The 122,071-nt window shown below is 45.6% G+C and overlaps 2 protein-coding genes across 2 annotated transcripts; both read left to right on the top strand.

The window, feature by feature from the left end:
- Nucleotides 1–3,966: 3,966 nt before the first annotated feature.
- On the top strand, nt 3,967–14,418 carry MIP (major intrinsic protein of lens fiber). Its single transcript, XM_056853973.1, has 4 exons — nt 3,967–4,392; nt 10,143–10,307; nt 11,112–11,192; nt 14,026–14,418. The coding sequence occupies exons 1-4, from the start codon at nt 4,033–4,035 to the stop codon at nt 14,209–14,211; spliced, it is 792 nt and encodes a 263-aa protein (XP_056709951.1). The 5' UTR covers nt 3,967–4,032; the 3' UTR covers nt 14,212–14,418.
- A 37,133-nt stretch (nt 14,419–51,551) lies between these two features.
- Nucleotides 51,552–117,603, top strand: TIMELESS (timeless circadian regulator). The gene is made up of 30 exons (XM_056853976.1): nt 51,552–51,612; nt 57,356–57,482; nt 59,877–60,030; nt 64,090–64,204; nt 64,978–65,040; nt 65,495–65,596; nt 67,657–67,812; nt 69,020–69,153; nt 71,583–71,670; nt 72,158–72,337; nt 76,059–76,276; nt 76,434–76,537; nt 77,185–77,354; nt 83,698–83,826; nt 85,994–86,145; nt 90,697–90,794; nt 92,714–92,837; nt 93,162–93,363; nt 99,239–99,390; nt 99,688–99,773; nt 100,295–100,418; nt 100,584–100,666; nt 101,231–101,373; nt 101,791–102,016; nt 106,868–106,936; nt 108,000–108,118; nt 109,767–109,875; nt 112,094–112,136; nt 114,036–114,115; nt 117,533–117,603. The coding sequence occupies exons 2-30, from the start codon at nt 57,386–57,388 to the stop codon at nt 117,601–117,603; spliced, it is 3,591 nt and encodes a 1,196-aa protein (XP_056709954.1). The 5' UTR covers nt 51,552–51,612; nt 57,356–57,385.
- Nucleotides 117,604–122,071: the final 4,468 nt, after the last annotated feature.

Below are 122,071 nucleotides of genomic sequence, written 5' to 3'. Positions count from 1 at the left end.
CTTGTCCCAAGAGTCTGCCCCTGCCTCCCCCTGAGCATGGATCCTGGGTGCCATCTTGATAATGCAGGCTCCTATAGCCAGGGCTACCGATGGTGTGTATGGGGGCAACCAGCAGGAAATGGAAGGAGGAGGGTACTTACTAGGGGGCATGATCATCTTCCCTGGGTGATGATGTCACTTCCAGAAAGATCTGGAAGTGACATCATCATGCCAGGGGTGATGATCTAGCACTCGCCCCAAACTCTGTGAAAACCTTCGATGTTTGGGGAGAATGCTAGAGTGTTGTTTCCAATGCAATGGTGTCACTTCTGTGTCGTGCCAGAAGTTACATTATTGCACAGGGATGACGATTGCACCTTGTTTTGCCAGCTAGTTTCCTCCTGCTGACAAGCTGAGTGGCAGCATGCGGCTGCGGGAGATCTCCTGTCAGAAATGGGCATACAGTAAGCATATGGCAATCCAAGGCATGTGATCAGACATACTCCCAGGAAAATGTACCTAAGGGTGCTGGCTATTATGCTGGGGTGTGTGTGGCAGGGATGTTCCCCCCAGATGGGGGACAGGATAGAAGTTTGGAGGGTGAATGGCAGAAATTCTGTCATTTTACCATAGAGTTACCAGTGATTCCTAGAGCTATCCTTTTTGTCATTTCTAGGTTGTACCTGGAAGTGACATAGTGATGTCAGCTATAGTGGGAGACTGGCAAGCCTACTGGCAGCTGCCCCACTGAGCTTAGTGGTACTGCTGGCCAAGCAACTCTAGCACCCATTTGCTTGCAGGATCAGAGCCCTAAGCAGCAACATGGATGAAGTAGATACAATTGAATGTATGTCCACACAGTGGATGGCAAACAGCATATTTGGATGGCTATGGAAGAAGAAGAGTTGGTTTTTATACCAAAATTTTCTGTACCTTAAGAAGTCTCAAACTGGCTTTCAATCACCTTCCCTTCCCCTCCCCACAACAGGCACCTTGTGAGGTAAGTGGGGCTGAGAGAGTTCGGAGAGAACTGTGACTAGCCCAAGATCACCCAGCAGGCTTCATGTGTAGGAGTGGGGAAACGAATCCAGTTCACCAGATTACAGTCCGCCGCTCATGTGGAGAAGTGAATCAAACATGGTTCTCCAGATTAGAGTTCACCGTTTCTAACTACTGCACCGTGTGCCTCAGAGGGGGTATCCTGACAAATGGAGCCCTTCTCCATGGGGATGTAACACAGACCCTATTGGGACCCAGCTGGCATGGCTGCAGTGGTCATGACCACTGTGCTGTTCATCCTCGTTGCATCTCTCTCTCTTTGACATCACACATTCTGCTGGCTGCTGTATGCAGCTCACATGGGGGGCTGGTGGGTGGTCCAAAGAGAGATGTGTCTGCTCTAGCAAGGGGGGCAGGTCTCTAGGTATCACACTCCCCTACAGCACTGCTAACATCTAAGAAGCCGTGCAGGTTGGCAGTGTGGGCTCACAGGGGGGCGAGGATGTGACACAGAGAGATAATGCAGGGGTATCTCAGCCAACGTGATGGATGTCTGAGTGGCCCATCAGCCAGGCCATCCTGTTCCTCCTTTTGGACTATGTGGGAGCAAAATGTCAACTCTGAAACTTTTGCTTGCCTCTGGCCTCTCTCCATGTGGAGATGAAACCAGGAGCCTTGGAAATTCTAGCCTAGTGCCTTTCCGCTAAGCAATGCCTTTCTTTGCAATATTCTATGCTTCCACATGGCTGCTGCTGGTGGCACTGGAGCTGCAGTGGGGTGCCTGATGGCATGCCTCCTTTGCATCTGCCTTCATGGCCCAGGGGAGAAGATGCTAATCTTGGGTGTGGGAGACATGGGCTTGAGCCAGGCCTCTGTCTTGTATTTTTATTTTCTTTCAGGGGAAGGGTATGTGTGGCTTGGAGCAGGGATGGTTACATGTGGGATGACTGGCACATGTGGGATCCTGCCTGCCATGTGGTCACCCTTGCTTTGTGGGCTACTTGCCTGAATTGGGATTTTGCTGTCGCTGGGTCTTCCCTCCCTGTCCTCTGGCACTCTGTGGAGGGGGGGGGAGTGGCCACATTGGCAGTTAGTGGTTGGTTGCATCTGTGTGTGCCACTCAGAGGGACATCATTGGGTGCCATTGCCTGATTGGTGTTGCAGGGGCTGCTGTTGACTGCAGTATGCTTGCTATGTGGTCTGCACCTCGCAGAAGGTTGCGTATTGTTTTTCCCCCTTGTGGAATGTCCATAGGGATCCAACCAGCACTGCCACTATTATGTTAGCAGCTGGTCGCTACAGCAGCCCTCAAGATTGGGACGACAGCCAAATGCTTGGGAAATCACCTGAAATACCTTGCACTATGACTCTCTCCGTAGGCTGGAGCCATCACCTTATAGATTAAGGGCATGTCATTGTTATAAACAATAGACACTATCCAGCCACAGGCCAGCACTTGGTAATCCTATTGATTTTAGAGCACTTTGCTTAACTTTCCCATTTAAATAAATGGGATTTGAAAATGCTTTATTTTTATGTGTGCCTAGTATTTATAACAGTCCCTTTAGTCCATAAGGTGGTAGCCTTTTTTAATATATATGATGAATAAATCTGTTGGTTCACAGAATAATGCTTTCAATCCTAGTTGGAATATAGGTCATACCCACCATTCAAGGGGTGTCCATTTGCACACTCTTTGTGCAGTAGAAAATTCCGGAATTCCTGTTGCGGTGGGGAGAAGAGAACTCTGGCTGAATGTGGTTTTCTGGAGACTGTGGTCTTGCTATGAAACAGCATAATATACATTATAATCAAATCAGAGGGATCTTGTCTTTTGGGGAAATCTCTAATATATAGGGTCTAAACCACATAACTCAGAAGAAAGTTGCATTGCTTTCTATAAGAGAGCTTGTTATGATTATATCAGATACATGTTCAAACTCATGTCTGCAGCACATACATACCTGTTTTCACCTTGTGTACACTACGGGGAAAAACCTTGCGGCAAGCTCTAATTGCCCTTGGACCATTTCCACAGTGTACACAAATGAGCATAAATATCTTCTAGAGACGCTAGCTTTAGGAGGTACACCCCACAAATATGGGCCATAGTGCTGTGTCCAGCAGCCCTTATTCTCACAGCATGGGTTTAGGATGAAGGTGTTGGTCTCTCTCTGTCTCTTACCACTTAGATTAGCTTAGCAGACACTACCAGCCTACCCCTGATTTGACCAAGGAATGCTGCAAAGCCTAAAAATTTGCTTCCTCTGAGCATATTCCTCAAAGTTAGCATTGCTTGGATCATTTGAGGGAGGGTGGAGTGCCAGGATCATGTGAAAGGGTGTTGCTTGCATGCTGAATCACAAATGAGTGCCCATACATCCCTGGCCCATGACCCACAACTATTCTCATGCATAGAAACCAGCTCCCTCTCTCCCTCCCTTCTGCATTCAGCCTGAAAAGCACATGTCTGCTAGATTTGTCAGGCTGGTAAGAGTAGCAGAACTGTGGACAGAAGAGCTTTAAAAGCATCTCCATGATGCCGGGGGATAAATTGTGATTTGTAAAAGCCTCTCTTTGAAACGATGCCAGTAAAGGGAGTGACAATGTACTCTTCATACTACACCCCTGCTCCCACAATACCTACACTATAAAGATCACCAGTTCCAAGGCATACTTGGTTCATCCAGCCCAAGCAGTTACCAGCGAGGACCCACACAGAAAAAACGTCTTAGCTGGAAAGATGGGACTCTCAAGGGGAAAGGTGCAAAATCAAAGCTCTGGCGAGGATCGGTGTGTGATGGATCAAAGTTCTGAAGGCAGGAACTGGGGGACCTTGTTTTTAAGGCTAATCGCAGCTGTCCCCAGCCAGGCAGTGAAGCAGTTAAGATTCCCCTGTTAGCTGCTGTTCCCACCTCCTGGGCTGGGCTAGGAGGCCTTATAAAGCTCATAGTCGGCAGTAGAAAGCAGTGGGCTTAGGTGGGGGGGAGCAGCAGTGAGTGTGAAGACCTGTCCTGCTGTCACAGCGCTGCTCCGCTGTTCTCCTGCCCCATCATGTGGGAGGCTCGCTCGTCCTCCTTTTGGAGGGCTATGTTTGCCGAGTTCTTTGGCACCATGTTCTATGTGTTCTTTGGCCTGGGGGCTTCACTTCGCTGGGTCGCCGGGCCCCTTAACGTTCTGCAGGTGGCACTGGCCTTTGGTTTGGTGGCTGCCACCATGGTGCAGTCCCTAGGCCACGTGAGCGGTGCCCACATCAATCCAGCAGTCACCATGGCCTTCTTGCTGGGCTCCCAGCTCTCCCTCTTCCGCGCTGTCTTCTACATGGTGGCCCAGGTGCTGGGAGGAGTGGCTGGGGCCGCTGTGCTTTATGGAGTCACGCCAGCAGCGCTGCGGGGTAACCTGGCACTCAACACGGTAACTGGACGCAGTCTGCGAGTGTGTTTGAGGAGGGGGCATTCTTCGTATCTAAAAACTGAGAAAGTGACATTGCTGTATTCAAGAGGCCTGTGTGATGGTTTTAAAATCTGGATTATGAGAGACGATCTCATGGGTGCCAAAGGAGCGAGAATGATTTTTAGCTTCCTGCGCCTAGACAAGTCTTTAATCCCAAAATCTAGGAGGGCAGTTTTTTGTTTGTTTTTAGTTTAGGGCCCAGAACTAGTAGAACCTATAAATTTTAATAGATTTTTGGTATTAACTGTTCCTTCTACTGGTTTATCAGCACAACTGGAGTCATAGCTGGATGGGAGCCAGATAACAGAAAATGTTTTTTTTTAATTAATTTTATTGGACAACAACAATAACAACAGAAAAAGTTATATGTACATACATCTGTGTATATAAACTTGAAACGAGCAGAGATAGCGCAGCAGAGCAGAAGTAAGGATTTTGTACTTGTGTAATTATAGTGTCTGTGCAACAGGGTGATAAGGGAGAGAAAGAGAAAGACACACTTGTGGTCATTTGTTTGTTTGTTTGTTTACCAGCTGTATATCCTGTGCTCTTCAGAATCTGCTTATTAGTCTGTCGCAGCAAAAATAAACAAGGAATTTTATACCATTTTAAGAGCACCAAATTATCATTCTAGCATAAGGCTTAGTGGACTTAGTGGACTCACAGTCAGAGACACGCTAACAAAGTGGGCTGTGAGTCCGTGAAGGCATATGCTAGAATAAAAACTGGTTAGTGTTTACTTTGCATGAGGCAACTGTAACCATTCAGCAACTGTTAATCAGATTCACTGACAGTGGCTAGCATGAATCGACTCTGATGCTGTAAATTAATCCTCTTGAAGTTTGGAAGAAAGATTTCTTTTGGCTTTGTTGCCAGTCCACCAGCGCTGGGATCAGACCTGAGGTGTAAGCTTTGGTCTATTTGGTGTGAATGAGAATGTTGCTAATGTGACACAGATAACGGAAGAGCAATCTTGCAGTCAACAGACGTTTTATATTTATATTATATACTAATTTATGAAAAGGCCAGATTTCCCTGTCTGGTCGTATATATATTTTTGCTCAAGAAAAAAAAAAGGTTTGAATCTTTGTGTGTGTTGTAGAGGAAAACACCCTGCCTCCTGGAGAACGTAAAATGTTCTGTCAGTGCCCATTGATTTGAATTAGCATTGCTCAGAAGCCTGGTGTTATCTGGGCTTAAACTTCCTCCAGAGACTATGTGCATGTTTGTGGCCATTCTATGTGCATCTTTATGGAATGTGGCTCTTTGTGTATTATAGTGCTTCATATCTTCAGTATAGGAAGTGATCAATTCAGGTATGTTGCACTGTAGTTAGGAGTAAGTGAGCCATAGATATAAAGAACTGGTATCTACATTCTTTAATTAAAACTTCATATGTGCAGACAGGCTGCAGGTTTCAAATCAGGATGTGAATGCATTGAGTACCAAGAATCACGACAAAGATAGTCAAGGGGTACAGGATTTTAAAAGGGCCATGGAAACAGTAGTGGTGCAAAGAAATGTAACATTAGATCTGCAGTCGCTGTAATTTTTCCCCTCTGGTAGGCTGAACCCAGCTTCCTCATGCTATTTAAAAGACAGTCATCCCCAGCAATTCCAGTGGTGATTCAGTTGCTACTTTTATTTCTATACCCATGCTTCAGGCAAGCTGCCCACCCTTTAAAAAAAATGTTTTTAAAGTGTCACACCAATTGTTTTTCAGGGTGTTTTTTTTAAAGCACACTCCATAGTAATAAAATTCGAAAAAATGGTTTGGAAGTAGGGATGCTCAAACACCCACCAGTTCAGCCCATGTCCTGTTCACAGGTTTTAAACAGGGAGCCAATTTTTCAATTAACAGTTGACTGTTTGTCAACCTCTTTGTGGCTATTCAACAGGCTGAATTCCTTCATAAAAGTGAAGTACAGAGCAATCAGCTTTTCCTGTAGCCCTGACTGCCATTTTTCCCACCTGTGCCACCAGAAGATTTTTTGAGGTTTTTTTTAATTAGTATATAGTGTTGTGTTATTACAAACTGTCATTTTAATGATCTACTGCCACAATTGCTGAAGACACAGCTTTCAGTTTAAAAAGTGCTAACTGCACCTTTTCACTTATAACTCCACAGCAGAAGAGGCTAGAGACATGGAGTTGTGGATCCTAGTGATATGTCCTGCTCATTGTAGTATCTTTCTATAGCATCGGGGAAGGCACCTTGCACCAGAGGAAGGTACTATTGTTAGCAGAATAAATACATAGGATCCAGTGCTTTTTTTTTTTATGAAATCTGGAACTTCAGAGATTATGACAATGGATTGTTATAATATTAATGTGCAATAGCACAATAGCAATTACTGATTAAAAAAAAAACTTCAAAAAGACTTCTAGAGCCTTGCCTTTGTCCAAAATGCAGGGGAAGTGGTGGCTTGCTGTGTGGATTCAGCCACAGGTAGTTAAATCAGTCTCGAATTATATAAATCAGTCATAAATAAATTCTGTGTTTTAAAAAATCCGGTGTTCATCTATGTAGATTTTAGTTAATGGCCATCAGTCTGTTTGGATTGGCAGTGCTATGGTGCTTGCTCAGTTTTGAGGGGGGGGGGGAATGATGTAACCCTGTTTGCTAGGAGTTTGCAGAGGTTTGACATGAACCAAACAGGGTGATTGGCTCATGTCTGATCGAAACCTTGGAACATGGTAAGTTTGAGTTTTAAACATATCAATGTGAAATGTGGCATCCATGGTCTGGGGGTGGAGGGAGAAGATATTTCTTGAGGACATCCTAAGGACCAGCCTATCAGCACTCTGCACAACCAGCATCTGCTGCAAATGTACAGTAGTGTTTTTCACTGAAGAGATCATCGTTTATCTAACAAAAAGCACAGTGAGTGTTCTTCCAAAGTGTCTCCCCCACTCAAATAATATTTCATTTGCATGCACTTTAAAGCAATAAATTATGAGAAAGAAAATCATGAGGTTGAAGTAGGCCTGAAGTCATGTCTGAGGCGTGGATGGGTGAACAGCTGCAGCCTATCAGTATATGAGGCCTAGTTGTTGGAAATAAAGATTACAAATATAATAGAAAAATAACATTTTTCTAATATGCTAGAATTAAATTAATTAAAATCTTACACATCCCACATAGTCTCAGTGAAAAGGAAAGGCAGTAAGGAGAAGGCCATGTGGACAGATATAAACTGGGAGTTCTTTTTAGGGGAAGGTTATTGGTGCAGCATTGAAAGTGGAGAGGATAGCAAAGGTTGCTTCCATGGGGGGGGGGTTGTTCCACATTTCCTCTCTTCCCCTCAAAACTGCAGCAGTTCTTTTTGGGGTTTCTGCATGACATCTGTGTTCAGTAATCCACCTTTCAGGTCTTCCCCGGCTTTGCTGAGTTTTCTCAAACATGCTTTGGTATGATATTTCCAGAAAGACTGTATGGAAAGTGGGTCTAGGAAATTTGTAACTTCATGTCCAATGTGCAGACAGGAGGGTTCAACTTTCATCCCCTTCCACATCCAGCATCACATCCAGCCTCATTTCCCCTGGTGCCTGCCATCCCGCTCACTCTCTGTCCCCCAGCAGGTTTTTACTGGCTATTTGTTTAATCTGCAGATGTATCACTATTGGATCATTAGATTATAGCTCTATTGCTACCACTTTTTAAAAAAATGACCAATAAGTGGGGGAATGGCAGGTATGTTAACAGCATCTGCAGCAGCACTGAGAGCAGAAAAGTGAGTCATCCCATGTGGAAGCAACCAAAGGCTTGAAAAATAATCCACAGAATATAGTGTGAAGGGAAGGAAGGGTAGCATTGCCAGGGTTCAGCAAGACAGGCTAGAGAGTATCTTGCAGCACATGACCTGATACAACTTTGGTCATCCTTAGATGTTTATTCCAGATGCTTTCTTCTGTAATGTCTCAGCTTGTGATCCTTCTTTGCGTGGACGGTCTTTTGGTTCCTACCAGCCTGATGATTCTTCTACAATGCATAAAGCCAAGGGAAGAAGAAGGGCATGTCAGCATTAATTCTTTATTATTATTATTATTTTTTACAAATTAACTAGTGACATACACTATTGCATGATTTCCAACAGATGGACTCTGAAGTTGAGAGATAGTGACATGTATTCTACCTTAGGCTGGAAGAAATCCCACCTGCCTGAAAAGACTTTGTCCAATTTGAGTGACTCTTCCATTGGAGCAAGAGCCACTCAAGTCTTTGAAGGAAATCTCTTTAGGCTGGAGGAAGGCTTCAAACTTTGCTCAGGGGGTGGCAGTATACAGGCTGCAGTCAGAACTCAAGTACAGCAGGCTTGAGCCTGGGACCTGTGGATTGTCAGGTGGAAATTCAACTACCACCCAACTCTGGTAAAAGGAAGGAACTGGAGAGAAATCAACCACCAAGTCTCTTAACAGCAAGAGGGCAGGGCCATTCAAGTGCTACTCCTTGCCTCTGTATAGACTTCCAAGATCCGAGGCTGAGCGCCTCTGAGATTCTGCCGCTGGCTTCTTGTCCGCGGATGCATAAATAATGAGAGCTGACACCAGAGCTGGGATAATAGAAGGGCCAACTTTATTTAATCGTTCAAGAGGGATCTGCAGCGCACAAAACCAAAACATCCCCAATAACTGACTGCAGTGCGGGTCATTGCGGGGATGCTGAAGAGTCAGGCCTCCTCTTGTTTTTGCATCCCCGTTCTAAGGGCGAGACCCATCCTGGCTCTGAGCTCCGAGCCGTCACATGTGGTACGGCTCCTGTTCTTCCTTGCCGAGCCTTTTTAGTGCTTGAGGGAGGTGTGCCGCGTCCAATCCATCCTAGCCGCGAGGTCTATAGGTAAAGGAGAGCGGCACCCCTCAAGGAGTTCCTGTCCCAGGTCCCTGCCAGGCACCGAGGCCCTAGTCCTGGTTTGAGGGTTACTCCATTTTCCCAAGTGATGCCTCAGGGTGCTCACCGGAGTTGTAACATGAACCATGAAGCCACCTTTTTCCCGCACTGCTCCCGCATGCTACCTATCACTTTCAGAGCAGGGTAGGTGAAAAAACCCCTTCGGCTAGTTGCCAATGGTGCCTGGGGGGTAAAAAATTCCTACCCGGCCCCCAGATGGGTGACCAGCTTGCTCCTACTCTGAAACAAGGAGAGGGAGGGTGGGATGTCTGCTCCGTCCGCTTCAAAAGAGGGAGGAAATTTCCACCCTGGCGCTATTAAGCCCTTTTCCCCAGGCCCACCCTCTTCCCCATGTCAGGCCAAAAGATACAAGAGGACTGGCTCTCTTTTCATACCCGCAGCCAAATGCGCCCCTCCTTTGAATGTGGGGAGGGGGCGGTCTTTGTTGTCTTTCTAGCTGTTTCCCTTTTACCTTGCTTCACCTTTGCCTTGTGCTAGCCAGCCTCTAACTCAAATGAAACTGGGTCTGGCGAATAGTAACCTATAGTAACCTATGAAAATGTAGTAGTAACCTATGAAAACGCTTTGCCTGTAAATCTTCTCAACTAATGTTAACAGCACCACATATATTTGCTGGGCATGGGATGGGTACAATTAGTCAATTTGGGCCTGGGAAAATTAATAGGATGGGCCTCTAGACACAACTTCAGCAATTATGCACTTATAGTTTGATTGGTCATATCAGTAAGTGGGGGACAAAATTAAGTGTTGACTTCTGTTGTTCCTTATAGCTCTCTCTTTCTGTGTGTCTCCCTGGCTGCAGATACACCCCAGTGTAAATGTAGGCCAAGCTACCATCGTGGAGATCTTCCTGACCCTGCAGTTTGTCCTCTGCATCTTTGCCACCTATGATGAGAGACGCAATGGGCGCATGGGTTCTGTGGCGATGGCTGTGGGATTCTCCCTCACTCTTGGACACCTATTTGGGGTAATGATGCGTCAGAAATATGAATGCAGTCAGGGCCAGCTGTAATCTATTTGCATGGTGATGCATGGCTAAACTAATAGCCACCTTGCCTCTCAGATCAGCACTATGCAGCCATGTCCTCACCACACTTTCCACCTATTTGTGACTTGACACGTCACTCAGTTGCCTTGTGTTTTATCTGTAACATCTGTATCTAAAACATCTGTGTTTTATCTGTTACTTTGGCGATCCCAGGGCTGGCATTTAGAATCTATAGCACAACATGTACTACAAAGGCTATTCAGCTTGTACAATCAAAGTGGCCATATCTGGGAATAAAAATAGTGGGACAGTGGTGGGACCCAGGGTCGCACATGCAAGTATCTTCCTGCATCACTCTCCTCTATCACCTCTCATCGCAACCATCAACAACGCAGCCACCAACAACTACTAACAGCCTACCAACACAAAGGAACATTTCCCTTTTTAGCCCCTCTCCCATGTGGGATCATAGGGTACTAGCCAATCTGGATACCCTGACCCTGGGCTGAATCCCACCAGAACATGGTCTACTGGTATTAACACATCAAGGAGCAAGCATGTTTTCCCTTTGGATTGTAAACAATCCTCTCTATCTATTGAAGTTTCTCATCCTCTGCCAGTATGTATGATGCCATCTCAGCCTGCCATCTTCATAACTGTCACAGAATATCTGCCTCTCATTCATCACAAGGGGAAATTGGACTGAGTTGAGGTCCAGGGGCATGGGAGGGCTTGGAATACAGGGAGAAACCCTCTCTCCATCCTAACCCTACTCTCTTGCAGATATATTACACAGGAGCTGGCATGAATCCTGCCCGATCTTTTGCCCCTGCTGTTATCACCCGCAATTTCACCAACCACTGGGTAAGCAAGAGGTGGGGATGGTGGTAAGAAAGTGGGCTTAAATAATAAAGTATGTAATGGTTGTGAAGATGACTCAGACATGACTAAATCTGACTCATGTTTCCACCAAGACCTTGCTTCATACATGCCATGGAAGCTTCCTTTCCCATAGGAAAACCAGACACTGAGATCTACTACTGTGGCCCCATTCCTCAGGACAACTGATCTCTAGGTACAAAGTTGGGGTGGGTTATTTGGTCTGGAACAAAGCTGTGCTTGGATTAGTTGTGGTAATTAAGCACTCTATGGTGCTGTGTGCCCCAGATAAAATGGGAGTGTCAGGTGGCACCAGCAGAAGATTCCTATGGCAGCAAGATCTAGTGATGGGTGTCTAGAACCACAGATTACTGGATATTGTGCTACTATAATAATTCACTTTAAGGGTATCATAGATTCAGAAGGTTGGAAGCAATTTGGCAGTACTTAACACACACAATAATTCACTTCCTGAATTTTCTTGTCCAGACAATAGCCAATGATCTGTGGTTCCAGCCTAACAGAAAAGCAGAACACCAAAGTTAAAATGTTAAATAGAAGAGTTGAAGTTTAAAAAAAGGATTAAACGAAAAGTGTATATGTGCACCAGCTATTTTTTTCTGATATATGTCCCAGGACAATCCAGAATGCCTGGTATAGCCCATACCTGGTCCTGGATAGTATCCTTGATTCCGCTGCTTCACACTGTGCCCTCTGTTATTCCTCCAACCAATCTGGCTTCTAAAATAACTGGCCAGGCCACTTGCTGGGAACTAATTACTCTGTGTGCAGTTTGCGTGTGCAAAGAACAGCACATGAATGTTTTGGAAGAAGGACAGACCAACTGAAAAGAAAAAAAGTGGCTAGCAAAATGTCTTAGGATAGGGACATCAGTGATCACTATCTTTGGAACTCCCCCTCCCCAGGGAGATCCCCTCCCCAGGGAGATTTGTCTGACTCCTTCTATTGTTGTTTTCTGCTGGGGATGAAGACTTTTTCTTTTGTTGGTGTTCCCTCAGAAACTCCTATTAGCCCTCACTCCTGTTTGACTGTTTTTAAGCATTTATGTGTTCTATTTGTTTTAAATATTTATATATATGTGTGTGTTAATGTACACCACCAGAGTTTGGCTGAAAGATGGTATAGAGATGCTTTAAATAAAAAATGAAATAAAAGTAAACATGGTGCCCAGGTGCCATGGCACCCATCAATATGTTTCCTGATGACCAGTTCCTTCTTCCTCAAAGCAAAGAGCCAATCCTGGCTTTCCTCCAACTCACTGAGGGAGGAGGTGATTCAGAAGAGCCCGGGGGGCATCACTCTTGTTTCTGTAGGGGCTCAGGGAGCACCTAGCAGACATTTTGTGATAGCCCCCCACTTGTGGTGGGGGAAAGTGCCCTCAAGTCACAGCTGCCTTATGGCAACCCCACAGGGTTTTTAAGGCAAGAGACATTCAGAGGTGGTTTGCCATTGCCTGCCTCCACGTGGGCTGAGAGAGTTCTGAGAGAACTGTGACTGGCCCAAGGTCACCCAGCAGGCTTCATGTGGAGGAGTGGGGAATCGACCCTGTTTCTCCATATTAGAGTCCACCGCTCTTAACCACACTCCATGCTGGCTCTAAGTGGCCCCCCTACTTAGTGTTCTCAAAATTTCCAAAGTGCCCCCAAGTTCAACAAAGTTGAGAATCCCCAAAATAACTATTTTTAGGAGAGGTGAAAGAAGTTTGAAAGAAGCTTTGCTTCCCTTTGTGTAGACATGTTTCTTTTGCTGCATTGATTCATACAATGTTTTCATAAGTATGACAGATTTTGGAAGTAAGACAAAACATTGTAAAATCAATTTAGGCCAAGCAAAAAGTGGATGAGTTTGAACACTCTGAGCAGTGATCCCTCTTTTAAACCACCTTCAGCTCCCTGGGGAAAAGGTCTGTCTTACCTGAGATATGATCCTCACTTGATACAGAATGAGGTGGAAACAAGGCAGATGAGTTGTAAAGTGACAAATGGGCCCTACCAGTTCCAATGGGAGATGCTAAGCCACAGTGTTCTCCTGTGTAAAAGAACAAAAAAGCTCCAGGAAAGTTTTTTAAAAATCCACTAGAACTGCAAAGGAAAAGGAAAAGCTAAAACGTCTTCCTGGTGCACAGATTCTTTAGTTGAATGGAGTTTTTTCACCTTTTTTCAGAAAGTGACACCCCTCCCCCCCGTATGAAATGGATTAATACATTTCTGTCACCTTATTTTATTGCACATATAGATCAGGTCACAGAGTCATTTTATAGAATGAGGTGTTGGATTGAGCTGGTAGCATTTTGGACTCGACCACTACAGGCTCCAGGTTTGTAGGAGGAAAAAAATTCTTTGATACACACCCACACACACACAGTTTCCTGCATGTAATAAACTAGGACATAAGCGAGAGGACTATGTTAAGCCTTTCTCCTTGATGTGCTAGTTTTGTTTTTGCATGCAAAATTTTTTTTAAAAAAAAATCTGAAGCAGAATTTTAAAATGATGCCCCCTATTATTGGTCCTGTTTGGGAGGCCCACATGTATCCCAAGAAACATATTGTTTTCCCAAAAATAGGACAGCTTGGGAAATAGCACAGGGTGGGGGCCATTGTGGTCCTGATCCTAATCAGACCTATTCTGTCTGTATCACTTATTCTGTTTAACTACCACCTGAAGCTCCTGGCAGACATTTTCTTTTCTACAGTGCTATTTCTATGCATTTAAAAAAAATTATTTAGGTTACTTCTCAATCACTTCTCTCAGCTCACTGCTCCCTTTCCCCATAAGTTTCTTCCTCTCTTTTCTAGGTGTATTGGGTCGGACCCATAATCGGTGGTGTGATGGGCGGCTTCTTGTACGACTTCATCCTGTTCCCCCGGATGCGTGGCATCTCAGAGCGCCTGTCTATCCTCAAAGGTGACCGGCCAGCTGAAACAAGTGCTGCCCCAGAGCCTCCTGGGGAACCTGTTGAGCTGAAGACGCAAGCACTATAAACAGTGACCCAGGGTGATCAAACCATAGCATGCATGCCCCTCCTCTGGGGAGAGAGGGGGCAGAAACAACTGGCCCAGTATACAGACTGTTCTTGCTCCTGGCCAGTAGGAAGTGATGTCTTAGCAGACACAGATCCGAAGGGACAGTTTGTTATCCAGTCTCTCTCTCTCAGAAAAAAACAAAAAACAGAACAATAGAATGGGGAGAGTGGATGGGATGGGGAGTGGAGGGAGATATCATTGCCTGATTTTTAAATAATTTCTTTTGCAGTGAGAAATTGTGGAAACAGTTTTGTGGGGAAAGGTATAGGAGATCCAATCCCTCCTGATCTTTCTCCTTTGAATGCCTGCAAAATGCCAGAGTTGCCTCTCTGTGTGTAGTTGCTTGTGTGTAGTCGTTGCCTATTAGGTATTGGGTCTGTGTGTATGTGTGTGTGAGAGAGAGAGAGGAGGGAGAGTATAGCCCTATTCAGGCATTACGCTGCTGGTGCTGGGATTGCTGGTAATGGGAGATGGCACTTCATGCAATTAACTTAGTGTGCACATTCACCATTTTGTCTGAAGAGAGCAATGTGTGTATTTTGTAGCTTCAGAACATGCAAATGTATACCCCCAAAATCCAGTTGTTGGGTAACATGCATCAATCTGCAAAATGCATATGTTGCCCTTTTCAGACAAAATGAGAGGATTATGCATGGGGCCCTATCTCAGTATGCACAGTTAGAGCACTTGGCTTTACAGCACCTAAAAAGGGCTTCAAACAGCACCCATTCCTCTCCCCAGTAAAGTCACCTTCTGCATCTCAGGGTGCATCTAACCAGTATGCATGATGCAAGCCAGGTCAGTCACGTGTACACTTGAGGATTCACCTTTGAAAACTGCTTGGTCACTCAAGTGTGATTCAGAGCACTGCAGTGGGGTCTGGGGGAGCAGCTTCCACCTTCCCTCGGGCACTGTTTTCTCTAGTGGATTTGGCTGCAGGCCCTCAGAGTGACTGATGACACAGGTATTGTTTAGATGCACCCTCAGTGCTCTGCAGTCTGCTCATGAGTTGTGTCCTTCAGCTAGCTGTGCTGTCTATTGCAGAGTTGAAAGACCACACCGGTCCATCATACATTATTATTGCCCTCTTTCATCCCTCTCTGGACCAAATAATCTGGCCCCTCCCTCATCTCTGTGGGCTGTTCTTGCCATGAATAGAGGCCTAGCCCCAAGGTTCTGGGAGAGCAAAGGTGAAAAGGAGGTGCATCCCATTTCCCAATTCCAGTATGCAGCTTCCTTGAAGGTATTATATATGTATTCCACTTAACTTAAGAGTGATAGGAGGGGAGAAAAGGGGGACTGTGTGCATGCTTCCATGTGGGAAAATGAGTGCTTTTGCATGCTTGTTTACTTATCTGTATGCACACATATATGAACATGTGAGAAAGAGACACTGGGAAACGTGACAGGCAACCAGGGGTTTGGTTCAGTGAACAATTTAAAACTGACACTATTGTCTTCACCCTGCCCCCTCAAAAGAGGGGGGGGTGTTCTCATTCCATGTCTGGAGCTAAGAGTCAGCCCTTTAGGGGCTGCCTTTTTTACCCTAGGATGGGATGATTAGGGCAATAGGGTTCACTGTTTAGAAAATGGAGGATCTTGTGGAGAGACAGGCATCTGATCAGTAAGAGTAAAGCTTTTGAATCCACTCCTGAATAAATTTTTCTTCTTCTTGGTGCAGTCTCAATGCTAGATACATACAACTGAAGTATACACCGACTGTGTAGCACAGGCTATGTGAGGCTTGGTCCAGAATGGCTCTTCATACCAATGATCCCAGGAGGATCAGTGTAACCCAGGGGTAGACAACATAATAACAATACATAGCATGTTACAGCATTCAAGGCACCTCAGATACAGTATCTCCATAATCTTGTTGACAGCCTTGTGAGGCATGATTGAGAGTCTTTGGCGCCCGCTTCTTTCTCTCTCTTAAGGAAAGAGGCTTAATCCTCAAGTGCAAACCTCGGGTAAGTGGTGCTGTTAAACTGGCAGAGGACACATCTGCAGGTGACAAATGTTGTTAAGAAATTCTATTCCCTATCACTTCTCCCTTGCAAGTTCATTGTCATTGTTTGTCTTTTAAGGTGCAAAGCTTGTGATGACTTTGCCCTGAAACTAATTCTGAATAGCCAGAGCCAGGAATGGATTGTGCAAACCTATATAGGTCAACATTTTCTGTTCTTCTCCTGGCCCCTCCCAGATTCCCCCCCTCAGTACTTTTGACAGCCCCTCAACTGTCACCTTCTTTCTCCTGTCTACTAAAAAACAACTGTTTGGGGATAGCTGTTTCCATCTTCTACCTGAAGAGTCAACTACCATGAAGACTCCTTTTAAAAAAGGGAAAGCCTCATCCAAATTAAGACAATCAAAAGGAGCACAAACTCTGGCAAAACAAATGTTAACTTGACAAAAGTGGTGAAAAGAAGGGAATTTTGATGAGAACGCTGTTAAAATAATGAAAACAAACAATGAAAACTTATTTAGATACATCAGAGTTGGAGCATTAAGTGACTAAGGATTATGAAAGGTAGAAAAAGAGTTTTCAGAGGCCCAGCATTAAGCAGTAGAAAGTCTGGTTCTAGGATTTCCCTTTTGGATGAATACTTGTAAGAGTTTCAAAGAAGACAAATGGCAGGTAGCTCCTTTTCCCTCTCTGAAGTCTTCTAGCATGTACAGATGACCTGAGGGTAGGGTGGAAGACTACTTGTCCTGCTTAGCTTTGGAGGAGGCAAAACAGCAGAAGAAGCTGGCAAAATGAGAGAACCCCCATCCCACTCTTTGGTGTGTGAGCTGGAGAACTCAGGAGTTGAAGGTTCAGCTGGTGACCACAAATAAGGATTTGGCTACTGAGTCTTGTCTTTCAAATGTAAATTGATCTTCTACTGTGTCATTAGAATCTCCCTAATGAAGGATTGGAAAGAGGCCAGTGTAACATCAGTTTTTGAAATGGGATCTAGGAGGAACCCAAACAATTACAGGCCTATCCATGGTATATTGACTAAAATCATTGTAAAGGTGAGCATGATTAAACATATAAAAGAACAAGCCTTGCTCGCTGGGTAAGAATCCACATTGTTTTTGCAAAAAGGAAGTCCTAACTCTACAAGCTTTTATAATGCTTTGAGAGTGTCAAAAGGCATGTAGATAGAGGCAATTTGATAGACTGCCAAAAAACTTGTAACAAAATCTCTCACCAAAGGTTCCTCAGTAAAGTTAACTGTAATAGAATAAGAGGTCACGTCCTTTCATGGATTGATAACTAGTGGAAGAACAGAAAGCAAGGGATAATTTTTTAAAAGAAATGATTGAAGGGGTGCGCAGTGATATAGCCAGGTCTGCAGATGATATCAAATTAGCCAGGATAGTGAACACTCAAGCAGACTGCAAATAGCACAAAAAAGATCTCTTCAAATTAGATGAATGAGCAAAAAAATGGAAAATGAGATTCAGTATAGGAAGAAACCTATAAACACTGAAGCAAAGATCCCAACTGGGTCAAATATCCAAGAACACAAATAGTATCTGAACAACATGTTGGGGCTAAAGATGGTGGACAGCTCAATTAAAACACTAACAGAGAAATCTTAAGCAAAGTTAGTGAAACTCTGCTTAGGACTGCACTTTTAGTGTGGTGCATGAAAGAACGAGGCAAATTCTATGTTAAACTGCTAGTGGCATAATGCATTTACATAGATCTACACTTTAGCTTCATCTGTAATACTCTCTACAGTTTGGTCACTTTCTTAAAAATGAAAGCAGAAAATGGTACAGAAAGAGGCAACCAAATTGATCAAGAGGTTGGAGCACCTTCTTTATGGGGAAAGACTAAAATATTTGGGGATTTTTGGTTCTAGAAATGACACAAACAGGTGAGGGGAGATAATGGAGCTGTATAGAATTATGAGTGTTGTAAAAGTTGATGGAAATAACTTTTTATCCCTCATAATACTAGAATTCAGGGCTCATTCAATTAAATTGGACGCAATAGCTGAAGTACGGAATTTATTGACTACAATATGGGATGGCCAGCTTAGACTTTAAAAGGAGATTAGACATATTTATGAAAGATAGGCATATCAGTGAATAGTAGCCATGGTAGTGAAATGGGGATGAGCGAACAATGGGGAAAAGCTGCTGTAAGCTACCACAAGCATGTGGCCAGAAACTTGCAAACAGGAGGCTGGACTAGATAAATCCTTAGGCTGACTCATTTGGCTCTTCATCATGGTACTAGATGGACCTTTCGGTTTCCCCCACATGGCAATTCTTATGCTCTTTATTTACCTCCTAGGGGAAAAGGATGTGCAAGTACAGATCGGTCTGTCTACTAGGCAGACAGTTCCAAAAGGAACTGTACTGTATGAGACCCGCAAAGATGGGAAAGAACTATCGAAGTGAGAGCTGATGAATTCAAAAGAGGGGGAGCTGGAATGAAGTATTTGTGAGCAGTTGGGGATGCAGATGTTTCCACCTGAAGTGATGTTCAAAGCACGCTTATATTTTCTGCTGTGTTGACATATATGAGGTGGATCCTTATTTCAGATATATTGTTGTGAATTGATTTTTGAAGCCTCTCTACTAAAACTGCTATAGTAAACAAACAAAAAAACAACTGGTGTGAACACATCCGTCACCAATCCAGAAAAGTTATGTACCAGCATCAACAGAATGACATCACTGCAATGGCTTCACTCCTTTAGGGCCAATGGAGTTACCACTAGTTTGAATCTGGAGTTCCTTCACAGCAGTAAAAGAGGGCTGCAAGTGGAGCCAATGGAACTGAATGTGGCATGAATCTGGTGCCACTGGAATGAAACCTGCAGTGTAACAATCCACATTAACAGGCACTCCTCTGAAGCCAATATACTTAACAGTTGGTGTGAATCCAGAGTCACTTCACTAAGTCAATGGAATGACACCAAATCAGCCTCAGACTATTAGCTTTGCTGGATTTACACTGAACTCAAAAACGGATCCATCCAGGTGCTTTGCTGTGCATGAGACACCAATCATTTATCCTTTGTTATATCTCGCTTTTATTTTTTCCTGCTGGATGACAGTGAGATGAGTCACCTTTCTTAATGGATAGTTTACTTTTCCCTTTTGCTTTTCTGCTGGAATTAATTAATTTAATTAAATGCTGTGTTTTATTTTTTGTAATAGTGCTGCATCAGGGAATCAAGTGAATTGATGTGGATAAGGTTTTTATTTCCCAATTAAGTGCTGAGATTCCATTGTCTCATGGGATGTTGCAGAAAAAGCAGCTTTGGTCTTGTATATTCTGGCCTCAGTTCTATAATTCCTATCATATGTTCCTGAACAAGGAATAAATGCCATCTGACCATAGGGGTGTTGGCGATTTGGAGGGTAAAGATTCAAAGTCAAGGTTCTTTAATTCTAATTACAGCTTTACAGTATGATGCTGTTTCCTAGGGGTAAGCCCTATTGCATATATCTCAGTAGAGTTCTCAGTAGACCAAAGGTCTTAGTGAGCTTTTATATCAAGATATCCCAACATGGTTAAAATTCTAGAGTCGACAAATGGAACAGAATTTTCCCACTGTAGCTCCCCAGAATGCTATCCCCAGCTTCAGTGAACCCTTTGGAGCAGCACTGGGCATGATATGGGGGGGGGGTCTACAGTGAAAAGGGGAATCAGCAAAAATCATCCCTCTCCTCTGCTGAAGTAAGTGCCCTTGTGCCAGCAAAAATAGTCTGTAGGATCCAATCCATTGTTATCCAGCCAACTCTTTGCTTATTGGTATCTTATACACTGAAGCCCTCTGCATCTGGAGATCATGATTGCTTTGGTCAAATACAGGATGGCCCTTACAAAGACAATGAGAGATACACTTGTATTTACTGCTATGTGTCCTGGAAATTCCCCCCTATTTCAAACTTGCTGCCAAGAAGCATGTTGGAGATCAGCTGCTGCAGAGTGGAAAATAGTTGATACTTAACCGTAAAGAGTTCTATCTACAGCCTTTGTTCGCAGGTGGTGAGGGTGCAAATTTATTCACTGTGGTCTGCTCATTCTGCAGTCCACAGCATTTAAAAACAACACCACTGTGCTTTCTTCCTCGTGAAATGTAATATCTGAGAGATAGATGGCCAGGAAAAGGACTGTGTCTCAGTGGCAGAACATCTGCCTTGAATGCAGCAAGTCCCAGGTTTTATCTCTGGCATCTCCAGTGAAAAGGATTGGGTAGCAGGTGATGTGACAGACCTCAGTCTGAAACCCTGGAGAGGAGCAGCCAGTAACAGAAGTCCATTATAAGGCAACTTAATTTGGTCATAATTTCCTCATAAAACTACCATTTACAGGGCACTTTGCAGGGGGTCATGGAAAGAAAACCAGTTTTTGTCTGTGGTGTATGTATGTCTCAGGAGGCCTCTTACATTCATGCAGCAGATATCTATCATTCCTGGTGCAGCTTGTCTTTGGTTCCTTTTCTAGTTGGTCAAGACAATGAATAAAGCCCAATCCTCCCCATTTCTTACCTAATTTAATACATGGAGCAGAACTTTGAAATGTATGATAAAGTAGAAAAGAGATGGGCAGAAGATCACTCTGGAGTTACCAGCCACTTTCTAAGCAATCAATAGTAGCTTTCCACCCCTTCCGAAGTGCTGCTGTATTATCTTTCCCTTTAAAGCTACTGTAGCAGTTTCCTTCCTCTTTTTCCAGTTTTTGCTCAGCAGGGCTTGCCCTTTAGGGCAAGAGTTTGGGGCAAGAGGTGCAGCATGGAGGGGAACTGGGTGAGATTGCCTCTTTATTTAGTTGATTTGTTTTTTAAAAAAATGTCACTTTCTTAGAGCACCAAGGTGGTGAAAAATCAAAACAATTAAAACCATCTTTAAAAATACACACCTATAAAACAATTAAAAGCAGCAATTAAACAAAATGCATGTTACCCTCTTCTATCTAATGAATGGAGGTAGGGTACAAGGCAACATCTTCGTATGCACACAGAGAATGCCATCACCACGGGAGATTTATGCAATAAAAATTTGGTTAACTGGCATTCAGTTAACCAGACAACTTGATAAACTGGCATACCCAGGGGGCAGACTGAGTCAACTGTGCATCACCCTCTCACTTCTTTTGGGATGGGGTGGCTGAAGCATGCAAATGACTTGGGTGGGTGCCATGTGAGTCACACCCATTTTGACAAGGGTGGTTCTTACCTATGGGGCCGTCTGGGCAATTGCCCAGGCCCCTGCCCTGTGGGGACCCTGTCAGTCAGTGGGGATGATATGCTATATGACCTGCTGAAGAACCCATCAGTTATATCACCCAGTGTACAGAATGAAAAAACTGATGCTGTTTTCATGTACTTGTTTACTCAGCAAAAAAAAAAATCCAGCAATAACTAGCTCCAGATGTCTACTTGCCCTCCACAAACAAGCTAGTCTACTCATGCTAGTAGGTGGTATTTTAATGACACCCACACTTGATTGATGGAGCTGACACTGTTCGTTGGTTGTAGTAGGTCCCCCCTCAAAAAAATGTTGCACAATATCATCAAATCTAGCTAACATTATGTTATAGCTTCCCTAAGCAAAGGTAATCAAAAGCAATGAAACAAAATTATCCAAGTAGGGGACAAAAATTAAAAAAGTAGAGAAGAATGGGGGGCATCCTTGACTTTTGCCCCCAAACTCAGAAGCACCAAGACCACCCTTGCATGCTGGCTGACTCAGGTGGGAGCCACAAATGACTTGCATACCCACAGGCTGATTGACTTGCATTCCCTCCACCTGATTGAACTCACTTGTACAGGTTGGCATTGTAGCAATACGGCAGCAATCCCAAGCAGGCAGAACAGAAGTGAGCTGCAGTTGTTGGTCAGGTGCCAGGGATGGCTGCTTCTTGCTCGAGGCTGTTGCCCTCTTGCAACAAAGTAAAAGCTTTGTTAACTGGCATTTTTGGTGAACCCAACCGCCTTCACTCCCTATGGATCTTGGGTAGCATGCTTTTTACTGTAGTAATCTTCAGCTTTTTGCACTGTTAATTGGCCCTGGTGCCTTATTCTGGGGCACCAAGGTCGTCTTTATATGCAGAGGCAGTCATACAGAATAAGTCAGGCATCCTCCATTTTTCCAGTTCCATGTTACATTGTTGAAATGAGTTTGTGACTAACTGGTAGAGCACATGCTTTATATGCTGAAGATCCCAGGATCTCGTGATGTAGATATTGGGAAATACCTTTCTTTGCCTGAGACCCCTGAGAGCCCCAGGCAGCCACAACAGACAACAGGGAACTATATGACTTTTCTTCTCCCATTTTCTTTCCATATTGATCAGATCACCTTACCTATGGTTGCCATATGGTCTCTTATCCAAGTATTTAAGAGCCAGGCCTCCTTAAGCTTTAAGTCCCATTCAATTCAATGAGCTTACTTGGACCAAAGTTTATTTAGGAGGGCAGCATACTGGCACAACTACTGTTCTTTCTGCCATCCTGGGCACCCATCTCCAGTGGTGTATCCCTTCGCCCAGACTCCCCACCACCTTTCCTCCACACAGCCTTCAGTTGGAAAGCAAGGAAACTGAGCACAGGTTACAATTTCTAACAAGTTCCCACCCATTTCATGTCCCCAATGCCCACAGGGCATTCTAAAGACCCACAAAGGCCAAACTTAGCGCAGGACTGGCATGGGGGAGGAAGGGCTCCTCTGTTTTCCCAGCTGAAGTGTGTGTGTGTGTGTGTGTGTGTGTGTGTGCGCGCATAGTTATTTGTTCCATTATGGAGCTGTTCGGGGGGGGGGAAGTGAGAATGCAAGCCTTCCCTTGTTCACCCCTTTCTGTTGCATCTCATTCTGATGGAGTGAGTAGCAGGTCTCATTCTGATAGAGGTGCCGCAGGTCTCTGTTTAATGGCACCAGTTTTGTTTCTCTCAGAGGGTCTTTTCAAAAAGTCAATTGAATTTTATTATTTCTCATTCCTCACAGTGACCCCAGCATAACTGAATGGCTCTTTAGGAGGTGTTCATTATCACTTTTGTCTTTATGGCCAAAATGGATTTTGCCCATTGCTTTTCTTTCGTTTTTTGGACCAACAAAAATACACCCAGTGGCATAGTCGAATTTTTAAAATCCCATACAAAGTTTTAATGTACATTAGTAACTAGCAAATAAACCTTAAACAAAAGCTAGCCAAAATATTTTAATAGTTGTAATTCAGCCATGTTTTCACCTAATATTCAGAAAATTTTCCATACTGAAGACACAAATGATATTAAATATCTTTTAATATCTACATTTTTTGAAGGCTAGATCTACATTTTTGAAGGAGGACAAAAGTACAAAATGATGACCCCCAGATATTTTTTCAGTATATATACGTATATAATCAATGTATATAATATATATACCTAATCAACAACTCTTTTAAATGATATAATAAATGGGGTTAACCTCTATGAATTGTTAGTGAATCAGTATTCCAGGAAGACGGAAATGAGTTGGAAAATTCACTGCAACTGAACTTTTCTTGCTTTTTTTTCTGCAAAATTTCTCACAGCATCGTCATAGTTAATGTTATTTGCCACATCACTTTCGATAGACAATAAATCCAGGCTTGGGACATTACCGACATGAGATAGGTTTTCAGCGAGCAAACCAGAGCAGTTTCACAGGGCTACGCCACCATTTTTGCTGCTGTAATGCGATGCCGGCAAAAGGGGGCATTCTCGGGAGAAAAGGGCTAAGGGAGCTGACTAAAGTCAGCCCCACCCTGGGAAAAACCCCTTTGGCTCCAGTGCAAGCCCTAGTGGTGGAGATATGCCAAGGTTGCAGCAGCGGTCATATGTGGCACTGTTGCGCAGCTCCCCAACACCAGTGTAAGTGGCCCTGCGCAAGTTTAAATGCCCATTAAATACCAAGTACTAGGGTCTGAGTATTCTATCAATAATTGTAATGACTGCAGAAATTCTCCATAATCTGTTGAGGTTTCTATTCCCAACGCTTTTTCTGTAGAAGTACTGGAAACAGCAGGTGAACAGCAAGGTCTAGAAGAATCATCACTAATGTCCTGGTTTTCAGATTCTCTCTCTTGTGGAGCAACCACATGTTCAGCTTTTTCATTTTCTATATATTCTTTAGTCAACTGAGCCTTCAGCATTCTCAGCTATGTGGAAGTCACTCGACTTTTTTAACAATTTCTTCATGGAGGTGGCAGTTTGTCACGCCGCCTCTGTACTTCCGCGGGGCCCGGGGTCTCTGGCTTGGAAGAAGGAGGGGGCGGAGGAGCCTCCTCGGCCTCAGACCAGTCCGAGGGAGAGTCAGAGCTTCCCTCCTCTTCGGACGCCGCCAGGTTGTCTGCCCTCCAACGCTCAGCTTTCGCAACCTTTCACTGCTTCCTCTCTGGCCAAGGCTCCTCTTTCGCCTCATATCCTCTCCCAGCCAGAGAGGCCCCTCCCCTCCCGGCCCCTCTCCCGTAATCCTGTAGCAGGCCAGCCCAACGAGCTCCCCTCCAGGACCTGCTGTAGCTGCCCTGTCTGTCCTTCCCCGCCCCACCCTCGCTCTCCCGAAGATCAGCTGTGGGGTGGGGTCCTGAGCCGCGCGTCATTCTGGCTGCGCCCGGCATTGAGACTCCTCGCTCCGACGAGGCGTCTTTCGACCAGCGTGTCTTGTCTCGCCGGCAGCCTGGGGAGAGAGAAGGACAGGAGATGGCATCCCCCGGCTGTTCCCGGGAGGTCCGGGTGGGGTTGCGCGGCCCTCCCCTCTCCCCCGTAGGTGAGCCTGGAAAAAGGGGGGTCAGGTGGGGGTTTGGCTGAGGCCCGGGAGGGGGTCGGGAGGCCCAGGAGGGGGTCGGGAGGCCCGTCCCGGGACACACCCCTTAACACTTGCTGGTGGGTGTCGTCGTCTTCGAAGACGCAAGACATGTAGTCAGCGGGGATATGTTGACTCCCCGGTACGTGTCGCACTGAGAAGGAGAAAGGGAGCAAAGAAATGTACCACCGAAGAATACGGGTGTTGTGGTCCTTCATTCTCTTCATCCAGAGCAGGGGAGCATGATCTGTGACGAGGATGAACGGATTGTTAACCAAATAGTACTGTAGCGAACTAATGGCCCATTTGACGGCCAGGGCTTCCTTCTCAACTGTCGCATAATTTCGTTCGGCTGGGAGTAGTTTGCGGCTGATAAACAATATGGGATGGTCTCTCCCATCTTTCTCCTGCATTAGGACCGCTCCTATCCCGGTGGCGGAAGCATCCGTATGTACGAGGAACGGTTTGTCGAAATCAGGATTCTGTAGCACTGGGTCTTGTGATAATGCCGCCTGCAACCCGTGGAATGCTTCTAGCGCTTTAGGGGTCCAGCGTAGTTGGTTTGGGCAATTCTTTTTGAGGCAGTCGGTCAATGGACACGCCTTAGTGGCAAAGTGCGCTATGAACTTGCTATAATACCTGACTAATCCTAAGAAGCGACGCAGTTGTCGCTTGGTCCAGGGGAGTGGGGTTTGCTCTAAGGTCGTCACCTTCTCAGGAACGGGTCTTAGCGTGCCCTGGCCTATGATATACCCCAGGTATTTAATCTCTCGGAACCCCAGGTGACTTTTAGTCAGGTTGGCTCTGAGGCCGGCGTCATACAGGGCGTGGCATACTCTGGTTAGATGCTGGAGGTAGTCTCCCAATCAGGACTAAAGATGACGATATCATCGATGTAAGCGGCCGTGAATCCCTGGCATTGGGCCAGAACTCTGTTGACCATACACTGGAAGGTTGCTGCCGCCCCATGGAGGCCAAACGGCATTACTGTAAACTGACAGAGCCCGGAAGACGTCGCAAAAGCCATTTTTTCTTTATCCTCCGGCCTCATGGGAATCTGCCAGTAGCCTTTTGTGAGGTCGAGAACGGACAGATACCTAGCGGTGCCCAATTGGTCTATAAGGATGTCGGCCCGGGGCATAGGGTACGCGTCAAACTCGGCTATCTGGTTGACTGCCCGATAGTCAACACAGAATCGGACACTGCCGTCCGGCTTGGGTACCAGGACGATGGGACTCCGCCAGGCACTGTTCGATGGTTCGATGACTCCCATTCTTAACATCTTGTCTACCTCTCGTTCCACCTCTTCCCACCTCTTGCGGGGCACCGGTTGCCAATGGGATCGGGCCAACTTCCCGGGTGGGGTCCAGATGGCATGTAAGACGCCCTTGATTCGTCCCGGATTTGCGGAAAAGACGGGCGGGAGGTGTGCTATTGTTTCTTGTAGTTGCTGTTGCTGCGTGAGAGCAGCCCCTAACTTTGGGCCCTCCGTTCTGTTGTTCTCTTCGCCCCAGGGTATGTCCCCCTCGGAAAAATTCAGAGGTTCGTTGCCGAGATGACATTCTCCGGCTCGGGCGTCGGGCTCAACCCATTCTTTTAAGTCATTTATATGCAATCGCTTTAGGGGGCAGGGCCCGGGACCGCACCGTACTTCATAAGAACAGGGGCCAAGGACCTTCACTATCTTGTAGGGGCCCTTCCAGACCTCCTGTTCCCTGGTGCCGAACACTCGACTTCGGACCAGTATGTGAGACCCTATCGGTAGATGCCGTTCGCGAGTTCCGACATCGTACCACTCTTTCTGTCTCAACTGGGCTAGGGTTAAGTTCTGGGCGGCCACCGCTTGGGCCTTCTCTAACCGTTCCCTTAGTTGGAGTACGTATTCAGAGACTGAGAGCCCCCTGTGTCCAGGCCCGCCATCTTTTGCTCCATTACCTGCAGAATACCCTGGGGTTTCCGACTGTATAACAGTTCAAAGGGAGCATATCCTGTGGAGGCTTGAGGCTTTTCCCTGATGGCAAACAGAACCGGGTCAACATACAGATCCCACTGATGGGGATGGTCATCCGCTAACTTACGAAGCATGTTCTTGATGGTTTGATTTAGACGTTCCACCAATCCGTCCGTTTGGGGATGCGCGATGGCTGCAAATATCTGGCGAATACCCAGTTCCTTGCATAAGGCTTTGGTGATAGAGGCCGTGAAAGATGAGCCTCTATCGGTCATGATCTCTCAGGGCAGCCCCACATGGGAAAATAGGTGGATCAAGGCTCGACACATTCCTGGGGTCTGTAAAGTGCGCAAAGGAATGGCCTCCGGGTATCTAGTAGCATGGTCAATAATGACGAAAAGATACCGAAATCCCCGTGAAGTGCACGGAAGCGGTCCCACGAAGTCCATTGCAATTCGCTCAAATGGGGTATGGAAGGTGGGGGATGGCTGTAGGGGAGCTCGTGGGGGTGATCTTCCATCCCATTTCTGACATTGTGGGCAGGCTTTACAGAACTGCTTGACTTCTTTGGAAATGGCTGGCCAAAAAAATCTCCCCTGTAAGCGAGATAGCGTATTTTTCACCCCTTGGTGCCCTGCCCACGAGTGGTCATGGCTGAGTTCTATCAGCTGCGGTCTATAACCCTGTGGTACTAACAACTGGGGGACTTCCTCACCTTTCTCAACCACCACCTGATACCATAAACCCCTCCTCCTCTGGATCTGAGGCCATCTATTTGCTTGGCGCTCATCTACTACCATCCCGTTACTTACCGCCACCATCTCTCGCAGGCGAGCCAAGGACACGTCCTGCTCTTGAGCCCTTTGGAATGCAGGATCGCTCTCCCAGTCGGTGTCATCTTGGTTGGGAGTACTCTGTCGTCCCCTTTCTGCCGCAGTCCGTCCCTCTGTGGAGGTCCCGGGGCGTTCCCCATCATCTGCTTCTATCATCAACCCCTCATCTCTGGGAACCGTTGTCCACAGGTCTCTCACCAGCTTTCCGAAGAAAGGGGCGTCTCTCCCGATCAACATGGGGTACGGCAGGGAGGGAACTTTGGCCACTTCCAAGTCATACTGTTGTTTATCCCATGTCACTTTCACCCGCACGACACTAGCGCTCCACATGCTTATGAAAGCATGCCACCGTGGCTACACGTATCACTGGTAACTGCGCGGGAATCAGGGTAGACCGCACCATGGATATTGACGATCCACTATCTACCAGAGCCTTCAAGGGGCGTAGGGTCGCCAGTAGCGCGGCCGGGCGGGCTCGTGGGTTCTCGGCGTGCATGGCCTCTTCCCACCCCAGGTCACACTCCATCATAGGGCAATCTCGTTTGAAGTGGCCCCATTGCCCACAAGTAAAGCACCGGCCTAGGGGTTTTCCTTCCGGGCCCTTGCTCCCTTCTTTGGATGGGGCCTTGCCCACTTCCCCAGAAGGGTACCCTGCTGGCGACCCCATCCCAGGGGTTACCCACCTCGGTCGTGGACCAGTGAAGGTTGGCATTCTTGGAGCCATGCGAGCTCGCCCACCTCTGGGAGGCCCTCAGGGCCCTTCATTCTCACTTCCGCCCTACTTCCCTCTCGGGTTGGTTCTCGTTGTTCGCTGGCCAACACGTTCTCTAGTAAGGTCATGGCGGCTTCTAACGAGGTTGCCTAGTTACACAGGAGCCAATCTCGGGCTTTAGAGGGGAGTACTGCAATGAGCTACTCCAACACCACCTGATCAGCTACTTCCTCGCTCTCAATATTCTTGGGCCGTAACCATCTATAGGCCATGTCCCTTAAGGCGGTCACAAAGGCTCGGGGTGGCTCACCTCTTTTCCACTGCATTGTCCGGAACTTGGAGCGGTAGGTCTCGGGAGATATGGCATACCTCTCCAATATGGCCTCTTTCAGCTGATCATACCGCTTGCTATCATCTTTTGGCAAGGCCTTGAGGGCAGCCTGGGCGGGGCCGGTCAGGTAAGGCCCCAAAATGATGGACCACTTCTCCTTGGGCCAACCTGATGCTTCAGCTGTTCTCTCGAAGGCCTCTAGATATCCATCGATGTCGTCCTCGGTGCCTAACTTCGTTAAGAGCACTGCAGGTACCCTAGCTGCTACGTCGGGGTTCATACCGGGGTTAGCTGATCGGCTGGCCTCGAGGGTTTGCGGGAATTCCCTGAACAGGGCCGCCTGTGTCTCCTAATGCTGTAGAGTCATGTCATGGACCAGACATTGTTGAACCTCTTGCTGCCGCTGCAGGAGGTCTTGCATCATGCGGCCATGATGTTCCATAAGCCAGCGGCCAAATTGGTTAAAGTACCCTGCCGTTCCCGCGGGGGCTTCAGCCGGTTCCATCGTAGTGGGGGCTAAGACTCGTAACACCGGAGGCCGCAATACAGGATGGTTGAATCGCCACCCAGGGGGTACCGGTAAGCGGGGTGGGGGTCGCTTCACACCCGCCCCCAGACCCGCATTCTCCACCACACTGTCACGCCACCTCAGTACTTCCACGGGGCCCGGGGTCTCTGGCTTGGAAGAGAGTGGGGGAGGAGGAGCCTCCTCAGCCTCAGACCAGTCCAAGGGAGAGTCAGAGCTTCCCTCCTCTTCGGAAACCGCCAGGTTGTCTGCCCTCCAACGCTCAGCTTTCGCAACCTTTCACTGCTTCCTCTCCGGCCGAGACTCCTCTCTCGCCTCATATCCTCTCCCAGCCAGAGAGGCCCCGCCCCTCCCGGCCCCCGGCCCCTCTCCCGTAATCCCGTAGCAGGCCAGCCCAACGAGCTCCCCTCCTGGACCCGCTGCAGCTGCCCTGTCTGCCCTTCCCCGCCCCACCCTCGCTCTCCCGAAGATCAGCTGTGGAGCGGGGCGGGGTCCTGAGCCGCGCATCATTCTGGCTGCGCCTGGCATTGAGACTCCTCGCTCCGACGTGGCATCTTTCGACCGGCGCATCTCGTCTCGCCGGCAGCCTGGGGAGAGAGGACAGGAGATGGCATCCCCTGGCTGTTCACGGGAGGTCCGGGTGGGGTTGCGCGGCCCTCCCCTCTCCCCCATAGGTGAGCCTGGAAAAAGGGGGGTCCGGTGGGGGTTTGGCTGAGGCCCGGGAGGGGGTCGGGAGGCCTGTCCCGGGACACAGTTTGAGCATCCAAATGTTCCTTCTCTTTCACTCCCTTTCTGTGGTCTTTTATGCATGAGAATTTAACCCTGGGCTCGCCACTGTCTTGACTCACACTTTTCTGATCCAAATCCTCAAACTCCTATGCATGGTGGTTGTTTGCCCCAAAGAAATTCCTGGAGTAGCAGAATTACCAGCAAAAATCCGGAAGTGTCTGAGTTGCTGCGCCTTGAAAACGCTGCTTTGTAATTGGCTGTAGTGTCTGTTGTTTGAAAAACATCACTACCATTACCACCCCGCCAGCTCTCCTCTGCCCCCGGCGAGTGGCCATTTTACAACCCAAGTGCTACCAGAAAACAAAGAAAAACAAAAAGCCAGCTCTGCATCACTCAGCTACCCGTCCCCTGCGATCAACACTGACTTGAGACGTAAGCAGCCATGTGGCTGCTTTACTTCTCTGGCTGCCTTCACCGTTTTTTCCTTTTTATCACGGCTGACCGCCCTCTCCAGAGCCCCAGCCGCGTTGTAACGTAACCGAGTCAGGTCAAATAACTCAAACCACCTTTTAAATGAAAAGGTTTATTAAGAATTTAAAAGAAAAATAATTAAAATGCGAGTACAGTAATCTTAAAGACAACTGGCAAAGAAAATAACAAAGTCTTACTGGTTATACTTACAACTCTACTACATAGCTAAAGTTCCTTACTCTTAAACTAAGTTGGTTCAGGCCTTAGTTTCTTGCATTGCTGTATCTGAGCAGAGTAATGTGCTAAAGCAGTTTAGGTGATGATAATAATTAGAATAGCATAAGCATGGCTAAACCTATGGCAATCTGAATCCCAGTCAGATGACCCCTGACTTCCAATTAGGAACAGTGGCTCAAAGAAACCTCTAGATGGTTCAGGCCAGTTCAAGCTGGATTGGGTTTTAGGAGTGAAGAGTGAAATCATTCCCCCCTCCCAACTTCTCACAGATGAAAACTATCTCCCAATTAGGCTGGTATGCTGGTTCGGCCTTGCACAGCCTTATCTGCTTGGTAACAGGCTGCAGGTGCATCTTGTTTTTCATGATCTCTGTTAGGCCTCTACAATTATAACAACCGTTTTCTAAGCATTCAAAATGGAGAATAGTGATGCTAAGCAAAAGTTAACACTAAATGGCTTTTCCTGTCTTCACACTTTTGATATGATGATTTATCGTTAAATCAATAAAAATATAAATAAAAATGAAAAGAGAGGCAACTGAGACTAAGATCCAATGCTCCCCCCCTGCATTTGGGTAATGGGCTACCAATGGTGGGAGGAAGGGCAGGGAGCCCTGGATCTTAGCCTCGGCTGCCTCTCTCTTAATTTTTATTTATATTTTAAATGATTTAATGATAAATCATCATAGCAAAAGGGGGGAAAATAGCAGAGGGTGGCTGGAGAAGTTACCTCTCCAATATCAATGGTTTCCCAGGGCTTCCTAGAGGGGATGGCTGAAGGCTGGCTGGAGGAGGAGTGCGAGGAGGAAACACAAGATTGGGTGTGTGTGGGGGCGTGGGTAGAAAGACCCTCACTTTGGCTTATGCACAATAATAGCGATGATTTGACCCGGCTTGATCTCAGAGAAGAACTAAGAATTGCAATAAAAGAAGAAGACCCAGAGAGAATGTGGGGTGGGCACGAGGTCAACTCTGAGGGATGGAAAACTCATGCATAACTCCAAGGAACAACTGAGTAAATCTGTGGATGAACGTGAGTCAAAGTTTTGAAAAATAAATAAAGTACCCATGCATAAAAGACCTGTGTTGTGTGCCCGAGAGTCTCTGTCTTGGATTACTCATGACTATCACAATTTACGGAAGATACTCTTGTGAGGCAGATGCCTCTAGGTTATGTAACTGGAGCACAAATCCTCCTACCTTGAAGAGAAACGTATATTAGGATCCATGTGGAAACAAGGTTTCCTAACTGAAAACAATTTTTATTTATGATATTCATTTCTTTTGCCCTCTCCTTTTGAATTGTTGGGATTTAAAAAAACCTTTAATTAGAAAAGGATATGCTTTGAATTGGGAATGCAGACACCACAAAGTCATAATGAGATTACATTTATGGGACTCAGCAGGCTTCTTATACTTGAGAAAGTTGGCAGTAATAAAGTCACTTGCTTTATGTCATGCTGGAACTGGCTATTAAAAACTTGCTTCCTTCTCCAGAAATGCTAAAATTCATATTTTTTTAACGTGTGCACTTGTCTTTTTAGGGAGAGAGTGTTTTTTAAACTTTGGGGCGCCCATGTCAACATAACACACTGATGGGGGCGGGGGGAACAGGCGCAGATATTCAAGGATCTTGGAAAAAGAGGAGATCGAGATTCAGAGTACAGCAAAACACAGTTAATCATCCACTCGTTGGAAAGTCTCTGGAGCCTAATTTGAATGAGAGAAAATGCTATGGCTTCAGGAGGGAACAGGTCTGATGCACTGAACTGACCCTTTCCATCCTCCCTTCTGAAGACGGCTATTCTTGAAGTTAACTCCCATTGTCTCTTCACTGGTTTTCTCTCTCTTGATGTTACAATGGTTTTTGAGTTATGCCGAGGTAAAAGTTATAGAAGCCTCCTAAGCCAAGATGTTGTTTGTTTTTGTAATGACTTTGTGAATAGTTATTAAACACAGTTTTCTTAACCTTTAATATGTGTGCTGTTTAGGAATTCCTCTACGTTCACAGACTCTGCTATTTAAGGATGTGGAATATCCTGCATCTGGTGAGTGGCTGGGATATTACCCCTGAAGAAAGATTACCCATTATTTTTATTTCCCCCTCTAACACCACTGCCACCCATTTCCTCTTGAACTGTGCAATCCTGGGGGAGGGGGTGAAGCCGCTTAGGAGTGTGAGAGTCCCCAGCTAGTTGGGCAAACTTCGCCAAATCAATTGCTCAGACTTGGAAGCAGAAACAAAAGATTTATTGAAGGCTTCAAATAGAGAAGACAGGCTCATGGATACAAAGTTGCGAGTGACTAGCTTATCGGGGTTACAGTATTTATCTACTACAGGGCATGAAGGTTCACACGCATGGGAGACATGGGAGGTTACAAGGCAAACCGGTGCAGCATAAAACATCAAACAGTCCTAGAGAGACAGTGAGGGCTATCTGCATTTCAAGGCCGGAGTCAGCCCGAGGGAGTGAAGGCAGAAGGCACAGCAGGGGAGGAGAGGTGGCACCTGGGCAAGAAGGACGAGGCGGGGGACTCAGGAAGATACACAGAGGTGCGAACTGCTTGTACGAGTTCAAAGAGGGAGAGATAGAAACAGATAGGAGCCAAAACCAGATGGCCCTCACATTCTGCCCCCCTTAAGGCCCCCCTCCCGCGAGTTCGGGAGGTCGCGGCTTCTCGGGATAAGCGCAATGGAATTCGTGTACGAGCCGGGGGGCGGCCATGTGGGGGGCTGCAACCCATTCATCGTGCGCGGCGCCTAGATGTTTCCACCGAACAAAGTAAAACAGCTTTCCCTTTTTCCACTTGGAATCCAAGACCTTGGACACTTCCATGTGGGTATCCCCACCCACAACAGTGGGCACTTCTGGTTTAGAAGGGGGGTGGAACTGGGGAGCGGAGACGAACGGCTTGAGCAGACTGATGTGAAAAACGGGGTGTACCCCGCGAAGGGTTTTGGGAAGATCCAGCTCCGCAGTTACCTCGTTAATCACCCGAGTAATGGGGAAGGGGCCCACATAACGGTCGCTGAGTTTTTTACAGGGTCGGAGGGAACGTAGATTCTTCGTGGAAAGGTAAACCTGTTCCCCCACCCGGAGTTCCCATCCCTGGGACCGGTGTTTGTCAGCCTGTTCTTTGTATTTCCGCTTGGCCCGTTCAAGGTTCTTCTGTAGCCAGGGCCAAGTAGAACTGACCGCCTGCACCCATTCCTGCATCTCGGGCACTGCCTCGAGTTCGGGGGAGACGGGGGCGGCACCGAAAGGGCCGAACTCGGTTCCGTACACTACTCGGAACGGACTAAACCCCGTGGAGGAGTGGGGGGCATTGTTGTACGCGTATTCAGCGAAGGGTAACAGGTCCACCCAGTCATCCTGATGGTAATTAACATAACATCGGAGATAGCACTCGACCACGGCATTCACTCGTTCGGTTTGGCCGTCAGTTTGCGGGTGGTAGGCAGACGAGAGACCCTGTTCCCCCACCCCCATAAGCTTCAGGAAGGCTCGCCAGAATTTGGCAACGAACTGGGCCCCTCTGTCGGAGAGGACCTTCCTAGGAATCGAGTGAAGCCGGAGGACATGGGCAACGAACATCTTGGCCAACCCCTGCGCCGACGGGAGCCCAGCGCAGGGGACAAGGTGGACCTGCTTGGAAAAGAGGTCCGTAACAACCCACAGTACGGTCTTGCCCCTGCTGGGGGGTAGATCGGTGATGAAGTCCATGGCGATCACCTCCCATGGCCGGGTGGGGATTTCCAGAGGTTTCAGAAGCCCTGGGGTTTTGCCCCCCCTGTTTTTGGCGGTGGCGCATGTGGGACAACTGCGAACGTACAATTCTACATCCCCTCTCATGCCCGGCCACCAGAACTGCCGCCGTACTAGATGCAACGTCTTGACAAACCCAAAGTGACCGGCCAGCTTGGCCCCGTGGACCAGTCCCAAAACCTCCCTGCGAAGAGAGGCTGGGACATAGAGTTTCCCTTCCTGCACCCACCAGGACTCTCGCTGCTCCATACCGGAAGGGAGCGTCTGCTGCTCTGCTTCCTGTAGGGACGCTTCCCGGAGGCGCTGCTGGAAAGCCTCCGGGATTCCCTTGAGCGAAGGACCACTGGGGTGGCGGGTTTGAGACCGGGTGGAGACTGCCAAACCCGGGATCTCTCCCCGTTGCTCAGGAGTGAACAAAGAGTCCACAGGACGGTCAAAATCGTTGCGGTACTGGGGCAGTCGGGATAGGGCATCGGCTAGGGCGTTTTCCTTGCCGGGTACATGTTTGAGGGTGAACCGAAATTTGGCAAAGAATTGGGCCCAACGTATTTGCTTGGCGTTGAGCTTTCTAGCTCCTTTGAGAGCCTCCAGATTTTTGTGATCGGTACACACTTCAAACGGGAATTCTGCCCCCTCCAGAAAATGCCTCCACACAGTGAGGGCGTGCTTAACTGCCGCGGCTTCTTTCTCCCAGATGGCCCAGTTGATTTCGGACTGGGTAAACTTCTTGGAGAAATAGGCGCATGGCTTTAAAGCGCCATTTTCGTCCCGCTGCAAGAGGGCCCCTCCCATAGCTACATCGGAGGCGTCCACCTGGACCACAAACGGTTTGGTGCAGTCCGGGTGGGCCAGGACCGGTTCGGACGAGAAGAGTAGCTTCAAGTCCTCAAAAGCCTGTTGGCAGGGAGGGGACCACTGCAGTCGGGCCGAAGGCAAGGCGGCATTGGCACCTTTTCCCTTAGTGCACAGAAGGGAAGTGAGAGGAAGAGCCACTTGCGCAAAGTTGGGAATGAAATTGCGGTAAAAGTTGGCGAACCCCAGGAACTGCTGCAGTTGTTTGCGCGTAGTAGGGGGTTCCCAATCTCGTACCGCCTGAACCTTTCCGGGATCCATTTCCAACCCCTGGTGAGAGATTACATAGCCTAGAAAGGTAATGGAAGGCTGGTGGAATTCACACTTAGACACTTTGGCATATAACTTATGGTCCCGTAACCGCTGGAGGACCTCCCGCACCAGCCGGACATGCTCTTCCATGGTTTCAGAATAAATGAGTATATCATCCAGAAATACCACCCCCCCCGAAACAACAAATCATGTAACACTTCGTTGATTAACTGCATGAACACACTCGGAGCCCCAGAAAGTCCGAACGGCATGACTAAATACTCAAACATGCCAAAACAGCTCGAAAAAGCCGTTTTTGGTTCGTCCCCCTCTTTTATGCGAATGCGGTGGTAGGCTTCCACTAAATCCAGTTTGGTGAAAATCCGGCCCTCCTTCAATTGTGCCAGTAGGTCTGGAATGAGAGGGAGGGGGTAAGCGTTAGACTGCGTGACAGCGTTGAGCCTCCGAAAGTCAATACACAGTCTCAAGTCTCCCGTTTTCTTTTTGACAAAAAAGGCGGGGGCGGAGTACGGAGCTTTGGAGGGGCGGATGAAGCCCCTCGCCAAGTTAGTGTCTAAATAGTCCCGCAGCACTGCCTTTTCACTGGGGCTCATGGGGTACACTTTTCCCTTGGACAACTTGCCGTCCCCAACTATTTCAATCGCACAGTCGGTCTCCCGGTGTGGTGGCAGTTCGTCACACTCCCGCACATCAAACACATCCGAATATTGGGAGTATTCTGAGGGTAGGTTGGGGGTATTGGAAACGGGTCCTGGGGAACCCACTAGGGCGGCTGCCGGGGTCCCGGTCATGCGGTCCCTGTCATGCAAGGCGCAGGGATCCTCAGGGAAGGTGAGGGTCCGCTTGACCCAATCAATAGAAGGGTTGTGGCCCCGTAGCCAGTTCATTCCCAGTACTACAGGGGCAACTATGGGGGCAATGGTAAAGTACAACCGTTCCCAATGCTCCCCTACAGTCATGACTATCGCGGTAGTCCGGTGAGTGACAGGCCCCTTTTTAAAGTCACTCCCGTCCATCTGGGAGAAGCGGAGGGGACCCGGGAGGCGCTTGCGGCGGACCTGCAACTTCCGGGCCGCCTCCTCGCTAATCAATGTGCGGGGCACCCCGAGTCCACGAGCGCGGGGAATTCTAAAACTGGGCCCCCCGTGGGTAGTGAGAGGTGAACCCGAATATAAACATTATCTTCCTGGGCGCTTACCATCGGTGGAGCTCCTTGCACGAGGGTCGGTGCGGTCTGCTGAGGAGCCCCCCTTACAGCAGACCGACGGCGTTTTTTGCCGGCTCATCCCACTCTTCCTCCTCGCTGGACGAGGGGGACGTGGTATTTGTAATCCGTGACTCGGCGGAGTCAGAGGTTGCACTGGCGATCCGGGGTCCCGATGGACCGGTCGAACTGGCGATCCCATCCAGGGCGTGCGCGTGCAGTGCCGAGGGGGTGCTCCGACGTCCTGGAGCGTTGCTTCGGCGTCGCGGTTGACCCTCTGCGGGGGCTTTCTCTGGTTCGCTCGGGACGGGGCGAATGGGAGTCGGGCGTCCGGAGCGGGATGGGCATTGGGAGGCGAAGTGACCCTTTCCTCCACAGACCAGGCACACCCCTGCCTCGAAGCGCTTGCGGCGCTCCGCTGGCGTGGGGCCGCTGCCGCCCAGGGTGCGAGGGTCTCGGACCCCACCTGCCTTGTCTCCTCTTGGTTTGAAGTCGCGGCCGGAACGTTGCTTGGACAGGTTCAGGAGCTGCTTCCGATTTTCGATGTCGGCAGCGTGGCGCACCCAACCCTCAACGTCAGGGGGGTTGCCTTGCATAAAGGCCCAATGCTGCAGGTCCGGGTTTAGGCCCTCCCTGAACAACTGCACCCGGGTAGCCTCACTCCAGTCCAGAATCCGACTCGACAGAGACTGGAACTCGCTCGCATACTGCGCCACTGACTTGGCCCCTTGGCGTAGTTGCATCAGAGCGGCTTTGGCCCGCTCCCCCAGATTCGGGTCCTCGAACCGGTTACGGAGTGCGATCATAAAGTCATCCAAACTCCGTAGCACCGGGGAGCGGAGCTCGTACTGTAACACCATCCACGCAGCCGCTTCGCCTTGCAGGAGGGAGGCCACATACTGGACCTGAGACTCCTCGGAGGTAAAGGTCCTGCCCTGCTCCCGCATGAAAATGTCCACTTGGACCATGAAAAAGGTCAACTGGTCCCCCGACCCATCATACGTGATCTTCAGGTCCCGGCGGGCCGGGGTGCTGGGAGGAGGCGCGGGGGGAGCCGCCGGTGTCCCATCCGGAGGGTTACCCGGCGGGGGCTGTACCTTCAGCGCGTCCATGGCCGCGGCTATCTCCTCCATCACGAGCTGCATGGCATCAATGCGCTCCACCATCGCCTGGCGTTCCTCCTGCCACTGTCTCCGCTCCTCATCCATCAGAGCGTCCCGACGAGCGGGGTCGTCCTCGAACCCCGTACCAGTTAAGGCCAGGCGGCGGTGCTTTGCCTCAGTCCGGGAAAGCGACCAACCTTTCGGCAAGTCCAGCCAAGTGTTAAAGGTGGTCTTGGGACGCGTGCCCGGTCCTGGGCCCGGCCGGGGCGCACCTGGCACCTTCTGGTCCGGTTTGTCCTTCGGGGCCGGCTTGTCCGGGGCACCGCTTCCATCCGGTGAGGCCGGAGGGGTCGTCTTTTCCTCGTCGGCTGACATAGCTGTCCCGTAGGGTACAGATGCAGAACGAAGAGGCAAGGACTCGCAACTTAATGTGAGAGTCCCCAGCTAGTTGGGCAAACTTTGCCAAATCAATTGCTCAGACTTGGAAGCAGAAACAAAAGATTTATTGAAGGCTTCAAATAGAGAAGACAGGCTCATGGATACAAAGTTGCGAGTGACTAGCTTATCGGGGTTACAGTATTTATCTACTACAGGGCATGAAGGTTTACACGCATGGGAGACATGGGAGGTTACAAGGCAAACCGGTGCAGCATAAAACATCAAACAGTCCTAGAGAGACAGTGAGGGCTATCTGCATTTCAAGGCCGGAGTCAGCCCGAGGGAGTGAAGGCAGAAGGCACAGCAGGGGAGGAGAGGTGGCACCTGGGCAAGAAGGACGAGGCGGGGGACTCAGGAAGATACACAGAGGTGCGAACTGCTTGTACGAGTTCAAAGAGGGAGAGATAGAAACAGATAGGAGCCAAAACCAGATGGCCCTCACAAGGAGCTGGCGTGACCCCAGCACCAGCATCCATGCCACTTGTGTCATCCAAAGTGGCATAGACGCTGGCACAGGGTGACTCACTCCAGCTCTGAGGAGCTATGCGGCAGAGTGGGCCTCGTGCATCGTTGCTGCCTCCCTGGCAATGTTTTTCTGGCACGAGTTCTGGCACTGGCATCCAGGGGGGCATTCCTGGGGGCAGAGCTGCCTTTAGGCAGCTTCCAAAGCCCTTTTGCCCCGGGAATGTGCCATTTTACAAGTGGCAAGTTATCCCACGATACCCAATGGGAGAATTTCACAGGTTTCATTTTTTTTTAAGTCCATTTTTTTTTTATGGCTGTGGAAGCCTCTCAGGAGGCGGTGCGACTGTGCCATCCCTGGCCATCAACTAACTACCCCCCTTTAGGATTGGGCTGCAATTCCCCCTTGCAAGGAAACAATGGTGAAAGCCCAAGCAAGGGAACACCAGGCTGCCCAGATTTCCAAACTCTAAGGGGTATTCTTCATGGAGATTTGCTGCTGTTTCGATGCTGATTTGCATCGGAGTCAAATTTTGGTTATTCACTGCAGATTCGTGGTTTCCTCCCCTTATCAAAATAAGCCGGTTTAAAAGAGAGGCAATCCAAACCACTTTTGAAACTATCTTTCCTGTGGACACGTGTTTTCTTGCGCGGATGCCCATGAAGAAATGTTTGCTTCGCTCCCCGGGATGTCACCTTTCTCCTCCCCCAAGAACGGTGATTGGCTAGGGGAGTTCTGCGCTCGGACAAGAATACCGCCCCTTTGGCTGGCTGGCTGCCTGCCTAGAATCCTGGCACTTCTCTCCCTCCGTCCCCGCACGCCTTCCCCACCCCTCGCCCGGGATGGGGCTTGGAGCTGGGCCCACACCTCCAAGCCTCCTCTTATCTCCCTCCTCTCTCTCGATGCACTGTGGCCGGATCATGGCCAGCGCGCAATCCAGGGGCCTTTCCTCTCCCCCCCCTCACCATGCACACTGGCTAGATCGGGGCTGGCATGCAAGCTAGGAGCCCTCCTGTCTTTCACGATGCAATGTGGCTGGATCATGGCCAGCGCGCAATCCAGGGGCCTTTCTTCTCCCCCCCCTCACCATGCACACTGGCTGGATCGGGGCTGGCATGCAAGCTAGGAGCCCTCCTGTCTTTCATGATGCAATGTAGCTGGATCATGGCCAGCGCGCAATCCAGGGGCCTTTCCTCTCCCCCCCTCACCATGCACACTGGCTGGATCGGGGCTGGCATGCAAGCTAGGAGCCCTCCTGTCTTTCACGATGCAATGTGGCTGGATCATGGCCAGCGAGCAATCCAGGGGCCTTTCTTCTCCCCCCCTCACCATGCACACTGGCTGGATCGGGGCTGGCATGCAAGCTAGGAGCCCTCCTGTCTTTCATGATGCAATGTAGCTGGATCATGGCCAGCGCGCAATCCAGGGGCCTTTCCTCTCCCCCCCTCACCATGCACACTGGCTGGATCGGGGCTGGCATGCAAGCTAGGAGCCCTCCTGTCTTTCACGATGCAATGTGGCTGGATCATGGCCAGCGAGCAATCCAGGGGCCTTTCTTCTCCCCCCCTCACCATGCACACTGGCTGGATCGGGGCTGGCATGCAAGCTAGGAGCCCTCCTGTCTTTCACAATGCAATGTGGCTGGATCATGGCCAGCGCGCAATCCAGGGGCCTTTCTTCTCCCCCCCTCACCATGCACACTGGCTGGATCGGGGCTGGCATGCAAGCTAGGAGCCCTCCTGTCTTTCACGATGCAATGTGGCTGGATCATGGCCAGCGCGCAATCCAGGGGCCTTTCTTCTCCCCCCCTCACCATGCACACTGGCTGGATCGGGGCTGGCATGCAAGCTAGGAGCCCTCCTGTCTTTCATGATGCAATGTGGCTGGATCATGGCCAGCGCGCAATCCAGGGGCCTTTCCTCTCCCCCCCTCACCATGCACACTGGCTGGATCGGGGCTGGCATGCAAGCTAGGAGCCCTCCTGTCTTTCACGATGCAATGTGGCTGGATCATGGCCAGCGCGCAATCCAGGGGCCTTTCTTCTCCCCCCCTCACCATGCACACTGGCTGGATCGGGGCTGGCATGCAAGCTAGGAGCCCTCCTGTCTTTCATGATGCAATGTGGCTGGATCATGGCCAGCGCGCAATCCAGGGGCCTTCTTTCCTCTCCCCCCACCCCCATTCCCACTTTCAGCTAAACACTTCTCTGGGCACATAAATTCCCTGCCCCCCCCCCCAACCCTGTCTATCATTAAAGGGCAATGGGTTCCACACCTATAGAAAATAGAGGGAAGCTTTGAGGAAAGCGCTGCCTTCCCCCCCCCCCCCAATTTGGAATCTGACTGTTCCAAAAGCAGAACAGAGCGAGGGTGGAAGAAAAATGGAGGAGACCAGAGGGACTGGTGCTTTTTTTTTGCGCTGGGGCTGGTGAACCGCAGGAGGTATTCTGCTGGGCGGAGTTGGGGCGGAGCTGGGGGCAGGCATAAACAATGAGCCTGTTGGAAGGGGAGGCCTCCTGCAAAAGGGACAGACCAAACCGTTGTCAAATACAGCGTGCTTTGTTCCCATGAAAAACCAAAACTACAGATCATTGATGGGGATAAATCGCGGCCGTGAAAAAAACTTTTAAATCGTGTTTTTCTTTAGTCCGTGGCAAAACAGAAGCAAAATCTACCGTGAAGAATGCCCCTAAAGGAAATAGTCAAGTTGAGCAGCCCATAGTTCCCAAAAAAACCTGCTGCCCATTAAAAAAATAAGACTTTTTTTGGGGGGGAGGGGTGCGTGAGTGAATTTTAACTTGATATGAGGAGCTATCTTTATTGTCTGCTAGGGTCCTCTCGCTAAAAATGAACTCTGACACGTTTTTCTGCTGGCTTTGCTATTCTAAAAGGATTTCTTATCCAAGAAGACAAGGCACCCATCCCAGAGTGCTGATAAGATGGTACAGAGTAGAATTCTGATCAACACTCCCTGCCACCACTGACCGCTGGGAAAGACATGCATAATCAAAATGAAGACCAGAGCAGTCAGCAGGGTGACCCAAGGGAAACAGCCCTGCATAAATGGCCAAAGACCCTTCAAGTTATAATTTTGTTTAGAAATCAAAGAAACAAAGGGACAGGAAGGCCCCTAAAAAGGTCTACCGGCAGCATAACATAAAGACATGGTTCTCCTTAGAGGGGTGTCCAAGGTGGGGAGGTGGAGGAAGAAACCCCCAGAATCTAAAAACAAAACAAAAACCTAGTCTTTTAAAATTAAAAAAACACACCTTCCCTCCAGAAAAAATGCAAACAAAGATTAATTCGAATAGGAAAGACTAGACAGGGATCCCTGTTCTTAAAATCTGCTCACCCATTGAATTTAATGGCACAGGCTTCTGAAGTGAGTGTTCTGAGGATTGGACTGCATGGCTGCTGCTAGTTAATAAGGAAGGAGGGACTCTGAACTCAGTTGGGCTTTGTTTCGTGTTTTAAGATCGCTTTGTAAAACTGAGGTCTGTTAGTAGCAGCGAGGAAACGTTTGTGTTTAGGAGGAGGCTGGGGTGGTAAAGGTAGGGTGTGTGTGCGCACGAAGTGCCGTCGCGTCGCAGCCGACTTATGGCGACCCTTTTGGGGGGGTTTCATGGCAAGAGACTAACAGAGGTGTTTTGCCAGTGCCTTCCTCTGCACAGCAGCCCTGGACTTCCTTGGTGGTCTCCTATCCAAATACCAACCAGGGCTGACCCTGCTTAGCTTGCGAGATCAGGCTAGCCTGGGCCATCCAGGTCAGGGCAAAGGTAGGTGAGATTGATGATTAATAGCAACTCTGGCTGTCTCCGCGCATGGTTGGATGTTGCATTATAAGCAGTCGTTCACTGCTGGATTTTCCTGTAGGGACTTGGTGAGCGAATCGCTGTCTCAAATGGTGCTTGGCTGCAGCCATGTTTAGTCAGAAGTAAGTCCCACTTCAAAGGGAGCTTCGACTCTGGACAGCTCATACCCTGAGCTCATACTCTGTTGGTCTCTAAAGTGCTACTGAATCTAGCTGTTCTACTGCAGACCAGCGCTACCCTCTGAAACCGCTCTCAGTGGGGCTTACTTCTCTATAAGCAGCTTTAGGAGTGTGAATGGTAAAGCCTGATCTGTCTCTGCTTACTCAAAGACAAGCCCTACTGAGGTCAATGGGACTCACTCCCAAGTGTGCATACAAAAGATTGGAGCATTAATGGGAAATGGGAGGGTTATTGGAGAGCAGTTGGAAATGAAACCTCCACGTTTTTCTTAATACCATTTTTTTGTGGGAGGGATAACATGGGGAAGCCTTGGTTTTTGTACTCTTGCTAGTGGGTCTTCTGGGGTAACTGGCTGATAAGGTTACCAACCTCCAGGTGGCCCTGGAGTTCTGGAATTACAATGGATCTCCAGTCTGCAGGAATCAGTTTCCCTGAGGAAATGGCAGCTTTGGATGATGGACTGTATGGTATACCATGACGTTGAGGAGAAACTGAAGTCCTTCCCAATGTACTGTCTCCAAATCTCCAGGAATTTCCCAAGCCTGAGTTGACAGAGTTACTGACTGGCCACTGTGGGAAACAAACTGCTGAACTAGATGGATTTTTAGTCTGACCCAGCTGGGCTGTTTTTATGGGTTGTTGAGTGTGCATATTGGTATCTGGGGATTCATAAGTAGTGGGGGTAACATATGAATGTGATAGGGTCTGCTAAAGCATAGGAAGGTGGATTTACTGGCTTGGCCAGTTTGGTGTAACGGTTAGAATGTTGGACTCGGTCTGCGAGCCTTGGGCTCCAATCCTGCGGCTATTGTAAAACTCACTATGTGACCTTGGGTCTGAAATTCACTCTGACACCAACCTGCCTGTTATGTATGTTGTGAGTATAAAATCAAGGACAGGAGCGATCTGTCAACCAGTTACAGATCCACCTAACAGTAATAGGATCTAAACCACATTTTACCAACTTGTCAACAAGAATATTATGTGGAACCTTACCAAAAGCCTTACTGAAATCAAGATAAATTATGTCCACAGCATTCCCTTGATCCAGCAAGGTAGTAACTTTCTCAAAAATTTCAATACCTTTATTGGCATACCATCAAGCAGTCGATCAGATAAAACAAACCCTCTAAACATCATTTAACCTCCGCCTCTTAACAATTTCATCAAAAAAATTAGCCACAGATTCAATAGTCTCAGAATCTCGGGAGGATAACAACAATTTGATCTTACTATAATCAGCTTGATCTACATGATTTGAGAGAAAGGGATCTAAATGAACTGCACGAATTTCACAATGAAATTTCTCAAAAAAGGAGATGAGATTAATCTGACATGACTTGTTCTTGAGAAACCTGTGCTTCCATCCTTTCAAAATGCTCAAGGATTGACTGATGATTTGTTCGAAAACCTTTTCAGGTATAGACATCAAGCTGATGGGTCACTAGTTTCTCGGATCCTCCCTTTTCCCCTTCTTGAAGATGGGGACAACATTTCCCTGCCTCCAGTCTTCTGGCACCTCACCTGTTCTCCAAGAATTCTCAAAAATAATGGACAGAGGCTCAGAAATTACATCCGTGAGTTCTTTCAGTACCCTTGGGTGCAATTAATCTGACCCTAAGGACTTTGTTTCATTTAAAGAAACCAGGTGTTTATGTACTGATGCTGATCCTTGGCTGCAACTCCCTTCCCTCTTCATGTGATCTGTTTTTGCCTTGAGCATCTTTTCTCTCACAAGAGAAGCCTGATGAAAAGTAGGAATTGAGTTCAGCCCTCTCTTCATCACCTGTTACAATTTCACTTCCCTGTCCCTGCAGTGGGCCTACCATGTCCTTGTTCTTTTTCTTACTCCGAACATAACAAGTTGTCAGCAAGACAAGTCAGGAATTTATTGGATCTGTGTAAGCTCTAGCCCTGCGGCAAACCCATAAACAGATTTCAGAAGCCATATTCAAAAGGACACTAGTAAGGGGCAAAGGCAAGGTACATGGCATATATGGAAAAGCAAAAGGAGATAACTGGTAGCCTAGGCAACCCCCCTCCCAGAGGCAGGAAGGAGCACTTGGCGATTCCCACAGTATGGGAATCTATGAAGACTAAACACGGGGCACAGACTGGCCTTGGACAGAACAGCACAACAGCACCTGGGAACAGCACAACAACACTACCACATACCATCCTCATGGCCTGCTCCTGACAATCTGGCATTTTTTAGCAGAGTTGGACTTCCAACAGATATCCGGGTAATTAAAATCTCCCATGACCACCATGTCCCGTTTCTTTGAGAACTTTGTAATCTGGTCTAGGAGTGTTTCATCCAAGTCCTCTGCCTGGTTTGGTGGTCGATAGCAGACCCCCACCATATCAGAATTATTTCTTACTCCTTTTATTTTACCCAGAGACTCTCAACTGAACTTCCATGCTGATATTGATGTATTTCCTCACAAGTATACACATCCTTTACATATAATGCTATTCCATCCCCTTCCTTATTTGTCTATCACTTTTAAACAATTCGCACCCCTCAATCCTAATACTCCGTGTCAATTTCAGTAATGCCTATTAGGTCATAGTCCCCTTAGGGCAGTGATGGCGAACCTTTTAGAGACCGAGTGCCCAAACTACAACCGAAAACCCACTTATTTATTGCCGAGTGCCAATGCGGCAATTTAACCTGAATACCACCCCCAGAGGGGCCCAGAGGGAGAGGCTAGGGTTGCCAAGTTCCTCTTCGCCATAAGTGGGAGGTTTTTGGGGTGGCGCCTGAGGAGGACGGGGTTTGGGGAGGGACTTCAGTGCCATAGAGTCCAATTGCCAAAGTGGCCATTTTCTCCAGGGGAACTGATGTCTATTGGCTGGAGATCACTTGTAATAGCAGGAGATCTCCAGCTAGTACCTGGAGATTGGCAACTAGTTCCTTAGTGTTTTCTCTCTACATATCAAGACAAATGGAAAGGTGTTTGGAGGATGGCTTGTGGGCACTTCAAAGGTGGAATAGTACTGCACGCCCCTCTGCCCGCACAGACCCAGAAGGCACCGGAGAAGCCGCTGGAGGGAAAGAAAGAAGGAAGGAAGGAAGGAAGGAAGGAAGGAAGGAAGGAAGGAAAGAAGGGAAGGGAAGGGAAGGGAGGGAGGGAGGGAAGGAGAGAGAAAGAAAGAAAAAGAAAGAAAGAAAGAAAGAAAGAAAGAAAGAAAGAAAGAAAGAAAGAGAGAAAGAGAGAAAGAGAGAAAGAGAGAAAGAAATGGAGCGAGGGAGAGAAAGAAAAGTAGGGAAAGAAAAGGACAGAAGGAGACAGAGAAAGAAAGAGGCCATTTATGCATGGGAGATTTTGCCTTGGATTTGCCACTCTCCAGATGCACATTTTCCCCATCCAGATTCTCAAAACTCTGCATGAGTTACTGATGAGTTTTGAGAATTTGGATGGGGAAAATGTGCATCTACAGAGCGGCAAATCCAAGGCAAAACATCCCATGCATGAATGGCCAGAGACAGGAAAGCCTTCCCGCTTCTCTCTCTCTCTCTCTCTCTCTCTCTCTCTCTCTCTCTCTCTCTCTCACACACACACACACACACACACACACACACACACACACCTCAGCCCGCAGCAGAGAAGGGGGGCGCGCGTGCAGAACAGCCTGCAGCGCACGGGGCGCTGGGAGACCCTTCCCTTCCCGCGGAGGCTCAGCGTCCTGCCTCACTGACAGCTGCCCCCGCCCAGCCTGGTCCGCCGCCAGCGAGGGAGGGGAAGGAGGCGCCCCAGAGCCTCCGCCTGACTTCCCACCCCGCGGCTCGCCAGCCACCAGCCCTGCCACCGTGCCCTTCGCCTGTGCACAGGGCTGGGCCCCCCCGGCCACCTCCCCGGGTTGAGCAGCAGGAGGAGGAGGATCCCCCGCCCGGCTGGGCCTCGCCGCCACCGCCTCCACCCACCCCTTTCAGAGTGGAGCTCCAGTGGAAAGGAGACCCGTCTGGCGCAGAGGGAAGGAAGGAGGGAGGGAGCCCAGCCTAGCTCACTGCCCCTCTTTGCCTGCCTGCCTTGCCCAGGCCCCTAAGCCCCCCGCCCGGAGGGGATCTCCCACCTGGCCGGCCTGCCCCAAGGGGGGGATGCGGCGAGAGTCGAGCAAAGTGGGGCAGAGGACGCCTCCTTCACGCCCACCAGCTAGCCACGCCCCTCTGCCCGCACAGGCCCAGAGGGCGCCAGAGAAGCCGCCGGCCATGCTGAGTGTGGGCGCCCGGCTTCTGTGGGAGAGTCCGGGGGCCACCGCCAGTGATGTCAGAGGTTCCCCACCCCTGGGCTACAGCCTCCCCCATCTGGGGAGGGGCAGAGCCAGAAAGGCCAGCGGCTTGGAGGAACCACGCGTGCCGGCAGAGGGCTACGCGTGCCGGAAGTGGCACGCGTGCCATAGGTTCGCCAACATGGCCTTAGCGCTTTGAGTTCCTCCCGCTTGTTTCCCATACTCTGTGCATTAGTGTAGAGACATTGGAATCCATAGTTTATGTGCCCTGAGGATTTCATTTCTGGGCTTACCCATGAGTTAATGTTTCCTTGCATTCATGCCACTTCTCATAAATCTTTATTGTTCTCATCTAGTTATTGGCATCATACTAGCCAATATTTTTGGTGCTTGATGCGATCTCTTAGAAAACCGTTTTTGATTCACAATTCTGCTGCCTCCTCCCTCCTTCAGCTAAACCAGTTTTAACACTTAACAGCCCCTCATCTTCCACTCTCGCCCCCTCACTGTACTGTTTGATGTGTAAACAGAACTCTAGTGGTATCTCATCACAGTCTCTCGGTCACGGTGCTTTCCTGGCTGCCTTGAGCAGTACGCATGGGGCTAACAGCTGCTTTTCTTCACAGGGAACAACTGACCTTTTCGTCTGCCTCCTGTGATGGGGATCTATTCATTCATTGCTGCTGCTGTCTTGGGCAGGGAGTTGGTAGTTGCCTCACGTGGTGGTCTCTGAGAGCTGCTAGGAGCATCCTTTGATTCTGTAAATTTGTAGCACTGCCCTGGCCATGTGAATAGCCTGCCTAAAGCCACGTGTGGCTCTAAGCTATGGTCATTTATGCAGGGGAAATTTGCGTTTGGTTTGCTGCAGTTTTCTGCTCTGAATTCTCAAACATCATATGCATGAGGGTGTCCCCCCCATTCCAGGAGTACCTTGTGATTAATTATGCATCCCCAGTGAATCATAAAGCTTCTGAGTCCCTCCCCCTGAAAATGCAGCCTTGTTGCACTTTATTTGGAGGGGGCGGGTCAGCTCTTAAAGGGGCTGTGTGTGCTTTTGCTGGGTATTCCTCCCCACCTTTCTTCAACAGCTCCCTTCCAACCTTTGCAGCCTTTCTTTGGTGTCTTCCTGCACATTTCATGAAGGTTTAACTCCCTCTTTTGTGCTTTGCTTTGAGGGAAGGGGTTGGATGGGAGGAACAGTCACGAGGGAGGGAGAAGCCAAAATGGGCGTGGGGAGAGAAACCCGAAGTTAAGACGTATTCGTGGAAATAGGGGGGATTTGCCTTGCTCTTGTCTAAAAGCAGTATTTAAATTCATCCTAAAACAGGATCCTAGAACTGTGGGGGAAGAATGAGACCAGAGCAAAGTCACCTCTGAAGGTCAGTAAAATCATGAATAATGCAAAAGAAGCCTCGAAGCAGTCCAACAGGTAGTAAATACCCCTGCATAAATGGCCTATTTCTGTGTGTTGGGAAGGGGCAAGTGTGGTAAAACTGAGGTTGATCATCTATGCTGCCTTCTTCTATTGAAGTTGGGGAGTTGATTCAGTTGACTTCCATACAGGCTTTTGGCACTGGTTTGGGCTCCCATCTGCAGTGGATTGTTCCTGAGTTTCTATGCAGCATCATTGCCCATCCGTTGTTTTTCCGTGGTTTCTCTGTGATCTCTCAAACCACCTTTGATCCAATATTTCCTGGTGGTATGCAGCTGCAGCATGTTTGCCTTGTGTGTGGAAAGGATGCTGCACTTGAAAAGCTGCCACCTATTCAGCACCATTTTGCCTCCTGCACTCCCCCACAACCACTACTTCTTCCCCCGTGCTAGTGTGTGTGTGTGGGCTTTTAAAAAAACATCAGCAAAAGGTAGATCAGTATAGTATTTAATGTTATAATGATTTATCATTTACTTTCTGTGAATTCTGTTTAAAAAAAAAATGAAACTCCCCAGTCCTTTTTGTGCCAAGACATACCTTTTCTGTTCAGTGTCCATAACAGCAAGGGTTAGACACTTTATTTTTTATCAAAGCTGGGAGTTCAGAGAACCTACTAGATAGACTGTTATAACATTGCAGTGCTATAGCTATGCCCGCAGTTGTGTGAGAGGAATGGCAGCTGCGGAGGAATTGGGCAGGGAATGGCAAGGAAACCCACTATCTGGAAACCCTGTTGCCATTGTGCTGAACTGGCAGTTGCAGAGGGAAAACGACAAGAAATTACTGCGGTGTTGAAAGACCCTTTAGTGTGCCTGACATCTACAAACCATTATGTGGGTGTGTCTATCCTACTGTTCTCCACAGGTACCCCTCCGCTACTTCAATAACAGGATTAGTACAGTACATTCAGTGAATGCATGAAATCCTTGTTCTAATTGGTCTCTCTTGTTCCTGATTTGTCTGTCTACCACCGTCTACCTTAAAGAATCCCCAAATCCTATAACAATACATTTGCTGTCGTTCTGAAAGTGCTACTCAACTGTTGTTGTTGTTTCAATTTCTTTTCTAAGCATTAGCTAGTAGGTTGCCCCTTTGAAAATGAACCACACCATTTTAGATAACAGCAAAATGAAGAGTATGAACATATACAATGTTCACATTCCTTGCCAATGTTCTATCTGGACTGCACACAGGGCAAAAGGAAATTTTAAAAAGGTCTCTGGACTGTATCTCCCCCGCCCCATCTTGTTCATGCAGATTCATTGCTTCAAAGAGATAGCATCCAGGCTGCCATTTTACGAATTGTCCTTTTCTTCAATAGGTACCACCTCACCATTTAAAAATGAAATGAAAATTGAAAGAAGAACTTGGGAGTGGCTGAAGCAGCCCCCCCCACTACATGACAAAAATAACTGTTCTTAATCAAGAACACATAAACCCATCCCACACCCAGTAAAAAGCAACAACAGCAGCAAGAAAGCAATCAAACAAAGCTATTTCAGCAAGAAAACATAGGCACTACCCTTCCCCAGTGTTCAGTTTCCAAAATACAATGTAATACTGTTGTGCCCCAAGTATTATAGAGTCCAATGATAGATAATTGAGAGGAGGTTGGATAAACTAACAGCTCTTTATTTGATCAAAGAATATCAGCTGGATGCACAGGCTCCGACCCAAACACAGGCGGGAGACTGTCACACACCCCCAAGAGGCAAGCAGTTAGCTTAATAACTTTTAGGCTATTCCGTTTCAGTAATAGATACAATCTCAATCATACGAGGTTTGTCATTGTTCATCATTGTGATACATATTCAGCAGTCAGCGAGTTCCTTTGTATTCAAGAGCGGGGGAAAGGAGGGGGAGAAAGTTCCGTCCTTGAGAGGATGATGTGTGTGTGTCTGTGTCTGTGTTTCTGCTTCCAGTCACTGAAGTGAATGGAAGGGGGGTGGGTTGTGCTTATTGGTACACGGGTATGTATGAATGCTGGGGCATTTCCATGGGCACTTCAATACAATGTACATAACTGAAAAGTAAAATAAAATAGAGACTCACTTTCCCCCCAAGTGTAAATTGGAGCCAAGTAAGTATGTAGGGCCCAACAGAGGCCTGGCAGTCTGACTGTTGCACTACACTGAAAGTGGGTGGAGCCGGCCAGGGTTAAAGACTAAGCTACTTAGCATGGGCCATAGGCACAGGTCTTTTAAGGCTATGTATACATTCTTAATAAACACACAAATACATACTAGTAAACAGGAACAAAGCCCCAAAGAATCATGGCAATTGTAATATGATACAACAGGAAGGTAGGGCAGCCCTGTGCTTCAGCTGCCATGGTAACTGTCAATATTGCTGGGCACTGGTTGCCCGGGGGAGTCCAAATCGGGAGGGGCTTGAGCCCCCCCCCCCCCAATTTACGCCTATGTGTAAATGTTAAACAAGCTCTGGTTTGGTGTTTATGTCTGTATATGACACAAAGCATATTTTGAATAATGCAGAGAAATTCATACAAGGCTGCATTTAGTATGTTAGTTCCATGAGAAAGATACTTGTGAATGAGCCATCAAATATTACGTTAATAGCATCTTGGATACAAGGCTGTGCATTCAATTTTTTGATTGCAGATAAAGCTTTCTATACATTTCCCCCTCCCTGCTACCTAGTGACCTGGGTTGCATATAATAACCTCCTAGAGGCATAAAAGTAGGTTACAGTACTGCAGCACCCTGGGTAAGTGGACCAGTTACATAAAGCAGGTTGTATGATATGCCATCATCTAAGAGTCTGTGTGACCAAAGTAGTAAGTGGAAAGGGCTGCCAAGGAGTGGGTGGGGAAAAACTTTTTTTAAGGCATTGGGAGTTTTACCAGCTGTCAGCAAGACCGGCAGTTTCCCCAGCAGCGTTTCTCATCTTCTCTCCCAATCTCTCTCTTTTTTTTAAAGGATTCCAGTTGCATATGGGTCTGCGGAGTTTGTATGTGCATGAAGTCCACTGGAGCCAGGAGGACTTGCTGGTAAAATAAACCATGCAGGAGTACTGTACTGACAGGTGAGGTGAATAAATCTTTGCTATCCTTTCTTGTCTGTAACCTGAAGGAGTTGTTTGTCATTGGTGTGCAGGGATGCTTTTTTGGGCTGAGGGAGTCCTGTTGTCTCCACGGAGCTGATTTTTGTGTTGGGTTCCAGTTTAGAGGAGGAATGGGGGCTGCTAGAAAATTTAGGTTCATGGTGTTTGTAAGTGCTGGTTAGTAGATCATCTGGAAATGTTCAGACAATCGCTGCTCTTCATACACAGAAACCTGTCTGCTGATCTGCCTTTATCTGAGTCCCTTCAGTTGTTTAGTTTGAAAGGATCTCTGAGGAGAGCCGTGTGAGCCAGGATGCTGTGAAGGGTTCTTCAGCAGTTGGATCAGCAAGCCTTGACTTCAAAGGCAAAGTAAGTGTGATCCCTTTGCTTGTGCTGCTCAGTGAGGGACTTTGTATTCAGGGACTAGCGATGGGTGTGCTGGCAACCCTTCATCTTTCAGTTTGTGACTTTGATACAGCATTGCAGTGCCAATTTGGAAAGGGGGAAACTTTTTTCTTTTTAAATGTTCTATGGAGGATTTTATTGGAGGCTTTCTTTGCAGATCACCACAGTTAAGTTTCTAGTAAGCACTGGTAACCATCTATGTGGATCCCTTCTGGAGTTTTTCAAAGCATGGATACTGGGGAGCTTGCATGTATGTTTGGTCCTTTTATAAGAACTAATTCATTAGATTAAAAGAACAAAAGTCACCACGCAATGGGAGAACGTAAATTGTGTGAATCCAGTGAAAGATAATTTAGTATGGTTAAAAAGGGGCTTAATCATGTTTTCGTAATAGTTAGCTTGGACATTCTGTTGACTCTGAATTCAGATTATAACAAAGCATTATCTGTGATAACACACAACTTGGTTTTGTGGCTGCCTTTGACTGGGCATTATTGATTGCAGGAGTATCCCTTTAAAACAACTGTGTAGATAAACCCAATCTGGCCAGACCTTTCCTTTATCCCTTAGAAACTCCTTGATCCATTGATCTTGAGCAGTGTAAATCTAATGTTTGAGGGATATAAGGACTGAAATAAATCTTGCCACTGACAATGTAGCCTTGGGATCCCTGTCACTTAATAAAAAAGACATTATGTCAGACATAGAGGCATTAGATTTATATGTTAAAAGGGGAGAGAGATAACGTGATCGAAGTTCATCATAAAAGCTGCATTCCAAGAGGGCATGAACTAATGAACCAATAGAGCCAGAAGAGCAAGGACAGGTCCTGTCTGGGTATGGTATATTAAAAATCCTGCCCTGCATAACCATAGAGGGGTTAGCATTCAGTCTAGCTAAATAGAAGGCTCTAGGAAGACGAGGAGATGTCAAATAAAAGTATAAGTGGGTAAACCGCATGGTGGTGGTATTCCGAAAAACGGAGACGAACAAATGCGGCGAGCACAAAAAGTAGTGCTGTTATAATCAAGCTCTTTAATGCATGTTTTAATTTTGGTGAAAGCTTCAGTTTCCCCAAGATCTAATAACATATCCTGCGAGAAGCCCAACAATGACAATTTCTCATCTAAGATTTTTTGCCATGAGGATTTAAAAGGGTCGTGCTTCAGAGAAGCTAGGAGCCCCTCAGTGCTAAAGCGCAGCTTAAGTTGTAACTTAAACGTGGCCAACCAAGCCCTAGCTTTGAGCGGCATTTGGCCAAACTCAGACTGAAGGGTAACGCCAGCAACGCAACGAGGGACATTTAAGTTTTTGTAAAAAAAACTGAAGCAATTCAATGACAGCAGTAATCCAAAGGGCAACACCAAAAAGAACAATTGGAATAATTTTTAGATTGAAAATCTTAATAGCCCCTGGGATATAATTGCTGCCTTTGGTATGGAAAAAAATTGACAATAGCTCCAGCCCCAGGTTTAATTTTGTTGGACACTGCTTTTTGATGGGCATTCCATTTTAGGTTATGGGGGAAAAGAATGCCAAGATAAACAAACTCCTTGACTTAGTCAACCTTAAAGCCCTCTAATACCCAGCAAAAAGGAGGCATTTTTCTCAGAGAAGATCATAATATTAGATTTGTGATGGTTTATTTTAAGATCTTCCCTAGAGCAGTACTCAGAAAAGGTTTGTAAAGATCTCTTCAAACCAATTCTTGTGCGGGACAGGAGAACTGCATCGTCGGCACTGAGTAGAATTGGGGTGGGATAACTTGCAAGCTTTGGGGTGGGATGACTTGCAAGGATCACAAGACTCTGAGAAATTGGTTGCCATGTTGTTCAGATATAGATTAAACAAGAGAGGAGCAAGGAAGCAACCTTGTCTAACTCCCTTGGTCAGTTCAAAGGGCTCAGTTAGTTCTTAGTTCTCCTTGGTCACCACAGCGAACCTGAGCTGTAAGGTCAGTATGAAATTGTTGAATGAGCCATAGTAACCTCCTATCCATGCTAGAATTTGATAGTTTCAACCATAGCCTCTCCCTTGGGATGGCATCAAAGGCTCCCTTAAGATCCATAAAACCCGCATAAAGGGTGCCATTTTAGGGGGAGGAATATTTCTTGGCTAAGTGAGAGAGCACTAAACAATGGTCCATAGCAGACCAACCCCTTCTGAAGCCAATCTGTTCCCAGCCAAGGATGGCATTACTCTCAACCCAATCCAACAACCTCTTTAGTAAGCAGGAGGAATACATTTTGCATAAGCAAGACAAAAGGCTGATTGACCCAAGCTGTTATCGCCCAGAGTGCTGACCCTTTTTGAAGATTGGGACGACTATAGTATGTCTGAGATTTTGGAATGGCTCCTGATGCATTAATTTGTAAATACAGGAGCAAGAATGTCGGCCCACCATTTACTATTCACTTTAAAGAGTTTGTAGGGGATTAGATCAGGACCTGGGGTTTTCCCTGAGCGTAAGTGGCCAATGAGCGGTTTAATTTCATTAGGAGACACATCTGGCCAGGAATTCAGCAAAATAGGAGGTGCTACAGGTATAAGTACTTGGTTGTCCAGAGAATAGGAGAAAAGGCTCTTGAATTAAGCTACCCAGACCAATGACGGGATACATGCGGGGACTCTGGCATAGTCATTACTTAGAAAATTCACGGTCTGCCAGAAGGTTGAATTATCATTGTTGTTTATAGCGGTAATCAAGCTCTTCCTATTTTTATATAAACCCTTTCCTCTTGGGTCACTTTTTCCATTAAAAATCTCCCAATGCTCTTTTTTGCCCTGCGAAGAAAAAATATATGGCCATTCATGCTTGGTTATTAGCCTTGAAACAACTACTGCTGAAAGTTAAAGGAGAAAGTGGCAAAGTAGGACTACAGCTGAACATCAAGACGACAAAAGTAATGACTACAGGAGAATTACTCAACTTAGCCAATGAGGAAATTGAAATTGTTCAAGATTTTTTATTCCTTGACTCCATCATCAACCGAAAGGGAGACTGCAGCCAAGAAATCAGAAGGAGATTGAAACTGGGAAGGGCAGCCATGAAGGAGCTAGGAAAGATTCTTAAGTGCAAGGATGTGTCACTGGCAACCAAGATCAAGTTAATTCATGCCACCGTATTCCCTATTACTATGTATGGGTGTGAAAGCTGTACAATGAAGAAAGCTGACAGGAAGAAAGTAGATTCCTTTGAAATGTGGTTGGAGGGTAATATATTTATGGTGGGAAAATGGTGCAAAGGCTTATCATCTTTCAGCTCTAAAGGCTGTGTTTCATAAAACAATGAAAATGTCTGGGTCAAACTATACACAGCTAAGCATCATGTGCTGTTTGGCCTGTATTTAAAATAACGTACGTGATTTTATAAGGTCAACGTAATGACGGAGCTCTCTTGGACTAGTACAAAAGGCCCTTGGCATAGTTTGTATTGTGTACCTCTAATTTAAAGGATATGATTTTGTCTTCACCGCCACATGCACAACTTTAGGCAGAAAACACCCATAATGCAATGGCACAAAGAATGGGCAGGTCCTGTTCTGTAATTAAGTCATTCCCACAGTTAGGCAGTTTCCCTGAGGAAAAAGTTGGTGAATAATTGTTGAGACCTAACATTTATATCCAGGCGGGGGACCGTTTACAGTTGCAGGACCTGAATTATAATTTTGAGAAGCCATAAGAACATAAGAAAAGCCATGCTGGATCAGACCAAGGTCCATCAAGTCCAGCAGTCTGTTCACACAGTGGCCAACCAGGTGCCTCTAGGAAGCCCACAAGCAAGAGGGACTCTTGCTCTTTTCTACTCCAGGAGAACCCTGTACACTATGCTGAGCTCCTTTGACGACTAACAGGTGGGGAAAAAATGTGACAGATAGGGCAGGATAAGCGAAGGTGCAAGAGTCCCTTCCAGGGAGCCATCAGGCACGCTTGAACTACAGCAGACTTGTCCAAACTGTGGCCCAGGACAGCTATGAATGCAGCCCCACACAAAATCGTAAACTTACTTAAAACATTATGAATTTGCTATTTTTATGTGCAGCCCAAGACAATTCTTCTTCTTCCAATTTGGGCCGGGGAAGCCAAAAGATTGGATACCCCTGATCTACAGCATGAATGAAGCTCTCCCAGGCACAGCCAAGGCATTTCCTGACAATGCCGCCCAGTCCTGATCTCGAAGTTGATTTCCTCGGGACTCCCCCCAGTCGCAGAGGGGGAGCTGTAGCTTAGGGCTCCACTCTCTTGGGCCCCCCAAAAAAATTTAAAGGAAAAAAAACTGGATGTACAATTCCAAAATATAAGATAAATAACAAATAAAATAAAACCTACATACAGCAAGTGTTTTGTGTTGTGTAGGCTCCTATGATGTAAGTAATGCTGCTAGCCTGCTCTCTAAAATATCACTGGTTTACCTATTAGGTCCATAAATTACCATATAGGATATATTCAACACAACAATTTGTTGTTGACAAAGGACAGCTGGACATATAAAGGGCCCCATTACCTTCAATAGCCTAGGGCCTCATCAACCCTAAATCGGGCCCTGAGTCCACCCCGTATCAAAGGCGCGGGGAGGAGGCTCTTCCGCGCACGCTCGCCCTCCCTCGCCCGGGCCTCTTACGGAGGAGCGCCACCGACGCCCAACGGGGGCTTTACTCCCGAGTAAGCCCCCCCCCTCTGGTCGGCCCTCAAGGGGGGAAGACCCGGAGCTGGCTCGAGCCTGGCTGTGTGAACGGGGGTGCGCGGGAGGGGAAGCGCGTGGAGCGGGCCGCGGCCTACCCAGCAAGGGCCTCGCCCCCTCTTTCCCCCGACGCCCCCCCCCGGCTCGTGACAGGCGAGCCCGCGGTGCCGGCCGAGCGGAGGGCAGCGTGTTCCGCCCCGGCAGGAGGAGGAGGAGGCCCCCCGCCGTTCAACTGAAGGCTTCCCCGGGACGGCGAGGCGGGCCGTCCGGCTAGGCAGAGGCCTTTCTTTTCTTCTTCGTCGGTTACCTGTTCACGGCCATGGCGGCCCCGCCCCTCTCTGGGAGGAAGAGGCGGGCCCGGCGACTCTCCCGCGCGCCTCACGCTGCCGGCGCCGCCGCCGCCATCCTGTCTCTTCGCGCGCGCGCCAGCATCAGAATATGAAGCACCCATCACATACAGAGCTGTATCATACGTTTACACTTCCGGGGTACTGGCAATAATATGTCCCTGGGCTTGTAGACTTTTTGCAGGCTTTTTTTTTTGGGGTGTGTGTGTGTTTCATCGATCCCTTGCTTTGTGAACAAACTATCAGCTATATATGGTTTACCTGTGTTTCTGTTCCCCACAGGTTCCCCTCTTTTTATCTAGACTGAGATTTATGGACTTGTACATGATGAATTGTGAACTTTTGGCCACGTGCAGCGCCCTTGGCTTCTTGGAGGGGGACACGTACCACAAAGAGCCGGATTGCTTAGGTGAGAGGCCCAGGGTACGGGAGGTCTGGGGTTGTATGTGTCGCAAGCCGTGACAGGGCCAGCTGAGCCATAAAATGATGGTGGTGTGTGAATGCAGCTTTAAGGAAATTGTTCTTAATGTTGAAGAAAAAGAAGGCAGGCAACTAGTTTTTCTTGGTGGTGGTGAGGAATGTGTAGCACCTGGGTAGGGATGGGGGTTGCAGGAGCAGCAGCTCTAAAGTAGTTCTGCAAGTGTGGGGCAGAGTCAGTTCTGCTTGTCTAGGCTATTCTTGCCAGGATGGGGAAATAGTAGTATAAGGGGGTTATGTGGGCAGTGGAGTGGGAGAAGGGAATTGGGGCTAAAGCAAGGTTGGGGATAGGGACAGGTGAAGAAGAGGAGTTGGTTTTTATATGCCAACTTTCTCTCCCACATAAGGGAGACTCAAACCAGCTTACAATCACCCTCCCTTCCCCGCAGCAGACACCCTGTGAGGTTGGTGGGGCTGAGAGAGCTCTAAGAGAGCTGTGACTAGCCCAAGGTCACCCAGCTGGCTTCATGTGTAGGAGTGGGGAATCAAACCCGGTTCTCTAGATCAGAGTCCACCGCTCCAAATCACCACTCTTAACCACTACACCACACTGGCAAGTGTAATAGGATGGCAAAGGGTTGGAGCTCCCCTTCCCCAAACATAGTGATTAATTAGAATTTAATGGACCTTTAATTAGTTAAGATACAAATAATGCTTAGCTGCCGTTTGAAAATACAACAGGGAGAACAACCGGAAAGAGTAGATGTCGCCCCCTGCCCAGTTCTGCATGTTTGTTTGTTTTTTAAACAATTTTTATTTCTATAACAGTATGAACAAACATTTCAACAATGTGTACAATTTAACAATAAGAAAAAGAAAGAAAATACATTATTGTTGAAAATACATCTTTGTTAAGTAAATATAAAAAACTCCCCCTTCATCTTCCTCCATCTTGTTATAAACCTATTTGCTCTTTTGTATTAAAGATTCTAATCCTAATATGTTTTGTATAACTAAATATAGTTACTTTGCTCAATATCCGTTCAGCTATAGTTACATAATATTTCAAGCCAGAGATGCTTATTTAATTGTTTTGAACCAACTATAATATAACAATTATAAATTTTAATTATTAAGCATTGTTTATAATAATAAAGAAGTTATTTAAAAACTAAAAACCAAATTAATGTATCACATTTCTTTAGCAATATCTTTGAAAAATTGATTAGATCAATGAGTAACCTTTAAGTTTCTCCAGTTGAAGTTCAGTTTCACAGTAAACCCTCCTTGCCTCCCATTCACCCATGAATTGTACATTGTTTGTTTGATTTATCAATGCAGTAAGTTTTGCCATTTCTGCCATTTCTAACATCTTTTGTATCCAGTCTTTATTGTCTGGAATTTCTATTGTCTTCCATTTAGCTGCATAAACTAATCTCGCAGCTGTGGTGGCAAAAATGATCTCTGAGATAAAATAAAGTCAGGTATCATACTTAATAACATCAAGTTCTGCATGTGAACTTAAGGAAACCAAAGCAGCAGAAAGCCTCCCAGAAATGAAGGGAAGACTTGTTTTCAACCATTCCACAGAAATCTTTGTTTCATTATATTATCGAAGGCTTTCACGGTCAGAGTTCATTGGTTCTTGTAGGTTATCTGGGCTGTGTAACCGTGGTCTTGGTATTTTCTTTCCTGACGTTTCGCCCGCAGCTGTGGCAGGCATCTTTAGGCTCACTCTAACACCATACTTCTAAAACTTAGACAAACGGGACATCTTCCTTCCCACTAGCAACTATTACCACTTCTTTAGGAAAGCATACTTATTAAATAGGCCCACAGTTCCTTTCCTCTGCACCAGTTTTCCACAGCATGGCAGAACTCATGCTTTGTATGTATATCTCAGTGACAAGGAATTTAGTTAGCAAGGTGGGGCAGACTGAGCTCTAAGTTAGATAATATAGTGAGGTGGGTGGACCAACAGTCTTTGTCCAGTGTCTGCTTGTTGCCTTAAATTTTTTATTCTAATGTAAATTCTTAAATGGGGATGTTGCTCAGCACCAGAGCATAGGCTTTGCAGGGAGAGGGTCCAAGGTCACTGTCTTGGCAGTTAAAAGATAACAGGTAACAGGTTTTGGAAAACATCTTTCTCTTCCTGAGCCTCTGAGCCTCTAGTTAAAAGATAATAGGTAACAGGTTTTGGAAAACATCTTTCTCTTCCTGAGCCTCTGGAGAGCCACTGCCAGTTGGAAGGAACATAGGAGAATGGACCACTTTGACTTATTATAAGAGACCGTCCCATATCTTTATTTTGTTGAACATTATATGATGGGAATTCTGTCTTCAAATCACCCCTCTTCTGCTTCCTACATGGCTTGTACCCCTCCAGAGAGTGTGAAAGACTTGATCCGCTACCTGCGACATGAGGATGAAACTCGGGATATCCGGCAGCAGCTGGGGGCAGCTCAGATTCTCCAGAATGACCTGGTGCCAATCATTATCCAGTATCCTGAAGATAAACAACTCTTTGATGCCATTATAAGGTAACTGTGGTGGAGAGAGCAGGGGTATGTTTTTTAATGAATATAATAGCTTCAGCACAATGCAGATACTGTGTTGTCTAATGACATGCATTATTTCCTAATAGCTCATTGCTTGGATAGCAGTCCAACAACCTATTTCAATACAAAGCCTTAATTATGGACATGCATAAACTGATATAATTTTCAGGTCTGGCAACTTTTTGTATCTGCTTATATGGGGGCTCTGAAAAGAATAATATGTGAATGGCCTAAAAAACAGTTGTGGTACTTTTCATAGCATGTTTTTTTTCTTAGAATTCTGCAGGTTTATTTATTTGATTTCCCCAGCAACCATGGTTCTGTGGTAAACTTCTGCTCTTACATATAGAGCAGTAGAGAACACCTACAAATTAATATATAGATGGCACCTCTCACTAGATTAAGTGATGCACATAGAATCATAGAATTGGAAGGTACCACCAGGGTCATCTAGTCCAACCCCCTGCTCAATGCAGGAAATTTACAACTACCTCCTCCTCCCACCCCTGTGGCCAAGATACCCTCCCTCTCATGATCTGCCTAAGGTAATAGAATCAGCATTGCTGACAGATGGCCATCTAACCTCTTCTTAAAACCTCCAGGGAAGGAGAGTTTACCACCTCCTGAGGAAGCCTGTTCCACTGAGGAACCGCTCTAAGAAGGGTAATAAAAACAATCCAGCTAACTATAGGCCAATAAGTTTATTAAGTACAGTAAGTAAGCTGTATGCAAAACACCTGCAGTGGAAGCTTAAGGAACGGTCGGAACAAGGTAAATATTTAGTAGAAGAGCAAGGAGGTTTTAGAGAGGGGAGATCAATCATAGATAAGTGCGCAATATTAGACCATCTAATAGCTATATATTCTTCTAACTCCATTGTATCCTTGTATGCTGCCATTATAGATTTCAGATCTGCCTTTGACTCAATCTCAAGACCTATACTTTGGGAAAAACTAGGGAAGACATCTATAGATAAATGACTCCTTTTCCTAATCTGTGTTTTGTATGAAAATACGATCATTAGGGTAAAGTGTAACTCGCAGGGTCATCTTACAGACCCATAAAAATAGAGAAGGGGGTCAAACATATTAGGACCTCAACTGTTTAATTTTAATATTAATGAAAACAACTTGTCTTGGGAATATGGATTTTCACCCTCCAAAATTAGCGGACAAACACATTTCTTTACTGCTGTATGCAGATGACCTAGTCCTCCTTTCAAGGACCCCTATTGGGTTAAGAAGGGCATTGCATTCCTTAGCGGAATATTGTGAGAATCAGCTAGAAATTAATCACACGAAGACAAAAGTTCTTCAGAAACAAACCTAAGAAACATACTTGGTATCTCAATGTGGCCTGCATCGAGCAGGTTTATCAGTACAAATACCTTGGTGTGGTATTTCAGGCGTCTGGGTCCAGAAAGTCTCACATAGCTCCTATCACTCTGAATGCTCAAAAAAGTGCAATACAAAAGTTTTATCGGCATAAGAGAGGCAGGTGTGTTCCTGCTGCAATAAAATTATATAATGCTAAGCCCCTCGCACAATTGCTATATGGAGCACCGCTGATTGTACCAACAAATGTAGTAGGTATAGAGAGGATAAATCTAAGTTCTTAAGAGCTATACTGCAACTTCCAGCGTCCTTCTTTAATGCAGCGATGCGACTTGAGACAGGAATGCCTTTGGTTCAGACTAGATAGTGGATCGCTGCAATATGGTTTTGGCTGAAACTGATCTTTGTACACAAGGGTTTAACTTATTTAATACTGCTGGATTCATATATAGCACCGTGGATACCAACACTTAAAAGGAAACTAGGTTTTTATGGTCTCTCGCAACAGATGCTCATTCCCTAGGATATGAAAGGGCAAAAGAATTGGTTAGGCAGAGAGTATTGGAGGTGGAAAGGCTTTGACCTTAACAGAATTAAAAATCCATTGTTTGATGTCTCTGATCTTAATAAATTATCGCCGATGTCTTACCTCCTTAATATAAGTAATTCAGAATGTAGGAGAGCTTTCACTTCAATGCAACACAACGCTCTCCCGTCGGCACTGATAGAAGGCAAATATAAAAATATCCCTTTTCAGGAACGTGTGTGCATTTGCCAGGATGGTAGTGTAGAAACAATAGAACATGTGATATTTGATTGCAGGATTTACAATCAAATTCGACAAGAACTGATGCTACCCATTTTGGATGGCCTTGCAACTAGCCAAAGATCCACACAAATAAAGATAATACTTTCAGACAGGAATAGGGAGACAACCCATAAAGTCACCAAGTATGCAAGTCTAGGTATTAAGCTCAGAAATACTTGGTCTAACTCTGATAAGGGAAATGGAATGTGTAACTGAATGGGTACTATTAATGTAAATATTTAATTTTATTATCAACATTTTATTTTAACTGATGTTTTTATGTACAGACATTGTTATATTTTTATACTTTTAAATCAAATATTAATTCTTTTGAATATCTTACGAACAGATACATTGTTAGATTTTACTTTTTAAATCAATGTTAATTTCTTGAATGTTTGCTTTGCTGGTCAGTGACCGTAATGAATTGAAATTGAACTGACAGATGACCATCTAGCCTCTGCTTAAAAACCTCCAGGGAAGGAGAGCTTACCACCTCCCAAGGAAGCCTGTTCCACTGAGGAACCGCTCTAACTGTGATTCTTCCTAATGTCTAGATGGAAACTCTTTTGATTTAATTTCAACCCGTTGGTTCTGGTCCAACCTTCTGGGGCAACGGAAAACAACTCGGCTCCATCCTCTATATGACAGCCCTTCAAGTACTTGAAGATGGTTATCAAATCCCCTCTGTCTTCTCCTCTTCAGGCTAAACATACCCCAGCTCCTTCAATCTTTCCGCATAGGACTTTGTCTCCAAACCCCTCACCATCTTTGTTGCCCTCTTCTGGACACATTCCAGCTTGTCTACATCCTTCTTTAATTGTGGTGCCCAAAACTGAACACAATACTCTAGGTGAGGTCCAACCAGAGCAGAGTAAAGCGACACCATCACTTTGCGTGATCTGGACACTATATTTCTGTTGATACAGCCCAAGATTGTATTTGCCTTTTTAGCTTTCACATCACACTGCTGGCTCATGTTCAGTGTTTGGTCTACTAAGACCCCAAGATCCTTTTCACACACACTACTGCTCAGACAAGTCTCCCCCATCCTATAATTATGCATTTGATTTTTCCTACCTAAATGCAGAACTTTACATTTATCTCTGTTGAAATGCATTTTATTAGTTTTAGCCCAATTCTCCAGCCTGTCAAGATCATCCTGTATCCTGGCTCTGTCTTCTACCATATTTGCTACCCCTCCCAATTTAGTAAAAAAAAAGGTAAAGGTCCCCTGTGCAAGTATCATCTGCAAATTCAATAAGCATCCCCTCTATTCCTTCATCCAAATCATTTATAAAAACACGATCCAAATGAGGTTCTGTTGGAGAGTGTATGGATGAAAAGGTCATTGTTACTATGTCAGGTGGACTTGTCCAAAGGTACAGAGGTACTGAGTTAGAAAATTTCTGCGTACAGGATTTCATTAGATCCAAAAATGGTTTGATCCCCCAATTTTATTTTTATAGTTTTAGTAGTGTCTTTAATCCAATTAAACCAAAAGCCATACAATTTTGAAAATAAATATATGGGTTTCCATTTTTATTAAATATTGAAAGGAATCCATATTTAGAACAAATGCCACCAAGGTTTCATTTATTAGCCTTTTAATATTTCTTTTATTAACCTTTTGTATAACTGATTCAAGGTAGTTACATTCTTATATTTAATTTTTGACACCTGGACAGGTACTTTTTTATTTTCTTTATGCACTAAAGTTATATTTCAGCTAGCCTATGCTAATTTTTTATGCTCATTTTTTTATGTGCAATCCCACAATCATCATCCTTCAATAGAACAAGCCATGCAATAGAATCTTTAGTGCTGAATCAAAACTGTCACTTAGTTATGGTAAAACAACTTTAGTCCCAACTAACAGAGCTTCTTTTTGTCTCCTAGGCTGATGGTGAATCTGACTCAGCCAGCTCTAGTTTGCTTTGGCAAACTCCCTCAAGATGCCAGCTTCCGCCATCACTTCTTGCAAATAATCTCTTATCTGCAGGCCTACAAAGAAGTGAGTGGTTAGTGCTGCCTCCCTCCCTTACTGCATTCCATTCTTAGGCCTAAGAAATATGGAAATTCATCACGTTTGAATGGTGGAGCTTCTTGTACTCATGGAAGTGCAACAGGCACCTTCAGAAACAGTGTCTCAGTACCAAGCTTTCCAGTAACAATGTTTTTCCACATCCAAACTGAAGACTGAAAAAAGGGCAGGGGACCATCAGCCTTGCAAGGTTTAGGATTGATATGAGGATCATGGAGAGCTTGGAAGGGTGAGACCTAAGTAGGGCAGACTGTTGGGAATTAGTCTGCGAGTTTTGTCTCTGCCAGGACTACAGAAAAGGTTAAATGTTTATGTTTTGTTTACATGGGCTCGGGATAGCGCTAGTCACTTGGCAAGTGTTGATTGTTCCAATCAACACTATTGGTCATGTGATGTTCAGGCACATTCCGAGAAGCTGTAGTTAAACTGCCGTTTTTGTTAAGAGAAGACTTAATTCGCTTCCATTCTTCTTCCTCAAGTTATGAGCCAAAATAGGCAACAAGAGAAGAAAATGAGTTGTAGTTAGGGGTTGTTATTTTATATCCCAAATTTACCCTCCCTTTAATATAGTAAACTTATATGTTTTGTTAAGGAAACCAATGTGTCTTGAGTCTTTGTGTGTGTGTTTTATCTCTGATCCATGACTTTTCGCAATCAATCTCAACAAAAATTATGTGATTTTTGTATTGACAATGTATCCTACCTTCCTTGTGACCCCAATATGATTTCTCCCCTCTTCGTAGGCATTTGCTAGTGAGAAGGTCTTCGGGGTGCTAAGTGAGAAGCTGTATGACCTGCTGCAGCTGGTGAGTGTGTGCCTAATCACTACCAGGATCTACATCTAAGCAGGGGGCCAGAAAGGAGTTGGCTCCAAGGGCTCCAACTGGCTGTGATGGAGTCATAGGGCAGAGCTGGGTTTATTTATATAAAACTTTTTAATGCCACCTTTCCGCCTGATGAGAGTCCCCGAGGCAGTGAACATGAAACTCTTCAACAATTTAAAAACTCTTCAACATTTAAAATTATAAAATAATTCAATAAAACACATAAACATACAACACCAGAATCAGGGAGGAGGGCCAATAACCATTATTGGGGGTATGCAAAATGAAGCAAAAGTCTTCATCCGCTGATAGAAGACACCAATAGGGAGAGACAGGGTGGAGGGTTGTGGGTAGAGGCAGATGAGAAGCAGAAATTTGCGTTTGACCATCCAGTGGCAATTTCTGTTATGATCCCTCCCCTTTTTCTACCACCTAGGACTGGGAACAGCGTCAAGAAGAGGATAACCTGTTAATTGAGCGCATCCTGCTTTTGGTGCGCAATGTGCTGCATGTCCCTGCTGACCATGATGAAGAGAAGGTATTTATATGAAGGGAGGTCATCCATTGTGATTAGACTGATACTGAGCTAGGGTTGTGTGTGGAAATGATACAGCTCAAGCATTCAGGTTACTCTTTTTTGTTATTTCTACCATTGTTTTGGTTTCATCACATCTTCTCGTATTTAATACCACACTTCCTCTTCAGCATCATCAGGGTTTCTCATACTGCTTTTTCAATTTCCCTTCTCTCCTTGTATTTTTTAAAGCTTTTTGTGACTTGCTTGTAGATTTTTGCCAATAATAGGATTTCTATAGTATTTTTGCAGTGTTTGGGCTCTGTTGGGTTATAGCCAGTGATATGTCAGCAGAAGATGCTGATGGTCATGGATCTTACTTGTGTTGTTGTCTTACATGCAGCAGTCCAGTCTGACTTCAAGAAAGTTGATTTGCTGGACTGCGGGTCCCATGTTGTCTAATAGCTTCCTGGGTCAGGGGGCCTCAGAGTGGAGGGAGAAGGGGACAAAATTGGCCTTCCTGTCTCTTCTGTTACAGAAGACCTATAACTGCAGACAGTCTATCACGCAGACTGCTTTGGAAGTTCCATGGGAGTTTTGCAAGGGTACTTAGATATCTAAGTTTGAACTTGGCCTCAGAGTAAGGGGTGGGGGAATCTTTACAATGGGGCCAGGTATGGAAACGGGAGATGTTCCAAAATATCAAAAGTAAAAGCGAGAGGAGGCCAACCCCTCTCCTAAATGAAGAGACATGGCAGTCTTAGCCATGTGGCATCCAGGGCAGCTGCCCCAAGCTGGAAAGACCCCAAACTACCCATGTCCCCCTGATGGAGAGGGAAAGAAGAAGAGTTGGCAGCCATGTAACCCACCTGCCTCCTCTGGGCCTCAGGCAGTGGTTGGCCCTGCATGCACCTTCCCACCTCCTCTGGGGCTCAGGCAGCAGCCGACTGGCTTGGCAGCTGCTTTGCAGACACCCATCTGCCCCCTTAGTGGCTTGGCAAATGCAACATTCTCATCTGCCCACCTTGCATAAGGCGAAGACCACCCTTTGCTTGAGCCTAGGGTGCTGGGGAGAGTGTCTAGGCAGGTATGATGGCAGTGATTTGGGGGCCCCAACCTGGACTTTCCTCCACGGCCCCAGAATCACTAAAACCGTCCCTGCGGAGAGGTAGTGTGTGTGCTGGCACAGAATGCACCTTCAAAAAATTACCAATATCTTTCAAGATCATTTAGAATTATGAGGTTGCCTAACAACTTCACACTACCAGGCATTAAAAAAAAGAGCAGTTGTGGGGGGGGAGCGGGCATGAAGTGAAGGAGCTAGAATGTGGTAATGGCGATGTTTGGGGATCGGGTGGCAGGAGGAGGAAGAGAAAGCAGCAGTGATCTTAAGAAAGGATGGTTCAAAGAGAGGAGGCAGCAGCTATGAGAGGAAGAGGAAATGGTCACAGGAAGAAAAGGGGGCCCACAGGGAGGGAAGGGATTTCCCCTCTCCAGTAAGCCCTTGTACTCCTCCTCTTGTAAGATCTGTCATAGCAAAGAAGCTTCTTGTCATTCCAGATCATCTTATTAATGGTGGGCGGTTTTTGTGCTGATTCTGTCTTTCTCCCTTAGGGGGTTACCGCATTATGTATTCCTAGCGATGTATTAAGAGTTTGAAAATGTTATAAAAAACATCGCTTTAAAAGGGTTTTTGGATGCCACGGCTAAAAAATGGTTGGAAGATGTCTTCACAGCTAAAGAGGCCAAACAAAGTGCGAACAGTATTTTTTATATCAGTTTCATACTCTTAATACATCGCTGGGAATACATAGAAAGTGTGAACAGTATTTTTTATAACATTTTCAAACTCTTAATACTTCGCTGGGAATACATAATGCAGTAACCCCCTTAGATTCTGAAGTAAATCTCTGAACAACTCAGGGTTTCTTGGAATGCAATTTGAAAATCAACAACAGGGGAAATCTCTTGTCCTTAACCATTGCAGTATCCTAGGCATTTCCCCTTTGGTACAAGTACTTCAGCGGAAAAAAACTTTGACATGAGAGCCCCGGTGCTCAGGGCTCATCTGCTTTCTCCTATAGAACATTGATGATGATGCCAACATCCATGACCGTGTGCTGTGGGCCATTCACATAAGTGGCATGGATGACCTGCTCAAATTCTTGGCCAGCTCCCAGAGTGACCAGCAGTGGAGCCTGCATGTGCTGGAAATCATCTCCCTTATGTTCCGGGACCAGGTAAGCCCGTGAAGGTGTTGGGCTTGAGAAAACTGAGTTGGGAAGAGTGACAGAAGGACCTGCTGGATCCGTTAGAGAAGGGGGGCTGCGTGCAATGTGTGAGAAGTGGAACTAAATCCTCAAAATCTTTGGCAATCAAACCTGGCGTTGAATATTGCTCTCCCATTGTGCTGTAGCAATCACTTGGATTTTCCTGTATGGACGATGCAGTTGAAAATGGTTGCTCTGGCACATTGAAAGCAGTATCCATTGATGTCTGAATGCAGCCTTAGCTGTAGAACACAGAGGAAGGGTATGGATGCAAGAAGGGAGATGAGAGTTTAACCTGCAAATATATTAATAATCTGGAGAGGGGTATAGCTGGGGAGGCTTTTTGTAGAATAGAAAATGGTGGTCCCTGACATCATTGTCTTAGAAGAAGGGGGGGAGGGAAAGGAATAAAGATCAGATAAATTAGCAAAGGATAAGTCAATTATTGGCTATTAGCCATGATAACTAGGAATGCAATATTTGTGTTCAGAAACAACAGGGGAGGGGTGTCTCCTACTTGCCTGCCCTCTAAGTCATAGGCATTTGGCTGGTTACTAATGACAAGGCTTTGAGTTTATCTAACATAGCATGGTTATTCTTATGCCTAATGCTTTTCAGTTAAGACCAGCCTTCTCAAAAGGGTTAAGGCAGAAAGCAGACTGCTGTGTCTCTTCAATGCAGCCAGCCTTAGTTTACTATTTAGTTCCCTTCAACAGATGGATCAGGACTCAAGTGGACCAACCCCTCCTGAGGGGTTGAGAGCTCCCACAGGGCTGCCATTTTGGGTGCCCTTTGGAAGGGCCTGCTGCATAGTGAAGGAGGCAAGCAACCTGTCTCGCTGCAAGCATGCTGAAAGGAGCAGCAGGACAGTGAGGCGAGGTCACGTGGGTGGAGAAGATTGCTCCATAGCTGTGGCCCTTGGCTTGTTCTCAGGATAGTACAGTCCTGATTCCTATTCCTTTGGTTTTGGCCTTAACAGCACTGAGGTCATAACTCTGACTCCACCTCTTCCTGTCGCATGATTCTCATGTCACATGATTTCTTGTCATATTTACAGTGCAGTGAGTCACTGGGCAGGAAAGGTTGAATACCACTGATCTGCTGGGATGCATAACTCCTGGGGGTTAGATGAGCTACTTCTAGATTACAAGGCACTGAAAACTCTGTCTCCCAACAGAACCCTGAGCAGCTGGCAGCTACAGGGCAGACCCGCTCAGCCAAGGAGCATGGGGCAGACATGGCAGAACTGGAGCTCCTGAGACAGAAGGAATTGGCTGAGAGGAAGGGCCGTATACTTCAACGAAGCAGCAGGTGAGGCCTGTGTGGCTTGTTTGGGGGGGGGTTGCAGATCGCCCTTGCCAGCATGGCCTATCGATGGGTTCACCTGAGCATAGAATCATAGAGTTGGAAGGGACCACCACGGTCATCTAGTCCAACCCCCTGCACAATGCAGGAAATTCACAACTACCTCCTCCCCACGCACCCAGTGACCCCTACTCCATGCTTCGGGTGAATTTTGAACTAGAACCCAAATACATGTTGCTGGGTATGATCCCCCCTCAATTGAACTCTACCTATAAAGAACTCTTATCAGTACGCAACTTCAGCCGCCAGAATTGTATATACCAAATACTGGAAATCTAATACAATTCCCGACATTAGAGTGGAACAGTAAACTCTCCGATTTTGCATTGATGGCCAAACTAACGCAACTGGTTAATATGAAATCAACAGACGAATTTGTGTTGAGATGGCAGCCTTTCTATGATTATTGTTTAGGTGGTAAATAAATTATTTAATAAGGTTGAAGGCAATTTAAAAGAATTCACAGAGGTATATAAGATATACATATGTTTAAGACTTTTAATAGAAGATATGGTATTAGATTTTCTTAAGTTTAGCTGATGTAGAGGCTCAGTGGATGAAACATATTTCTTCTCAAGAGAAGAATCTCTTTAGAGAATCTTGAGATGGAGTAATGTTTAGAATTATATAATATCTGGTAACATCTTCTCTTTACCCCTTAAATTTTAAATATGTGGAAGCTTGGAGGATGACGTATCTTTTATCTTATTTTTCCCCTCCCTTTTTTCCTTTCTGTATCCCTCTTATGTAAAATAAAAACAATTGAAAAAACCCATTTCTAGATATTGGGTTTTGCCAGGAGGAGTATGCATGCATGTATCTGAAGATTTGCCAGGGGATCAAGTGAGAAAGTTGCAGGGGAAAGGATTTCATTGGCTTGCTAAACTCTGTCCTATCTCCATGTGCCCCTCCCCCACAATCCTGGCCTTGGTTGGGAAAGAAGATGAATGCTGTTTGATTCAGAGTATGGAGAACCCATGTTGGCAATGACTACAGCCGATGACTGAATCTAGATTGGCCATCCTGTGCCAAATCAATGCAGGTTTTAGTTAGACTTTCTTGTGCATTTAGTCCAGTGTTCCAAGGAGAGTCATAGTGACTGCTATCATATATCCATTGTGTTCCATATGTGTGCTTGCCATGTGAAAGTGTGAATTGGCTCTTGGGTCATCTTAACTCCCAACAGCTGCCTCTAGTTGTGCACCACTTCCAGTCCTGCTCAGTGCCCCTGGGCAATTTGAGAGTGTGACCCAAAGTCCTCTGGGGCAATACAAAGAATTCTGGGGTGCATTCCACCTTTTGTGCAGTTGGCCCCCAGCTGCCTGCCTTCCTGCTATCTGTGGAGGTGGCTTGAGGGTTCCTGTGCCAACAGGTATGAGAGACTTGGAGAGAGCAGACGTGTCCCTCCACCTACTAACATTCATGCATATTGGTCTGTGGCCTGGGTTAATTGCCAGTCAAGACTCTGTGCCCTCCCCTTGCACCATTGGATTCCTTCCTTCCTTCCTTCCTCAACAAATCAACACATTCTTTGAAACCCTGAAGCCTCAGCTTCAATATGTGCAAAAGTACTGTGCATCAGAAGTTTTAGAGTATAGAATAATGGATTTCCTTGGCATCAATGAACGATGTATGTTGAATGCAGAGTATTCATGTTCCTGGATTTATCTCAAACATCTGAGACTAGATTTTATTTTTATTTCGTGTTACAGTATTTTGGTTCTGAAATAGCAAAGGTGAGGAATTATGGTGAGTGGGAATTATGGTGAGTGGGCTATTGGCTGAGGGACATGTCACAAAGTCCTTGTGGTCACCAGATGTGCATTGATCAGATGTGTTTGGAACTTAATTCCTAGGCACACATGGACCCCATTCAGATCAGGATGATGAGAGAGTGGACTTCAGCCTTCTCCCCAGATTCCATTTTCCTGACCTGAAATGACCTTTGGAGACCTACCATTTGTCCTGTTGGGGAATTTTATATGTAAAACATATAACAGTGGGAAAACAGTGCCGGGGGGATGGGGCTTAAGCCTCCTCTTTCTGTGTGCCATGTCCTGATCCATGTCCTGAACCTACCTGTGAATTAAGCTCCAAGTGTGGTACTCCAGGTGCACATCTGATTGAAACATGTCTGGCAGCCCAGAGGGTAGTGTAGCGTGTCCCCAAGGACCTAAGGAAAGGTCCAGGACTGTGCTCAGAAGGAAAGTGGAATTTCAACAAAAAGGTTTCTGATTTGAAGGGTGTGTGTGAGTGCTTCCTAAACATATTTCTGTATGTTACTTCTTTCAGCCTTTCATTCCAAAGACACTGTCATCCTCAAGGGTATTTCCATCCTGATCCCTGTTTATTTCATTTTGTCTCTGGTTCTTTAGGCACTCTCATTTTGGTGGCTGCTACATTATCCAGGGCTTGAAGTCCATTGGAGACAGAGATGTTGTCTTGCACAAGGGGCTACACAATGTAAGTAGCTTAAAGTCCACTATGTACAGGGTTTTGCTGCTCTCTGAAGTGGTGACCTAAAGGGTCAAATCCCTTTTGGTATCACCTCTTCAGGGATGACCCTAAAGCCACTGCTGTAGCCCTTAAGGGGCTGTTGTTTTTATTCTCCCAGAGCCAGACTTCTTCCTCTGACAACCACTGGACTCTCAGTATCAGCTAGAGAGGAAGGGAGGGAGAAACTCTTGCTGGACCCTGCCTCAACTTGACAACCAGCAAGCTTGGGTTGCCAAGTTTCCCCCCAGTGTTGTATCTCTGTCTTAAGAGCCCTGCACCCTCTTTTGCACTTTTTCCTGGATTCCTTCACTCTCCCTCCAGATCTGTTGGCATAAACTAGATTAAGATAGGCAAGAGAGGAGAGCAGGTGATGGGGCAAGAAGAGGACTAAGACAGGAGAAGCAAAGACATCATTTCTCATGTCTTGCCTATTATATCTTCCAATCCATGCCAGATGAAGAACTATACCCATGATCTGGGGAAGGAGGTGCGGCGAGTGCCAAAGAGACAACAGCGAGCCCATGATGATGCGGGTGCCCCTCGCCGGTCAGCCCTCAGTGTACGTGTCTTCCTCAAAGAGTTCTGCATTGACTTCTTGGAGAACTGCTACAACCGCCTCATGTATCTGGTCAAGGTGAGGGCAAGGTCTAAATCCTGTATGTGGCTTGGGGATTACTAAAAGCGAAGTGTCCTAAAAGCAAATGGCCTAAAGGAGAGGAGCAGCACGGATGATACCTGAAGGTGCTGTGATGCCTCTGGATATTTGTTCCTGAATGCCAGTATGCACTTGGCTAGGGCTGGGCCTGGCAAAGTTTTTATCTTTTCTATTCTGTTGGTTGTCAATGTCTCAGGCATTGTAGGCAAAGTGTAGTCGGGTAATGGCTTAAGCTGTCCTCTCATTCTCCCACCCCAGTGCTCAGATCTCCTTTTTCACTTCCACATTCATGGAAAAGAGAACAATAAAAAAGGGAGAACAAGAGATCTGTTCCACAAGATCCAAGAAATCAAAGGGAAATTTAAAGCACGGTTAGGTATGCTGAATGATCAGCATGGAAATACATTAACTGAACAGGGCAAAATAAAGAAAAGGTGGGAACAATACACTGAAGAACTATACAGAAGAGATGAAAAGATGACAGATTCTGCAGTTTTAGAAAGTGAAGTGAAAGCTGCACTGAGAACAATTGGGAGAAACATATCACCAGGAGCAGATGGGATATCAACAGAGCTAGTCCAAGCCACAGAAACGGAGTCCATCAAAATCTTGACAAGAGGCACATGTTAGGGAGCAGTAAAATTCAAGAAGGGACAACAGGCATTGCACAGGATACTGAACTTATTTATGACTAGAGTTATACACCACCAAATACCCCAAGTAGCCCCTAAAAATTTCTCTAGTTACCTCAGTGTCACTAAGCTTGCCCAAAGCCTAAACCCCATCCCACATGAAGTTTAGAACTTGCTTTAAGAAAAAAAACAATGAAAGTCAAGAATAGTGAGATGACAGATTCGTGGCCAGATATCAAATAATTACTTCTTTCCATGGAGCTTCTTGGCCAGATATCAAATTGTTAGTTCTTTCCAAGAAGCTTCTGCACCTCTGAATTCCAGGAGAAGGTTTTTAACAATCTCCTTCCCTTACTTTGTCAAAATTACTGCTCTCTTCTCCTGGGGTTAGACCATCAAGCCTTGGCAGACTGCTTCAACTTTGCAATGACATGCAAACTACAAACAAGACCTGGCAACCATGATATGGGCCTCTAATTCTGCCTTGGAAGCAAATGATGGTTTGCGGAAGCCATGGTGCCATAGTAAGCAATGTTCTATTTCTTGACAAGAATATGCCAACAGGTATGGAAAACAAAACAATGGCCTCAGACTGGAAACGATCCATTTACATTCCAATTCCCAAGAAAGGAGACGTCAAAGATTGCAGCAACTATCGGACCTGTTGCGTACAGGCAGGGACCAGGCTGAGGTGCTTGGCCTCTGACTCCACTCCCAGCAATGGAGAGTACTGGGGGGAGCAGAGCCTGTCGCGGTTTACTCTTCCCAGTAGTGTGGGTGGACTGAGTGCGTAACCAAGGCAGCACTCTAAACAAGGAACAGGTTCACTCACCAGTACGAGTTCCTTTGCGTCAAGGTCTAGGCTCGGTCCTTCCAGGTTCTGCAGGGACACCAGAAGGGCAGGAGCTGGTAGCTGGCACCTAAGCAAGATAATACTATGCACAGAGATCTCAGCATGAGCAGCAGAGCTTGTAGTTAGCAAAGTTGTTCCCACACTGACTGACTGGCCAGCCTAAGATTTATAGCTGTTCCTCCTCACTCCCTTCCCGGGCCAGCTGTTCTGCATCACTCGCTGGTGTCGGCTCCTGCAAACACCTACGACCAATTGCCTGCAATCTCGCGCTGCGACGCCTCTCCTGCAAACTGAGCCGAACCTTTGATCTTTGATGGCTAACTGGGCTGGGTGGGTCTGGAGGTGATAACCTTCTCTGTTCCTCTGCTCCTTCCCAATATGTACCACCTTCTTCTGCATCTGTCGTCTTTGCTGGTTCAGACCTATGGTCCAGTAGCCCTGGTAAGACTTCCACTGGTGCATCACCCTGCTCTGCCACTCCTTCCTCCTCTTCTTCCGAGGAGAGTTCAGGCTGACTCACGACAGGACCATTGCATTAATTTCTCATGCAAGTAAAGTGGTGCTCAAAATCTTACAGCACAGGCTGTTACCATATATGGAATGAGAAATGTCTGATGTTCAATCTGGATTCAGAAAAGGAAGCGGCACTAGAGATCATATTGCAAATATATGTTGGTTACTGGAGCATACGAGAGAATTTCAGAAGAAAATCAGCTTGTGTTTCATAGATTACAGCAAAGCTTTTCACTGTGGATCATGAAAAACAATGGCTGGTTTTAAAGGAAATGGGTGTGCCACTACATCAGATCGTTTTGATGCGCAACCTGTGCTCTGGACAAGAGGTCACAGTTAGAACAGAATATGGAGGAACGGAATGGTTTCCAATTGGCAAAGGTGTTAGACAAGGATGTATTTTATCTCCCTATCTCTTCAATCTATATGCAGAATATATAATTAGGAAAACTGGATTAGATTTAGATGAAGGTGGAGGAAAATTGGAGGAAGGGACATTAACAATTTGAGATATGCTGATGATACTACATTACTGGCAGAAAATAGCCAAGACTTGAAATGATTACTGCTGAAAGTTAAAAGAGAAAGTGCCAAAGCAGGACTACAGCTGAACATCAAGAAGACAAAAGTAATGACTACAGGAAAATTATACAACTTTAAGGTTGATAATGAAGAAATTGAAATTGCTGAAGACTTTCTGTTCCTTGGCTCCATCATCAACCAAAAGGGAGGCTGCAGCCAAGAAATCAGAAGGAGATTAAGACTGGGAAGGGCAGCCATGAAGGAGCTAGAAAAGATTCTGAAGTGTAAGGATGTGTCACTGGCCACCAAGATTAATTTAATTCATGTCATTGTGTTCCCCATTACTATGTATGGGTGTGAAAGCTGGGCATTGAATAAAGCTGATAGGAAGAAAGTAGATTCCTTTGAAATGTGATGTTGGAGGAGAGTGCTACGGATACCATGGACTGCCAAAAAACCAAATCAGTGGGTTATAGATCAAATCAAGCCTGAACTGACCCTAGAAGCTAAAATGACTCAACTGAGGCTATCGTATTTTGGTCACATTATGAGAAGACAAGAGTCACTGGAAAAGACCGTCATGCTAGGAAAAGTTGAGGGCAGCAGGAAAAGAGGAAGACCCAACAAGAGATGCATTGACTCAATAAAGGAAGCCACAGCCCTCAAATTTGCAAGATTGAGCAAGGCCGTCAAAGATAGGACATTTTGGAGGACATTGATTCATAGGGTCGCCATGAGTCGGAAGCGACTTGACGGTACTTAACACACACACAACATTTGCCTCTACAGCTTACCTATAGGTGTTAGACTTTGAATGCCATAAACTGACAAATTGCTAAGTACCTTATTATATTCTAGCATGTTATGGGGGGCACTGTTTTTGAGCTTTAAGTAAGCTCAGAAACTGGGATATTCTGTGATCTCTCTACATTTTATTTTTGTTTCTCCAGTCCTTGTCACAAATGCCTCCTTCCACAAAATGGCATCAATTGTGCAAAGGAAATATAAACTTTGCATCCGTGGGTGTTTCCTTGGTATAATAATTAGTCTACAACTTTACTGAATTTGAATACTTTTTAATGTGCAGCTTACAGGGCTATGACAGAACCCTATACAGAAGGGTGCTGTAGAATTGGAAGCTCTCCTTCAATATATTCTCTCTCTCTTTCTCCTTTCCCAGGATCACCTAATCAGAGAGAAGGGCCAGCAGCACGATGAGACCTACTACCTGTGGGCCATGGCTTTTTTCATGGCCTTCAACCGGGCCTCCTCTTTTCACCCTCAGCTGGTTTCAGAGACTGTTGCCATACGAACCTTCCACTTCATCGAGCAGAGTCTGACCAACTACTATGAAATGATGCTTATTGATAAGAAGGAGGCTACATCTTGGTCTAGAAGGTAAAGCAGGATGCATTTTGTTGCTCTTCAGAATGGACTTATGGGTTACCTGCTGCTGTTCTCGCTGTATGGCTTTGAACTAGGCCTGTCTTATCACTTCCCTGTACAAAGCCAAAGGTACTTTTTGCCTCATGTCCTTCCTTTTCTTGTCTCCCAGGATGCATCTGGCTCTGAAGGCCTACCAAGAGTTGTTGATGACCGTGCATGAAATGGACCATTCCCAAGAAGAAGCTGTTCGCAACAGCAGCCATATCCTACAGAGTGAGGCTTTTCAAAGTTATAAGCAAATATACACTAAATGTACTTTGCAGTGCAGGCCATGAGCAGGTAGACGGGACTAGAAGAGAGCTCTTGTTGCTGCTACTATTTGTTTCATTTAGAAAATGTATATGCTACCTCTCCAGAGTAATAGCAACACAGTAACATCTGAAAATAATAACATAAGAAATTATTTTAAAAATGTCTTTAAAAACAAACTAGGGGCGTATGAAACAACAGAATATAATTTAGCAGCCTAAAATGATATTCATAAAATGAGCTAGAAGTATACCATGGAAATAGCTGAACCTCTCAGTGAAAAGCCTGAACAAAAATAATTATTTTGGCCTGGAACCTAAGTGAACAGTAAGGTGATGAGCCTCAAGAATCAGGACATTCCAAAGGCAAGTTGCCACCTCTGAAGAAACCTTGTGTCTGGTTGCCCCTCACATATACAGGCATAGGCACAGAGAGCAGGGATTTGGAAGAGGATCTTAAGTAGTGGGCTGGGATGGGAAGAGGCAACCTTACAGATTGGAGAATGCTCAGGAGCCCCTCATCAGTCTTTCTTTTGTCCTTTTCAGACAAGGATTACTCTGTTTGGATAAAATTAATAAATTCTCTCTTCCCCCCTCCCCTGCCTCAAAAAGATAACATTTTCTACCAGATGGAATATCGCGAGCTTTTCCTCACCCTCTTCCGTAAGTTTGATGAGAGAAAGCAGCCCAGGTCATTCCTCAAAGACCTAGTGGAGACCACTCACCTTTTCTTGAAGATGCTGGAGAGATTTTGCAAAGGGAGGAACAATGTAATGGTGCAGGTATTTTGGAGCCCTTTTTATTTCCTTCCACTTTTGTCGGGCAAATGTCTCTTCGGAAAGGGCCCAATCTCTTGGGCAACTGTCTTCTACAGTGGCCGGTATCATGCCAATAGGTGGCTAGACTGTGGCCGCACTCAAAGACTGAGGATCAGGGTTTGGACTGGCAAAATTGCTCTCTCCTAAGATCCTAGGTTAATTCACAGATTCCTCCCTGATAATACTAAATTTACACTAAATAAATACTAAATAATTCTAAATTTATACCATTTTAAAATGGCCATTAAAAGCTTGCAGTGAGGAACAATTGAAGAACAAAAGAGGCAAAATAAACAATCAGAATCTGTTCAAATAGTCAAACCTGCAGGAATAGTGAAAATGTCTTGAGCTCTTTCTTGAAAAAAGATTTCTAATCCAAAGGCTTGCATTATTCTGAAAAATGTATTGATTTATATTTATACTTCCCATTTTATAACTTGTGTTTCCACCTTGGTGTTCCTCAGTTAAACAACACAATTAGAAGTGACAGCAGAAACCAAAACAACTGTCTGATAAGATTTCAGGGTTTTTTTTCCATAACAGATTTGGCAGCTCAGTCTGAGCTGGGTATCTTTGGAACCATTGCTTTGAAGTTCCTGGTTTCTCTTTCTTCCTGATTTCACCATTCTGGTGGATGGAAATTTGGATAAAGCATTTTGGGGACTACACTGCCAATGGTTATTTCCACACCAATAACTTACTCTAGAGTATCCTTGTTGTTGATCTATTAGGTTTTGCAGCAAATCCAATTTTTTTTGTCTGCATGCTGCCTCTTTCCTTCCTCCAGAGAACATTTCTCCCTGTCTGCACTTAAAAAACAAACAAACCATGTGTTCCCAGGGGAGCATCATGTCATTTGTAATACACAGAACTTCCGGTAACTGAGCTGGTCCCAGCACTCGTCCCTTGGGGAAGCTCCCAAGGGAATCCAAGAAATGCTTTGAATGGAGTGTTTATAGCACACCAACCCGGTTCTAAACAGTGGTCTAGGGTACAGGAATTCCTCTGCAGCCTGAAGAAAGCGGTGTGACTCCCATACTCTCAGAGGGAGCTTTTTTAAGTCCCCCGGAGGTGTGGATGGTGTCCCGCTAGGCATTGAGGGAAGATTGCATCGCCACAAGCGTCTCTTTGGCATTAGGCTTGGACCTCCATTACCTATAACCATCTTATGAACTATTTTAAAGAAGAAAAACCTCACCCTCCGAAATCTAAGTGAGTAACAAGAATTCTTTTGATCTTACCAGGAATAGAAGTCTGAACTGGTTGGCAGAAATAACTGGGAACTCCGTAATCTCCCCCCCCCCCCATCGCATAAAAACTTTTTCACCAAGATAAGACATCAGATAAAGTGGCAAGGATGCTATCAAGTTGATCTGTGGGTAGACTAAACAAGTGAACTATTTGATTGACGTGGCAACTACCAATCAGGCTCCGTGATGTTTGAGAGGAAAGGAGAAATAAAACCCTCCTACCCCTTGATCGCGTTACCTTTTCCGGGCAGGGAAGGTCCTCCAGCCACGTTTTCAATATTTATTTTGAAGTACCGGAAGACCTCTAGGAAACAGCATTACTGCATTGCAAGACGGCCGTCGATAACGGGGAGACAGGAAGGACAGAGGTACTGCAGGACTGGAAGTGAATTAAGAGGTTTGCTACTAAAAACTACAGAAAGGGGACGACAGAAGGTCCGCGGTTCCATCGTTTCCGGCTGACTTCCTACTTCCTGTATGCTTGCTGACCTAGAGCGTCCTGAAAACTCAATGGTACTTCAAATTTTAAAAGTGCTTTTTTAAGCTGTTTTAAGCTTAAATACCTTGGCGATTATGCTTACCATAAGTTCTTAAACTACCCACACTTTGGAAACAACGCTTATTAAGACTTGTCAAAACCGTTTAAAACAAAGCATCAGCTGTAAATGTCTTCAACTCATCAAAGGTCTGGATCAATACATACAGTATCACCTGCAATATCTAAACCCAAAGAATCCTCGCAAGAAGCAAATATGGAAAAGAAAATTCAAGATATGTTTGCCAAACAAAAAGCATGAACAGTTGTCAAAATAACAGGAGCAGATGTCAAAGCAGATGGAAAAAATGACTACCATGATGAACAGCTTTACCCAGACAATGACTCAAACAATGAATGAATTAACAGAAGATCTAAAGATGTGAAAATCCAGGTCAATACAATTAAAACAGATATGAAAACGTTAGATGGATCATTAAAGAAAGTGATGGAAGACCAGAAGGATGTCAAGAAGAAAGTGGATAGCCATGAGAGACAAATTAATGTAATTCTGGTGGAGGAAGACACAGTTAAAGACCAGCTGGCTATGATGGACATGAAAACCAGAGAATCCAACCTGCGATTACGTAACTTCCATGAGGACTTAGGTGATACTAGAGATGCAATGATAAGGAATTTGGCAGAATTAACCCAAATAGATGAACAGGACTTGGATCATGCAATAAATAGAATTTACAGGATTCCCCTACCGGCAATGCTGAAGAAAACCAAACCAAGAGATGTGATGATCACCTTCTATGATATCAGGATGAAAGATGCAATCATGAAACTTCATTATGACAAGCCTATGAAGGTAGGATAAATAACCTTGATACTACTTAAAGATATACCTAGACATTTAATGTCTAAAAGAAATATCTTTAAAGACTTTACTGCAACATTACGGAAAAATGAAATAAAATATCGATGGATACTACCACAAGGCCCTGACCTGGATGGCCCAGGCTAGCCTGATCTCGTCAGATCTCAGCTGCTAAGCAGGGTCAGCCCTGGTTAGTATTTGGATGGGAGACCACCAAGGAATACCAGGGTTGCTGTGCAGAGGAAGGCACTGGCAAACCACCTCTGCTAGTCTCTTGCCATGAAAACCCCATAAGGGGTCGCCATAAGTCGGCTGCGACTTGAAGGCACTTTACACACACACACACTACCACAAGGGTTAACCTTTATGTACAAAGGAGTCAGAACTACTATCACCTCATTACAAGATGTTGGAAAATTTTTGAGGAAGTACAAAAGAGAATTTGCAGATGTCCTTGATGAGCAGGAGGATGAGAAAGAAGAACGAGAGGATTTTCACAGAAGGGAGCAGTTGGAGGAACTAGACTATAAGACTATAACTAAAATAAAGACTCATCATGGCTAAAGTAATTTCATGGAATTTTAATGGTTTAAATGAGAAGATCAAAAGAGAGAGGAACTTCAAATTTTTACAAAAACAGAAATACACTTTAATTTGTCTACAAGAAACTCACATCTCAAAAAAAGATAGAAAATATTTGGACAGGAAAATGCTGGGTCAAGTGTTCATTATGTAAATTAAAACTAAAACTAAAGGAGTGGTCACTTATGCTCATGCTAGTTTGAGCCCTGAACTTGTATATAAAGACGAAGAAGGTTGTATAATGATGATTAGAGTAAAAATAGTGGGCCAAAAAACATTGGTGGTTGGAATTTATGCACCTAATGAGGGGAAAGCTAAATTTTATGAACAACTGCATGAGATCCTACTTCAACATGCCCAAGAACAGATTTTATTGATGGGAGACTTCAATGGAATAATTTCCCCTATTTTGGACAAGAAAACCCAGGCTAAAAGTGAAAAAGAAGGAATTCTTCCAAAGACCTTCTGCCAAATGATGGCTGACTTGCAACTACAGGACATCTGGAGAACAATGAACACGACAGCTAGAGAATTTACTTTTTACTCAGCAAGACATGACTCACATTCCAGGATTGACATGATTTCGGCAAGTAAATCTATTTTTACACAATTGCATAAAATACACATGGTACCAAGAACTTTTTCTGATCACTATCCGATTTCTTTTGAGTGGAATAACCGACAAGCATTTAGATGGAGAATGAATGATACTTTTGAAAGATCAGAAACTTGTGAAGGAATTATCTACTTTGATTAAAGACTACTTTGAAATTAACATGAACGGAGAAACCACCTTGAATATGGTATGGGATGCTTTTAAAGCGGTGATTAGAGGATTTATGATTCAGAAAAATACGGCATGGAGGAAACAGCAGTTACAGTTGACCAACACTATACTTTGAGGTTTACAAAAATTTGAACAAGATTTGATTTTGGAATTACGAGAGGATCAAAAAGGTATCATTTTAGGGAAGATAAATGCTCTTAAACATCAGTTAAATATTGTGGTCTCTGAAGAAATGAATAAAAAATTGAAATATGCCAAACAGAGATACTTTGAACAGGCAAACAAACCTGGCAAGTTTTTGGCAACTCTGCTGAGGGACTCCTTTCAAAAACGAATTATAACCAAACTACAAACAGCGAAAGGACCTGTTTATACTACAACAGACATTCAAAAGGAATTTGTATCCTTTTATACTAAACTCTATCAAAAAGAAGAAATATCAACTAAAAAAATGGAAAAATCCCTACATTCTACAAATATCAAAAAACTATCATTAGCCCAACAGAAACTTATAGATGAGTCAATTTCTTTAGAGGAGCTAGAAGAAGCTTTTAATAAGCAAAAAAACAGATAAAACTCTTCGTCCAGATGGAATAACAGCTTTGTTTTATCGTACCTTTAAACAATTTCTGCTGAATCCATTTTTGATGCTTTGTAATACAATAATGGAAACAGGAATGTCACCTGAAACATGGTCACATGCTTTTATCTCATTAATTCATAAGTCTGGAAGAGATCCTGAAAAAGTAACAAACTATAGACCTATTTCATTGTTGAATGTCCTTCATTGTTGAATGTCCTTCCGCGCGCCCAGCCGGCTCTGTGTGCCCCCCCTGCCTCCCAGCTGGGAGGCGGGCGGGGGCACAGAGCCGGCTGGGCGCCCTGGAACAATGCGAGCCGTCTCTGTGCGCCCTGACGGCCCGCTGGGAGGTGGGCGGGGCACACAGAGCCTGCTGGGCGCGCTGGAACGCGAGCAGGCTCTGTGCGCCCCGCCCAACTCCCAGTTCCAGCGCAAGCCGGCTTTCCCTGCCCCGACGGCCAGCTGGGGGGGGCATCTTATGGTCAGGTGCGTCTAATGGAGCGAAAAATATGGTATAATGAAATAAGGTTGATTCTACAACAAAATATTCCTAAAACACCAGAAATGATGCTATTGAGTATGATACCGGACACCATTTTTACTCATAGAACTTTTTTGATTTATGCCACCACGGCTGCTTGATTGATATACCGTATGCAGCTAAATGGAAGACAGTTGAGATACCAGACAAAAAAGACTGGATAAAAAAGATGCTGGAATTGACTGAGATGGCAAAGCTTACAGCTTTGATAAATCAGAATGATAATGAACAATTTTGGGGGGAATGGGAGGCTTGGTGAATGTACTGTGAAAATCATTTTTTAACGGGATCATTTAAAGGATACTCATTGATCTAATGCTTTATACATGCTTTGTATTAATTTTTATATTGGGTATTGATTTTATAATGTTCGATATGACAAGAACAGATTAATTAAAATAATATTGGGATTAGTTTCGTTAGCAAAAGATTATACAATTTAATTTTAGACGGAAAAGGGAGAGGGGGAAGTCATTTGTTAAATTAGAATACTATTTGTTTTTCTCTTTATTACTATTATTATATTTAATATATGGATATATTAAATGAAGGAAAATAAAAAATTATTTTTTTAAAAAATGTCATTTGTAATACACAGGATGCTCCCCCTCCTTTTTTGGCTTTCGGGCATGCGCTCTAGCCACCAGCCAGCTTGGCTCTGATTCTTCCTCCCCTCTTCTCTGCCAGCAGCATCTTCAGGCTGCCACTTTTCCTGGTGACCACCTTAAGAAAAAGCGGATGAGGAGAGTAGTGGAGAGCTGCAGACGCGCATTTTCGATCTCACTGTGTTTTTCAGAGTCACACCAAACACACGCACATATACATCGCACAAGTGAGGACCTCTCTTTCCTCTGCTGCCTCCTCTGCTGCCCCCTCTGCCTACAAAATGCATAAGAAAAAAACGCCCAGGAGAAACATAACTCATGCCCCAGCACAAAGCAAGGGGGTTAGTCCAACACTTTAACGTTCCTTTAAATCAACGTTCCAGCGTTCTTTTGCCAGACCAATTGCGTTTAACAAAAACAACTTTAATAGCACAGGAAACAGATTAAACACTTGGAAAACATTTCTGCGACCAAACAAAGGGAAAATGGTGCGGACACAAAAAGACACATTTCATTAAACATTACAAATAATTAGTGATTAAACAGCCCATGTTCTGTTTCTATCAAAGCTTTCTCTAAATACAAAATTATTGCTTTGATGCAGAGCAAGAAGATCAAGCAGAGAAAAAAGCCCCAGTCTTGCCCTGCCACCTCAAACATGCAGCCCAAAATTCCTGAGGAGCTGGATGAAATGTGGCCAAAGCTGGTTGAGCATCTCAGTAAATTCACACAGGTAAAATGTTTGGGAAAATGTGGTTTAGATCCTATTACTGTTAGGTAGATCTGTAACTGGTTGACAGATTGCACCCAAAGAGTGCTTGTTAATGGTTCCTCATCCACTTGGAGAGAAGTGACTAGTGGAGTGCCTCAGGGATCTGTCCTGGGCCCTGTGTTGTTCAACATCTTTATAAATGATTTGGATGAAGGAATAGTGGGGATGCTTATTAAATTAGCAGATGATACTAAATTGGGAGGGGTAACAAATATGGTAGAAGACAGAGCCAGGATAAAGAATGATCTTGACAGGCTGGAGAATTGGGCTAAAACTAATAAAATGCACTTCCACAAAGATAAATGTAAAGTTCTGCATTTAAGTAGGAAAAATCAAATCCATAATTATAGGATGGGGCAGACTTGTTTGAGCAGTAGTGTGCGTGAAAAGATCTTGGGGTCTTAGTAGACCAAACACTGAACATTAGTTAGCAGTGTGATGTGGTAGCTAAAAAGGCAAATGGGATTCTGGGCTGTATCAACAGAAATATAGTGTCCAGATCATGCAAAGTGATGTTATCACTTTACTCTGCACTAGTTAGACCTCACCTAGAGTATTGTGTTCAGATTTGGGCACCACAATTCAAGAAAGACGTAGACAAGCTGGAACATGTCCAGAGGAGGGCAACAAAGATGGTGAGGAGTTTGCAGACCAAGTCCTATGAGGAAAGGTTGAAGGAGCTGGGTATGTTTAGCTTGAAGAGAAGACAGAGGTGATATGATAACCATCTTCAAGTACTTGAAGGGCTGTCATATAGAGGATGGAGCCGAGTTGTTTTCTGTTGCCCCAGAAGGTCGGGCCAGAACCAACAGGTTGAAATTAAATCAAAAGAGTTTCCATCTAGACATTAGAAAATTCTTCCTAACAGAGCGGTTCCTCTGGAACAGGCTTCCTCGGGAGGTGGTAAGCTCTCCTTCCCTGGAGGTTTTTAAGCAGAGGCTAGATGGCCGTCTGTCAGCAGTGCTGATTCTATTACCTTAAACAGATGATGAGAAGGAGGGCATCTTGGCCATCTCCTGGACATGGAGTAGGGATCACTGGGGGTGTGGGGGAGGTAGTTGTGAATTTCCTACATTGTTCAGTGGGCTGGACTAGATGACCCTGGTGGTACCTTCCAACTCTATGATTCTAGGTAGGATGATATTGAAGATGGAGGGGAGAGATTAGACTTGGTGCAGGAGCTAAGACTTCAGGAAAGGTGGAAACAGAATCCAGAAGTGTCTTTTTAGCAGCTGTCAGAGCTTTGCTTTGTTTTGAAACATGCAAGTTTCTCAAAGTGATGTATTCAAAGCAAAATAAAATTAATCTCTTAGGGCTGTGATTGTTTCCATCACAAAGAGTGTTTGCAGACAGAAATCAGTAATATGATTAAATGAATGACTTATTCGGCTAACTTTGCACAAACACAAATGTTGATCTTACATAAACATTGTGTGCACATATTGTATGAACAATAGAATAGTTCTTTTTTTCTTTCAGAATCTTTAGTCTTCATCTGCATACCGTTTTAAATAAGTCCACAATAGCAAAAGGGAGCATTTTTGAAAAATGCTGCAAGACAGTTCAATTTTGGTTTGATGTGATTCCTAATGATGTGATTCCTAGGTTGGTGACCATTCTGTGACTGTTGACAACTAGAACGCTCCTGTCATCTAGTTTTCATTCTCCTGTTTTCAAAGTCTTCATTTCTCTAAAGAGATCTAATAGTTGGCAGTTACAATGTAGGTTTAATGTTCATGCAATATCTTGGCTTGAGAGTATTTGCATTCGGTTACTTTATAAAAAGCATTTTTCTTCTCTGTCTCTCTCTCTCCTGCATCAAACCCAGTTTGACTCTTTTTAAAGATTGAACACCCCATGTAAATTGTTGAGATTTCAGGGCAGCCCTTTTTCAGAAGACTTCATAATTTTGATTGAGCCGACCTGCAACCTAGGCACAAGTTGAAATATTCTTATGACTGGGTGAACACTTGTGGAATCATCTTGGGTGACTGGAAAAGTCAGTGTGGACTGTGGGGATGGAGTAGAAAAATGCATGCATGAACCAGCATTTCATTTTCTCCTCTGAAGATTCTTGATGCATCTTCATCCTTCTTTGGAATTCATGCTGCATATCTTCCTCCGCCAGGGTTCTGAGTCTCTTCCAGAGGACGTGGTCCCCTTTGATGCAGCATCAGAAGTTCCACTGGAGGAACAGAGAGCTGATGCCATGGTACGGATCCAGGACAGCCTGCTGGCTGGCCGAGCACCCGAAGCACTGTCCCTCTTGCATTCAGCTAGGTAAGAAAGCAGCTTGAAGGTGTCTCAGTGCTCTTCTATTTCAGAGGTGGAAAGCCCATTGACCTTTATGCTGCTGTTGATTTCCAAAATGTCTAAGGAGGATTGTGAACCAAGCCTGAGCTTCAGAGGGCTGCAGGAAGCTCTGCTTCCTGGGTGAAGCCAAGGTAACTACTGTGAAGGCAACTCTGCTCCTTACCCCCTCTTGGAAGACCTGCCTCTACCAGAGGATAGGAGGAATCCCTTGTCACTAGAAGTTCTCAGTATGAGGGAGAACTTCAAAGTACAAACATTTTATTCCAGCACAGTCCAGAAGGTGGGTTGGATTCTGTCAAAAGTTAGTCCTTAAGGGTGACATGTTGGTCAAGAACAAAACCACAAAGTGCTGGAGCGTGAGTTCTTACAACCCCAGGGCAATGTGTTACCACCAGTTCCCTTACTAACCCGCCAACCAGTCACCAAGGGAATAAGCATCCAGCTCTCCCAGGTCTAAACAAGAAGTCAATCTTGTAATTACTCTGGTAGCTGTAGCCAATAGATGCTGGATTCAGATTGAAGCCCCCAAACCCAAGAAAACCACAAACTATAATTAATAAGGATTATTAAAGGAATGTGCAGGAATATACAATACAAGAGCAGTGAACAGGAAGGTTAAAATAGTAATACTAAATATCTAACCTAAGACGTGACTGAGTCCAAACAGTTTCAAAGTCCAAGGCAGGTGTTCCAGCCACAAAGAGCAGAAACTACAATGAAAGATCTTCCTGTATGCCGAACAACGTGTGTTGGCCTGATTCTAATTAACCAATCAAAAGTTTTGCTAAGTGGGTGACCTCGACTAATCAGGTGTGTTGCTAGCATAAGACAATGTAATCTGCAGCTGTACAGGGCCCAGTTAAGCAAGCCACCTTCCCCAGTTCAAGGGCCCTTGCGCTAATAAGATGGAATGTGTAGGCAAAACTCCCTCCTAGCTATCTTGGCCTTGGAACCTCTAGGCCCCATAACTTCATCCATACCTGTGTCAGACTCCCATCTTTTATCTCTCTACTCTGAAATTGTAGTCAGCATGACCTTGAATTCTTAGAGAGAGAAGCTTCTATGGTTTTTGTTAGACCAGAAGCCTGAACAAATGTTTCTGAAAACATAAGAAAAGCCATGCTGGATCAGACAAAGGCCCATAAAGTCCAGCAGGGGCCAACCAGGTGCCCACAAACGACTGCAGCAGCATCCTGCCTGTGTTCCAAGAGACTGCTAGGCAAGCCAGTTTCTTGACAGATTCTGCTAATGTCAGCTGTTGATGGTCATGGGTCTTTCCCACTTGCCCTTCCCAGATGATGGAAGAGAGGCCAATTTTGTCCCCTTCCCCATAGCCCAACCTATGTGGCTGTTACACTCCACAGCTCCTGTGCTTCTGGAAATAAACTTTCCCAGGATCAGAAAGGACTACTGGAGAGATGACAGAAAAGGGCGTATTGTAAGGGGTGTTGTTATGTATATCAAGGAAGGCATAATATCTAATAAACTAGAAACAATAAAAAGGGCAGATTCATCCACAGAATCCTTGTGGAAGACAATTCCGGGCCCCAAAGGTAATTTAGTACTTTTATCAGCCCCCTGACCAAAAGGCTCAGGGTAATCTAGAACAGGAGAATGAAATCAGGGAAGCATGCAAAGGTGATAACGTAGTAATAATGGGAGACTAACTACCCTTATATTGACTGGATAAAGAGGAAGTTGAAAAGAACAGTTAGGAAGGTTAAATCTCTGGAAAAGGCATGGGGGTTACTCAAGTCCGCGTTACTAGAGGTTCAGCTAGATTGTATACTGCAGGTCAGGAAAGTTGCTAATAAGTCCATGAGTTCACCACCATGGCTAGCGAGTAAAGCGAAGGAAGCTATTAGAGGAAAAAAGGCTTCCTTCAGAAGCTAATAATTGTGCTTGCGAAAATGGCCACCTTGACCTTGTGGAGGTTGCTGTGTAAAGTCTACAATAATTTTGTTTACAGCTAGGACAATATATGAACTCATTGATAAGAATTGCTTGGAACTTTTGAATAGCAGTGTGCATTTAGGTCTATGATTGATGTTAATTCATTTTGGACCATGTGGTTATGAATTATAAATTTTATATTGTTATTTAGGAACTTGATATAATAGTGTGGTAATCTATACCGATTTTGTGGTTTGTATATTTGGTATAGAGTTGTTCTTTTTATACCTATTGTTAAGCAAACTTCATAGTCATGGGATAAAAGGACAAGTCCTCTTATGGATTGAGAACTGGCTGAAAAATAGGAAGCAGAGAGTAGGAATCAATGGAGGGATGTGAGCAGTGGGGTCTCAGGGATTTGTGTTGGGACCGGTGCTTTTCAACCTGTTCATCAGTTACCTGGAGTTGGGGGTGACCAGCGAGGTGGCCAAGTTTGCAGACCACACCAAATTATTTAGGGTGGTTAAAACAAAATTGAACTCCAAAAGGATCTCTACAAACTGGAAGAATGGGCATTAAAATGGCAAATGAGATTCAGTGTGAGCAAGTGTAAAGGGATGCATATGGGGCAAAGAATCCCAACTTCACATATACACTGATGGGATCTGTGCTGACAATGACAGATCAAGAAAAGGATCTTGGAGTGGTAGTGGATAGCTCGATCAAGATGTCAACCCATTGTGTGGCTGCTGTGAAAAAGGCAAATTCCATGCTGGCCATAATTAGACGAGGAATAGAGAATAAAAATGCTGCTATCTTCCTCCCTTGTACAAATCTATGGTGAGGCCACACTTGGAACACTGTGTACAGTTCTGGCCACCACGCCTAAAAAGGGATATTGCAGAGCGTGAGAAGGTGCAGAAAAGAGCAACCAAAATGATCAGGGGACTAGAGCAACTGCCCTATGAGCAGTGGTTAAAATGCTTAGCTTGGAAAGAAGGAGGTTAAGGGGCGGTGATAGAGGTCTATTATGCATGGTATGAAAAGATTGGACAGGGAGAAGCATTTCTCCCTTTCTCCTAATACTAGAATGCGGAGTCATCTGCTGAAGCTGAAGGGTGAAAGTTTCAAAACAGATAAAAGGAAGTATTTCTTCACACAATGCATAGTTAAATTGTGGAACTCCCTGCCCCAGGATGTGGTGATGGTTGCCAACTTGGAAGGCTTTACGAGGAGAGTGGACATGTTCATGGAGGGCAGGGGTATTCGTGGCTACTAGTAAAAATGGATTCTAGTCATGATGTATACCTATTCTCTCCAGGATCAGAGGAGCATGCCTATTGTATGAGGTGCTTTAGAACACAGGCAGGATGGTGCTGCTGCAGTTGTCTTGTTTGTGAGCTTCCTAGAGGCACCTGGTTGGCCACTGTGTGAACAGACTGCTGGACTTGATGGACCTTGGTCTGATCCAGCATGGCCTTTCTTATGTTCTTATGAGAGGGGAATGTGGGAAAGATCCTGCAGTCCCTGCATACACAGATCATGGGCTCCAACACACTGACTCTTGACTGATCTGGGTACTGTTCTTGAACTGATAGTAATGTTTTATCCATTTGTAAAGATTTCTGTTAGCCCTCTTGTCCAGAGACAAATGGTATTAAACTGCAGTAGATCTATAAGAAAATACTGTTCTTGCAGCTCTCAATCCAGTCAGAAAAACCTGAAAGAAGTCTGAGGTAAACATGGGTTGAAGTATGTGAAACCTTTTTAGTTGCCTGTTTAAAGCTCTGGCTTCAGTTTATTGAATGAAGACCTTCCAGCCATTGGTTCCACTGCTGAGGTCTTATGGGTATTCATTAATGTTCTAACTGCTCAAAGTACTTAACACCCCTACCCCTGTGAATGCACCAAGCCTCAAGACAGGCAGGGTTGTTAGTGTGTGTGGGGGGGGGCAGACAGCACTATGTCAGAGGCATAGACTAAGTGTGTGCAGGAAAATGAATGGGCCATGGAGTACAGAAGGACCCAATAATGGATATGTCAGGGTTTTTAAAATATCTCCTTCATCAAAACTTTACAATTAGAGAAAGTGTTGGAAACAGATGGCTTTCCAACTGAATACTGTAAAAAAGTTGAAAAGGGTCTTTTGGTTGTCCTGTTCAAACATTCATTAAGGCTTATCAGAAGGAATTCCAAAAACCTTGTCAAGTGACAAATATGATTGCCCACAGTTAAGAAAAGATCACCAACTTTGTACAGACATATTTGTGTACTAATATAGCGGGAATCTTAGCGAGAATGATAAACGATTGAATTTCTAAAAACACTTACAAAGGTCAAAATGAAAGTCTGTTGGTCTATGAATAACATTGTTTCTTTTATTTATTTACAGAATGTGTACCCCACCTTTCTGCCCCCATTTTGCCTATCAAGGTGGCTAAGTAACAGGAGTAATAATATTTCCTGGACTCCGTATTTTGACAAACTTGTGCTGTCTAAAAATAATGTGTATTTTGTTTATAACTTGCCCTTTTTCAGTGCTCGACTTGTGGGGTAATGGAAATAATAACCCTGCTCTTCTTGCTGTGATCATCTAATCCTCCCATATCTGTTCTATCCCCTAAGGGAGGTGTGGCCTGAAGGGGATGTTTTTGGATCTCCAAGCCTTGCTCCAGATGAAGAGGTTGAGCTGTTGAAACATATCTTTTTTGCCAGCCTCCCTCGTGAGTAACCACACTCCATATATAGGTAGCGCAGGAACAGGGAGAGTCAGGCATAGCTGCTAGGGATTACTAGGTATTTATTTGTTGTTCTCTAGTGCTGACCTGTGATAGCCAGCATGGTGTAATGGTTAGAGTGTCAGACTAGGATTTGGAAGACCTAGATTTGAATCCTCACTCTGCCTTGGAAGCTCATTGAGGTGGCCTTGGGCCAGTCACGCACACTCTACTTAACCTGCCTCACAGGATTGTTGTGAGGATAAAATAGAGAATCGGAGAACATTGCAAGCTACTTTGGGTCCCCATTGTGGAGAAAAGGGTATAAATGGAAGTACATAAATACTTGCGGTCCTTGGTGGCTTCCCAGGTTGATCTGTATGGGTATGAACTGTGCTGCCTCACAGCAAGGTGGTCTTTGGGTCTCTTCCGTTGGCTTTCCTGCACAATCTGCCTTCTCCCTTCCAAAAACAGCAGTACACAGTCACTTGCATAGTTGTATTATTACAAAATCTTCATATTATCCCCCCCTGCAAGTTAAGGGCTCTTTGAAGTGCAAATGTAACAAGGTGAGGCTCCTGGTTTTTAGCTTCCCCTTGTCCAAAACACGCAGCATTCCCTGGCAGCTTGTCAAGGAGAAAAGTAGAAGTCTGGCTGCAGGTGTGCAACCAGATCCAGTTTAGAATGCTAGTTTTGAGCTTCAAAGCCCTTCAAGATCTGGGACTTGCAGACCTTGGAGTCAGTCTCGGCAACCACACCTGTAACATTTGTCAGATCAGAGCTTGCTTTTATGTATTTTCAGTGTGTGAGATTGGAACACGTAGCCCCTAAAAGCACTGCCTTTACAGTAGTGGTCCCATGGTGATGGAATTATCTTCCTATGGAGAGTAGAGGACGTTCTTTCCTCCCTATCCATGATTAAGCAAGTCTGCAAGAGGATTTTATTTCAGCTGACTTTTGGGGGTGGAGGCTGGGTATCTGATTGTTAGTGGTGCTTTGTTGAATTGGAGGTTGTGTGTGTTCATTTGCTACTATTTTCATTGTGTGTACTCTTAAATGTCCTGTTTGTAAGCTGCTTTTGAGTGAAGGAGAGGTGGTGTTCAGGCATTTTACATCACCATAATGTTGCCACTGAATCAGTTTGTGTGGGTGAAAGGAGGTGTCAGAATGGTAGCTGACTCCCAGTTTATAGAGAGGGCCAGGTTACCACAGGTATTTAATTCGCTTGTAGTAGTTACATTCCTTTTGAAATATGTTCAATTTGTAAAAAGAATTTTGTCTTTGGGCAGGTTATTTAATTAAGTGTAGACAGGGCCAGGCAACACAGTTTACTGCCACAAGTGGTGTGAGCACCGCACAGGATCCAGCCACTTCCCGTGCTGCTGCCTGGATCCAAAAATGATCAGTCTTACTGCTGGGCAGCAGTATAGAATGCATTAAACATAAGAGCCTCACTATCTCCTTTACCACTTTTGGAGAATGCTGAAGGGCTTTCTTCTGTTCAACCAAGACTACTGAAATACCTTAGCACAGGGGTCCCCACTGTGGTGCCTGTGAGTGCCATGGCATGCACCAACACTTTTCCTGGTGCTCGCCAAGTGTTTTTAGAAAGTGGGTGAGCCCAGGTGTGGGACTTTTGCCCAGCAGATCTTCTGATTTGCCATTGGAGATTTGATTGGCTGTGCAGATTTTTCAAAATGTTGCTTTTGCAGCAGCTGCCACCACAGCATAAGAATCTTCACTGTGTGGCTGAAGGCAAGCTATGGTAGCCATTTTGTGCCTGCGCCTATTACCCTGTGTTAGAATTGCAAAGATGCCTGCCCACAGGGTCAAAAAGGTTGAGTAATCAGGGCATAGTATCTTTTGAAAGGTGCTGGTAAACACAGTATTGTTTAAATGTTACACATCTCTTCTGATATTCCCAGGGCAAGCGGCACCAGAGACATATGAACCTGAAGAGGCAGCTGAGGAAGAAGAGATTACTGAGGAAGAGCTGGCATCTGTACGAGTATCAGAGAAGGAGTTCAGCTTTCTGGACTATGTGAAACGGTATGCAAGTTTTGAGGTGTATGTGTGTCACGTGCCCTATTTCTGTTCTCTCGTGTCCTATTGGCTTGAAGGTTTTAAAATGTCAAAAAGATATCCTTTGTTTTGCATTCCTATACCAGCCACTTTAGTATGTCGTTCGCCAACCAGTCATTGTTATCTTTGCCATCATGTATGCTAGAAACTTCCTAAGAGAATGAAATTTGAGATTTCTTAGGAAGTTGAATCCTGTGCCTAATACCATTATGTACTTCCATAGAATTGCAGTTTTGATTTTGTAACTTTCTTAATGCTAAGCATGTCTCTTGTGTGTATCCTTGCATGCAGGTTTGCTAGCGCTAATGTGGTCAAAGTTTACACCCTTCTCTTCAAGAACTACCAGCAAAATAGCACCCACACCAACCACTGTGTGGTGAAGATGCTTCACCGCATTGCCTATGACCTCAAGATGGAGGCTCTGCTGTTCCAACTTTCCATCTTCTGCCTCTTTAACCAGCTCTTTAGTGATCCTGCCTCTGGGGCTTACAAGGTGAGGGCCCTGCTAGAGGTATGTGAGTTTGGGTCAGTTTTCAGGTGTGATTGGAAACTCCAATTAAAAGAATATCCAGTAGCTAGGCTGGGGTGGGTGAATTTTTAAAACTTATTTTCTGTCTCATCCCATCACTCAAAGCTGTTGACAGTTGCTTCAAAACAAAATCAATTACATATCACAATAGAACACTAAATCAAATGAACACAGCCAAACAACTTTCTTGGCCCTGCAAATGCATTACTCCTCCATTATGGGTTGGAGCTAGTGTAAGGACCTTCTGAGTCAGGGGTCCCCAACTTTTTTGAGCCTGTGGAGACATCTGGAATTCTGACACGGCATGGTGGGGGCAGCAACAAAATGGATGCCACAGAAGAAGAATTGGTTTTTATATGCCGACTTTCTCTTACCACTTAAGGAAGAATCAAACCAGCTTACAATCTCCTTCCCTCCCTCTCCCCACAACAGACACCTTGTGAGGTAGGTGGGGCTGAGAGAATTCAGAGAACTGTGACTAGCCCAAAGTCACCCAGTTGGCTTCATGTGTAGGAGTGGGGAAACCAACTCGGTTCACCAGATTAGCATCCACCACTCATCTGGAGGAGAGGGGGAATCAAACCCGTTTCTCCAGATTAGAGTCCACTGCTCCAAACTACCACTCTTAACCACTATACCACCCTACAGCCAGCCACAAAATAATTGCCACAGCTTAACTTCAGTAACATAGTGCATATTCTTGTGCTGTGGTGGCAGTTGCTGCCAAAGGAACATTTTTAAAAATCTGGACAACCAATCAGAAGCCTTGCTGAACCAAAAGTCCTACCTGGCCTCACTCACTTCCTAAAAACACTTGACGGTTGTTGGCAGGTGCCATGGCATCCACGGGCACCAAGTTGGAGAGCATGTTCTAAGGGCTCTGCACAGATCCCAGTCTTCCTTTCTGTCCCCTTCCTCCTCCCACAAACATTTCCAACCCCAGGAAAGTTTATTCCCAGTGTTAGAGCTATGCAGGTAAGGAGGTTACAGTGGGAAGGGGAACAGGGGTGAAACTGCTCAAGCAAGAGGCAGAAGTGGCCCTCTTTCCTCTCCCCACTGTAACCTCCTAACCCATGTGGCTGCTAATCTATGCTGGTCCTCCAACCTTAAGAATAAACTTTCCCAGGGTCAGAAATAAGCGGGGGAGAGGAAGACAACCTGTCAGTGTTTTCTGCCAAGTGATTGCAAGATCCAAGTTTATGTATAAACATGAACATATGAAGCTGCCTTATACCAAGTTAGGCCATTAGTCCAGCTGGCTCAATATTGCTAACTAGCAACTGTTCTGGCTCTCAGCAAAGAATGATCTTTCTCAGTATCTGTTACCCAAGTTCCTCTTTTATCTGGAGATGCCAGCAATTGAACTTTCAGTGCTCAAAGCACATACCGTATCACTGAACCCTGCCCCTTCCCTGGGTCTTTGGAGAGCCACTCCTCATTGGAGAAATTGCTGTTGGATTGAATGGCCTAATGGTCTGACTCATGTATAAAGCGATTCTTTGTCTTGTATCCCCCTTTTTGATTTTCTGTCTCTGTTTCAAAGCTTTGAAAGAGATAGAAAATCAAAAAGGGGGATACAAGACAAAGAATCGCTTTATACACACATCCTATGGTTTTGGCTGCTTACTCATTTATTTCATCCATGTTGTCTTTGATTTTATTTGAGAACAAAAAGCCCTGCTCTTTTGCTGTATTGACATGATGGGCCTTCACTGCAAGAGGGTTCATTTTAGATTACCAGGGCTTAAGAACTAGAGCAGGGGTGGGGAACCTCCGGCCCCCGGGCCGGATCCGGCCCGCGAGATCATTTTGTCCGGCCCCCGGCCCGCCTGCCAAGGCCGGGAGCTCCACAGCCCACCTGCCGAGGCCGGGGAGCTCCACGGAGCTAGCTATCGCTAGCCAGGCCCTCATCGCAGCACTTTGGGCTTCACTGGGAAGCCGGAGCGCGTGCACACAAAGCTGGAGGTTGATTGGGTGATTGTGGGGGCGTTTCCTCCAAGTCTCCCTGCTTCCTGTTCCTTGCGCGCGAGAGAAAACACGTGCCTGGCCAGCTCTCTCAGCAGCCCAACTGTGTTTCCTTGGCCCCCTCCCCTTCGCCCGTGCCCTACCGGCTTTTTCCAGGCGAGTGAGTGGCTTACCTCGAGTTCTTGCTGCGGCGAAGCCCCTGCCTCCATTCCCCCCCCCCCCGCTGCCTGCGCGCTTGCCCCACCACGGCCTCGAGTTCTTGGGGCAGCAGAGGCCCCTGCCTCCATCTCCCCCCCCCCGCCGCCTGCGTGCTTGCCGTGCCACTTGCTGAGGGTCCCTGCCCAGCCCTCCCTCTGCTTGAGCCCCTGGCCCACGCGCTTGCTGCGCCGCCGCCGAAGGGTCCCCCGCCAGCCCTCCCCGTGCTCCATTCCCCCGGCCTGCGCGCTTGTGTATGTGCGTGTGTGCGCGAGATCCCCGGGCCGCTGGTGAGTGCGTGGGTGTGTGGGGGGGAGGCCTCCCACCCTCCCTTTTCTTTCTTTCTTTCTTTCTTTCTTTCTTTCTTTCTTTCTTTCTTTCTTTCTTTCTTTCTTTCTTTCTTTCTTTCTTTCTTTCTTTCTTTCTTTCTTCCTTTCCCTCCCTTCTTTCCTTTCCTTCCTTCCTTTCCTTCCTTCCTTCCCTCCCCTCCCTCTTTCTTATCCTTCCCTTCCCGCGCCGCCGCTTCCACAGGGTCCAGCCCTCCCTGTGCTTCATTCCCCTGGCCTGCGCGCTTGCTGCGCTGCCGCCGGAGGGTCCCCTCCCCAGCCCTCCCCGTGTATGTGCGTGTGTGCGGAGATCCCCGGGCTGCTGGTGAGTGCTTGTGTGTGTGTGTGTGGGGAGAAGCCTCCCACCCTCTTTCCTTCCTTCCTTTTTTTCTTTCCTTCCTTCCTTCCCTTCTTACTTTCCTCCCTTCCCTCCTTCCTTCTCCCCTCCTTCCTTCCCTTCTTTTCTTTCTTTCCTTCCTTCCCCTCCCCCCTCTTTCTTTCTTTCTTTCTTTCTTTCTTTCTTTCTTTCTTTCTTTCTTTCTTTCTTTCTTTCTTTCTTTCTTTCTTTCTTTCTTTCCCTCTTTCCCTCTTTCCCTCTTTCCCTCTTTCCCTCTTTCCCTCTTTCCCTCTTTCCTTCTTTCTTTCCCTCTTTCTTTCTTTCTTTCCCTCTTTCTTTCTTTCTTTCTTTCTTTCTTTCTTTCTTTCTTTCTTTCTTTCTTTCTTTCTTTCTTTCCCTCTTTCCCTCTTTCTTTCTTTCTTTCTTTCTTTCTTTCTTTCCCTCTTTCCTTCTTTCTTTCTTTCTTTCTTTCTTTCCCTCTTTCCTTCTTTCTTTCTTTCTTTCTTTCTTTCTTTCTTTCTTTCTTTCTTTCTTTCTTTCTTTCCCTCTTTCTTTCTTTCTTTCTTTCTTTCTTTCCCTCTTTCCCTCTTTCTTTCTTTCCCTCTTTCTTTCTTTCTTTCTTTCTTTCTTTCTTTCTTTCTTTCTTTCTTTCCCTCTTTCCCTCTTTCCCTCTTTCCTTCTTTCTTTCTTTCTTTCTTTCTTTCTTTCTTTCTTTCTTTCTTTCTTTCTTTCTTTCCCTCTTTCTTTCTTTCCCTCTTTCTTTCTTTCCCTCTTTCTTTCTTTCCCTCTTTCTTTCTTTCCCTCTTTCTTTCTTTCTTTCTTTCCCTCTTTCCCTCTTTCTTTCTTTCTTTCTTTCTTTCTTTCTTTCTTTCTTTCTTTCCCTCTTTCTTTCCCTCTTTCTTTTCTTTCTTTCCCTCTTTCTTTTCTTTCTTTCTTTCCCTCTTTCTTTTCTTTCTTTCCCTCCCTTTTCTTTCCTTCCTTCCTTCCCTCCCCTCCCTCTTTTTTCCCTTCCGGCCGCCGCCAAAGGGTCCAGCCCTCCCTGTGCTTCATTCCCCCAGCCTGCGCTCTTGCAGCGCTGCCGCCGGAGGGTCCCCTCCCCAGCCCTTCCCGTGTATGTGCGTGTGTGCGGAGATCCCCGGGGTGCTGGTGAGTGCTTGTGTGTGTGGGGGGAGAAGCCTCCCACCCTCTTTCCTTCCTTCCTTTTTTTCTTTCCTTCCTTCCTTCCCTTCTTACTTTCCTCCCTTCCCTTCCCTCCTTCCTTTTCCCCTCCTTCCTTCCCTTCTTTTCTTTCCTTCCTTCCTTCCCCTCCCCCCTCTTTCTTTCTTTCTTTCTTTCTTTCTTTCTTTCTTTCTTTCTTTCTTTCTTTCTTTCTTTCTTTCTTTCTTCCTTTCTTCCTTTCTTCCTTTCTTCCTTTCTTCCTTCCTTCCTTCCTTCCTTCCTTCCTTCCTTCCTTCCTTCCTTCCCTCCCTCCCTCCCTCCCTCCCCTCCCTCTTTCTTTCTTTCCCTTCCCGCCGCCGCCAAAGGGTCCAGCCCTCCCTGTGCTTCATTCCCCCAGCCTGCGCTCTTGCTGCGCTGCTGCAGGAGGGTCCCCCTCCCCCAGCCCTCCTCGTGTATGTGCGTGTGTGCGGAGATCCCCAGGCAGCTGGTGAGTGCTTGTGTGTGTGGGGGGGAGAAGCCTCCCACCCTCTCTTTCCTTCCTTCCTTTTTTTCTTTCTTTCCTTCCTTCCCTTCTTACTTTCCTCCCTTCCCTCCTTCCTTGCTTCTTCCCTTCTTTCTTCCCTTCCCTTACTTTCCTTCCTTCCCTTCTTTTCTTTCTTTCTTTCCTTCCTTCCCTCCCCTCCCTTCTTTCTTTCCTTCTTTCCTTCTTTCCTTTTTTCCCTTCTTCCCTTCTTTTCTTTCCTTCCTTCCTTCCTCCCCCCCCCTCTCTCTCTCTCTCTCTCTTTCTCTCTCTCTTTCTCTCTTTCTTGCAAACCTCCAGGTGGTGGCTGGAGATCTTGCAACCCTAGCCTCTTTCCCCCCCTCCCCCACACCGGGAGATCTATGCCTGGTATGGCCCCCGAACAATGTTATAAATGTGAAAATGGCCCTCGGCAGGAAAAAGGTTCCCCACCCCTGCACTAGAGGGATAGAGTTAATGTTGGGTTTTAGTTACTTGGTTTCTTTGTAGCTTGCAGCTTTTGGTCACTGTGAGTAGATCTAATGATCATCAATAGTACAAAGAAATTAACACCAACTCCATAATACCAGTGGGCAACAATAAAGGAAGTGTATTTTGAATACAGAAAAACAGCAGTGATGATGATATAACTGAGGCCTACATAAACATACTGGCTAAGAGACTCAAACAGGAAGTGTCGCTCTTAAGTGACTTCATCAAGGTCCTACTCTCAGCTTCAGCCTTTTCCTGCAATATAATACTAATGCCTTAGTACAGGTCGAGTATCCCTTGTGCGAAAATCCAAAAACCAAAATGCTCCAAAAACCGAACGTTTTTGAGCCGACAGACCTACGTGCGTTACTCCCTTGTGAGTTGGATCAGCTGGCTTTCCCTGCAGCACTTGGGATCTGCCCGTTGCCATGCTCCGCTGAGGATTCCCGTGGCCAGCGGGCTTGAGGGCTCGCTGGGGTAGGGCATGCTGCTGGTGGGACAGGAGGCACGGCATGCTGTGGGCTGTGCTGCTGCACTGAACGAGGACAATGTGTGCTTCCGACTGCTGGCTGTGGTCATCACTGCATATTTTGGTCTTCTGATCATAAGCCCCCCACAAAAGTCCTCAATCAGCAGATTGCTCTCTGTGTTAACTAGCATCTACTGTGTGTCCTGCTTTTTCCAATGTGGTACAGAATCTTTAAAGGCCTTCCTGGGCTCTGAGACTGCTTTACAGTGTGGGCATATACTTTGTGGTTTTCTCCCTCCACCCCATGAAATATTCTTAGAGCATGAGCTATTGACTCATGAGATTTAAAAAAAATATATTAATTAAAGAAAATATTTTCTCTCTCCTCACATTCCTAGGAGCTGGTAACCTTTGCCAAATACATTGTGGGCAAATTCTGTGCACTGGCATACACCAACAAGAAGGCTTATGTGGAACTGTTGTTCTGGAAAAGTGCGGCCGTGGTACGGGAGATGACTGTGGGCTATTGCATTTTGCAGGAAGAAGAAAGGTGAGTTTATAGTTTGTCTGCTTGGCCAAAAAAAAGTAGATCAGGTTTGTATCTCTATTGGAGATATAGAAATACATACAATAGAGAAACAACAAGCATGAGATATTGTTGGTCCCTTCCTTCAGTTGTTCATTCCCCTCTAAAACAATAATGTCCCAGGGATGGGTGGATGCTGTATCCTGAGGTCAAATAAGGACAGATATCTAAACAAGGCTGAACTGGGTCTTGATTCCCACTTTACTCTCTGGAACACTGTCAAGAAATCTTTCTCAGTACTGTGTCTCCGGCCACAAACAGCTCAAACTCTCGCAAGGCATGCCAGTGGACTGAGGCCGAAGAGGAGGAACTTCGGGAACTCTACTACAAGTACAAGGAAGTGGAAGGTACCATCTCAAGTTCCGAAGGGGAACAGCTAGGCAGGTAGAGAGAGATGATGCAATCTAGACGCCAAATAGAATCCCTCAATTTTATTCTCTGGCCCTGCGAACTACAGCTGCGAGCAATAAGAGGTGGGGGGAGAGAGAAAGTCAGGATTCCTGCATTTTATTTCCAAGTGGGAAGTGGTTCCGGTGAGGGAGAACTACAGCAGCCATGGTTTCCAGATCCCAGAATTGTGCAGCTTTGTACATAGGCTACTTGAGCAGCCAAATGCGGTGGGTAAGAATTGCCCCCAGGGATGGAAGCTTTAACCATTGTTGGTTCTCTATTAAAGGGCTGCAGATGACTACTAAAGGTTTGCATGTGGAAGGAGGGCTCTTAAAATGCACTGCATATGGAAGGAGGGCTCTTAAAATGCACTTCCCTTTGTAGGAAACTTTTTGCTTCTGTTTTCATATATGATGGTGTGTGTGTCAAGATTTCCATTTCTCCTAAGGCATTACATACCATTCCCCCCCCTCATCAGGAGAAGATGTCCTTAACAGTATCCTGGCACACCTGAGGACCAACAACCGGACTCGAAGACAGGTTGCCAAGCAGCTGGTGCGCTTGGGGTTAGCAAGCAGCATGCGAGACTTTCCACATGAGCGGTAGGTAATTCTTCTTTGAGTTTGGGATGGGTGCAAAGTTTTCTTCCAAGGGATTTTGGTGCTGGGCTGTGGGCTGCAGACCTCTGCAGCCTTGCTTACTCAAACCTGGAGCATGGGAGGAGGTGAGCTTCACAGTCACTGATGTTGATATGCTTTCTTTTACAGAAGGAGGACCCGCATCGTCCTGTGGACGCAGGATCAAGAGGAAGAGCTGCAGCGGCTCTTCGAGGAATTCCAGAGCACAGATGGTGAGGCTGGGTGGCTGAAAGATCCTGGGTCTTTCTGAGTGCTAGGGGTGGGCAGCGATGGAAAAGCTGGACATGACTGAAAGGTACACACCCAGATGTTTCACAGTGGGCTTGCCTGCTCTTCTGCCAGGATTATTTTCCAACCATCTTCTCCCAATGGTGACTATTTTAACCCTTTTTGTCTACTTCTGCTGTTTTACTCCCTACCTTTCTATCTGTGTTTCTGATTACCATGAAATTAATACTATGAAACATTGCTATGAAATGAATGAATATTTGGGAGGTGGCCTTTCTAAGGAGAATAATCTGCTCCTCTTTATATCCATGTACCATTTTTCCTCGTCAAGTCACAGGTGACTTATGGCGACCCTGTAGGGATTTCAAGGCAAGAGACATTCAGAGGTGGTGTGCCATTGCCTACCTCCATGTCACGACCATAAAGGTGGGGGGGGGGGAATAGTTGGTCCGGATGGGGGTTGAGCTAAGCTGCCTTGTCATATTTAGCCGTACTCCATCCCAATTCACACTTGGTTTTGTTATCCCGGTCTCTCTTCCCTTTGGCAGATATCCTAGGCAATGTGATGAGGCATATCACAGCGAAGCGCTCCAAAGCGCGCATTATTGAGAAGCTTCTCAACATGGGGCTGGTATCTGATCGTAAGGAGCTTTACAAGAAACACAAGCGCAAGCCTCGCAGCCTTGGTGCGGTATGGTGCCCATCCTTTGTTCTCTCTGTGTGTGTCTGGACAACATATGTACATGCTCATGACACGCTTGCTTGTGCATGTACATACACATTAGAAACTTGGCAGTTGTACAGGTCTTAAGCAGGCTTGATCTCTTTCCAAATGGCTGTGTGAGAGAGAGAGCAAAGTTTCCTCTTGCGCTTCAACTCCCTTCCAAACATCCTTGCATCCAGCTAATAGTCAAGAGGTTCTCCAGCCCAAAGGCCCTGTGGGAGGTTCTCCCTACTCAGTCTGGAACATTTTATTTCCTTGGTAGAAACTGCACCATCAGTATTCTGTAACAAAGTATTTTCTCCCTTACTGGAAAGGATGTTTGTTGTTTCTGTCTGTTGCTGCTCTATACTGTGGTGTACTCTTGTCTTTCTTCATTGCTTTCAGAACAAAAATGTATTCCCCAAGGACTTTGAGGTGCCTGACCTAGATGAGGTTAATGATGAGGATGAGGAAGAGGATGATTTGGACAGTGAGGATGAAGTGGAGTCAGCCTGGGAGGATGGTGGCAGTGACTTGTGTAACAGACCCCTGGATGGGTGGACTAACAAAAAGGGGGCTGCTGCCTCTGACAGGGACTACCAAGAGCTCATACGAAGTTTGCAGCAAGAAGGTGAGAGACCAGCAGATTATTCTCCTTAGAAAAGTTCACCTTGTAGCAGAAAAGGAGGCAGTGCTCCCCATTGTCATCCTGACACAATGCCATGGTGCTAATGGATAGCAGTTTCCAAACTCCCTGCCTTCAAGAACCTGCACAGGTGTGTGAGCCTTCTGCAGATGGCATTATGGATGTCTTGGAGTTTCCCAAGCTGATAGTGCTGGGGGGACTTCAACGTCCATGCAGACGTCACCTCATCTTTGCAGGCCTTGGACCTGGTGTCAACCATGGTGGCACTGGGGTTCTCCCTGTTCATTTCGGGTCTCACACGCCCAAGCAGGTCACATGCTGAATTTGATCTATCGGTCAGGGATAGATATGGGGCTGATGTCAATTGAGGATGTACTGTGGTCAGACCTCTTTGTCCTGAAGGCCTGGGTTGACTTCCTGTCCCCGCCCTTTTTGGGCGGCGAGCAGATTTATGCTTGCCCGCAGAGGCTCATGGATCCAGTTGGATTCCAGAGCACTCTGTAGGATCTGATTCCCCCTGGTGTTTCCTTAGATGAGCTGGCTGAAGACTGGTATTGCCGACTTTCCAAAGCCATTGACAAAATTGCTTCCTGATGCCCTCTTTGCCCCTGTCTCAACCAGGCTCCATGGTATACTGCAGAGCGCTGGAGTAAGAAATGGGAGTATAGATGGCTACAGCAAGTTTGGTGGTGGGCTCGCGACAAAGCTGCGAGAACATCTGATAGGATGCTTATGAGGTGACGGTGGAGGCTACAAAGAAGAAATACTATGCAGCCTCCACTGCATCTGCTAGTTCTTGCCCGGCTCAATTCTTTAGAGTAATTAGATCACTTATGTCCCTTTTGGCGGGACAGTCAAATTCAAATTTGGTCCATTGCTGTGAGGCTTTTTCGAGCTTCTTTGTGGATAAAATCTTGTCCCTCCACCACAACCTCCCTGCCAACATTGATACAGTTGACGAACTTGGAGGCCCCTTGCCCGTCTTCAGGTCCAATATTGGACCACTTCATTCGGCTGTCCCAGGCTGATGTCAACAGGCTCATGGTGGCTGTGAGGCCCACCACATGCCTCCTGGACCCATGCCCATCCTGGCTGGTTAAGGACAGTGGGGATGCAGTGCAGGCTCCCCTGGGAGAGATCATTAACCTGTCTTTTAGTACAGAGACCTTCCCAGTGAGTTTGAAGGAGGCAGTGGTGTGTCTGATCTTGAAAATACCATCTTTAGATCCTAGGGATCTGGCCATCTACTGCCCAGTGTCGAATCTATTTTTCCTGGATAAGATAGTTGAGAGAGCAGCAGCTGAACAGCTTCAGGCATTCCTGGAGGAAACATCAGCCTTTCCATTCCAGTCGGGCTTCCGCCCTGGCCACGGGACGGAGACAGCTCTGGTCGCCCTCACAGACTATCTCTGCCGACAGCTGGATCAAGGTGGATTGGGGCTGCTGATTCTGTTAGACCTTTCAGGTGCCTTTGACACAGTCAGTTATGACCTTTTAGACAACCGCCTTGCTGACATTGGAATTCAGGGCTCAGCCCTCCAATGGCTGCACTCCTTCCTCCTTGGTCGGGACAGAGGGTAGTGCTTGGTGAAGAGGTATTGCCACTGGCACCCTTTGGTGTGTGGGGTCCCGCAGGGAGTGATCCTCTGCCCTATGTTATTTAATATCTATATGTGCCCCTTGCCCAGCTTGTCTGGAGTTTTGGGCTGGGTTGTCACCAGTACGCTGATGACACCCAGCTTTACCTGTTGATGGACAGCCATCTGGATTCTGCCCTAGACACACTGGCCAGGTGCTTGGAGGCTGTGACTGGATGGTTAAGACAGAGCTTGGCTGAAACTAAATCTATCGAAGACAGAGATCCTGTGGCTAGACCGGGGCAGCCCTGAGGTGTTGCGCTGACTCCCAGTTTTTGATGGCATACAATTAACCCTCTTAATTACAATCTCGGCTTCAGACGTTTTCTTTTTTTAAAATTTAATTACACTTGAATGAAGCCAATCAATTACCGTGATTAGTAGTTATGTTTGTAGAAATTATATCTCACTAAGAGATAGGCTGTCTTGTTTAATGTATCCACCCCAGGTAATGACACAACTTGTTTGAACATAACTAATTAAGTTCTTTTTATTGCTAAAGCTTCATAATAAAAATTCTAAAATTGTAATTAATAGTATAATGTGAACAACAATATATAAGTATAAAAAACAAATCTAGGTTACATGAAAAATACTAACAGATCTGAATGTAAAGGGTTACATACCCCATTATAGAACACAGGATACCATAGTAAGAGCATTGCCATACCTGGTAACCCTCTAACAGACATACAGCATGTCTGGTAAAGAGTTTCCAACCTCTTTCAATTTCAGGTCCCTTTTTATACCTTTTAAGAGTCTAACTGTCATGAGAACATGAAATCATTCCAAAGCATAAAAGCATGAAATCTACTGATGCAGTCAATTACTGTGATAAGTGGCTATGTTTCTAGATTTTGTATTTTACTGGAAAATGCTTTACCTTGTTTAACCAGCCACTCCAAGTAATGATACAAACTTCGAATTGTAACACAATTCTTTTATTGTTAGCTTCTAGTTAACTAAAGTAAAAACACACAAGTATATTGAATTTATGAAAGTTATATTGTATGAAAAAATCTAACAGAATGTTACAGATCTTTCATGGTAAAAATTGAATATACAGTAAAAATACAAAGTTCACATTCCTCTGGATGGGCCATGCTGGAAAATTCTTTATACAGACAGCACAGCAGCATGTCTGTTAAACAACTTTCAACCTTTACAATTTCCAACCCCTTATATACTCTTTCAAAGCTGAGTTGTCATGAGAACTCAGATCTGTTCCCATCTGTTACAATTTTCACATCAAATCTTTCCTAAGGATCAAAGACATAATTCTTATATATTAAAAATACAAATCAGACAACATTTCCCCCCAATAAGTATTCATTCTAATCTTCCCACCTGTTGTACCAAGGATTACAGGTGAATGTGTTACGTAGAAATGTGATAAGAATATGCAGTTCCGAGTATGTTCTCAAAATCTAAAATTTCATCTTCAAACAGTTTCACACGATAACCCAGATAATGTGATATGAATGGTAACCACAAATCATAAGTATCTCGTTCAATATGTAGTGAAGAATACTTTTATTTACACTTTACATTCTCAAAAAAGATGTTAGTATTCTGAAATAATGCACTGGTATTACCCCCCATACAGAATGCAAAGAGACAGAAATTTTTATATCTCTTTGCATTAACAAAGTTCTCTTTGGCCGTATGCCCGGATCTGGCTGACTTCACTGTATCTGCTTCACTCTTAGCTTTCTACTAACCATAACAATTTGTCCTTGCTAAACTCCAGCTGGGATTTTAATACCTTAATTGCCGTAATTTGCACTATATTTAATGGTCTTAGATGACCTATAAAAATATAAAAAATATGCATTCTCAGTCTAAGGTTTTTTCTTCAAAGTCACAATATGGCAGGTTTGATGAATTAATACTACATTTAACCACTAATAATAAACAGTTTTAGTTGCTACGTGTTAATTAGCACTTTATAATATGCTTTAAGAGTTTAAAAAAACTTGTTTCAATAGTGAAGACTGAGAACCACCCACCCACCAACCTGTCAAAGACAGTAAAATGGCTCTCGATCAAGCAATTTTTTTCTGCAGCCTAGAAGATAAACAAACTTATCTTCAAGTTGGCTTTGAGCCTGGAATACAGCATCAGCTGAACATTAGAGCTGAGGTTGAAATATTATCAGCTTGTAGCTTACTTCTCAGGCTTCTGGTACTATAAACATCTTTCCCGCTTAGATGCCATGTCTCCCGGCTTAGTTTAACTTTAATGCTGCTGTTTGCAACTATACAATTTTAATTCTAAGTTACTAAGACCACAACACCATCATATCTCCTGGTACGCCCGCCAGAGAGCTTTACTGTTTGCTAATAATAATCTACTGGTGGTCCCCAGCTCCAAAAGCGTCCGGCTGTCCTGAACTAGAGCCTTGGCTTTTTCAGCCCTGACCTGGTGGACCACTCTCTAGTGAGACCAGGGCCCTGCGGAATCTAGTCAAATTCTGTAGGGCCTGTAAGACCAAGATGTTCCGACAGACCTATAGTTGAGAGCAGCAATGGTTTCTCATCAGAGCTGGCCTCCCTACCCCTTTGTGTTATTTAATCTAAACTGGGGACCCTGACTGTTTCCCCAGGCCCACCAAGGACCTATGCTCTAGAGATGAGCGCCAGTTGTTTAACTGATTAATTAACAGGAAACTGGTTTTAAAATTCTAAAGTTGATTTATTTATATATTTGTGATTTTATTGCTTTATATTGATGTTAGCCACTCCTCAAGGTAGAGGTTCTAGCCCATCCCTTTGCTGCTATGCTGTTTTCTATTTGGAGGTTGATAATATTGGAAAGCGTCCAAAATGTGCTTCACCCCATCTTTATTCTGAAGTAGTGTAGTTCATTCTATTAAATTCTGTTGTATGTAGACCAAACCTTTGTCCCAAGCCCCAAGCATAATTTCTTAGACTTCTTAAAAAATTGTAATAACTTTACTTCTCACTCAGTGCTCCCATCTCATACATACAATCTCTTGAGTCATGAAATAAAATAAATATTTTTATTGCTGAAGTTATATTAATGGACTATATCACATAAAGGGGCTTGAGCCCAGGCTGGCCTTCTCTGGGCCTTGGTATAGTGTCTCCATTTCCTATCTCTTCTGCTCCCTTCTTTGTCCGAAATAATCAAGAGAAGGGCTTGCTCTCCCACCCATCTCTGCTTTTTGTCTCCACAGGCCTGTCTGGTCCTCTGCTGTGGCTCCAGAGCTGTCTATACCGCACAGCTGGTGACAGAGAAGAGGATGGTAAATATAGGGGGAACTGGGCTTAATATTACTGTTTCCTAGTTCTGTGCCTCATTCTTAGGAGGATGAGAAATTGTGGCTTAATGCTTGTACCATACATACTCGCGTATAAGCCGAGTTTTTCAGCCCCAAAAAAGGGCTGAAAAAGCCGAACTCGGCTTATACGTGGGTCAATACGGTAGGGGAGGCGAGGAGGGAACTTACTGCCGCCGCCGGGCCCACGCCGCTTCCTGCTGCCAAGAGCGGCCTGGGGCGCCCTCCTGCAGCTGCAGGGAGGCTGCCCCAGCCCTCGCCCGGCCGCGCCGCCGCTTCTCGCGGCCTGGGGCGGCTGCAGGGAGGCTGCCCCGGCCCTCGCCCGGCTGTGCTGCCGCTTCTCGCGGCCGAGGGCGGCCTGGGGCGGCTGCAGGGAGGCTGCCCCGGCCCTCGCCCGGCCGCGCCGCCGCTTCTCGCGGCCGAGAGCGGCCTGGGGCGGCCTCCTGCAGCTGCAGGGAGGCTGCCCTGGCCCTTGCCCGGCTGCGCCGCCGCTTCTTGAGGCTGAGGGCGGCCTGGGGCGGCTGCCCCGGCCCTCGCCCGGCCGCGCTGCCGCTTCTCGCGGCCGAGAGCGGCCTGGGGCGGCCTCCTGCAGCTGCAGGGAGGCTGCCCCGACCCTCGCCCGGCTGCGCCGCTGCTTCTCGCGGCCTGGGGCGGCCTTCTGCAGCTGCAGGGAGGCTGCCCCGGCCCTCGCCCGGTTGTGACGACGACGCCGTCAGGCCCGCGCCGCTTGCTGCCGGGAGCCCAGGTAAGCCTGCGGTGGGGGGGAGGGGTTATAAGCCGACCCTCGGCTTATACGCAGGTGCCTAATTTTTCCCCATTTTTGGGGAGAAATTAGGCACCTCGGCTTATACGCGGGTCGGCTTATACACAGGTATATACGGTAAATATTTTAATAGGCAGGGAGCTAAACACTGTGTCTTAGTTTTCCTCCTAAGGCAAGAGCTGAATATCCACTATGACACTGTTGGCAAACATATCTTTCCTGGTACAGTGGCCAGAACTAAGCCGGATGGATTCCTTATTTCCTCAGGCTGTGCCCAACCTGTGCCTTTGGTGCCACTTTCTGAAGAGAACGAGGATGCTATGGAGCACAAAGGCTTCCAGAAGCTGTTACGGCATGTGGGGATACGAGCCCCAGCCAATGAGCAGGTAACTTCTTTTTTGCTGGAAAAGGAAAGAAGACAGGTGTGTGGAACATGATGTGTTGGGATAACATGTTGTGATGATTTACTGATCTGAGGTTGCTCCCCCTCTATCCCCTGGAGGGCTTTTTTGAAAGCAGCATTGTTACCCATTGTCCAAGAGCTGCAGTGATGCTCATCTCTCTCTCTCCTTTCTGAATGCGTGGTTGGAATGAGGAGTTGGTCAGATTGTATATTATTCTGGACGAATGAGACAAATATGAAGTTCTGATGAAGATTTTTATGAAACGGGATTTGAAGCCGGCAACCTGTCGTATTTATCTACTAGTACTGAAGATTTACAGTTATTTTTCTACTGATACTGAAGAGATTATTTATAGCTTTATTTTATTAACTGATCCACTAGTGTTGCATAATTGAAGAGGTATCCACGACACATGGAAGAACAAGTTCAAGGACTGCAAAAGGACTCTTGATTCTATGCCATTATCTTGATTCTATGCCAGTAGAATTATTGTGGATTGAAACCTGGATGTATTTTAGTCAGTATATATAGGTGGTCATAATGTTTGGACATGATAAATCTATGAGTATATGTCCTGCAGCCACAGCTTTTGTATTTTGAGGTTTAATTACAATGTTGGTGTGGCATAATCACTATTTTTCCTTGGTTGGTTTCCTTCTTTGCAGTGTGTATTCTTAGGATGTAACTTTGTGTTGTGCTTTCCTGGAGGCCTCCCTGGGTCCTGGCAATCCGGTGTGTGCCGTGAGGGCCTTGCTTGGAACAAGATTCCCATGTGAGAGAGCACTGATTTGGATGAGGACTATGGCGCGCAGGAAGAAAAGAATAGCAGAGACTGGGAGAACCGGGGAGGGGGGTCAGGTGCTGGGAGGAAGCCGCCCCTCTGCCTGCACACTGCGGTGTCCTGATCCAAGTCAGCCCCCATGCACTGAGAATTGAATTCCGAGTGCAGACTTGCATTGCAGTGCACGTCTGATCTAGTTTGGCTGTTAGAGATGCTGAGTCCACTTGTTCGGTAAAGATGTGTGCTGTTACTGGGCTGAGCAAGGAAGAGTAATTGTAACAAGCACACAAGCCACAAAAGTCTGTGGTTCAAAGCTGAGTATATTCAAGGTAATGATGCTAAAGCAACATATGCAACTTAAACATGCATAATTGCATCAATATGTATGCATCAAACAGTACACAAATTCTCTACAACAATATAACAAGACAGGAATACAGTATCCAAAAGCCAAGCTGGAAAGCTTCCAAGAGCGGGGTCGAAAAAAAGTCCTGCAATAGCAATGAGGAGCATGCACACTGTAAGTGGCAAAAGGATGAGGCGAATTGCGATCCTGCGTCTTGGCTGGAGGCTTGATAGGTATAGTTATACCCAGCAATTCTTGTGCAGACAAAAGTAGAGAAACGGTGAAAACCGTCCTTACACCCCACAACTGGCTGGGTGTCCAAGGCTACAACAAGGCCTGTAATGTATGAGCCTTGGATAGGATCAGTAATGTTGGTCTGTATGCATGTGAAATGACAAGCACCGGTTAAACTTGTTTCATATCCTTCTTCAGAAACATGATACCCTCTTGTGGTCAGAAGCTGACAGCACTTAACCCTCCCCCCCTAATTTTACTTCCTATAGGAATCTTTCTGGCGCATCCCAGCCAAACTCAGCCCAGAACAGCTGCGGCAACTGGCTGTTTCCATTGGCCTGCAAGGAATGGCAGATGAGACTAAAGAACATCCACCTGGTGAGGCATATACAAAGGGAGGGGCGATTGTCATGGAAGCCCTGTTGGCTGATATGAAGACCTTGTGGGGAGGGGGATATGAAAGAATTTAACAAAACACGTTCTTTTTCCACAAGGACTTTTCCAGTTTTTCCAATGGAAATTTTTTTGCACAATGAAAAAAACTCCTATGGAATATCGTATCTTTGAAATTGGTTCAATGCTTTTAAGATGAAGTTTTACTCACTTCAAATGTGTAGCATTAAAATGCCTGAAGATTTGTTTCCAGTTTTTCCAGTGGAAATTTTGGGTAGTACTGAAAACTACTCCTATTATATTTTTGATTGCTTCAGAATTTCTGGAAATCTTACACTTTTCAGCTAATTCCTATAGTGAAACTGCAGATAAAGTTTGAGCTGCTTATGTCAATTCATTGCCGCCCTGATTGCCTTGCTGGCTTACTGTCCCTGGCCTCTGCCTTGGTGATGGCCTGCTTTCCATCCATGCTGCTCAAAGGTGTTCTACTCATCCAACCTGCTCCCTGCCTTCTAGTTTTCTAATACAGCCTCACATTCTTATAGTTCTTTACTGTTTCGTCTTTCAGTACTTTACCTCCTCCAAATATCCTTCAGTGCTAGTAGCCCTTTTCCGTGGATTTTCTAGTTCCTTGGCAGAACCATGATTTTCTTTTTGTCTGTCCACCTTTTTGCTTCAGCCGATAGCTCCTTACTTTCTTAGACCTTCAGGGTTTATTTGTTTTCTCCAAAAACACTTGCTGATTTAGGCCTGCCCATATTAGCCTTTCACTGGGCTCAGAACTTGGCCTGTCAAAGTTGTATCACTGGACCTTTCCCTTAGAGTTGAGAGTGTTAGTCAACAGTCCATGACACCACCACCACTCAGCCAGTGGCTGGAGAATGCTTGCAGAGACACAGTAGACGTTTTTAGGATACTCGCTAGCACACACACTACATACCTCTCATATATAAAAATTATGCCTTGCTGGTTTTCAAGCCCAGTAGGGATGTGTGCATGACTGCAGGTAAAACCCAAAGCAAGAAAATCAAGTGGCTTCATATCTCAAATGTAAACCTTCTCCTAAGGCAAGTTCTGATACTCTGCTTCCAGTACATGTGTCTGTTGCAGCCAAACAGCTGCTGCCATATTTATATATCACAAAATGTTGGTTAGTTTTTGCAGCTGTGCATCCAACATGGTGTGGGGTCAGTAGTATTTGCATTGTAAGTCTAAACACTTATAAAAAATAAAGAATGGCAATTACAATCCGATAACTATGAGAGTCTAAACACACACAATTATTTTGGGCTGGATTTTGCAACAATTATGCAAAATTTCCCAGATGTGGGATTAATCAATTCAGTGACCTGATTCCAATTGTACAGCATTATTTTGAGGGCATGCCCTCAGAGCTAGAACAAGGCTTTTCTTTGTAAGTTTTGTTTTTTGTCATGCCTGTGAATTTGTGGAATTGGTTAATGTGTTCTAATATGAGGTTATGTCTGGAATGAAGTCAGGGGAAAGGAGTTCCTCCATGACTGGCAGAATGATACACACATGGAATATTCCACACCTATCAGATCTATAACTTACCAAGCCATACTCTGCACACTAGCATGTATGATGCCCTGCCCCCCAAGGGAGAAGGGGGCTTGATAAACCTGTTGCTTTTGTTGTCTGCCTAGCATGACAAAGCAGGGAACCTGTCAATCACCTGAAAGGCCGCTGCTGTTGCACTGTCCCTTGTTGAGCTGGCCTGAAATGTGCATTTACACTGCTTACAGATGGAAGAGCTGATGCAGCTGAATTCTGGATCAGTGACTGAAACCAGCATGTGTTGATTGCTTTAATAAAAAGTGTTTTTGAGGGTTACGCTGGGGTAGAGATGATTCAACATTTCCTATGTAGTGCTGGCCACAAGCCTACAGTGGGTGAATAATATCCCATAGATGATGAGAGCCTATTAGTTTTGCTATGCCTGGTGACTGATATGTTTGTAGAAAGAACATTAATACATAAGGAAGAAGATACTCATACTATGGTTATGAGCTTGGGAGACTTGCTGTTTTGGGGTGCTCTGGCACCTTTTATAGGGCTCTCTGTATTTGAATTGGTGTGGAATGGTATGCTAAATAAATGCATCTTGGAAACAGCTTTCCTTATCACACTGTAGTTCTGAGCAAACCATCATGCAATGAATGCATTCTCCTTTTTGTTTCAGAAGTTCTTGAGACAGAGGAACCAAGGCGCCTGATACCAGAAATGTGAGGATTAAGGATTGCATGCATAATGGGATTGTGGTGTGGGCCAGAGGAGAGTCACAGATTGATCGGGGAATACTGGGGACAAACTTCAGTAGCTACAGCAAATGTGTTTTAATTTATTTTTGCTTTCCCTAAAATACCACATGTGCACACACCCACTCACACACACCCTCTCCTTTAGAATTTTTGCTCTCATTCCTGTTGAAATCTTCCTTTTGTGGAATTGAGCAGTTCTGCCTTTCAAGCTCAGGATTGCACAGCCAAATCATAGTACAGGACTGTTTGTGACATGTCTCTTTCTGTCTATCAGTTGAAAGCTGCCATATGCTGAGCAGGAGCAAAACAATCGTGGTGGCCTCTGCTTTTCTGTTACTGTGTGCTGCCAAGCACAAGCTGCATTCCATGAGCAACAAGTCAGGAGTTCTGGAATCCCACTGATATGTCGCTCTGGCTTTTTCTTTGTGATCTGATTGGCTTGTAGAATCATATGATGTCACCCTACCATATGAGAAGTTATGACATAGATCTGATGTGACATGGTGGTTAATGGGTTGCATAGGATTAGAATGAATTGGGTTGAAATTCTTAATTTGCCATGAAGTTCACTGGGTAATTCTGAGCCATTAGGGAGGGAGGGAGAGAAGGGTTGTTGTGAGAACAACATTAAGGAATCTGGGCCTTTTCAGTTTAGAAACAAGGTAGCTAAGTACGGGCATGATGTGTCTTTAAATTGCCATGAAGTCACAACTGACTTAAGGCGATCCCAGCAAGGGGCTTTCAGGGCAAGTGAAAAGCAGAAGTGGTGTGCCATTGCCTTCCTCTGTAGAGTCTTCTTTGGTAGTCTCCCTTCCAAGTACTGACCCTGCTTAGCTTGCAAGATCTGATGAGATCGGGCTATACCGTGCTGCCTTCCCTCCAGGAAGATTTATAAAATTAAGCCAGTGTGAATTTATATAAAAATTCCTTAGTTGTGAGAATGAGTGAAGAAAAACAAGTCTCTTGGTTTGAACAACTGGGGCCAGGGGCAGAGAAGGATTGGTCTGAAGCAATGAGAGGTTAAAAGTTGTGGTTTCTGACTTGCATTCTAGCCTTTGGACTGTCTCCAGGCATTTTTTAAAAAAGCATCGCCTGAAGGGAAGGCACATAGCAAGTGCCTTGATAAAAGACACACACAACTGTATCTTGATTGGTGAGAGGACCAGCTCTGCCATCTGAGTGAAGCTCTCAGATTTTTATTAAGAAAGACACATAATGAATAGCCAGGTTGATCAGTATTGTAGACAATGGAACTTAGGCAAGGCATACTAAGATCAATGATTAATGAGATCAAAAGGAAAGAAAGACAATGACACATTCCATTCTGAGGACAGCATTCCTTAAGCAAACACTGGCTGTCTGTTACATAGAATGATGAGTTTAGTAGACTTTAATCTCTTTAGAGTTGCTAATCCCTTTAAGGTTGCTTCACTGAGGTAAGGAGGTCATTATATAGTCAGTGAACTTTGGCCAGGAGCATTTCAGAGACCCAGAATTTGTTATGACCAATATTTCAATATGGCAAGAATCAGGGTTCTGTGGAACCAATATTAAAATGGCGAGGGTGTGCCCAGCTGCCAATTAACTAAGTTTCAAAAATCTCCTACAATAGCCCACTTTGTAATGGGGACACAAAGTGTTTATCACATCATTCTCCCCTCCACCATTTTATCCTTGCAACAGCCTTGTGAAGTTGGTTAGGCCGATCTTCAGTGCCAGAGAAGGGATTTGAACCCAGTCGACCCAGATCCCAGTCCAACAGACTAACCACTGTGCCAGGACAACTCACTACCTTCTATATATTCGGCGTTCACAAGTAGTAAAAATATCCCAAAGCTCATATTTATCCACTCTTCTATTTAGGGAGGAGTCCATCCAGCTCCCACTGGGACCCAAGAGGACCCATTTGATCAGCAGTAATGAGCATGAGAGTGACAGCCAAGGTATCTATAATTTCTGCAGTCCTGCAAGTTCTGTGTGTATGTGTAAGGGATGCAGCTGTGTGTCTTGAAAGAATACCTTGTGTGCTATGTTATGTAAATTAAACTCCTAAAGTTTGTGTGTGTACTTTTCCCCTAGTGCAGGGGTGTCAAACATGTGGCCCGCAGGCTGGATCTGGCCTGCGGAGGGCTTTTCTCCAGCCCGCAGAGCCGAGGCAGCTAGTCCCCCTTTCCCCCCCTCCCCCAAACTTTCCCACGCTCCCAGCCGGAAGCCTTCCTTCCTACCTCCCCAGGCTCGCATGGGCCACTGCGGCCCTGCATGCTCAGCCTGAAGCCTCCCTTTCTCTCTCTCTCTCTCTCTCTCTCTTTTTTCTTTCTTTCTTTCTCTTTCTCTCCCTCCCTCCCTCTCTTCTTCTCCCTCCCTATCTTTCTTTCTTTCCCTCCCTCCCAAGTCCAGCCAAGATCCTTTCCCCTCCCTCTGTCTTTCTCTCCCTCTCTTTCATTCTCTTTTTCTTTATCCCTTCTCACTTTCTCCCTCTTTCTTTCTCTCTCTCTCTTTACTCCCCTTTTCTCTCCCTCCCTCCCTCCCTCTCTTCTTTCTCTCTCTCTCTCTCTCTCTCTCTCCCTCCCCCCTCCCCCCTTCCCTCTCTCCTTCCCTTTCCCCCCTCTGCCTTCTCAAAAATCTATTGTATTTTGCTTGTTATGTCAGGAATAACCTAAGTGGTTAAGCTGTTAAAAATATTTTGTGTGAGATTCTTCTGACCCCTTTCTCATCCATCTGCTTAGGGTTTTTATTACAGACTTAAGTGAATTAGAAGTATACAAGTTAAACATATATCTCATTGTCCAGCGGGCTCTCTGTCAAAAGTTGTCTTTTAATTTAATAGTGACAGGTTGGTCAAAACAAAACCACAAAGTAATGGAGTGCGACTCCTCACAAGCCCAGAGTAATGTGATACCACCGGTCCCTTTAACTAGCCCACCAGCCAGAGACCAAGGGAACTAACTCTCCAGCCCTCCTGGGTCTAAACAAGAAGTCAACCCTGCAAGGTAGGACACTTGCAAGATGAGTTCCCAAAAACAATCTGGTAGCTGTAGTTAACAAGGGCCAAAACCCAAGAACACCACAAAATATAATTAATAACGTTTTATTAAAGAAATGTGCAGAGATAATGCAATACAAGATTAATGCACAGCATGGATAAAATAATAAAAGCTAAATATCTAACTTTTACAAGCATTGCTTCTTGAAGACCAGATGTTACCCTGACCAGACTGATCCAAACAGAGTTTCAAAGTCCCAAGACAGGTTCTCCAGCCAGCAAGGTCCATCTTGTCTAGAATCAACAGGAGACTCAAAGACAGATATAATCCAGACAAAGGGCACAAACCAAAATGAAAGATCTTCCTTTATGCCACTCAACTTCCATTGTCATGATTCTAGTTGACCAACTGAATGTTTTTTCAGTGGCTGACCTCGACTAATCAGATGTGTTTCTAACAAGGGTCCTAACCAATCAGGTGTGTTGCTATTATGAGGCCATGTACACTGTAGCTGTAAAAGGCCCATTTTAAGTAAGGCAGTATCTCCCACCCTTGGGTCCTTGTGCTAACAAGATGGAACGTGTAGGTGAAACTCCTGTGGGTTCTGGGCCTTGAAACCTCTAGACCCAGTGACTTCACAGAGAGAAGCTGATATGATTTTTAGTAGGCCTCAAGCCTGGAACCAAAAAAGACGAGACTGGTGGGTAAGCCAGTCTCTTGACAACCCCCCCCCCACCCAATCCATTTTTCTGGTGGCAACTTCACATTTCTTGTTCTGTTTGCTCTAGCCTGTATTTACCAATGGTTTATTTGTAGTAGCTTAAACTTCAGACTCTTTCCAGCGTTAAGAGGTCTCCATGCCCTGGAGCTTCTGCCAATGTGTTTCATCACGGGACAGCAAGATTTCACACCCCTTTCCAGGCTTGTCCAGGCTTCTGGGCCTGTGATTTCAGGCTAAATGGCTTCTCTCTGGCTTAGCTTGTCTCAGGCCTCCCTAATTAACAGAAGTGCCTCAGAACCGCCTCCCAAGAACACCAAAACAAAGTCTAAGCACCTAAACAAGGCTTCAGTTCTGACTCGACCAAAACATTCCTCCTGTTCCTCAACCAGAGGTGTAGGGACAAATACTGTTAGATGATGATCCAGTGCCGGTTCTGCAAACTCCTTCTGTGCTCTTCAGAGGACTCTATGTGCCAACCAAGGAGAAGCCTGCCAGTTTTCCATCTCAGCTTGGGTCCGTTCCAGCTGCTTCCAAAAACTTTTTTATGGTATGCCTTGGACAATGCCCTTACAACAAGGGCCATACCCACCTTACAGCCAGTCTTGGAGTGACACCTTCCCAGCTCCACCTTCGCATATGCATGCTCTACCGTTGGTTCCATTCCAGAGCCACTCTCACCTGTAGGTTCTGTCGCCCTTATTTCGTGAGCACCTGTTCTCTGATTCGGATGCAGAGGAGGAGGAGGCATCCCATTCGGACACTGGATTAGAGTTCCCTTCTGATCTGTCCCCTTATGGGAGCTGTCTCCAAGGTTGGTGACACAACACCAATCTCACCAAATAAAAGTGTTTGCCTCTGCTCAGAGCAAATGTTGAGGATGACAAACTCACTCGAAATGGACATGTTCTCCTCGAACCCCAAGCCTAAAAGCAAGATTCTCTCAGCGCTTCCTCTGGTTACCGTAGCTTTTTCCATTCTCAAGGATTTCATTGATATCCTTGGTGGAATCAGACAAACCATCCTCTGTTCCTTCCACCTCAAGAAAGATAGAGAATCCATACAAAGTTAAGCACACCAACTGCATGTTTCTATTCAGCCTCCCTGCACCTTTGTCTCTTGTGACAGAGGAAGTACAGGCAGGGTGTGTATTCAGTGCCTCTAGATAAGGACGGGCAGAAAATCAATGGCTTAGGCTGCAAGGTTTATTCTGCAGCTGCACTAATCCTGAGAATCGCAAACTATCAGGCCAACATGGCTGTGACAGAAATCCTAAAACTTGCTAAGGCCCAGGAGTGCCACCTATACTGATTGGGACCCTAGATTACATTACATTAAAGGTATTCAGTTCCAGTTCACATTGGACCATCCTGGCGGACTTAATCCCTATTTGTCACGGAAGTTCAGATCCATTACCAGGTGCTTGATGGAGGTAGAACTAGATGGGATATGGCTCTGATTGGTAAAAGTAACCTCTTACATCAAAGATGGGGATTTGCGTGGGATTGAAGAAATCCGCTTAGTTTTAGAAGGGCAGCTGGTTTAGGTTTAATTCCATTTAGCATAAATATCTGGACATTTCCATTATAGTTGTTGATGCCAATTGCTCTGTGCACCCTTTGCTCTAAGACATGTTTTTATTTCTCTTTGGCCTACAGGCTCCAGTGAGGAGGATGGGCCACGTCCTGCTGGCAAGAGGAAATGCCTGCGGATTGAGGAGGAAGACTGATGGAGTGGAGCCTTTATTGGGCCCAGAAAGCCAATTACACCCACACAACTCCAGCCTTGGGGCTGCAGCTGGTCCCCTTAGACAGTGGAGTCATAACTGGACCAGACTGGCAGTTGTCAGATTTCCTATATTCTCAATCCTCAGCTTTACTTGGGGGGGGGGGGGTAAGATTTTGAGAGGGAAAGCAGAATGATTGGATTTTGGATGCAAAAAATAAAAAAAAAGGACAGCACAGGTGGAGCTAGTGGCTTAAAAATGGTGGAAGGACGCGTCAAAATAAGAACTGGGCTTATTCTCATGCTGCTGTGCTGAGGGTTATAAGTCTTAACATAGTTTAACACAGTACATGATGCATTCTCTCTTATAGCTGTTCCATATTAGTAGATCATTTGTAAGTTGCAATCAAACTAGCAATGCTAGTGCCTGTGCAGTGTCATCCTTGCAGGCTGGGTTCCCAGGCTGAAATTGGAGGACGTAGGCTCCTTGTATCCTAAGACTCCTTCACTTGCAGATCTGCCTCACTCCCTTCCCCTTCCCTGGACCTTCTTAGCATTGCCCCTTTGATTTTCACATGTAGCTTTACAATATCTGCAGACACCCTTCTGTCTTTATCATTTGTGTTTTTCCTATCCTCAAGTCTGCTTCCCTGAAGATGGGTGCTGGAGCAGGAACCACACAGTCTCAAGACTGGGTAGGGAAGAGGCATTGCTCAAACTTTTATTTGCACCCTGATAACCATCCCCCTGCAAAATACACCCATTACCAGCTGCTTCCACCTGTTTGTCTTTTTCTCCAGCTGTTGACTTTATTGTTTGGGTTGTTCAGGCAATGCCAGAGAAGAATAAAGATAAGCCTCCTGCTGATTTTCCCAAGCTTCCCACTTTTGCCTGTCCAGGGATCTCTTTCATGTTAGCTGGGCAGTGTTTCTATGAGTTCGTTGTGTTGGTTTTTTATATATTAAATTTTAAATCTTTGGAATAATTCTGAAGAAATAAAATGTATTGCAGGATTTTCTGTCTTGTCCCACGTATCTACTGAAAGGATTCTAGGAAGGGGGGAAATCTCTAATTAGTGACCAGCTTACTTATTTTCTTAATTCAGTTAGGAGCAGAATACTGGCGTGTATCCTAAGTTCTCTGCTGAGCAAAGTTCGAAGCCTTCCTCCAACTTAAGTAGCTCTTCCTCCCACAGAAGAGTCGGTTACATTGAAAGAAGGCTTCTTAGGCTAGAGTATATATACTACAATATATGCTACTGACTGGCTCCTTTTTAGGACTTCCTTAACTTTTTCTGTATGCAAGCAACCACCCTAATCCAGTCATGTTTTTATCTCTAAGAAAAATAGGGTGCTTTAGCTTAAACTGCAGTAGGACTATAGTTTGGAAAACAATCCAAACAAATACATGTCAGAGGTATGGCATACCATAATGCAGAAAATGAATACAAAGGTAGGGGACATTGCGGTAAAAAGGGAGGCGATATGTATAATAAACATTGCAATAGACTACAATACTGTCCCTCTTGAGCTGTTCCATTATACTACAGTTCTGATCCCTTTATAAAATGCATTCTACAAAATGATAGAAGTGTTGGGGACCTGCTGGCCACCGGCAGCAGTCCATTCCACAAGGTGGGAACCACCACAGTGAATGTGCCCGAGTGGACAGTTGCCACTTCTACTTCTTTGGAGGGTGGGACCTTCAGAAAACATTTCTCAGATGAACAAAACTGTCATGGTGGGGCATAGCAGGAAAGGCGGTCCTGCAGGTGGGCGGGTCCAAAGCCGTGAAGGACTCAGAACCTTGAATTGAACCTGGTAAATGCTTGATAACCAGTGGAGTACTGAATGGGTTATGACATAAACATTCCACTTTGTGCCAAATAGTAGCTGGGGTATGGCGTTCTACACCAACAGGAGTTTTTGAGTTCCATGTAAAGTGCATTACCAATAGTCCAGCCTTGAGGTAACCATGGCATGGATTCATGAGGCCAAATCAAGCTTATGGGGGCATCTTCTGAGCTAAGTGAAACTGAAAGGTGGTTTGTTTTTTTGTAGCTGCATAAACTTGCTTCTCCAGCAGTAAAGCTAGATTCAGTATAATCCCTAGGCTCTTAACTGAGTCAGTATCAGCTGGACTCCATAAAGAGTGGGAAGCACAATGTCCTTCAAGACCTTCCCAACCAGCATAGCCTCTGTCTTGGTAGGATTCAGTTTCAACTTATTAATTCTTAGCCATTGATCCATAGCAGTCAGGCACTGGCTCATGAGCTCTACAGCATCACCAGGCGATACAGATAAAGAGATATAGTGCTGAGTGTCATCAGTATATTGAGGACAACCTACTCCCAAACCATGAATGATTTTCCCTAAGGGTTTTTCCCAATGACTTAGTGTCTGAATTTCCTTGTTTCTCATTGTTCTTTTTTTTACTCTACCTTGGTTCTGGTTCACTGCAAAGGATTTATCATTCTCTGGAAGGTCCTAGCCAGGTTTAGCTGCTGATTCAAATAGAGAACAACTACAAAAACGAAGATCCTGGGAGCCTTGCAAGGGAAAGAGTTACGTGACAATCCAGGCCAGAATTTATCAGTGAAGCTGGATGTTGTAATTGGGTCTGCTGATAAGGCTGACTAGCCAGAGTAAAAAGATCCTGGGAGCCTTGCAGGGGAAGGGGGTATGTGAAATCCAGGCCAGAATTTGTCAGTGAAGCTGGATGTTGCAATTGGGTCTGATGATAAGGCTGACTAACCAGAATACATACAAGCAACAAATGAAAAGGTTTTTAGTGGTTGTCCTGCGGCTTTATGTGCTTGCACCTTCTCTCTGAGTAGGTAAGCTGTCCTCTCCTGCATGGGGGCTGGTGGAATAGGGAAGAAAGGGCAGTACTTGCAGTTACAGGTGAAGGTGTTTGCGGGGGGAGGGCTGTAGAGGGGCAAACTTGAGCCCCCTGTAGTCCCACAGTGAGGATTGCCATCTGCAAACAACAGTTGTAAGTTATTGTGATGTATTTCTTTTCAGCAAATGCAGACACACATTCAGCTGTGCCACAGGTCTTTGTATAATCAGTTTTGCTTATCTACTGCTCTTGAGTGTCCTTCATTATTGGGGCCCTAGCCCATGTGTGGCACTTTCCCCCACAAGCAATCTAGGAAGTGGAGCACAATCAGCCACCTAGGAAGTGGGAGCAGCAGCCTTTTTAGTACCATATTACAGGGGGAAAGCTAGTGCAAAGATGCCTTTAGAAAAACACATGGGTCACTTACGCATGGGTTGCTTGTCCCAGTTTGGGTGTTATTGGGAAGTCGGTTGTGCTTCTGTGCGTTTCTTGAGCTTTCCCCCATCTTTCCTGCAATTTTTCCCAAACATGCTTCCTTGCAGTGTTTTGGGAACCAACTCAGTAAAGCTGGGGTGGCACCCATGTGGATGGGATGGTTGGTTCACAGTTCATATTTTCCCACCTACATCTGCACCATTTGCTCTACATCAGTCTCCAATGGCAGCTATTCCCCCTCTGCCCCAGAGGGCTTTTGTGTTTGTTTTTTTGAATTGGCAATTGAATTTCATTTAGAATTATAATGTTATAACTATCTGTCAGATTTTCTGAATCCCCAGATTTCATTTAAAAAAAATCTCCAGCCTCTTTTGTTACAGAGATATGCCTTTCCTCTTATATCTCCACAACAAATGGAGCTAGAAACTTACTTCTTAAAAATTAAAGCTGGGAATTCAGGGAACCTGCTGTGTGTGCTTTTGTCAGTTGCCATTTTCCTTTTATTCCCTCCCCCCCATCAGAGTTTACTAGTTCTTCTAGATTTCCAACTTTTTTTAAAGTCTCTAGCCTTTTTCTTTGTGGATATCTGCAACGAAAAAGGCTAAAGGGTTCCTCTGAATTCCCAACTTTCTCTAAAAAAAAAAGTAACTAGGAGATAATGGCACTCACAAATTGTAATATAATTGTGCTAAAACACAATAGCAATTACAGATTCCCCCCCCCAACCCTCAGTGTGAATAGCTGCTGACAGACCTTAATCCATTTGTCTCACTGGTCTATTCCATATCCTAGCTTTGGTGTTAGTCCAACTGCTTCTGAGGGTAAACTGGGCTCCGTGCTGCAGGGAGGACCACCACTATCTCAGAAAATGTAAGAGTTCTAATCCAGTGCTCATTCTGGTAACGTCTCTCTGTTTCCAACAGGGCCAAGGGAAGCTTCCTAACATGTACCAGCCGCTGATTGCCTTTATTTGGGGGGGCCTTCTGCTGCCCCATGGAGTGGATGGGTACTCGCTGTCCGTGGCTAGCCCAACAGGGAGCACTTCCAGAATCAACCAGACAGCCACTGTCTCCAGGCATGCTCCTGGCTCTCCTCTGCTTAGTTCCGTCCTTCCCAAATCCTTCCAGTCCCATTTACCTCAAAAGGGTGTTTCCTGTAAGGACTTGATGCCTGATGCCCTAGAAGATTTTACCTCC

The sequence above is a fragment of the Euleptes europaea genome, chromosome 1 (assembly GCF_029931775.1).
Source record: "Euleptes europaea isolate rEulEur1 chromosome 1, rEulEur1.hap1, whole genome shotgun sequence".
Taxonomy (NCBI): domain Eukaryota; kingdom Metazoa; phylum Chordata; class Lepidosauria; order Squamata; family Sphaerodactylidae; genus Euleptes; species Euleptes europaea.
Note: the sequence above shows the minus strand (reverse complement) of the source record. Positions and strands in the feature narration are given on the sequence as shown.

Excerpts from the sequence above, each read along its gene's own strand:
- MIP (XM_056853973.1), top strand. The coding sequence starts at position 4,033 with ATGTGGGAGGCTCGCTCGTCCTCCTTTTGGAGGGCTATGTTTGCCGAG. Across the intron at positions 4,393-10,142 it reads GTAACCTGGCACTCAACACG|ATACACCCCAGTGTAAATGT; the intron begins GTAACTGGACGC and ends CCCTGGCTGCAG. Across the intron at positions 10,308-11,111 it reads CTCTTGGACACCTATTTGGG|ATATATTACACAGGAGCTGG; the intron begins GTAATGATGCGT and ends ACTCTCTTGCAG.
- TIMELESS (XM_056853976.1), top strand. The coding sequence starts at position 57,386 with ATGGACTTGTACATGATGAATTGTGAACTTTTGGCCACGTGCAGCGCC. Across the intron at positions 76,277-76,433 it reads GCTACATCTTGGTCTAGAAG|GATGCATCTGGCTCTGAAGG; the intron begins GTAAAGCAGGAT and ends CTTGTCTCCCAG. Across the intron at positions 86,146-90,696 it reads TCCCTCTTGCATTCAGCTAG|GGAGGTGTGGCCTGAAGGGG; the intron begins GTAAGAAAGCAG and ends CTATCCCCTAAG.